This window comes from Jaculus jaculus, chromosome 10 (genome assembly GCF_020740685.1).
Source record: "Jaculus jaculus isolate mJacJac1 chromosome 10, mJacJac1.mat.Y.cur, whole genome shotgun sequence".
NCBI classification, from domain to species: domain Eukaryota; kingdom Metazoa; phylum Chordata; class Mammalia; order Rodentia; family Dipodidae; genus Jaculus; species Jaculus jaculus.
The window spans coordinates 41,705,186-41,849,364 of record NC_059111.1 but is presented as its reverse complement, the minus strand read 5'-3'; the positions used below and the strand labels follow the sequence as shown (position 1 = coordinate 41,849,364).

Genomic DNA, 144,179 nt, shown 5'->3' with positions numbered 1-144,179 from the left:
TCCCATTAAGATCAGGAACAAGACAGGGATGTCCTCTCTCACCTCTGCTTTTCAATATAGTTCTGGATGTCCTAGCCCAAGCAATAAGGCAGGAGAAGAAAATAAAAGGGATACAATTTGGAAAGGAAGAAGTTACGTTAGCTCTACTCGCTGATGACATGATTGTATATGTAAGAGACCCGAGAGACTCCATCCCAAGACTCCTGAAGGTGATTAACTCCTACAGCAAAGGAGCGGGATACAAAATCAATGCACAAAAATCAGTAGCATTTCTGTATGCAAATGACAAATATACAGAAAAAGAAATAAAGGACATAGTCCCATTTTCAATAGCAACAAAAAAAATAAAATACCTTGGAATAACATTAACCAAGGAAGTAAAAGATCTATACAACGAAAATATAAAAACTCTCAAAAAAGAAATTGAGGAGGACTTGAAAAGATGGAAAGACCTCCCATGCTCCTGGATAGGCAGAATTAAAATTGTGAAGATGACAATCCTACCAAAGGCAATATACAGATTTAACGCAATTCCAATTAAAATCCCTACAGTGTTCTTCACAGAGATAGAAAAAATGATCTCAAATTTCATATGGAAAGGCAGAAGGCCTCGCATATCCAAACATATCCGCAGCAAAAAAAAATACCTCTGGTGGCATCACCATACCTGATATAAAGCTATATTACAAAGCCATAGTAACAAAAACAGCATGGTACTGGCATAAAAACAGGAGTATAAACCAATGGAATAGACTTGAGGACCCGGATTTTGGGTCAAGCAACTATAGCTACTTGATATTTGACAAAGGCCCAAACAATATAGACTGGAAAAAAGATAGCATCTTCAACAAATGGTGCTGGACAAACTGGATAACCACATGCAGGAAACTACAACTTGATCGACACATTTCACCATGCACTACACTCAAATCCAAATGGATCAAAGACCTCAACATAAGACCAGAAACTAGAAAACTACTGGAAGAAAATTTAGGAAGTACTTTCCGTGATATAGGAATGGAAAAAGACTTCCTGAACAAAACCCCAGTGGCTCAAGTTCTTAAACAGTCACTCAACCATTGGGATCATATAAAGCTGAAGAGTTTCTTTACAGACAAGCATATAATAAGCAAAGCCAATAGAATACCCACAGAATGGGAGAAAATATTTGCAGGTTATCCAACTAATAGAGGCCTTATCTCTAGAATTTACAAAGAACTCAAAAGTCTAAACAATAAGAAGACAAATACCCCACTCACAAAATGGGGCACAGAGTTAAACAGGCAATTCACAGAGGAAGATATACACATGGCAAACACACACTTAAGAAAATGTTCATCATCCCTAATCATCAGAGAAATGCAAATTAAAACAACTATGAGATTCCACCTTACCCCAATAAGGATAGCCAACATCAAAAAGTCAAATGAAAATAAATGCTGGTGAGGATGTGGAGAAGCAGGGACACTCATTCACTGTTGGTGGGAATGTAGGATGGTACAACCACTTTGGAAAGCAATATGGAGACTCCTGAAAAAGCTGACTATAGAAATACCAACAGACCCAGTTATACCATTACTGGGCATCTACCCTAAAACCTTCAAACCAAAGGCCAGAGAGATTTGCTCAACCATGTTTGTAGCAGCTCAATTCGTAAGAGCTAAAAGCTGGAATCAACCCAGATGTCCATCATTAGTAGAATGGATAACAAAGATGTGGTATATCTACACAATGGAATTCTATACAGCAGTAAGAAAAAAATGACATAAAGAAATTTGAGGAAAAATGGTTGAACCTGGAACAGATCATTCTCAGTGCACTTACCCAATCACAGAAAAAAAATCGACACATATTCACTCATTTACAACACCTAACCTGAATCTACCCAAGATACCTTACATACCCAGCAAGCACCTCATGGACTAGACAATAGGATGGATGGGAAGGCGGGGAAGGCATCAAAGGGTAGAAAACAGTAATCCGGACCCAAACAGCAATGGTACCATAAAATTCTACTTCCTAAAAGACAGACCAAATGGCTGAACCTTCACTAGACCCTTACAGGAAACACCTGAACCACAAGACACTGGAGAGGGTAGGATCAAGACTAACCTAATCTCCCTACATCTTCCCTCCCTCCCTCTCCCCCTCTCCCCTCTATCTCTCTCCTCTCTAACTCTTGTATATTAGTTATGTTCTTCCTCAATTTCTTAGTGGACACTGACCTGTAACCCCCACTTCCAGCTTGGGCCTACCATCCACAATGAGCTTTTGATCAGAGAAACCTACAAGGTTTCCCAAAACAATGACAGACTTCTGTCAGAGTAATTGATGACCCACCAAAGGCCAGTGGTAAGACCCTATTGCTGAAGACTCCATACGCAGCTGACATGTAAAACGGAATGACATGGCTGGAAGCCAGGAGAGAGTCAGTCCCCAGACAGTCAGCGTGTCTAGTGCCAGAAGGTGCTACATAGGCAACTGTGGAAAAGGACCAAGATCTGTCCAAGCAACTCATTGTTTACCCTAATTAGCAACAAATAACCTGATGTGATTCCCACACAAGTGCAATAGTGGTACACAGCCATGGTAAGGAACCAATTGCTCTTGATTTGGCTAACTGATCCACTCAGTGGTACTTGACCCATAGCTGGAGCTGGGAAACAAGTCAGAACCATACCCAAACACAAGCCCACTCTACAATATCAAGCTACCATCAATCACGGGGTATAAGAGGGCCTACACCTATCAAACTGTCTATCAAAAAAGTAAGTGTTATCTCAATTTTCCAGGTGCTAACTTACTCTCCATTGGAGAATCTGCTTCTGTTTTCCAGATAGATGCAGATCCTAAGAAGAGAGCTGCCCCAACATACCTCAAAAGGGGCCCAACTGAAACTAAGGACAACTGGCGAAACAAGCAAGGGTGATGTTTTCCTGTGAACCGGATACCAGCACAAAAGGGAAGGAGACCAACGCAGAGAAAAATCAACTCCTACCAAATCAGAGAGCCAGAGCCTCAGAGGCCCCCAACACCTCAGCACTGAAGCAGACCAAAAATGAACCCAAAATGGCTCAGGGAAATTTTGCGGAAGAGGGGGTGGAAAGAATGTCAGAGTCACATGTTGGGTCATGAGTTGCAGAGACATTTATCATACCAATAACTGGGGGCTAACTCCACAATGCACGACCCATTTACATCAACAAGGAGGGTCCAATGGGAGGGGTAGATCACAGATGAGCCTAAACTATGGTACCAAACTACCTGTATTTACTGAAAGAAAACTAATAAATTAAATTTTTTAAAAAAGAGGGAATGGGACAAGAATACTATCAAAGTACAGCATATGCATGCATGAAGATTCTCAATAAAAAATGTTTAAGAGCTGAAGAAAAAAAAAAATCTCCCATGTAAAATAAGCCCAGACCCAGATGGATTCACTGGTGAATTTTACCAGTCCTTCAGGGAAGAACTAATACCATTGCTTCTTAAGCTTTTCCATAAATTAGAAAAGAAGGAATCCTACCAAACTCCTTCTACAAAGCCAGCTTCATCCTGATACCGAAACCAAGCAAAGATTGAAAGAAAAAAAAGAAAAGAAAATTACAGACCAATCTCCCTCATGAACATAGATGCAGAAATTTGCCACAAAATATTGGCAAACAGAATACAAGAATATATCAGAGAGATCATTCACCCTACCAAATAGACTTTATCCCAGTGATGCAGGGATGGCTCAACATATGCAAATCTATAAATGTAATACATTATATAAATGTACTGAAGGACAAAAATCACATGATCATCTCATTGGATACAGAAAATGTTATTGACAAAATCCACCATCTCTTCATGATAAAAGTCCTACAGAGACTGGGAATAGGAGGAACATATCTCAATATAATAAAGGCTATTTATGACAAGCCTACAACCCACATATTACTAAATGGGGAAAAACTGGAAGCTTTTCCACTAAAATCAGGAACAAGACAAGGATGTCCACTATTGCCACTTTTATTCAATATAGTACTGAAAGTCTTAACCATAGCAATAATGAAAATGACAAACATAAATGGAATACAAATTGGAAAGGAAGAGATCAAGTTTTCATTATTTGCAGATGACATGATTCTATACATAAAGGTCCCCAAAGACTCTACCAGCAAACTGTTAGAGCTGATAAACACCTATAGCCATGTAGCAGGATACCAAATAAATACACAGAAATCAGTAGCCTTCCTATATGCTAACAACAAGCACACAGAGAATGAAGTCAGAAAATCACTCGTATTCACAATTATATCAAAACAAAAGTAGAATACCTTGGAATATATACATACATACATATATATAAAGTCATACTAACAAAAACATAATAACAAAAATAGCATGGTACTGGAATAAAAACAGACATATTGACCAACTGAATATAATTGAAGACCCAGCCCTTAGTTCAAGTAACTACAGCTACTTGATCTTTGATAAAGATGCCTACAGAGTACCCTGGGAAAAGACTGTATCTTCAACAAATGGTGCTGGACAAACTAGATAACCACATGTAGAAAAAATGAAACTAAACCCCACACTGCACGATCCACATTCCCCAACAAGAAGGGTCTCTTCAGAGAAGGGAGGACAGGGAGGAGGCTAATGATGGTACCAACATGGCTGTATACACACTGTATACATAACTAATACGAAAAATAAAAAAAACAAGGAAATAAAATAATTTTTAAAGTTAAAAAAAAGAGGGCTGGATCTGGAAAGATGGCTTAGCACTTAAGGCGCTTGCCTGCAAAGCCAAAGGACTCCCCAGGTCCCATGTATGCCAGATGCACAAGGGGGCACATGCATCTGGAGTTTATTTGCAGTCATTAGAGGCCATGGTGCACCCATTCTCTCTCTCTCCCTTTTTCCCTATTTTTCTATCTCTCTCTCTCAAATAAATTTTAAAAAGAAAATAGTTTTTTTAAAAAGAGGGCTGGAAAGATGGCTTAGCAGTTAAGCACTTGCCTGTGAAGCCTAAGGACCCCAGTTCAAGGCTTGATTCCCCAGTCCCCACACAAGCCAGATGCACAAAGTGGTGCATGCATCAGAGTTCATTTGCAGGGGCTGGAGGCCCTAGCGTGCTCATTGTATCTCTGCCTCCTTCTCTCCCTGTCTGTCTGTTGCTCTCAAATTAAAAAAAAAAAATTAAAGAAAAATGAAACTATATACACTCCTCTCACCATGCACAAAAATCAACACCAAATGGATTAAAGACCTCAATATAAGACCTGAAAGTCTCAAACTACTGGATGAAAAAATAGGGGAGCTCTTCCATGATATAAAAGTGAGGCAAGACTTCCTAAAGAATTCCCCAGTAGCACAGGAAGTTAAACAATCATTCAACCAGTGGAATCTCATGAAGTTAAAAAGCGGTTGTACAGACAAACATACCATAAGTAGATCCAACAGACTACTGAAAGAATGGGAGAAAATCTTCAGTAGCTATGCCACTGACAGAGGCCTAATATCTAGAATCTACAAAGAACTCAAAAACTAAGCAATAAAAATATCAAACAATACACTCAAAAACTGGAGCAGACAAGGCTCTTGTTTTCCCACCAGAAATAGTTGGTAAGACCCTATTGCAGAAGACTCCACATGCCTGGGCTACAAGGTCACTGAGAAATGAAGCTAGAGTTAAGCTGAAAACCTCTTCCCTGTAGATCAGCTGGTAGAAAGCGGGAAAAAGTTATGCTGCATGCAACCCTATGGGAGACAGAAGTCATCAGTGGTGAAAACAGTAGACACTGCAAGCCTTAAGTTTGGCCAGCCAGGCAAAAATGATCAAATGGGTGCAACTGTGGCATGTCTGTTATGGGGAAACAAACTGCTCTCTAATTGGACTGGAGGCCCAGTCCATGGGAGGGGATACATGCCTGGTACTGAAACCTAATCAAATCATATGCAGAGAAGATCATGAGCCCTAGGGGTGTAACACCTCTTATATCTGGCTAAATGCATATATTATGTTCACCAAACTGCCCTATAAGCACTTCACTTAATGTTCATACCCATAAATTAATGTTACCCTCATTTTTGGTTAGAGAAGCTTCTCTTTTCAGATGGAGATGACCCAAAAGTGCTGAGAATTAGCAGAGTGCTCAGTACCTGAAACATCTGTACATATCATCCAAGGCTCAGGGTCCATAGCAGAAGAGGTGGCAAAAAAAAATGTAAGAGCCAAAGGAAAAGTAGGACTGCTTACAACGCAATTGTTTAGACAGAAATTGGCCTTGGTATCTGTGGTGGTTTGATTCAGGTGTCCCCCATAAACTTAGGTATTCTGAATGCTAGGTTCCCAGCTGATGGAGATTTGGGAACTAATGCCTTCTGAAGGCAGTGTATTGTTGAGGTCAGGCTTATGGATGTTATAGCCAGTTTCCCCAGGCCAGCATTTTGCACACTCCCCTGTTCCTATTGTCTACCTGATGTTGGCTAGGGGGTGATGTCCACCCTCTGCTCATGCCATTGTTTTCCCTGCCATCATGGAGCAAAATAAACCTCTTTTTTTCCACAAGCTGCTCTTGGTTTGGTGATTTCTACCAGCAATGTGAACCTGGCTACAACAGTAAAGTGGTACTGAGGAGTGGGATTGCTGCTAAATACCTGACTGTGTGGCTTTGGCCTTTTGGAGCTGATTTTCAAGAGGAATGTGAAAGGATTTGAAACCTTGGCCTAAGAGATGCCTTGCAGTGCTATAAATACAGCTTGATGGACTATTCTGGTCAAGTTGAAAAACCTGAATGCAGTAAGAACTATGGACTGTGAAGTTTGGCTTATGAGGGTGAGAAAGAGCTTTGCTTGGACTGGGCTAGCAGTGTTTTTGAGAAGCTTGCTCTTATGCCCATGTCCTGAGAAGTTGTGCAGTGTTTCTTTGCATAGAAATGAGCTGGTGTGAGCAGAGGGATATGACACAGAAAGAAAAATCTTTGGTGAACTGTTGCCTGTTCAGCTGCATTTTAAAGATTACAACCTTTGAGACTGGGCCAACTGACCTTCACTGAGGCAACAGGAAGAATGTAGACTCGTTTGGAGGGGCTTGAGTGCTCAAGAAGTGTCCTGTTCTTCAAAATCTGCTTTATTACCCCCTGGATTAACAAATTGGCACCATACCTGGTATTGTAGAATATAAGAAATGTAGGAAAGAGAGGGTCATTGAGTTTGCAACATGTTTTTTGTGTTGGAAATGGCCATGGGCAGTGTGAAGCTGGTTTGCTGGTTGCTTGTATGAAGACCCATGAGGCCATGAGGATGGACTGTGGACTGCAGTGGAGACCCGGTGGAGATGCCAGGACCATGAGATGGATGCTGCCAGCCCCAATGAAGTTTTCCAGGACTGTGAGTAGCCTAGCCAGAGAGGTGGAATTGGAATACCAGAGACTTGTTGCTGGTTAGAATTAATCAGACTTGGAGATTTGTCACTGGCTAGAGTTGTTGGACTTGAAGCTACAGAATTTGATGTTTGCCCTGGTTGTTTTAAATCTTGTATTGGCTGAATATTTCTTTGCTATGCCCAATGCCATCTTTTGTAGTGTTAATGTTTATTCTGTGCCATTATGGGTTTGGGGGGTATTATGGCTCAGTTAAAAGACCTTGGACTATGGGGATGTAGAAACATTGCTGGAATTGATAAACTATAGGGACTTTTAAAGTTGGACTGAATGCATTGTATTTTATATCATGAAAGGATGCAATCATTAAAACATTAAATGACAATAAATGTTGGTGACAATGCAGGGAAAGAGGAAATTCATTCACTGTTGGTAACTGCAAATGTGTACAAGCACTATTGAATGTGATGAAAATTGAGCTACCAACTGACCCAGTGATTTGTCTGCTGTGCATCTAAAGATTCCATTCTTCCCTGATGAGATATTTGCTCAGCCATGTTTATAGCTGCTCAATTCATAGTAGCTAAGAACTGGAATCAACCTAGATACCCATAATTTGAAAATTGGATAATGAGAATGTGGTATATATAACCAATGGAATTGTACTCAGCAGTAAGAAAACATGATACAATGAAATTTGTAGGTAAATGAATGGACTTGGAACAGATCATAACACAAGCAGAGAAAGACAAATGCCGCATGTTCTCCCTAGGGGTGTGTTTTGCTCCATACTCTTAATCCTGTCAACTTGGAGACTGAGATTTCTGGTCTAAAATGGGTTCCAGGTCAGCCTGGGGACATTCTACATGTAGTTCGATGGGAGAAAGAGATACCACCAGTGAAGATATTCAACAGTGGACACTGCAAGCCTTATAATTGGCCAGCCAGGCCAAATGAGCCAACAGGTGCAACAGTGGCACATCTGTCATCGTGGAAACCAACTGCCCTCCAATTGGACTGAAGGCATGCTCCTGGGGGGGAACACATCCCTGATACTGAAAACTTAAAACAGGGGTAGCCATGAGCCTTAGGGGTGTAACATCTGCTGATGTCTGGAAAAATGTATATACTATGCTTATCAAACTGTACTTCTCTTAATATTTATACCCTTATATTAACACTACTCTCACTTTGGGTAGAGAATCTTTTCTTTACAGATGGCAGTGACCTTGGGATGACTCAGAAGGATCATAGTGCTGGAAAGAAGTGACTGGAGTACCGAGTAACATCTCGATCACACCTTCCAAGGCTCTGAGTCTAATGCGGAAGAGGTGGCGGAAAGAATGCAAGAGCCGAAGGAAGGGTAGGACTCCTTACAATGTGCTCCCTTCAGACATAAAATGGCCTGAATATCCATGACCTCATAGTGCCTGACACTACCTACACAAGACCATCATAAGAGGATGAAAAGATCATGAAATCAAAATAAAATAGAGACTGATTGAGATGGGAAAGGGACAGGATGGAGAATAGAATTTCAAAAGGGAAAGTGGCAGGGGGAGGGAGGGTATTACCATGGGATATTTTTTATAATCATGGAAAATGTTAATAAAATTTGAGAGAAAAGGAAAAAAAAGTATGTTTTCTAGGAACAAACAATATCAGAAATTTTGCTTGTTAAGTAAAAAGAGATGTTAAAATTTTCAATCTACTCTCTTCTTACAGTCAAACATACTGCTATCATCAATGGAAAAACAAGTCTTTTTAAAGTAGCCAATAAAGCTTACACTTTTGTATGAGTACACTGAAGAACAAAATTATGGCCCCAGGCTTTAGTCCTGTAGAGAAGAGTTTGCAGGGAATTGGCATCTCCTTTGCACCTTTGCCTGTTACTGAGGGCTATACTTTCCCAGCATGGAGCATCTTGGAAGGACAGCCAGATACAGATAACTAAAAGATGCTGGAAGACTTGCTTGAGCCAAGTCCCTTCCTTTCAGTCCTTATAGACAGCTGACAGTGAGCATTCCACAACCACCTCAGTGTCAACCAAAAGTGATTTCATCTTTTCTCTTACAAATAATCTTTATTCTCTAACTCTATGATAGCAATTCTGTACCCATCATCTCGAAACCTGAAGGTTAGCCTCTCTCAAGTTGTACATCTGGTCAGTTGTCAGGTCCCATTTTTAAAATATTTTTTAAGTTTGTTTTTATTTATTTGAGAGAGTGAAAAAGAGCCAGATAGAGAGAGAATAGATATGCCAGGGCCTCCAGCCACTGAAAATGAACTCCAGATGCATGTGCCACCTTGTGTATCTGACATTATGTGGGTAATGGGGAATCAAACCTGGGTCCTTTGGCATTGAAGGCAAGCAGGTTAACTGCTAAGCCATCTCTCCAGTCCCTTATTCTGTATTTTTGAGGCAGGGTCTTATTATATAGTCCAGGCTGGCCTCAAGCTTTCCATCTTCTTATGTCTATCTCCCAAGTGCTAAGATTATGGGCATGCACTGCTATGAGCAGCCTGATGGCTTTGCCTATATATCCCCCAACTTCACGTTTATCATTACATTAACTCAGTTCCTTACTATAGGAGATATCTACATCAGTCCAGAATTCATAATATTATCAGACTCTATGTAATAACATACCTCCATGTTATTGAACATAATGGCTCTCATGCATGAAGTCATCAGTGAATTTCCTTCATTAAATCTATAAACTTCTTAATTATTAAAGGTCTTATATAATGGAGCCTTTGCCTACTTATAATCTCACCACCCCACCAGGAACTATGTAGGACCTCATGTACACCTTAGAATGAAATGTCATTTTTCTTTTTGTAAATTTCTTTTTTACATTTTTTTGGGGGGTGGGATTTTTGTATGATGATACTGAGAATTAGACTCAGGGCCTCACATGTGCTATGTATGATGGTTAAACTCCAGTTGTCAACTTGACAAGAGTTAGAATCACCATGAAAACAAATTTATTGACCTGACTTAGGGATTTTCTAGATGATATTAATTGAAGTAAAAAGACCCACCCTAACTGTGGATGGCACTATTCCATGGGCTGGGGTCTTGGGCTGTATAAAAAGGAGAGAGATGGCTGAGCACCAGCACTCATTGTTTTCTGTTTCCTCACTGTTGGGCTGAATGTGACCAGCTTCCCCCTCCATGACTTCTTGCCACAATTGACTATAACCTGGAGCTGCAAGCTAATATACACCCTTATTCCCTTTAAACTGATTTTTGGTCAGGTATTTTGTCTCAAAAAGATAATTGATTCACTAAGAAAGTGCTTCACTACTGAACTATATCCTCAGCTCTCCTCAGTATTTCTCCCTTCTTTCCTTCTCATTTTTCTTTTATTTTAATTTAAATTTTGTTTTTATTTGCAAGTATATTTTACAAGCAACCGACCAAACTCAAAAATAGTAAAGATTTGTAGCCCTAGTCATCATTTAAATACTCAGCACATGTAAGTTAAACCTAATATGTGATTATGTAAAAGCATTTCTCCTTTCTCTAATTCAAATCAGCATATTTCCTTCCAAAGTTACGTGGTGCATGCCTTTAATTCCAGCACTCGGGAGGCAGAGGTAGGGGGATCACTGTGAGTTTGAGGCCAGCCTGAAACTACATAGTTACTCCCAGGTCAGCCTGGGCTAGAGCAAGACCCTACCTTAAAAAAAATAAAATAAAAATGAGGTGGGGCTGGAGAGATGGCTTAGCGGTTAAGCACTTGCCTGTGAAGCCTAAGGACCCCGGCTCGAGGTTCGATTCCCCAGGACCCACGTTAGCCAGATGCACAAGGGGGCACACGCATCTGGAATTCATCTACAGTGGCTGGAAGCCCTGGCGCGCCCATTCTGTCTCTCTCTCTCTGCCTCGTTCTCTGTCTGTCGCTCTCAAATAAATAAATAAATAAATAAACCAAAAAAAATTTTTTTAAATGATGGGGGATGGAGAGATGGCTCGGGGGTTACAGACACTTGCTTTCAAAGCCTGAAGGCCTGGATTCAATTCCCTAGTACCCACATAAAGTCATATGCACAAATTGGTACATGTATCTGGATTTCATTTGTAGTGGTAGGGGCCCATGACACGCCCATATTCACTATGTCTCTTTCTGTTAACCTCATTGAGGACATTCAACACTTACCAAACCAGAGATCCAGTAGCTCCTAAGTGCCCATCACCGAAGTAGACTTAAAATGCTCCCAGCATGGCTCAGGGGATTTTGTGGAAGAGGGGGCGGAAAGATTGTTAGATTCTATTCCAAGTTGACCTAGAACTCATTTTGGCCTGCCTCAAATTCATAGAAACCATTTTACTTTTGTCTTTTAAATGTAGGGATTAAAGCTTCAACCATCAGACCCTGTAAGCCTGGATATTTTTTTAATTTTTATTTTTAAATCTATACCTTAAAAAATATGACTTTATGGAAACAAAAAAAGAAAATTTAGACCTTAACCAAAAGTATTTGGGAGGAGAGCACAGATAAACAAGCAATAATTTTTATATATTAATGCTATACTATAAGTTAAAGTTGATCTTTTAAAAATATATACTTTTTATTTTATTTCATTTTACTTTTAGAGAGAGAGAGAAAGAGCTGGTGAACCAGGACCTCAGCCAGTGAAATTGAACTCTAGGTGCTTGTGCATGTGTGACCCTGCATTTGCCTCATCTTTGTATGTTTGGCTTGTGAGGGATCTGGAAAGTCAAACATGGGTCCTTAGGCTTCACAGGCAAGCACCTTAACTGCTAAGCCATCTCTCCAGCCCTTAAAGGTGATCTCAGAAAAAAGACATCAGTTTAAGATTTAAAAACAAAGCCATCTCTTTTACATATCAATAGCTTTAACCAGATTCTTGAATGTCATTGTTTCATGGAATGGCATCTTTTGTAATCTCAAACCTGGGAAGGAAATTTAACATAAAAATCCCTAACAAGCACATAAAATAAAATTTTATATTTGGTACTTTTGTGTAATATCCTGAAAAATAAATCTATTGTGATCAATCTAGTTATTAAAGAACATTTAATATATATTTAGAGGTATTTCTATATTTTATTTTTGTTACCTATGTTCATAGAAAAGTGGAATAGGGCTGGAGAGATGGCTTAGCGGTTAAGCGCTTGCCTGAGAAGCCTAAGGACCCCAGTTCCAGGCCCGGTTCCCCAGGTCCCAAGTTAGCCAGATGCACAAGGGGGCGCACGCGTCTGGAGTTCGTTTGCAGAGGCTGGAGGCCCTGGCGCGCCCCTTCTCTCTCCCTCTATCTGTCTTTCTCTCTGTGTCTGTTGCTCTCAAATAAATAAATAAATAATGAACCAAAAAATTTTTTTTAAAAAAAAAGTGGTGGCAGGGGGCTCTGACCACAGTCCTGGCAGGGACAACACTGTGGCTGAGGGCAGTGAGACAAAGTCTGAGGAGAAGCCCATGGAGTTTCGCACCTCCAGGCTCATCAGTGACATCAGCCATATTGGGGACTCCAGTGAGGGCCATTACGTCAGTGACTTGTACAACTTCTAAAAGCAACCATGGTTCTTGTACAATGATATGTCTGTATCAGAAATTCCAGAGGCCATGGTACAGAAGCTGAGGCTTGGTGACAGCTACATTTTTTTTACATGCACAATGAGATTTCTGAGACACTGTTGGGAAAAGCAGCGCATTTCTAAGTAAATTCCCTCAGGGGAAGGAAAGGATTCTTTTGAGCTGCTCCCCTGGTGGAGAACATTTCTGAACTTGGCCCAGAATGAAGAAAATAAACAGCTCAAGGTGAAAGCTAAGCAACACAGAACCACAGAAAAACAACAACAACAAAATCCTGATTATTTGCAGGTTTTGAAGACATCAGTCTTTCTCAGCTCAAGTTAGGCTTAGCTTGGGGGTTAGAGTGCTGGACAATGATCACTAGAAATTCCCAAGCCAAAGGCTCTTGATCGTATTGTCTTAAAACTTGAAAAGGACTGACAAGTGCAGATGTGGCAGAAGTTCAGGTTAAATAAGATTTTTTTTTTTAGAAATGAAGCTTAAGCAGAGCGCTCTCCAGCTGGGAGGGGTCTTTTGAGTAGATAACCCACTCCATAACCCAGACTGGTATGCAAGTCTCCTACAAAATTACACAGTGCATTTCATGTTTTATGGGATGGTTTTTGTTTAGTGTGTGGGATATTTTAGTTATCTTAATTATATTTTAATTGTATTTAAATTTGTCTATTGTCTATAACATTTATTTGTAAATTTAATAAAACTCCAACTAATACATGGATCAAAAAAAAGTGGAATAGAATTGTTATAAAACATGTTTTGGAAATAAATCATTATCAAGATTTATATATCTAATGTTAACCACTATAGTCTAATGAAATTTTTGTCTTGTGTTTCCACTGACTATTATATCACCCAAACAAGAAGCATTAAAGATCTTATGAAACATTTAGCAAATCTAAAAGTAACATTTTTATGTTTTGAGAAGTTGATATTACTTAAGTTTAGGTTGGAGAGATGGCTTAGTGGTTAAACACTTGCCTGTGAAGCCTAAGGACCCCAGTTCAAGGCTTAATTCCCCAAGACCCATGTTAGCCAGATGCACAAGGGGGCGCACACATCTGGAGTTTGTTTGTGGTGGCTGGAGGCCCTGGCGTGCCCATTCTCTCCCCCTCTCTCCCTCTCCCTCTCCCTCTCCCTCTCTCTCTCTCTCTCTCTCTGTCCTCTTAAACAAATAAATAAAAGTAAAACAAAAAATTTTAAAAAATATTACTTAAGGTTATGAATATATAATTTCTTTTAATATATTACCAAAGCATTCATATTCACACACATCCACACTTTAAGTTGGTATACCAAAAGTATATTAAAAGCAAAATTAAGAATGAAAACTTGGGGCTGGAGAGACTGCTCAGTGGTTAAGGCACTTGCCTTGCAAAGCCTAATGACCCAAATTTGATTCCCCAGTACCCAAGTAAAGCCTGATGTACAAAGTGGCACACGCATTTGGAGTTCACTTGTGGCAGCTAGAAGCCCTGATGTGCCCATTCTCTCTGTGTGTCTGACTGTCTTCTCTGTGTCTCTGCTTGCAAATAAAGAAATAATGTTTTTAAAATATAATGAAAATTGAAGTGGCCACAAGTTTCATATATTTTGAATTTTTAAAAAGATATTTTATTTTTATTTTACTTATTTGAGGCACAGAAAACGAGAGAAAAAAATGAGTACACTGGGTCTTCAGCCACTGTAAACAAACTCCAGACGCATTCACCATCTTGTGCATCTGGCTTATATGGGTACTGGGGAATCAAACCTGGATCCTTTGGCTTCACAGGCAAATGCCTTAACCACTAAGCCATCTCTCCAGCCTTTCATTTTGAATTTTATGTTGTTATACTCTATTATTCTTTTTTTTCTCATAAGACATGCAAACACAAACATGAAAATATCATGAATACACATGACATAAATACATAAATCCTAGGAACACCTTAAGAAAATTGTTGTGACCAAGCATGGTGGTGCATGCCTTTAATTCCAGCACAGGGTGGGTGGTAGAGGTAGGAGGATCATTGTGAGTTCGAGGCTACTACATAGTGAATTCCAGTTCAGCCTGGACTAGAGTAAGACCATAACCCCCTGCACCCCCCCCAAAAAAAAAAACAGAAAGAAAGAAAGAAAATTAAGTTGTGGGCTGGAGACATGGCTTACCCATTAAGGCACTTGCCTTCAAAGCCTAAGGATCCAGGTTCAATTCCCTAGTACCCACACAAGCCAGAAGAACAAGGTGACACACGTATCTGGAGTTATTTGCAGTGGCTGGAGGCCCTGGCATGCCCATTCACACTCTCTCTCTTTTTCTTTCTCTCTCTCAAATAAATAAAGTATTTTTTGAAAGTTAAGTTGTAAGCCAGGCGTGGTGGCACACACCTTTAATCCCAGCACTTGGGAGGCAGAGGTAGGAGGATCACCGAGAGTTCAAGACTACCCTGAGACTACATAGTTAATTCCAGGTCAGCCTGAACCAGAGTAAGACCCTACCTTGGAAAAAAAAAAAAAAAAAAGTTGTAACATTCTATTTTTTGAGATGTAAGACTGAATAACATAAAAGATCACCAGCGAAGTTATTTATAGAGATCTACAACAGATCCATTAGTTCTTTGAGAGAAAACAGCAGAGATGGAGAAGTCCTTACAGATGGAAATATCTTTTTAAATATTTCAGGTCAAAACTTTATATTCATTTATTTAGTCTGTATACTCTGCTCTTGAAAGCTAGGGAAACTCTTTCAAGTACCTAGTGAAAATCCAGATTTAAAGACTTATCAGACTCATAAAAAGCAGAGAAATTTAGAAGAAAGCCAATTTCTAAAATATTTTGAAATCAAAATGTTCTGCTTTAAGAGTAGCTCTCCCACAATGTTTCCCGTTGCTCTCTTGAGGATAGGTGAGTGGTTAGAATATCTTGGGGATCAGCCTGTATATGAGATCCCACCAGAAAAGCTATGTGCTATAGAAAGAGGCAAACAAAATTATTCATTTCATGTTTGAAAGACAAAGAGAGAGATACTATTTTCTATGACACAGTGAAAGAGGGCTTGATCACCTCCTTGGGCCCAGGCAAATGGGTGGTCGTGGATAATAGTAACTGTTTAATGGGAAGAAAAGAAAGTTGTTCCCCTGGAGGAGAAAGAACCTGGGTCTGAGAAAAGAACGGACAGAGGAAGGATATTGGAGGTTTCCCTTTTCATGAGCCCATCTCATGCTCTCTCTGTACCTCAGCCCACAATGTGCCATTCTCAGGAAACCAAAAATTACTATCAACTTTTGGCTTTTTCCTCTGAGGTACTGCTTCTTCCCAATGACTGACTACTGCTCCCGCAACATATAACCCACAATCCCATGTGGAAATACCAACAACCCCGCTGAGGAGGGCTCCCAGTGGAATGGGGGCAGGGAGGAGAGAAAACATGGTATCAACACATGATGTATCTATATAAAGTATGTTATTTTTTAAATAAAATTTAAATTTTTATTTTTTTTATATAGTTGGCATAGAAAGAGGGAGCGAAAGAAAGAGAGGGGAGAGAGAGAGAGAATGGGCATGTCAGGACCTCCAACCACTGCAATGAACTCCAGATGCTTGTGCCCCCTTGTGCATCTGACTAACATGGGTTCTGGGAAATTGAACCTGGGTCCTTTGGCTCTGCAGGCAAACACCTTAACCACTAAGCCAACCCTCCAGCCCCAACATATGTTCTTAATAATAAAATAAGAAAAAAATAATAAAATAAGAAAAAAAATTTTAAAAAGAGTTGTTCTTCTGACACTTGAGTGCCTGAGGATTTTTTTTTTTTAATGTCAAAAATCCTTAGGCTAGAGAGATGGCTTAGCAGTTAAGATGGTTGCCTGTGAAGCCTAAGGACCCGGGTTTAATTCTTCAGGGCCACGTAAGCCAGATGCACATGGTGGTGCATGTGTCTGTAGTTCGTTTTCAGTGACTAAAATCCCTGGTGTGCCCATTCTCATTCTCTCTGCCTCTCCCTCCTCTCTCTTTCTGACTCTAATAAATAAATAATTTCTTTTTCTTAAAAAAAAAAAAACCTTAAATATATTCTTTCTGTTCTTTGGAAAATTATTCTTCTGTATTCCCCTGACCACATCACTCCCAAGAATGGGCAGAATTCTGGTTTCCTATGGTACCACTGTGGAGCTCTCATTTCCTCAAGTTTTCCCAGCTTTTCACACCTCCTGCAGTTATAATGTCCCTGTCCTGGATGCCATTTTTGTACTCCATCCAGTGGTGTTAGGATAAACATGAAATGATTTAATGAGGTTTCAGGGAGATATGTTTGAGTGCTTCCCCTACTAACTGTACTCACAGCTTATATTTAGATTCAGGTAGTCAAAGCTATGGGGAGTCAGAGCATAAGACAGACCATGATTTTGGAGAAGCTATGGGTTTCCTATTTGTAAGAAGCTCCTCCCAAGATGCATAGATTTCCATGTTCCCAGGCTTAGACTGTGCAAAGATTAGCCTTTTGTCAATTAGCTTGATCTTCACAGGCTTCCACTATGGGAGTGGGCATTGTTGGTGAGGAAATCTTGCCTTGGTTTCTTATGTTGTTTTGTGTGGGGTTTGCCCATCTGGAGATAAACCTTTTGTTTTACCAAGAATGCTGCTGCTGCAGCTCCAGTTTGGCCTGATCTGCCTTGCAGCAGGAGGGCACAGACCAGTGGGGTTCCAGCAGGTCTGAACAGGGCTTGTGGTTGAGCCTATGCATGCTGCTCACCAAGTACCTGAGGACTAGTCAGTTGTCCTCAGGCCTGGAATGGGCATGTGGTCCTGGGTACAGGAAGGTATGAGACTGGTTAAGTACAGAGAAAGGGCTTACTTAGGTCCTAGGTATCCTAGTTTAAAGTGCTCCAGACAGGTGTACTAGTCTTTCTTCTATTTTGATGTCTTCATTTTCCACCCACAGTGATACCTCCTCCACCCATGTGGCTGGAGATCCTACTGGGGAACATCCATTCTAACTACCTCATTCTGCTCCTGGTTCCCAATAGATTCATATTGTAAGTTGTGTTCAGTCCAACTTCAAAAGTCCCCATAGATTTTACCAAATTAAGATATTTCAAATGTCCAAGGTCTCATCTGAGATTTAAGATTGTCTCTTAGTTGTGAGTCCTGAAAAATAAAACACGTTATATACTTTCAGTACATAACGGTACAAAGAATATATTTCCAACTGTTATAAGGCAAAATAATGAGAGACCAGACCAATGCAAATGCAATAACCATCAAGCAAACCTCAAACATCCGTAGTCCACCTTAAAGCCTTAGAAAAAGAAGAACAAAGCAAACCAAAAATCAGTAGACAGGAAGAAATAATAAAGATTAGGGCAGAAATTAATGAAATAGAAACAAAAAAAACAATCCAAAGAATTAATGAAACAAAGAGTTGGTTCTTTGAAAGGATAAACAAGATTGATAAACCCTTAGCAAATCTGACCAAAAGAAAGAGAGAAGAGACACAAATTAATAAAATCAGAGATGAACAAGGTAACATCACAACAGATTCCAGAGAAATTCAAAAAATCATAGGGACATACAATAAAAGCATATACTCCACAAAGTATGAAAATCTGAAAGAAATGGATGATTTCCTTGATTTATATGACCTACCTAAATTAAATCAAAATGATATTAATCACTTAAATAGACCTATAACAAACATGGAGATCCAAACAGTTATCAATAATCTCCCAACTAAAAAAAGCCCAGGCCCGGATGGATTCACTGCTGAATTTTACCAGACCTTTAAGAAAGAGCTAACACCATTGTTTCTTAAGCTTTTCCAGGAAATAGAAAAAGAAGAAATTCTACCAAACTCCTTCTATGAGGCCAGCATCACCCTGATACCAAAACCAGGCAAAGATAGAACAAAAACAGAAAATTACAGACCAATCTCCCTCATGAACATAGATGCAAAAATTCTCAACAAAATTTGGCAAACAGAATACAAGAGTATATCAAAAAGATCATTCACCCTGACCAAGTAGGCTTTATCCCAGAGATGCAGGGATGGTTCAACATACGCAAATCTATAAATGTACTACATTACATAAATGGGTTGAAGGACAAAAATCACATGATCATATCATTAGACGCAGAGAAAGCATTTGACAAAAATCCAACATCCCTTCATGATAAAAGTCCTACAGAGACTGGGAATAGAAGGAACATATCTCAATATAATAAAGGCTATGTATGACAAGCCTACAGCCAACATATTACTAAATGGGGAAAAACTGGAAGCTTTTCCACTAAAATCAGGAACAAGACAAGGGTGTCCACTGTCCCCACTTTTATTTAATATAGTTTTGGAAGTCTTAGCCATAGCAATAAGGCAAGAGACACACATGAAAGGGATGCAAATTGGAAAGGAAGAGATCAAGTTATCATTATTTGCAGATGACATAAAGGACCCTAAAGACTCTACTAGCAAACTGTTAGAGCTGATCAAAACCTACAGCAATGTAGCAGGTTACAAAATAAACACACAAAAATCAGTAGCCTTCATATATGCTAACAACAAACACACAGAGGATGAAATCAGAGAATCACTCCCATTTACAATTGCATCAAAAAAAATAAAGTACCTTGGAATAAACCTAACGAAGAAAGTAAAGAATCTCTACAATGAGAACTTTAAAACACTCAAGCGAGAAATTGCAGAAGACACTAGAAAGTGGAGAAATATCCCTTGTTCCTGGATTGGAAGAATCAATATTGTGAAAATGGCAATCTTACCTAAAGCAATCTACACATTTAGTGCAATCCCTATCAAAATTCCAAAGGCTTTCTTCATGGAAATAGAAAAAACAATCCAAAAATTCATTTGGAATCACAAAAAACCTCGAATATCTCAAATAATACTGGGCAACAAAAATAAGGCTGGTGGTATCACCATACTGATTTTAACCTATACTACAGAGCGATAGTAACAAAAACAGCATGGTACTGGCACAAAAACAGACATGTAGATCAGTGGAACAGAATAGAGGACCTAGATGTAAGCCCAAGTAGCTATAGCCACCTGATATTCGATAAAAATGCCCAAAATACTCATTGGAGAAGAGACAGCCTCTTCAGCAAATGGTGTTTTGAAAACTGGATATATATCTGCAGAAGGATGAAAATAGATTCTTCTCTCTCGCCATGCACAAGAATTAAGTCCAAATGGATTAAAGACCTTAACATCAGACCTGAAACTCTGAAACTGCTAGAGGAAAAAGTAGGGGAAACCCTTCAACATATTGGTCTTGGCAAAGACTTTCTGAATACAGCCCCAATTGCTCAGGCAATAAAACCACAGATTAATCACTGGGACCTCATGAAATTACAAAGATTTTGCACTACAAAGGACACAGTGAAAAAAGCAAAGAGGCAACCTACAGAATGGGAAAAAATCTTCGCCAGCTATATATCTGATAGAGGATTAATATCTAGGATTTACAAAGAACTCAAAAAGTTAAATAATAAGGAATCAAACAAGCCAATCAAAAATGGGCTATAGAGCTAAATAGAGCATTCTCAAAGGAAGAAATACAATGGCATATAAGCATCTAAAAAAATGTTCTATGTCACTAGTCATCAGGGAAATGCAGATTAAAACTACATTGAGATTCTATCTCACTCCTGTCAGATTGGCCACCATCATGAAAACAAATGATCATAAATGTTGGTGGGGATGTGGAAGAAGGAACCCTTCTACACTGCTGGTGGGAATGCAATCTGGTCCAGTCATTGTGGAAAACAGTGTGGAAGTTCCTAAAACAGCTAAAGATTGATCTACCATATGACCCAGCTATAGCACTCCTAGGCATATATCCTAAGGACTCATCTCATTTCCTTAGAAGTACATGATCTACCATGTTTATTGCTGCTCAATTTATAATAGCTGGGAAATGGAACCAGCCTAGATGTCCCTCAACTGATGAGTGGATAACGAAGATGTGGCACATTTATACAATGGAGTTCTACTCAGCGGTAAAGAAAAATGAAGTTATGAAATTTGCAGAAAAATGGATGGACCTGGAAAGGATTATACCAAGTGAGGTAACCCAGGCCCAGAAAGCCAAGCGCTCTCATATGTGGATCCTAGCTACAGATGATTGGGCTTCTGCGTGAGAAGGAAAATACTTGATAGCAGAGGCCAGTAAGTTAAAAAGGAGACATAAAGGGAAGAGAAAGGAAGGGAGGAGGGTACTTAATAGGTTGATTTTGTATATATGTAAGTACAGTGATTGTAATGGTGAGGTAATATGATGGAGAATGGAATTTCAAAGGGGAAAGTGTGGGGGTGAGGAGGGAGGGAATTACCATGGGATATTTTGTGTAATCATGGAAAATGTTAATAAAAATTTAAAAAAAAAATCTGTAGTCCAAATCTGATATCCATAACCAGTGATTAGTCTCTGAATTTTCCAATTCCACTCCTCCAAGTGGGCTGAGGAGCCAGGGAAAACCATCTCAAGCCAACAAAATTCTATGGTAGCCTTTTTACAGATATGGTATATCCAAAACATCTTCAGGTCTCAATGCAAACCGCAGTCCATCTTCCAATGACTTTAATGGCCTTTTTTTTTTTTGTTATGAGGATCATCATACCCTGCTTCATGCCACATCTCAGTAGCAGCTCCTGGGACCATGTGTACTTCATGACCCTCTCCACACATTTTTCATTCTTCCAAAACAACACCAGGTGAGCAAGACACAGAGATATTCTTAATTCAGGGACTAAATAAACTGTGTCCTTAAAGATTAGGCTCCTTCCTGCCTTTAAAAAAGGTTTGAATTTCAACCACTGAGTCTTTCCTCCCAAGGTGCATAGATTTCCATGTTCCCAGGCTTAGACTGTGCAAAGATTAGCCTTTTTTCAATTAGCTTGATCTTCACAGGTTTCCACTATAGGAACCATTGTTTCAGTGTAAAGTAGTTGAGCCATCTTCCTTATGATTGCTAATGAATTTGACAATAGTAGCTTTAGTAACCTAAAACCAGTCTCTGTGCCTGTAAATTTTAACTTTCTTTGGATTTCTCCAAATTTAAACCTTATATCTCTCAGTTCCATATTTTTAGCCAAGCACATCAGTCCATTACAAATTTAACCTTGATCAAACTCTGGACATGGACAGCAGTACAGAGTGAGCCTTTATGCCAGTAGCCCAGCTCCAACAAAGTTCTCTGAAGTCTTTCCTTTCCTTTTGAAAGTTCCAAAGACAACACAATCTCCACTCAGTAGTTTCAAACCCTACTTAAAATAGTCCATAAAACTTGGCTTACCACTCTGAAAGGCATCTTCAGTTGCAAGTACCAAATCCATACCCATTCCTCCAAAACAAGAGTTCCAAAAGACCAAAATCCACATGGTCAGATTCATCACACAGCAACAACCCACTCTCTGGTACCAATTCACTATCGTAGTCAGCTCAGCTTGCTGGGAAGAACCTCCAAACAGATACAGTTTATAGGCAAAATAGAATTTATTTCAGGTTTACAGATCCAGGGGAAGGTCCATAATGGCAAAAAAAGAAAAAGCCCACCACCCAAAGCAATAGCAAAACTGGCATCCAAACACAGTAGGGAACACAGGTAAAACTCAGCACTCTGCATACCTTAGGCTGGAATTGATATCTTCCCCCAGTGATACCTTACGGCTGGACCACAGGACCCACTCACAGTGACAACTCCTGCAACCATGTGGCTGAAGATCCTATTAAGGAAACATCCATTGTAATCACACCAGCCCACCAAAGTAGTTCCCCCTACAGTTTATGACCTGCCTAGCCATAGGCTTTTGACTATGTTTTCTGTAGTCAGGCAGGAACTCTCTCCCATCAAGTGGGCCTCAAGTCCAATCAGAGAGCAATTGGTTTCCTCCCAACAGACATGCTACTATTGCATCATTTGGCCTGGTTGGCCATCCATAGAGCTTGCAAAGTCCACTGTTGGTTAACACTGTTGGTAACTTTTCTCCCCCAGCTGGCTGCATAGATCTTTCTAGCATCCTGACTGCTAATCAACTAGGAACAGGCTTCCAGCTCAGCTCCAGCTTGATTTCTCATGACTTGCAGCCTAAGCATAAAAAGTCGTCAGCAATAGGGTCTTACCATTTAGTTCTGGTGGGCAACTAAGAGCCTTGGAAATAGCCTATAATAATTTAGGAGCATTGGGGACCTCCCTGGCCAATAACTCACTGAAAGGTATCCCACTCTGGCACCAAAATTTTTCGATAAACAATCTATGGATTCTGGGCATAGCATTATCCATCTCCACTATTCTTTTGCCTAAACTCATGCCCTCTCTCCCTCTCTCTCCTTCCCTCCCCGCCCCCTTTCTCTCTCTCTTTAGGTTTTACCAGGTGGAGTCTTACTCTAGCCCAGGGTGACCTGAAATTCACTATGTAGTCTCAGGATGGCCTCAAGCTCATGGTGACCCTCCTACCTCTGCCTCCCAAGTGCTGGGATTAAAGGCATGTGCCACCACACCCAGACTCTCTCTTTTTTAACAAGTACATTATTAGCTAGTGAAAAATAGGTTTCCATGTGGCTTATGTATAAATTTTATTTATTTTTCCCAAGATATGGTCTTGCTCTATCCCAGGCTGACCTGGAATCCACTATGTAGTCTCAGACTGGCCTCAAATTCTTGGCAATCCTCCTACCTCTGACTCCCAAATACTGGGATTAAAGGCATGCACCACTCCTGCTACCTCCCGCTCTCCTCCATACCTTCTCCCTACACAATCTTCCTTCCAAGTATTTTAGCCTCTACTTAAATATCTACTATGTCCTCCCCTTAAGCCCTCCCTCTCTTCCCTTTGTCATAGCTCCTTACTAGCTTGTTGGTCTCTGGTACTGACATTTATTCCAACTTACATACAAATCTAAACATTTGAAACTAGGACTTACATAGGACAGAGAACATGTGGTGGTAGATTTTCTTAGCCTGACTTACCTCTTTAGCAACCTGTCTGGGGCAGGTGATAAGCTCTGGCTGAAAGATGCTGATCTATGTGTTTTGACTAATGGGTCCAACAATCCTTCTAGCTTTTAGCTAAAAGGGAGGCAAGTACAAAATGTTCTGATTTTGTGGTCAAATAACACTCAGAAAACAATGACTTAATGAATTGTCAGAAAGAACATGAGCTGAAATGACGCTTAACATTTAGACTGAAATACTTTCCTCTTTGAGGACTGACACTTTTAAGAAAACATTAAAAATCTACTGTGTTGGACTGAACCAGGCATAAACTCCAAAGATACTTTTGCATGTGAAAGAAGACAAACATTGACCAGCTTACAGTATATTCTGACCATCCCATATCACTTACTGGAAGAATTTACAATGGTTTGCAAGAAAATGCTCATATTTATCTTGCTTCATCTAGCTCTATCACTGTCATCAAAACCTTCCTAAGCACAAATAATTTACTTTGTAAAATTCTTTAAAACGTTAAAAGCACAATCAGTTACCTAAAACCCAAATGGCTTAACCCAGGGCCTCCACTCTGCACTGAAGCCAATTCTCCAAAACCATTTCAGCTGATAGCTCCACGTGCTTCATATTAGTCATGGTCATCTGCCAACTCTTGCCATTTTACACTTTCATGACTCTATGTTTTTGCTTAGGCAGTTCTCTACAGTTTCAAAAATACTATGTAAATCCCACATTTATGTAGAATCTACATGAACAGTAAAAGGAAAAGGGAGAGACCTGAAACTTCAGGTATTAGGATTAATACATCTTTCACAATAAATGTGCACAAGTATTAAAGTCAGGAGAGACATGCTTAATATTGCCGCTATGAAATATGTCATATAAGTATCAAACTACTGACAGGCTAGAGAAATGGCTTAGTGTTTAAGGTGTTTGCCTATGAAGCCTAAGGACACAGGTCCAACTCCCCAGGCCTCACGGAGGCCAGATGTACATGGTAGTACATGTGTCTGGAGTTTATTTGCAGTGGCTAGAGGCCCTAATGCATTCATCCTCTCTCTCTTTATATCTGCCTTTCTTTCTCAAATAAATAAGTAAAATATTTTTTTAATTACTGGACTTTTAAGGCCCTCTTTCTCTAGTGACACATCCTCTGCTAGGAAGCCAGTGCATTTGGCTGTCTTGTCACATTTGAATGCGGTGTGGACTAAAGCTGTGTCCCAGGCACCTACCAAAAAATGGTGACTTTTGGAGGCCATAGGTTCCTCCACTTCTGTCACTAATTCTCCATCAGTTTTGTCCAGGAAAGCTGAAAATAAGTATGCAGGAGGTAATCCAGTCTTTGTATATCCAACTCCTAAGTGACAAATGGGAATTGGAGAATTCTTCAAACTGTCCCCTAAAGATTTCAAAAAAGAGGGCTGGAGAGATGGCTTAGCGGTTAAGCGCTTGCCTGTGAAGCCTAAGGACCCCGGTTCGAGGCTCGGTTCCCCAGGTCCCACGTTAGCCAGATGCATAAGGGGGCGCACACGTCTGGAGTTCGTTTGCAGAGGCTGGAAGCCCTGGCACGCCCATTCTCTCTCTCCCTCTATCTTTCTTTCTCTCTGTGTCTGTCGCTCTCAAATAAATAAATTAAAAAAAAAAGAAAGAAAGAAAAGAAAACCAGATTCCTGAAGGAGGATGCAGCAGCTTAGGAAAAACAAAGAGAAAAGCATGTCCTTTTCAAACCGATCATACAGATTATGAAAAGGAATAGAACTTTCTTCTTCATCTTTTAAAATTTTTTTTGTTTTCATACTTTCATTGGTGCTGAGGAACAGTACACAAACATTTCAATTGTACACAAGTTTTAACACACGTACCAAAAATCTAAAGACCATGTATTGTTTCTTTAGAAGTTAATCCAGTGACACCCAGCTTCAATCTTAGAGGCATTTTTCCTTATTAGGCTCTCATGTACAAACACCTTCAAATGCTCACAATCTCTACTCAACTCCCACTGGTTCACAATTTAGTATCATATACACTGCAAATGCAAATTTTTCATCTTTCACAGTACGTTATAAAAATCATTAAGAACACTGGACTACCACGACTAGAGATGTCACAGAGGCACACAGTGCTGACAACAGGGCAGTGACCAAGGAGTGGTTTTTTGTTTTTTGCTTTTTTTTCCCCTTAGGAAACGGCTCTACTAAAAACACAGACTAGGAGTAATTGAAAATATTCAAGACATATTAAATGCACAAAGGTGACTCCAATTTGCCATTTAGTATGCTTTGTATTGTAGGATATAAAACTAACCCCCCACCTATGGAATGTTGAGCTGACACCCAAGACAGTCAAAGCTTCTCATAATTCAATATCCCACTATTTTCTGGTTGTACGAAAAAATAACAACCAGCAAATGATTCCACCTCTTAAAAAAATCATTTACACTTAAAAAATGGGATGAGGTGGGATTCCCTCCTTTTAAAAAATGTTTCTAGAGCTACTAAAAAAACTTGCATTTACAAAATAGTTGATAAAAAAAACATATTCCTCTGGATTGTACAAGAAGGAGACAGGGATGCTGATGGACACGGTGGATGACTACTCAGCCTTGGCGGCTTCCTCTCCCTCTTCCTCAGAGGCTGGCCTCTCCTCGCTCTTCGCCTCTCCCTTCTCCACGGGTAGGTCTCCTTTAGTCTCTGGCTTAGTCACTTCAGTCTGCTTGCCCTTTGCTACCCTCTTCCCTTTTGCTTGCACTTTTTTGTCTGAAGGTTTATCCATTCCCGCTGCTTTTTTTGGCTTTGCTTCCACTTTCGCAGGAGCCGGTTTTGCGGACAGCCTGGCCGACCTGCGCTTGGGCTCGTCCTTCCCCGCGGTAGGCCGAGCTCACCTTCCTCTTGGGCATCTTGGCAGCGCGTGGGGATGCTGCGGGCCGAGGCGCGGGGGAACCTTCCCGAAGCTACGCTGCCTGCCCGCCGCCGGAACTGCCCTTCATCTTTGAATAATGCTTCCAGTTTACTCTTGTATTCTAGGATGTAAATTTGAGTATGTCTTCAACTGGCTTGTTGGACAGCCTTTTTTAAAAAAAAAATGAGACTCAAATGTAGTTATTCAAGTGCAACTAGTGGAAATGGACAATGTTTCTTTTATTATTTTTTGGCTTTTGGAAGTAGGGTCTCGCTCTAGCCCAAGCTAACCTAGAATTCACTATGTAGTCTGAGGGTGGCCTCAAACTCACAGCAATCCTCCTACCTCGCCCTCTCAAGTGCTGGTGTTAAAGGTATATACCACCACACACATGTTGTCTTTGTGATGTACCTAGCTCTTTTTGTACTGATGCCATTTTTATAGGCATTTGATTATTGGATTGGTACCATATTGTTATTTGTTGCTTGCTTTAGAAAAGTTAGTCTTTTGCACATAAAAAAATTTAGTGTTAACTTAAAAAAATAAAAGATAAAAATACTACTGGAAAGCCAAACAGTGACTATAAATTTTGACTCAGTCAATAGTTTTATTCATTTCGTTCTCTGATCTCTTCAGGAGCTTCCTGGTCCTTCCAAGTTTTTACTTCCTGGGCCTTGTATGTTTCATTTACTTTCTAGTCTTATGAGGCCTCCTTCCTCTAGGAGGGAATGTTTCAATTCAGGGGAAATATTACATAATGCTCCACCCCTTCTTTTCTGTCTCTTATAGTCTTTCTGGGCCCTCTTCTGAGATATGTTCCCTAAGCTTTATTGCAGGGGTGATACAGATGTCTGATTATTTTCCTTTATTAAGGCTGAGAATTAGGCCACTGTGCCACAGCACTTGTTCTCAACAGCTTGATTGCTTATTAGTTTCTGCAGTACTCTTCTCATTACAAAAAGGAGTCTCCCTTCATGCTACAATGAGGCAGTAACAATCTATGGACATAGGTACAAATGTCTAGAAGACAAACTGACAGGCACATTACATTCATTTACAAAACAATATCAGTAGTTTTCTTACTAGGGTCTGTGATATTCTCAGCCATAGGGTTTTTCCCTGGCTTATAGTACCAGATGTAGGTTCTGTCCTGTGGAGTGGCCTTTAAATCCAACTAGAAAGTAATTGCTTGCATCCATAACAGTCATGCAACTTCTGCACCAGCAGGCACAACTGCCTGGCATGTTGGTAGTATATATTACACAGGATCCATAAATCAAGAAGAACTATTGGTAGACTACATACACCTTTTGGAACTACAAAAGCCAGACAGTAGGAAAGAAGCTTCCATTTCTGTTCCATTCTGATTTCTGAATTTTATCCAAGTCTTTCCTCCATCCCTCTTTTTAAAAAATATTTTTAGTACTTTGTTTATTTGAGGGAGGGAGTGAGAGAAAGAGAAAGAGTGCTCCAGGTACTCCAGCCACCCCAAACAGACACAGGCACCATCTTGTGCATCTGGCTTATGTGGGTACTGGAGATTTAAAGCTGGGTCCTTAGGCTTCACAAGCAAGTGCCTTAACCCATAAGCCATCTCTCCAGCCCCAGCCACCTTTTCCCTTCCTTCTTTGAGCTTTTTTGTTGTTGTTGTTACTAAGCATACTTCTTCTACCTTCAAAAATAATTTATTTCTGCTACTAAGATTTCAAAAATAGATCTCATTATAAATTTTAAAAAGATTTATACCAAGAGTAATGGTTTATTTTGATTGTCAACTTGATTACTCTAGATTAGGGTAAGCTCTGGCTATGTCTATTAGGGATTAGGTAGATTAGGTTATTTGAGGTGAGAAGACCCACTGTAACTGTGAGTGGCACCATTCCATATGGGGGAGGGGGGCTCTGGACAATATAAAAAGGAGAGAGCTGACTGAACAATAGCATTCATAGTTCTCTGCACTGTGCTAATTTTGATCAGCTGCCTCAAACTCCTGCTGCCATGCCTTCCCAGCCATGATGGATATAACCTGTAACTGTAAGCTGAAATAAACCCTTTCTTCCTTAAACTGATTTTTAAAAACTTTTTGTTTATTTTATTTATTTATTTGAGAGCTATAGACAGAGAAAGAAAGAGGCAGAGAGAGAGAGAGAGAGAGAGAGAGAGAGAGGGAGAGGGAGAGAATGGGTGCGCCAGAGCTTCCAGCCACTGCAAATGAACTCCAGACACGTGTGCCCCCTTGTGCATCTGGCTAACATGGGTCCTGGGGAATCAAACCTCGAACCTGGGTCTGTAGGTTTCACAGGCAAGCGCTTAACTGCTAAGCCATCTCTCCAGCCCTTAAACTAATTTTTGTCAGGTATTTTGTCTCAGCAATAAGATGCCAACTAAGACACCTTCTTCAAACAATTTTGCTAGTACACTGACATTAGTGAAGCCCTTTATTACAAGAATTTACTTATCTTCTCCTGCATTTCCAACTGTCTGACCTAAATGCCCAGTAGAAATACAATTAGTGAGCCACTGTTTTAGTTTACATTTTATTTTTGTGGGTTTATACTTTGACAATCAATGGTTAATTCTCATCCATATTGACAGCAGATATTTTTCAGTGGTAACACTTAGACAGTATAGAGTTTGAGAAGCCATTATGCTCATTAGTTTTTTCTTTTTGAACAACTGTGCAGATAGCTTTGTTAGCTGAGTTATTAGTGAACATCTCTGGAGTCCCATTACCTTCACAACAAATTTCCAGGTGTTTCAGGGTGACATAGGAGCAGGCTTCTTGAAGTCCACTCATGCATATACCTTGTTGAGAATGCTCTTGGGTCACTACCTCAATTAGGGCAATGGAATGGTTTTCTTGCTTCTTTCCCAGCAGGAGCTATACTGTCAGCCCAGGTAGAAAGCATATCTATAATTGAAATTTTTTTAACTACCTTACTTTTACTTATTTCTTGAGAGACAGAGAGAAATAAGAAAAAGAGAAGTGACAGAGAAAGAAAAAAATAATAGGTAAGCCAGGACCTCCAACCACTGCAAATGAACTTCAGATGCATGTGCCACCATGTACTTCCAGCTTACATGGGATCTGGGGAGTCAAACCTGGGTCCTTAAACTTTGCAGGCAAGCGCCTTAACTGCTAAGCCATCTCTCCAGCTCTAATTTAAATTTTTCTAGTAGCCATATATTAAAAAGTAAAAAGAAGGGCTGAAGAGATGGCTTAGCAGTTAAGGCAGTTCCCTGCAAAGCCAAAGGACCCCACGTAAGCTAGATGCACAAGGGGCGCATGTGTCTGGAGGCCGTTTGCAGTGGCTGGAGGCCATGTTGCACCCATTCTTTCTCTCTCTCTCTGCTTCTTTCCCTCTCACTCTTATAAATAAATAAATAAAATTTTTAAAAAGTAAAAAGAAGTAACATTAATTTTTATATTTCCTATTATGGTAAAATGTATATGTTTTCTATTTCTACCTTTTTTATTTTTTATTTTTTTATTTTATTTTTTTTTTGGTTTTTCGAGGTAGGGTTTCACTCTAGCCCAGGCTGACCTGGAATTCACTATGGAGTTTCAGGGTGGCCTCGAATTCACAGCGATCCTCCTACCTCTGCCTCCCAAGTGCTGGGATTAAAGGCATGCGCCACCACGCCCGGCTTTTATTTTTTAATTTTTGGAGACAGGTTCTTGCTATATAGCCCAGGCTGGCTTGAAGTCCTAACATTCTATGTGCTGAGGTTATAGGTGTGCCTATGTGTGATATCCAGCTATTTTAATCAGTTTTAAATGTATGGTTCAGTTGCACTATTTACAACATTATAATCATTTCCAGAAACACCATCGTTTAAAGTGAAAATTCTGTATTATTACAAAATGACCTCCCTTTGCCTCTTCCCCTAGGACCTGGTAGACAACGTTCTTTTTTCTTTTCCTATGAGTTTGTTAAGTCTAAGTACCATATATATGAAATTTTTTGTGCACAGAATTATTTAAAATATTGTGTACAGCTGGGATTGTAGCTCAGTGATACTCACCTAGTATATGCATGATCCTGGGTTCAACCCTCAGCACCCCTAAAATATTATATACAGTTACTTCTAGGCTATGCATATTGATCATGCTTGGACTCCAAAATTTTTCATGCGTATGTACAAATATTTCAAAAAGCTTCAGTATAAAACATTTCTGGTCCCAAGTATTTTGTATAAAAGATACTAAACGTGTAACAAAATATTGTTGTTTTTAATGTGAATAATATTCCATTGTAGGGCTGGAGAGATGGCTTAGTGGTTAAGTGCTTGCCTGTGAAGCCTAAGGACCCCGGTTCAAGGCTTGATTCCCTGGTACCCACGTTAGCCAGATGCACAAGGGGGCACATGCATCTGGAGTTCGTTTGCAGTGGCTAGAGGCCCTGGCATGCCCATTCTCTTCCTCTCTCTGTCACTTTCAAATAAATAAATAAACATAAAAAATATTCAATTATATATTTCCACATTTTGCTTATTCTTCTGTTGATGGACATTTGAATGTTACTTTCTATGCTACTGTAAAAAATGCTGCTAATTACCATAATTGCTTAAGAATCTGTGTTCTTGCTGGCAATTCTTTGGGATACATACTTAAACTAAGTGAAATTAATTCTAACAGTGTACTTGACCTAATCCAATATATCCAAATATTACTATTACAGTATGTAGTCAATAGAACAGTACATATTTTCTGGGTTTTTTTTTTGTATAAGGGCTTCTAATCCAGTCCATTTCCAGTGCTATTAATTTTTATGCTAACTTTCATTTTACATTTAATCTCATAAAAATTTATAGTTTGGAAAGTAGATTCACATACCCCAGTTGTTCCAAACATGCAAGTTACTTTAAATTCAATTTAAAATTCAGTTCCTTACTCATGCTAGACACACTTCAAGTTCTCATAGCTACATGGCTTCTGATTGTATAACCCCTCACAGTCTAGCTCCATTCTACTTTGCTCAGCCTATCCTGTACTACTTCCTAATACACATCCTCGACTGGCTGATCCTTAACATTAATTAGGTCAATGTTATTGAGCCTTTCACCATGGATAGGCACTGGGCATAATAGGACACAAAACCACACTTGAATGAAGTATAAAAATATGTGGAACCAGCAGATATGGACATTGAGAACTGCACATTGCACATATTAATATAGTATGTATTATAAATTGCTCTAAGCCTAAGGGGAGAGGGTCTGATATAGACATACAAAAGAGATAATCCTAACACAGATAGAAAATAGTATCTTCTAAATTTTGATATGTTGAAAAAAAGTGAAGGACCTAATGACAGGTATTTAGAAGGAAAGCTGTTCAGAGACACAAGTGGAAGGTATGATGGACAGATGAGCTATGAAAGGGGTGAAAAGAATGTTTGGTGTGGTGAAGTGACCAAACAGAGGAGAGCATGTGTAAACAGGCCTGAAGCAAGAAAGGCTAGCTAACACCTTTTAGAAACAAAGATTTTATGGAGTCTGGTGTCACACAAGTAAAACCATTGATTATGGAATGTGAGGCAAAGTTTTATTGCATAAAAAGAGAGAAAAAGAAGAAAACTGTACTTAATAGGTTGATATTGTATATATGTAAGTACAATGATTGTGATGGGGAGGTAATATGATGGAGAATGGAATTTCAAAGGAGAAAGTGTGGGGGGGAGGAGGGAATTAACATGGGATTTTTTTTATAATCATGGAAAATGCTAATAAAAATAAAAAAATAAAGAAGAAGAAGAAAACTGGTGCATCAGGTCTGCATCCCAGAGGTCAGGATCTCAAGATGCAACTCTGATCTGTTTGGACTCTAAGCTTTTACTGGAAATAACCACATGATGTTTATAGTAAAAACAGGATCCAGAGTTAAACCATTACATACTGTTAAACAAGGGAGGGGGTTACAAGAAATCACAAAGTTACATAGGTCACATAGGGGGAACTGAGGCAAGAAACATTCTATGGTATATAATCACAAAGATATTTTGAAACAAAGAGATACAGAGAGGTCTCAGTACATTGTACAGAGGGATCATCCCATTCCTTTCACATTCCATTCCCCCCTCTGATATGACACTAAGTCAAATCCTTGACACATGAAGAACAGTTTCTAGGGTATTTTAATCTAAAGGAGTGTATTATGTTCGTGATACCATGAGTTTAACAGAATTTATTCCATTGTTTATATATCTACTTAGAGCATTAATAATGCATGGTCCTATGGTAAGGCCTAAGAGCATTAGTATCAGGGGGCCAGCAATAGGAGAGACAAGGGAAGTTAGCTATGGAGACCAACTAAACATAGACTGAAACCAAGTTACTAGTGGCTTGTCTCTGAAGTTCTCTTTGAGATTCTAACTAAAGCAACAAGTTTTACCTAAAGGCCCCTTGTTTCATAAAAGGTAAGTCTAACCATTTTATATTTTGTCCCTTCCACCTTCATGGCTGTTGGAGTGGTTAGGATGACCTGGTGGAAACCCTTGTGTCTGAAAAGCAGCCTTGATTGCTAGAACAATGGACTCCTGGATTCTTTGGAAGACTTGCATAGAAAGAAGCCTTTTATTAGGAAACACAATTATCTGTTCAAGACCCATCCTGAGCAGGATGGGGGGAGAGGCTCCATGCATAATTTTAAATAGAGTAATTCCTTTTACATAAGGAGTACACCTGGCGCTTAACAGGGTAGAAAGAAGGAGTCCCACCCATCCTTCACCAGTCTCTAGGGTTAATTTAGTTAAAGTCTCCTTCAAGGTCTGATTCATTCTTTCTACCTGGACTGAACTTTGGGGATCTTTCAAGGTCAAATTTATCCTTTCTACCTGGACTGAACTTTGGGGATCTTGGGCACAATGTAATTTCCAGTTAATCCCCAATGTCTAGGTTAATTCCCTAGTGATGCGTGACACAAAGGTAGACCCATTATCTGATCTCATCCTGAGGCACAACCAGGGAATTACCTCCTCTAACAATTCCTTATTCACTATTTGGGCTGTCTCAGAAAGCTTCCACCCATCCTGTAAAGGTATCAACATAAACAAGTAAATATTTATATCCATACTGATTTAGCTTTCCCTCTGTGAAATCAACTTCCCAGTATCTACCTGACTCTGTTGCTCACTTTCTTGCCTCCATTAGTGGCACCTTACCAGAGGAGGCATTTGTCTTTTGGCAGGCCTGACAGTGGGTGGTGGAGTCCTTAATGATTGAGTCCATACCTGAGAAGAAAACTCTTTCCTTATTAGCTCGGCTAGCTTTTTTTTTTTTTTTTGAATTTTCAAGGTAGGGTCTCACTCTGGTCCAGGTTGACCTGGAATTAACTCTGTCATCTCAGGGTGGCCTTGAACTCATGGCAATCCTCCTACCTCTGCCTCCCAAGTGCTGGGATTAAAGGCGTGCGCCACCATGCCCGGCTCGGCTAGCTTTTTTATGTTTTACCCATGACTTAAATTTGATAAAGCTTAAGCACGCTGTCCCAACATATCCCAGGAAGATGAAGGTTATCATTACTGAAATTAAATCACTTAAACCTAAGTGATTAAACCTAGTTATGACCATTTAATAAAATCACAATGTCTTTTATTTATTTTTTTTTAAATCACAATGTCTTTAGGTATGAGTACTTCACCTTTGGAAATTAATCACTTCTATGTGAGCCTTTATCTTACGAATAGTTAAAACCTTGATGAAAAGAGGAACCTAATTTATTTTACTGAGAGAGTCTTAAAGCCAGTTTTATAACCCTTAAATCATAACAAATTAGCATCAGTGACCTGTTAATGAGTGAGACCTTATCATAAGACTCAGTTTCTCCACTGATTAAAACCTTGGCATCAGGTAAACATTAGATTTAATCCAATTAAATGTTTCAGTGAAGGGGCCCTTACCCTGATATACACATTAGATAAGCCTGATATTTGTCTTATGTAAGGAGTTTGTAAGCTGCTCAAATACCTTGACTCAGTTTACCTATTTAACATTTTGTCTAGTGAAAAACTTTATCTAACAGATGTGACTTTAGGTGTTCAAAAAAGAAGAACTAAAGAGAACCACAGTTATATGTTATACTCCTTTTTCTTTGTCAGAGACAATTGGCCATTTTGTCTCTAGTCAGAGTCCGGGGGACACATGGCTTAAACTTGCATGAGGTCTGAGATAAAAGGGGGTTCCATCTGTTTTTTTCAGGTCCAGTTTTCCATGAATTTAAGTAGCATATGTTGGAAAGCAAGATAAAATGAAGTTACAGAGATAAACATCCTGACATTCCTTATCCTATTCCGAAGTTGTTTTTACATAGCAAATTTACCCATTTGCAGAACACAAGGTGATAGACTCTTCTCTATGTTTAACCTGGTTAAACCTCCAATTACATCTGTACTTATAACTTTGTGCCCCACCTAGTATAGGCATCACCTGTGTCTAATATAAGATGAATTTAGATTAAGACTATGTCCCTATATAAAGCTTTTAGAGTACCCTTAAGAGTCTGTAAACAGTTGAAAAATCTTTAACTTTAGGCATGGTGTTTAGGTTTAGCCTGAAAATATTTTCCTATATACACACATCTTTATTTACCTACTTTAACATTTTTATCTAAGTACCAGTCAAAAGGCATTTTTAACGAGCATTCTATGTCCCAACATTGAAAAATTTTTTCCCAGTTCTTTCAATCAATTCATCTTATCCCATTATTAACCACCTTTCTTATAAGGCTATTGTGAAAAACTACACCAAATTAATTAATCTCATTACTCTCTAACAAGTGAGTAGTCTAAAGACAATTTTATGTCATTAATACCAATAAGACATTAAACTAAGGCAAATATTGTTGCTATCTTGAGGCAGGCTGGCCTAGAAGTCAGGTCTGTTGCCTCCTCCTTTTAAGTACATCACATTTTTTAAAAAAAAATACCTGTTAAATTACCACTTTAGAAAGAATTCTGTTGTTTTTAATATTCCTCTATGAAAGTTGAAGTTGACCTAGAATATAAATTCAGTAATTATATTCATGATATCATGTAACAAAGTTGACACATTTTTTTTTATGTAAAAGTTTAGTTCTTTATAGGCTGCAGTTAAATGTGACTTTTTTTTTTCTTGCCGCTTTTTGGTGCACTGTTGCGGCTGGGCGGGGCTTTATCACCTTAGATCAGCCCTGCCTTACTCCCGGCACTCCCCAGGGGTTCCGTCTAGTACACGTGGAGGTAATGGCCAAGACGACTGCTGGGGGGCCAAGGACTCTGACTACCTGAAGGGGAAAGGGGGGCCTCCAGGACTGCCAGGAGGCCTCTGAAGAAGGCGGCCCACTGGAAGGCTGCTGAAGGAGTGGGCCCACTGGAGGAGGAGGCAGAGACATGGCACCTGCATGAGCAGAGGGGCCATTGTCTGTCTGCCATCTGACTCTGACTCAAGCCACTTTGGAGCGTTTGCAAAGCTGGCTCGTAGTTTTGCTGCTTAAAGGGAGTGAGGGGAAATTTCCTTCCTGAACTTTTTATTTTCTAGCCAGAATAAGCAATGCGGATCCACATGGATGCCCAGAAATCCAGAAATGACCTGGACGACTTCTTCCCAAAAGGAGCCAGCCTCCCTCTGGCAGAGCTAATTCCTTTAACTTTCAGAAGAGCTCTTATTCCATGAATCTGATATTTATATTTATATTTTGATGGGAGGCAATGTTACCCATGACAGAGAAAGATTAGAAATGCCAAGACCAGAGGGCAACGTTCCCAAGGGCTGATCAGCACCCTGGGGATTCCCCAGAGCTCCGGGGGTGAGCCTGTCCACAAGTTTAAGAGGCCGGCGACCTGCCTACAGGCTTTTAGGAGGTCATTGTGTTACTGGGTTTTTTGTGTCAGAGAGAAATAGATAGAGGGTTTTTGCCAACACCCAACGGGCTGTCGGGGTCCAGGTAGAGGATGGCTGGCCTTCAGTCAATACCGCATTTGCCAGTTCATCATGTCTGGTCCCACGCAATAGCATGAGCTGAAAATAAAGGAGGAGAAAGAGAAACCTGCCAGCCCTCAAAAACATGGAGGTGAGGCCACATGGGCCGATGTCTCCCAGTCCCTCTGGGAGAGCACTCACCCACCCAGTCCATCTCATCAGTGCTCCCTGTAAGAATTGGGGCTGAGGCTTCAGCAGTGGGCTTGGTGTCTCTTCTGGGTGTAACTGCCAGCACCTGTAAAGGAAGGGGCAAGGAAGGGAGGAAAGACTTCACCCAAGGGAGAGGCTCTTCTATCATGTTCCTCCAGGTCACAATATAAGGGATTTGATCAGGGTGTTCTAAAGGGGAGGAAGGAATCTGTCCCATGTTATCGAGTCAGGGGAGGAACATCTGTAGGATTAGGGCAATGACAAGACACACAAGTATTACAGACACACAGGCCCCCCCCCACAAAAAACAAACAGATGCGCGCTATAGATTCAGATCCCTGGTGGCCAGAAGAGTCTAAGCCCTTAGGGGACAGTTCAATAATGCCAAACACGGTACAGATGGGAGCAGGTCTCCCTAGCAGGTTTGCTCTGTCAGGGACAGAGCCCCCACTCAGATTAGCAGGTTTGCTCTGTCCCAGAGGACAGAGCCCCTGAAAGGCTGGATAGAAAATTTTAAAGTAAACTTAGTGAAGAAACAGCTGGTTGCTACAGCTAGGGAACAGAATGAACTGTATATTCAGAAAGAAGTAAATCAAAAATAGGCTAAAAGATAGGCTGCGGGTGGCCCAAGATATGGGTTGGTCGGGTCAACCTAAACTTTATGTCCCGGGAAGAGGAAAAAAAAAATAGTTTCCCAAGACAGCCTGACCAAGGACTTAAACTCTGGTTATGCACAAATAAGATATGTAGACATACTGTACAAGCTTGGCAAATACCCTTGTGAAACCCCCTCCCCTTTCCCTTCCTTGCTAAAAACCCTATAAAAAGAAACACCCAATAGGGATCAGGGTCGACTCCTCTGTCTCCTGCATAAGATACGTGTCGACCCCAGAGCTCTGGTTTCCCGAATAAAGCCTCATGCTTTTGCAGCAAGTTTGGTCTCCCATCTGTCTTTGGGTGCGTGCTATCTCGAGACTTGAGTGAAGGTCTCCCTCTGGGGGTCTTTCACCCCCACTCAGATGAGGGGGCAGGACGTCTCCTGCCTCCTCCAGGTCTGTCCTTATGGCGCGTCCACCAGGATGAATGACCTGATCAGAAAACAGATGCGGCTAGCCTACAGAGTGAAAGGAAAAAGAGAGCGCTCAGGTGGAAAACGTACCGACCGGTAGGAGAAGAAACCTTCGGGGTCTCGGGTTTGTTGGAGTCTCTGGGGATCCAGGAAGAGCCCCCCAAGATGTTGTGCCAAGACCCCTGATCAGTAGCCAAGTCCCCCAGTCACCCAAGAGTCACCGAGAGAACCGCCACAGAAGCCAAGACACTCAAATACAAAAGCAACAGGTTTCTTTATTGCAAGCCTAGGCCTGGGCTCCATCCCCACAGCCCGGCACAGCGGTAGTGAGGGAGAGAGCCCCTTTCTTTTGGGGGAAGGGGTTCATATAGCAATTTGAACAAATAAGTAGGGGATAGATACATGATTGGTTGATTTAAAGACTTCTGATTGGCTTGGGGTTTCAGCAGACAAAGTTGGGGGCAGGAGCTAGGGGTACTCTAAGCAGATGAAGTCATCTCCATTGCCCTTGAAGTGGAGATTCCTCAAGTTTCTTATCTAAGCAGGTGGTCAGAGGGCCCCCTGCAATGGAGTGTTTCTGCAATATCCTTGAAGTGGAGATTCCTCAGAAACTTTAGGGGGAAAGGCAGCAATTAAGCAAGCAAAGTTTACAGAAGCAAAAGGTCAGCACATTGGCTGGCTAATTCTCTATCTAAGTCAGGCCTGGGCCTTTTTTTTAAAATGGTTATATTTGGTCTCACAATCACAACCACCCCTACATACCTGATTCTGTCCATGTTGTCATCTGCTGCCATCTGAATATATCACCAGATCAGGGTCCAACCAAGCCACATCTGTCAGGTCCAGGCAGAGTTAATGGAAGGCAGAGGTGATCTCTAGACAGTCATGCAGAAGGGTTTATGCCTCATCAGTTTCTGGCAGTAGGCGGGCTGGGTTCAAAGCCTTGGTTTGGCGAAACTGTATCCTTGGTTTATCTAAGAGGAACTCCTGATAGTGGGTTATGTGAGAATTGGACAGCCATCAGTCTGGGGGGTGTGATTTAAAAGTGTCTCTATCATATGTGGAGCCATAATTGATAAGGTCTGGCCCAAGGTTAATTTGTCATCATCCTCTGTCAGAATAGCAGCTACTGCAATAGCCTGGAGACAAGGGGCCAACTAGCAGCTACTGGGTCTAGCTTCTTAGACAAGCAGGCCACTGGGCAGTGCCATGGCCCCAGTCTTTGAGTCCCCTTTTTTTTCATCCATGTACAAGTGGAAGGGTTTGGTTAAGTCTGGAAGTGCCAGGGCAGGGGCTGATGTCAGAGCTGACATTAGTTCTTACAAAGATTGTTTCTCATTTTCAGTCCAATGCAAATCTTCCTCTCATGGCCTCATATAGAGGCTTGGCTAATTCAGCAAACCTTGGGATCCAAATTCTGCAATACCCTACCGCTCTCAGATCTCTCTTACTGGGGATTTGAGTGATGGCCTGAATCCTAGAGGCTGACAGCATACTCTTACCTCCTTGGAATTCATGTCCCAAGTAGGTTGCCTTATGCACACACAGTTGAGCCTTCCTGGCTGATACACCCACCATAGCACAGATGTTGTAATTTGTCCAGGTGATGCTCTGTGACAGAGAGGCATTCCTTCTCCATTTTTGCAGCTAGGAGGAAGCCATGCATGTATCATAGGACAGTTGCCTAAGTCATTTCTTTGTGAAAGGCCTGTGAGTCTCTATGAAGAGCCTCATCAAAGAGGGTGGGGGAATTTTTAAATCCCTGTGGAAGCCTAGTCTAGGTTAGTTACCCACTGAGGCCTTGCTCCAGGTCTGACCATTCAAAGGCAAAAAATGGGTTGACTTTCCTTGCCAATAGGATACCAAAGAAAGCATCTGGTACAGCACAGTATATTTGCCTTTGAGATGAAATCATACTAAGCAAAGTAAAAGGGCTATCTCATGGAACCTTGTGCCTTCTGGAAGGCAGCCACCATAACCTTAGCCTATCTTCTGAAGTATATCTATTATTATATGCCCTGGCAGCAATCTCTATCAACTCTGAAAGAAGTTTACCCTCAAACCTTCTAGTCTCTGAATCTCCTTTCTAATATCTGGTGTGGATTGAGTTACAAACACAATGTTAATAGCTCACCTATTCTCAGGGACCTCAGGATCTGTGTGGGTATGTCCTATATGCTTCCTTGCAGCCTTTCTATGAAAGCAGCAGGGAAGTCTGTGGGCCCTTGGGTCACTTCATTCTCCTTAGAAAAATTTGTAGGGTGCCAAGCCAGTAGCTGCCTGAAAACCTCCCATCAGCGTCTGATGAAAGAGGTTAAGGGACACCCTACCTTCAGTGGTGTCGAGATCCCAGTCCCATCACAGGGAAGGGAAGACCTCATCAATAACATTAGGGTTCTCTGTAAGGTGGCATCACCTCCCAACATTAGTTTCTTGGCTTCCAGTCAGATTTTCTCATGTTCCTCTGTGGTGAAGAGTTGCTGGCAGTCCTCCCATGTGGGCTCATGGGTATAGAAGACTGTCTCAAGATGGGATATCAGAGAACCTGCTTTAAATCAAATTCAAGATTAGCAATAAAAATGGAGGTGCTGGGGAATCGAACCTAGGTCTTTAGGCTTCCCAGATAAGCACCTTAACCATTAAGCCATCATTTACATGGTGCCTTTTTAAAAAATCATCCGTTTATATCCTGTTATACATTTTAGGCAAGTCTGATGTTTGCCTTATGTAAGGAGTTTGTAACTTGATCAAGTACCTTGACTCAGTTTACCTATTTAACTTTTTGTCTACTGAGAATTTTCATCTAACAGATGTGACTTTAGGTGTTCAAAAGAGAAAAAACTATAAAGAGAAACAAAGTTATATACCACTTATCATTCCCTTTTACTTGTCAGAGACAATTGCCCATTTTGTCTCTGGACAGGGTCAGGTGGACACATGGCTTAAAGTTGTATGAGGTCTGAGATAAAGGGGGTGTCATCCCTTTTTCCAGAGTCCAGCTTGCCATGACTTTAAACAGCATATAACAATAAGAAAGATTTAATCCCAGCACTCGGGAGGCAGAGATAGGAGGATCGCCGTGAGTTCGAGGCCACCCTGAGACTACATAGTGAATTCCAGGTCAGCCTGAGCCAGAGTGAGACCCTGCCTCGAAAAACCAAAAAAAAAAAAAAAAAAAAAACCAATAAGAAAGAGCAAAAGGAAATGACATAGCAGAGATATAAGCATCCTAATGTCCCTTGTCCTACTCTGAAGTTGTTTTTTTTTTTTTTAAATTTTTATTTATTTATTTATTTGAGAGAGACAGACACAGAGAGAAAGACAGATAGAGGGAGAGAGAGAATGGGCGCGCCAGGGCTTCCAGCCTCTGCAAACGAACTCCAGACTCGTGCGCCCCCTTGTGCATCTGGCTAACGTGGGACCTGGGGAACCAAGCCTCGAACCGGGGTTCTTAGGCTTCACAGGCAAGTGCTTAACCGCTAAGCCATCTCTCCAGCCCTGAAGTTGTTTGTTTTTACCTAGGAAATTTATTTTACCCATTTGCAATACATCAGGTGATAAGCTCTTGTCTATGTCTAAGAATATGAATTACATCTCTGCTTATGACTTTGTGACCCAGCTAGCATAGGACATCACCTGTGTCTAATGTAAGCTGAATTTACATTAAGTCTATGATCCTATATAAAAGTTTTAAAGCAGCCTTAAAAGTGTGCAAACAGTTGAAAAATCTTTAACTTTAGGCATGGTGTCTAGGTTTACCCTGAAAATTAGCTTTCTGTTCCTTATAAAAGGAAATTAATTTTAGGCAAAATTTGATCTTTCTAAATCTCTTACATCCTTTCTACATACACACATATTCATCCATATACTTTAACATTCTGATATAAGTTCCATTCCAAAATCATTTTTTTAAAATTTTTTTGTTCATTTTTATTTATTGAGAGTGACGGGGGGGGGGTAGATAGGTAGAGAGAGAGAGAATGGGCATGCCAGGGCTTCTAGCCACGGCAAACGAACTCCAGATGTGTGTGCCCCCTTGTGCATCTGGCTAACGTGGGTCCTGGGGAATCGAGCCTCGAACCGGGGTCCTTAGGCTTCACAGGCAAGCACTTAACCGCTAAGCCATCTCTCCAGCCCTCCAAAATCATTTTTAACAAGCATTCTATGTCCAAAATTGAAAAATAACTTCCCAGTTCCTTCAATCATCTCATTTCAACCCATAATTAACCATCTTTCTTATAAGACTATTAAGAAAAACTAAGAAAAAATTGATTAATCTTATTACCTACCGACAAAGAAGTGATCTGGTTTCAATGTGTTATCCATTTTACTATTAGGAATTTGTGCAGAAAAAGCCTTCCTTAGTATTTAGGTCACCAAAAACCTCTACCCAACAACCAGACTTGTTTTATAATACCAGTATATATACCTTCAGAGGAAATATCAGGCTTTATATAACCCATTGATTTGAGATAGCTCCTACTAATAAACTCCATGAAATATACTTTCTATGAATACAGGCAAAACATTACAACAAACATTTTGGGGATTATCTTTATCAATAACTCTAACACATTTGGAAATGCTTTTATTAGAAGTAACGAAGACAAATTTTGTTTCTATCTTGAGGCAGGCTGGCCTAGAACTCAGGCCAGTTGTCTCCTCCTTCTAAGTAACAGGACATTGCAATCTTTTAAATACCTGGCAAATAATGAGTCACCATCTCAGAGAGAATTTTGATGTTTTTAATAATCTTCTACTTAAGTTGAAGTTAACCTAGAACATAAACATAAACTCAGCAATTATATTTATGAGATCATGTAACAAAAATATGGCTTTGTTTACATAAATTTTAGCTCACCATAGACTTTAGTTAAGTCTGACTTTTAAATCCAAAACCCAAAACACCTTGAAATAAACCAAATACTAACAAAAGCTTTAGGAGAGACCTGTTGGACTATTTGGATTAATAAAGAAACCAAAAGGTGTTTGTAAACAATGTCTTATTTGTTTAAAGCCCAAACAAAAGAGGAACTATCAGGCACAGTTCAAATTTAAATTATTTACTTACTTTTATCAAGCAATTTAAAAGTCACATGGTTTAAAATGTGGAGTCAGGCTATCACATTGGAACCTGGAATTGGAGATCCTCCTGCCTCAGCTTCCCAAGTAGCTAGGATAAGCCTAGCTCACTTTAATGTTTATCTCTTTTTCTTTTTCTAAAAAAAAGATCTTCAAAGTGCTTTTTAACCAGTTTTAAAGGAGATTTTTCAACAGAAACAGATGCGCTATCAAACCAAAACTAAACCAGAAACAGACCTCCGTTTTAAATCTCTGAATGGAGCCAGAGAAGATCAAGGCAGCACCTCAATCCTTTGTCCAAGGGAATTAATGCTGCATCCAGCTTCCCTCTTGGACCCAGAAAAGTGCGCAAAACCAGGAAAAAAGAAAAGAGAGTGGAAAAAGCACCTTCGGAGGTTTCTTACCCAATAAAGGAGGGGGCTGGCAATCCTAGGCAAAAGTTCCCCATCAGTAGCTTGCTACCAACTCCCAAACCAGGAACATGCAGATGGATGGAGATACAATTCTCAGGCCAAGATTAGGGGTCCTTTCCAGGTTCAGTCATCACAGAGTTGAGGAGGAGACCTTGAAATGTGGATCCAGGGAAAGCCCCCAAGATGTTATGGAGTCAGGTGTCACAAAAGTAAGACCATTGACTCACGGAACGCGAGGCAAAGTTTTATTGTGTAAAATGGGGGGAATATTACAAGAAGTCACAAGGTTATTTAGGTCACATGGGGGTTCAAGGCAAGATATATTTTATGCTATGTAATCACAAAGATATTTAGAATTCTCAAGAAACTCCCTAAAAAGAAGGGCTTCCACTTGGCCAGATGCACCAAAAAGTATCTGACCTCTTCCCCATGCATAGAAAGTGCTCATGAGCTGCAGCATCAAGCATGGTAGGGTTCTGCACTTAAGTTTAAACTGTAGCCTGGGCCAAGTGAACTTCTGAGCATGTCTCAACATCTAAAGCTGCTGATGATGAAATGAGAAGTGAAAGTAGTACTTTATGATTAAATTGCTTTCTGTGCCTTTAAGGTTTCTTCCTGGAGGGGGAAAGAAAGGAATAACCTTTGGCAACAACATGAACTGACATTAAACTTCCTCTTCGTGTCTCCTCTGGTGAGAATCAATACAAAAATCTTCTCAGTCGCTGTTCACTCTTGAAATATAGCGAGAACACTTTGTGTACGTTTTAAGAGTTTACAAAAGGCAAATACAATTTCACTTTCAACAAGAGCCGCTGCTGATTGTTTTACCCTGACCTACAATCAACAGCCAGCGCCAGGCCGCCAGTGAGTGGAGCCTCCCTCCAGAGTCCTTTCAGAGCTGGTCTCCGGCTTCATCCCGCGGGTCTCCGGCTCGAGCACTGGCACCCGGGCCAGGCGGGCTCTCATCCGAGGGCCGTGGGGCCCCGGCAGCAGGTGTGACCCGGTCGCGCGACTTCCAGGCTCAGCGCCAGCGCGGGGGAGGGGAGGCTGCGGGTCCCGGCGGGTCAGCGCGGGCCGGACGTCGGGTCAACGGCCACGAGTAACCCCGCAGCGCTCGCACGCCCCGCCCCATCTCCGAGGACGCGCGCTCGGCGCGTGCGGGGATTGGCGGCCGCGGTCGCGGCAGGGGTGGCGTGACGGCGCGGGGGCGGGCGAGCCGCGGGGTAACGGTCCGCGCCTCGGGAGTGGAGGAGGGACCGGCCACGGAAGGGTCGGCTTGGGCGGGCTTCCCGGAAGCGATGGCGTCCCTCGGGGCGCCGCAGGCCGGGCTGGGCCGGGCGGGGGTTGCCCCAGGGACAAAAGGCAGCCCGCCCGCTCTCGTGGGTCCCTTCGGGTACTGCGGGTGCCTTGCGAAAGTGGCTAGTGGGAAGTAGGGCTCTGATTAAGTTCATGGCTGGACAGGCACCTTTTTTCCTCCTGGCCATAAACTAGTATCCTGCCCACCCCCACTTATTTTGAGACAGAGTATTGCTTTGTAGCCCTGTCTAACTAGGGGTTCTGTGTAGGCCAGGCTGGCTTTGAACTAGTACCGAGCTACATGCCTTTGCAATTTCAGTGTCAATTCAGTGTGCCCCTATGCCGCAGACCTCAAGAGGACCTATTTTGAGTCCATATTTTGAATTCAGTTATTTCAATCATTTCAACATGTAACTAGTGAATTGTTTATGCTCTGCAAGCCTCAGCGAAGGTCTCTGTTGTTCTGAAGCTTAATAGGGAAGGTAGAGGGTACAAATAACAATTAGGGTGACTAGTGCATGAAGGAGCTAAGCTAGAGGAAAGGAGATTGGCTTTAGGTAGGGTAATAGGTAGCACCTGTTTGAAAATGAAAAAGTGATTTGTGCCATGCCTGGAGCAAGAGTGGTTTTGTTTTCTTTTTTTTTATTTGTTTATTTGTGAGGAGAAAGAGGGCTGTAGAAGTCTTGATGTTTGCACCAATTTGTCTGTCCCACGTGGGTACGGGGGAATTGAACCCAAGCTGTCAGGATTTGCAAAGCAAGCACCTTTGACCACCTAGCCATCTCTGTAGCCCAAAGGAGAGGTTTTAAGAAGAGAATATATATGGCCTGTTCCTGCCAATGAACTTTCGTTAGCCTCTAAACATTTGAATTCCCATTGCTTTTTTTTTTTTTTTAATTTCCTAAAGGTGCAACACTTCTCATAGTTAGTAGTCTTGTCTCAACTCCTGGAACAGCTGTTTTCCCCAAAGAATAGTCAATAAATATGTACTTCATGACTTCTAGATTTCTGGCAAGGCACAAAGGATAATTTTTAAAATGAGCAGAGCACTTATGATTACTGAACATTAATCTTACTCTTATGCTTGTGCCATACATCCATGATGGGGGAATTTTTTTGGCTATTTAACCACAACACAGCTTCCAGGTCTGCCAGCTCCCAAAGTCTACTTAATGGGTGATCCATAAACCACTTGGGTCTACTCGTTAGTGAATTGGAAGTACAGTGCATTGTTTGTCCCATAAGATGTTCGTCTTTGTTTTTGTGTTACGCAATGGATTTATACAAAATAACCAATGAAGGTTTGAGGAACTTGAATGCTTCAATGTGGGAGAACATGGACTGGAATGAGCATCACTTCAAGTAAGTCTTAAATAGATAAAGATGCAGCTTAATTTGTTTAGTGTGGCCTTTTGTACTCAGCCATATAGAGAAAGACAATTTTTTTGCAGCTGGATTTAAAGTGAGTGATAAAAGATCTCTAGGGACTAGAAAGATGGCTCAGCCATTAAGGCACTACCCATGGAAAGCCAGACGCACAAAGTTTCTCATGCATCGGGAATTCATTTGCAGTGGTTAAAGGCCCTGGCATGCCCATTCTCTCTCTCTCTCTCATCATCCTTTTTCTTTATCTCTCTCATAAATAAATAAATACAATAAAATAAAGTTTAAAAAGCATAGTTATTAAGAATTAGGCATACCAAACTTGATCTGACAAAGTATGTAAAGTGTAAACATTGATGTTATCTATATAATGTCCCAAAATTTAATGGCCCGAAGCAACATTTTTAATCTCATATGTCGTACAGGTTGGGAATCAGGGCATTTTTTACATAGCTGGGATCCCTGTTTCAGTTTCTCTCAACTAGTGTCTGGACCAGGGAGCTGTAATGATCTCAAGACCTTACTGGGGGAAAGGTTCACTTAGCAATTCACACATATGGGCATTAGCAGAATTCAGTTCCTCACAAGCTGTTCCACTGGAGATTTTATTTTTGTCAGTGAAGACCTCCTGTGTTGGAAGAGCAATTTCAATTTCTTATATACAGACAGCTCTAGTATGGCAGCTTGTTTTATTAAAGTTTGTGAACTAAGAAGCAACAGGAAGAATGCCAATAAAATACATGGTACTTTCTTTTCTAACCTAACTAGGATGTGGCAGTCCATCTTCTACCATATTCTGAAAGAATATCAGGTGGCAAAAATTATTGAAAGCCAGGTTAGAAGCTGCCTCCATGTCATCAATGTACAAAACACTGTTAGAAGCCAACTATGGTGGTACATACTTATACCCCCGGTACTTGGGAGGATGAGGCCCACATGGACTACATAACAAGTTACAGATTAGCCTTGGGCTACAGGATGAGACTCTGTCTTGAAAAGAAAAGAAAAAAGAAAAGAAAAGAAAAGAAAAAGAAAAAGAGAAAGAAAAAGGAAAAGGAAAAGGAAAGGAAAGAAACCTTCCTACTATAAATTTGAGGCTCCAAAAATCCAGCCTATTCCTTAAGTAGCCTTGTTATATCTCATTTGCTATCATTATCATGGAGAAAATAGTCTTCTGATAGTTTCCTTTCAACATTTATCTAGTTATCTCCTGTGTACCTGGCACTGCATCAAACTAGAGGTGAAGGATTAATGACACATTTCCTACCCTTTACTTGAGGAAGAGAGATACTAGTTTTTCAAAAAAAAAAAATGTATTATTGTAGTGATTAACTTGTGCAGAGTGCTGTTATCACTGGGGAAGGAATAAAGAAGCATTTTGCTCTTGGCCACATTCTCTAAAGCAAACGGGGTGGAGAGAGGGGAAGAGAAAAATGAAAGATTATGTATACTTTGAAACTATGTAGAAGTCAATCTTATGGATCAAGATATGAAAGTAATAAAATTATATTCCATGTTTCCTAGGTTTTAAAGTCTAAAATCTATTTAACAACTTTCTGTTCATTTGTTTTGAGGCAGATCCTCACTCTGGCCTACACTGACATTAAATTCACAGTGATCTTCATACTTCAAGCCCCCAAGTGCTAAGATTATAGGCATGAGCCACTACACCTAGCTGTATTTAACAATTTTTGCATTTTGTAACTGAGTTCATTTGTTGAACTATACCATATAGAAAGGACCATTGTGAGCACTCTATGTCAGAAATATACACAAATACATATGTGTTTTCCCACAATGTCAGAACTTATTGAATAACAATAAATTCACAATGTATGGTGGCATCAATTTACTACTTTCCTTGATAGCCCTGGCTGAGGAAAACACAGGTTCTTTTATTCCAGACTTAATTACAAATGGTAACTCTCAAATCACACATACATCATACCTCACATAGTAAATCAGTCCCTGCCCCCCACTCTCGTTCTCTCTCTCTCTCTACATATATATAATATATAAATATACATACATATTCATATACATATACATATATGTAGGTTACAAAATGATTATAAAAGGGTTAAAAAGGCAGAGTTCCAAAAGCCCTGAAGAACCAGAGCTGGGACACTGATAGAAACACAAGAGTCTAAACTGAGAAGATGACCTGCTGCAGACAAAGCTGCTGGGTCAGGGCTGAGCTGCAGGACAGGGGTGAAATGAAAGACAGGACAGGACAGGACAGGATCCAGATGAAGGCAGATCCAGACAGGCAAATGGGCAGTTGGAGCTGAGCTGAAGCTCCTGGAACAGTTGGGATTGTCGTTTGACTTACACACTGGATGGTCAGATGACCAGGTCAGTGGGGGCTACTACTGTCACCATCTCAGTGCTAGGTACCTGCTTCTTTATGGGATCCAGGTGAGGAAGTTATACTTTTTCCTCAGTTTGGTGTATCTCATAAGTTTTTGAGCCTCGTTTTCTTTACATGATTTTAATATGTCCATGTGCCCTCTACCTCCTAGTGAAACAATTATTTCACTAAAAATTAGAATTATAGTGTAGTGAAATTAAATATATTTTTAAAATTTTGTTTATTTTTATTTATTTATTTGAGAGCGAGAGACAGAGGGAGAAAGAGGCAGAGAGAGAATGGGCATGCCAGGGCCTCCAGCCACTGCAAACGAACTCCAGATGCATACGCCACTTATGCTTCTGACTAACGTGGGTCCTGGGGAATAGAGCCTTGAACCAGGGTCTTTAGGCTTCACAAGCAAGCACTTAACCACTAAGCCATCTCTCCAGCCCTAACTTAACCATATATGTGTATATGTATGTGTGTATATATACATGTATATATATATATGTATATGTATGTATATGTATACACATATATATCTATATATGTATATGTATATGATATATCTATATGTGTGTGTGTATATATATATATATATATATATATATATATATATATATATAGTTTTGTTTTGTTTTTTGAGGTAGGGTCTCACTCTGGCCCAGGCTGACCTGGAATTCAGTATGTATGTCTCAGGCTGGCCTCGAACTCATGGCTATCCTCCTACTTCTTCCCAGTGCTGGGATTAAAGGCGTGCGCCACCCCGCCCAGCCAAATTAACCATATTTTTAATGCAACTAGCTACTGTTATAATAAAAATTGCCATTGCTTCTCAGCTTTTTGGCTAAAATCAAGTGTACTGAAACTCAGGGGGTCAGAGCTATAGCTATAGCTCTGGCCTCTTAATGACAGAAAAGCAAAGAATAAAGGAGATTCCTTGTCATAATCTTCTATGCCACCAAACTGTGTTTACCCATAGCTCTGGAAAGTTCTGTGTCTTAACGCTATGATAGCATTTATCTCTCTGTGTTGTAGTTGTTTTGTGACTTACTTTTCAGGGAAAAACAGTCTTTGAGCAATTTTTTTTAATCGTTCTATTACCTATCATGGTTATCTGGCAAAGTGGTCACATAGTATTTGTAGAAGTGAATGGCAGTTAACTGTTAACAATGTGAAGTATCTGTGTGTTTATAGTATATCTAGTTTTGTATATATGTAGTCTTATTGTGATGGCCTGCTGCCTAGAACATAGTCACATGACAGACCCTACAAAAAAATAATAAATGTGCCTCCATACAGTGGTTGATTGTATTGTCAAAGGACATACAACAGTAGAAATAATAATAATAGAAAGCACAGAAGAAAGGCTAACTTTCTAGGGCTTGAAATGGAAGAAACGTTAGGATCCTAGGATAAGGCCTGAAATCATACAAATACACACGAAAAGCAAAGCAAAGTTCTTCTGTTTCTGCAGCCCAAATTTGCCTAGGTGAAAAGGCATCACTTACTCTACCACCATTCCTCCTTTCACAAGACTTTACACTCATTTTGTAGAGTAAGAGGAATCAGAACCTTCAAGAATGTATGCTTAATATAGCCAAAGAATTAAGTTTATAACAAATTTTGAGTGATTTGTTGTTGTTGCTTCATCTTATTCAACTGTCCTACGTTCCGTTGATCTCCGAAGGGATTAACCTTTCCAGCTGAAACCAAGAGCTAGATCTCTTTCAGAATCGTGGGCAAGACATTAAGAGTGGGCATGAGCCACCAAATGCGGGCACAGGATCCTGCTACCGCGGGTATTAAAAAAAAAAAAATCAGAGTTCAGGGCATCAGGAACTTCACTGCGGCTATTGCGCAGACTCTGCGCTCCACGCAGGCTTATTAGGAAGAAAGAGGAGAAAACTGCCCTGAGACACGTGAACTATAGGGGACCAACCCTGGCCTCCGCTCTCCACTGCATCGGATTCTGGCATTTACAATCACGAAAGTTCTATTGGCTCCGGATTGGTTCCAAAGCCGCATGACATCATAGCGCTTGATCCATCCTTAGGGCGCGGATTGGCGGGCCGCGCCATTGTGACGTCACTGTCAGCCCACGCTCTGGTTGTAGATACCCGGTGCCTTCCTCTCGCCCCGCGCGGCTGCTCTCTTCCGTGCCTCCCTCCGCGTCCGCCGCCGCCGCCGCCGCCGCTGCCGCCGCCCGGGCCGAGAGGTAAGCGGTCAGCACCAAGGAACTTCGCCTACGCCGTCGCCCATGACGCCCGCGCGCCGCCAGGTCCCCTGCCTGGAGGAGGTCGCCGTCCAGGGGCCCGTGCCCAGCACCTCGGGAAGGAGCGCGCGGGAAGGCGCGGGGCTGAGGCCGCACTTCCGGGGCTGCTGCGTGATGCTGCCGCACCTGTTCGGTGGCTGGGAGCCACTTTGGCGCGCTGACAGGGGCCGCCGGGAACCCAGAGAAACGCGGGATGGGCTCCGCCCTGGAGGACCGCGTTCCGTAGGGGAGCCGCCGTGTGAATTTGGAGAGCCGCGGGGCGCGCAAGCTCTCGTGGCGCGGGGCTACTCGGCCTTTCCTCTCCCTTCTCTCCTCCGCCAGTCCCCGGGACCTTACCCCGCCGCCGCAAAGGAAGTCTGGGGCGGTGTAAGGCGGGTGGAGACCCGAACTCGACCTAGGTGGCCCCGTTAGGAGTCGGGGGTCGGGAGCGCAGCCTGCAGGGCAGTGACCAAGCGGCCTGGAGTCTGCGGAGTCTCCTGGCTCGGGTGCAGTTGTTAGGAAAGTGCTCCTTCATTGTTCCACGCCAGGAAGACGTCCCCTCACCGTCCTGGGCCCGAGGCAGTAATGCCTCGAGCAGGAATCGTTCTTCCGAATGTTCTTGCAGCCATTCTGTGCCGCTGAACGTGGTAGCTCCTGTCAGGGGTGTGAATTATGCTCATCTTCTATCATCTCGACTGAAAATGCATTTGGAGCTTTCAGAAGGGGAAGGGGAGTTTGAAAGAATCTAATACTGGACTCAGTAACTGGGCTGGATAACTGAGGGGTCTGGTAAGGAATTGTGGGGAACTAACAACCTTTCTCTGTTTAGTGGCAGGAAGTGTTTTGTAGGATTGTATGGAAGAGTTAACGTTGCATACGGGTTTTGTAATTCATTCTTCTAACCACTTGGCAGTTATAACATGTTGGTCTGCACGTGTTTTGCTTGCATGTTTCAGCCCACAGAATTTGGGGCAGAATCTGCACAGATAGACGGCCGGTTTTGCATCAGGTGGATATGTATAAAGACATCAGCTTTCTAACTGTGGATGGGGACAGATGAATCACTTTTCTAGTCACCTCAGACAGTGCCTGGTTTCTCTATGAACACTCTGCTCTTGAAAGAGAAATGTTGCTCATTTTCCCGTTAAATTCTTACCCTAGATTACACCATCATTGCCAAGAACTTTTTCTGTACTGTATGTATCTGGTTGTGCATGTTTTTCAGTTTTAGGTTTGAACTGAACATAAAGGGAAACATATTGATTTAGTTTTTGAGGAATATCTGATAACCTTTAAAAGTGAAAGTAGAAAGCAGATAAAACTTTGTTGTCAGGTATTTTTAGGAAAAGTATTTTTAATAGCCTCAGCGTGTGCTCATTGCATAACTAAGTTTCTTTGCTTATAATCCCTGGTTCCATGTTGTAGATTTATTTTAAAGGTTTCATGAGAATAGAAATGAAAGAGCCTAGCATGGGCCTGCCAAGTGGTGGCTTGATAAATGTTCCCTTTTCCTTTCTTGGAATCAGGACTTTTTTTTGGCTAGAGACCTTAATTTTTGTTTGCAAAAGTCTTTTGCCCCCACTACTTCCTCCTTTGTTTCACCCTAATTATTGCTTGTTCTTCTGCTTTAGAGGTAAGTATTTGTCCCTTGGATGCCTTATTTCCAGCTCATATATATATATATATATATGTATATATATATACAAATCGAAGTAAGATCGTTCATCTTTTCTTAAGGCAGATAGTAGAGCGTGTACTGGTGCCTTTCTTTTTGTATCACATACTACCCTTCTCCTAGTATGTTTTGTAATTTTTTTTTTTTTTTAATGAGAGAGAGTGGGGGGGAGAGATTTGGCTGGACCTCCAGTCATTGTTATTGAATTCCAGATGTGTGCCTGTGTCACCTTGTGTGTCTGGCTTATGTGGGATCTGGAGAGTCAAACATGGGTCCTTAGGCTTAACAGGCAAGCACCATAACCACTCAGCCATCTCTCTAGCCCAATTTTGTAATTTTTAAATTTGATTTCACCTTTGCCAAATGATTTTTATTACCAGTAGGATAACCCTTCCATTTGTTAACTATGTAAGTCTTTTTCCCTGCATGCAGTGTTTTAAGTACTATTCACTTGTTTTCCCCTCTTCTCTCTTCCTCCCCTCTTCATGACACTGGGACTTGAATCCAAGATTTTTACATATGCTAGGGGAACACTCTGTCTCCAAAGTACACTCTCAGCCTCTGTTTTGTGTATTATTGATGTAAAATCTATTTGTGATTTCTTTCCATACATCCATATAATGTTCCTGTGGGAAGTTTTGTCACTCACCATTTTCATTGTTTTTAAAGAATGTAGGACTAAGGCCTACAGACTGTAGGTGATTTTTTTCGAATTCATATTCTTCTGTCACTTTCACCTTATACTTATTTTTCCAGTCAGCTACCTGCCATTTATGTAATTATGTTACTTGGTAACTACCAAATCTAACCTTATGCTTAAAGCTCCAACTCAAGCCATCCAAGATAAGCAGTTTCTTATTTCCCAGTCTGCTTGAAACATTCTCTTTTATTTAGCTCATACTTGATTGTTTTCTTTTTAAAAAATATTTAGTTTATTTATGAGAGAAAGAGGGAGAGAGAGAGCGAGGCAGATAGAATCAGCACACCAAGGGACTTCCCTCTTCTCCCTTCCCCTCTATTCTCCCCTCCCCTCCCCTCCCCTCCCCTCCCCTCCCCTCCCCTCCCCTCCCCTCTTCTCTTCTCTTCTCTTCTTTTCTTTTCTTTCTGAGACAAGGTCTCAAGTCCAGACTGACATTAAGCTTCTGTATAGCCAAGGATAACCCTGAATTTATGATTCTCCTGCCTTCTGATTTGAGTGCTGGATTAACCAGGTGTGCGCCTCTGGTTTATGAGATTCTGGGGATTGAACCCATAACTTTGTGCATACTATGCAAACACTTTACCAACTGAGCTCTACCATCTCCAGCCCTGGATTCTTTTTTTTTTTTTAAATTAATTTGAGATAGAGAGGGAGCGCCTCCAGCCACTGCATATGAACTCCAGACGCATGTACCACTTTTGCATCTGGCTTATATGGATCCTAGGGAATTGAACTGAGGTCCTTTGATTTGTAGGCAAGCACCTTAACCACTAAATCATCTCTCTAGCCCCCTTGATTCATTTTTTATTAATTCATTAACTCATCAGCTATTGGTTGTGTATTTAATAATGTGCATAGATAAGGTGGTTGGATACAAAGAGTGAAACAGTTGCTGATTCCAATGGGCTTCCTGATTTAATTTATACTTAAAACCTTTTATATATACTCATTTCCTACTTTGCACTAAATGGGGGTCAGAAGTAGATTTCTGGATTGCTTGTCATACTTGTATTAGGAAAGCTTCCTGGCAGAGCTGTGGAGCTTTTAGATGTGTTATTGCCTAGCACTACTGAATTGGTCAGGATGCTTTTAGTGCAAGGAACAGAAAATGAGCTTAACCTTACACTTCCTACAAAAAGGTCTTAAAAGGAGGACATTTGCACCACATCTCTGGGTTCCTTTGTGTTTACAGCTTATGTCCTTAGGGCTGGTTTTGCAAGGTGACTGTCAGCAACTGCTAGACAATCTTGCATTTCAGTAACAAAAGATGACTTCTCTTTTTCTTCCTGACAAGAGTCCATGGCACTGAGGTGCCTGCCTTGGGCCTTGCTTACTTGAAGCAATAACTGAACAGTAGATATCTGGTAACCTTGTTACCTGAGGTAAATATTATCTAACTTAGCTGGCTGCTGTTCTTTTGAGAGGATCTGCACAAGTGCCAGAATCTGCTGCAATGTCTTCAGCTAGAACCTCTAAAGTATCAGTATTAAACAGATGATTGAATTTAAACCTAGTTGAATTGAATTGAAATTTGAATCTAGCCTTCCATTTAAAAAAATTATTTATTTGCACACAGGGAGAGAGAGAGACAGACAGACACACAGAATGAATGAATGAGTGTACTAGGGCCTCTAGCCATTGCAAACAAATTCTAGATGCATATACCACTTTGTGTATCTGGTTTTACCTGGGTACTGGGTAACCAAACCTGGGTTGTTAGGCTTTGTAGGCAAGTGCCTTAACAGCTGAGTAATCTCTCCAGCCCCTAGTCTTCCATTTTTATATAGAGGTTATTTGACAGGCAGTGATAGGAAGGAATGTTTAGTAGACAGCCTCAGGTTGCTGAGATGAACTGCCAAACTAGGTTCAGTTATGGAGGAAGGGATTTATTAAAGCTTACAGATCCAGGGAAGTTCCATAATGGCAGAAGAAGCTGGCCTGCTTTCACAGGCTCAAGCAGAGAGAGAAAAGCTGCAAGCCACAACCCCAAAAGACACTTCACACAGCACACTTAGGAATTCCAGGCAGAACACAGGTATTTTGCATACCTTTAGACTAGAATTCCAAATCCATCATCATACCTGAGGGCTGGACCCTAGGATATACCCAGTGACACCTCCAGCCAGGTAGCTGGAAATCTAAGAAGCTTTAATAAAACTCCTGAATCTATTGGGGAACATTAATTCAAACTACCACAGCATGCTTTCTTCAAGAGGAGAGAACAAGCATGGAATCACTAGGCAGGAAGCTAACAGTAGAGAGGACCATAGTAGAAGATGAGCATGTTATGATGTAATAATGGCTAGCTTTTACTGAGTTGTTCTTTGTCACTTCCCAAGAACTTACCTCAATTAATTTGTAACAGCATTTCCACATTATAGATGCAGAAGTGGATGCTCAAAAATTGAGATATTTGCCCAGTGTCACAGGAGCTGAGGTTTTCCTGACTCCTTGGTTTGTTTTGTCTCCTGAGTGTTTCCAGTATTTTTAGCTGGAAGGAGTGCTGAGCTGCAGACATAGGAATCATGTTAGAGTATGTAGGATGGCTAGGAATGTAGAGGGGCTGAAAGGCTGCTAGAGGTACTCGGGGCACTAAAAAGGACTGACCTGGAGCCATAACCATGAGCATAAATGGGAGAAGAGAAAATTGTAGAATGTGTTCCAAATAGTACCTGGAGACCAATGGAAAGGCACTGGGCAAGGGATGTAGCTCAGCTGGTAGAATACTTGTCTAGCAAGAGAGCCCTGGGATCAGTCCCCAGCACCATATAAAGCATGCAGAGTTTATGGTGCTCATAGTCCCAGCACTTGGCAGGGGCAGCTTGGGAGGGTACAGAGTTCAAGGCCATCTTTGGCTACATAGCACATTCAAGGCCAGCTGGGCTACCTGAGATCCTGTCTCAAAAAAAAAAAAAAAAAAGAAAAGAAAAAAGAAAAAGAAGAAGCTGCAGAAATGGCTTAGTGGTTAAGGTGGCTTAGTGGTTAAGGCACTTGCCTGCAAGGCCAAAGGACCCAGGTTCAATTCTTCAGGATCCACATAAGCTAGATGCAAAAGGTGGCGTATGTGTTTGGAGTTTGTTTGTAGTGCCTGAAGGTTCTGGCACACACACACACTCTCTGTGCCATCCTGCCTCTCTTAAATAAATATAATTTTAAAAAGAAAAAGAAAAATGTGAGGGAACACCACTCCAAGAGTGGTGTTAGAAGTAGTATTGCAAAGAAGGTCTGAGGAAGGAATGGGGGAGGGAGGGAGGAAGAGCTGGATTTGTAAGTAGATATAAATATTCTTAAAGGCCCAGATGAGTATCCAGAAAAGCCACTTCTTTTTTTTTTTTTTTTTTTCAGAGAAGCCACTTCTTCCTGGTAGAGACTCCTCCTCTTTGTGGCCAGCCTTTGTCTTGGCCACTTTTGTCTGGCTTTCTGCAAATGCATGAACCCTCATTTCATCCTTACAGTTTTTTGAAACAGGGTCTCATATATCCCAGGATGTAACTTACTGTGTACCTGAGGATGACCTTGAACTTCTGATCATCCTGTCTCCACGTTCTGAGTGCTGGGAATACAAGAGTGTGCCACCATGATGTGTACTAGAGATCTAACCCAGGACTTTGTATATGCTAGGCAAGTACTTTTCTGACTCAGCTACATCCCTAGCCCCAGTTTTTCACATTTTAACATCTAGGCAGAGATGCAGCTTGTAGTCAATGAATCTTGCAATCACTGAAGGCACTTTGCCACATTTTTTTTTCCTGAGGTAGAGTCTTACTCTAGCCCAGGCTGCCCTGAAATTCACTAAGTAGTCTTAGGCTAGCCTTGAACTCAGTAATCCTTCTGCCTCTGCCTCCCAAGTGCTGGGATTAAAGACATGTGCCACCATGCCCAGCCATTTTCCATATTTAAATATTAGTGAAATCAGGGTGCTTCTTGTACTTTTCAGGTGACAGCCAGGTGTGAGAACCAAAATTTCTTGGCTCTTCTTCTACAAGTGGGTTACATCACTTAGTATTTCATATGATGGATTTCAAAATACACATAGGCTCACAATAGAGTTTGAGTAAAGCACATGCATGCTAGTCTATTGATTTAGGCAAGCTGAAGTAGTTTGGAAAGACTGGAAAGCATGGATACTTAAGCAATGTGCCCTGTTCTGGCTATGGTTTTTCATCTTAAGTTGCCACCAACTGTGAGACAATCATCTCTGGGCATTAGCTTCTTTTTAAGAAAAAGTGAAAGTTTGAAGTTTCTTTTTTTTAAAAAAATTTTTATTTTCAGTACATTAAATTTACTCATAAAAACATTCTAAAAATGTATAATTATTTTCCTTTTTAAGTATAATAAAACATAAAACCCCCAAAAATAGAACTTGACATTTTTACAATTCAAAATCAAATTAGCAGAATACTAAATATTTACAAAACTATATCTTTTAAAAATATTTATAAAGTTACATGCAATTTTGTAGAATTGACAAAAGAATGGCTCAAAAATGGGAGAACTTCATTCATTCCTAAAAAGAAAATATGCCCAATAGAAGCTGTGAAGGTTTCAGTCTTGGTACCAACACCCCATCTTTGTGTGCGTGAGAACTGGCCTGTGCTGAGGGCTCACTTCAGCCCCTGCTGGGCTGCGGACCCTCCCCCATTGCAGGGCAGTGATCTGGACCTTTGGCCTCAGCCAGCACAGTATATGATTTACTAAAATATTGCCGAGTGTTCACTAAAGATGTCCACGTTCGTGCAGACCCTCAGGACTGGTCAGTGGTTCAGCCTCCAACCCTCATGGTTTCTCCTGTGCCTCCTGACTTGCTCTGTGGGTCCCCTGCACTTTGGAACCCTGCTTGGCCTCCCCAGTACCATCTTGGGGAATGAGGGTGAACAGGGAGCTGGATTCCCTCACAACCGTTATGACTCCAGTGGGTGATGCCAGCAGTCTCCAGGCTCTAAAAGGAGTATGGCATCAGACCAAACACCACAAAGCAGGAAGATAGACAAGGAAAGGACCCAGCAAGAAGGACGAGGCCCAGTTCCCATAGGCAAGGACCTACCTACATAGATGGTGAGTGGGGAGCAGAAGCCTAGGGAAGCCTGTGCTCACATCCAGTGTCACAGTGCACAACATACAAAGGAACTGCCCCTGCGACCTCAGCACACAACATGTGTATAAATCAGGCTGACTTGGAGTAAAGAACTAGAAGTCTTAACTGGAATAAAATACAGAACCTACTAACTACTCTATTAACAAGCCGACTCCTGCCATCTTTTGGAGATGATCAACAATGCTGGTTTTCTAACACCCAATCACATAGATATGTGTTCAAAAAATAGTGTCTATAGTTTTACAATAAGTGCTAGCTCCCAGAAGTTTCTTTTTTATAAAAATTATGTGTTTGTGAGGAAAGAGGTGGGAGAGGGAGAGTATGTCAGAGCCTCCTGACACTGCAAATGTGTGCACTACTTTGTGCACGTGTCTTTAACATGAGTGCTGGGGAATTGAACCCCAGGCCAGCAGGCTTTGCATGCACTCACCTTTGACTACTGAACCATCTCTTCAGCCCGAAGTTTCTATTTTCACTTTTTCCAAGATTAAACACTTTTTTCTAGTCTTCTGGGGATAAAGGATGAAAGTTGAGTGTTATGAGCATGTAAGGACCAGCATATGGTCCAGGGACAGTTTAGATAAATAAGTTTGTTTTTCTTTGTGTGTGAGAGTAAAATTGCAAAGTCAACCTTTGTAAGCAAAAATCTAAGAGTAAGCTGAATACAATGACATAGTAAGAAGGTGTGTGTGGAACCCTAGATAAGTAGTGGAAAAAACCCAGCTGCTCAGCAGCCGTTGTCCCAGTCCTCCCGACACTATGACTGACTGAACGGCTGCTCAGCAGTCCGGACTGAGACCTCCGCGAGACGCATCACCGATCCGAATTCATCTGCCCGACACGCTGTCCGAACGACCGAGACAACCGAGACTCACCTTGAAACACCGCGAACCGAGGAAAAAGTCGGAGCACGGACCTGCGCCACCAGGTTGTTAACGTCAGAAATCTCGCAGACCGAGTCTCGCGTTGAGACCGAGTCTCGTGATACTGCGTCCCAAGTCTCGCGATATCAGGTTGTATACATGTTAGACTTGTTAGAAATATTCTTGTGTTAGTAGTGATGAATATAATTTGGATATATATTATATTAGCTATAATATTGGTTGTGATAGTTTGGACTTGCTTGTGTGTGACTTTCATCCCAGTAAACTCCTTTACGAGTACACCAGCATCTGAGTATTATTGACCTTCGTGGGCGGAATCCTCTCAACCAATCATCTTTGAGAGTGCTCGCAACAGTTGAGAACATTTAGATCTCAGAAATATAGACATCAGAATTGGTGATGGAAATTGCAGTAGCAGAGCAAACTGCTGCTGCTGGTTTGGACTGTCAGGAGATCTGGGCTGTTAAGAAGTTTTGACCTAGTAAAGCAAATTATTAAAGTGACTAACCTGACCTAACTCTTGAGTTTCTATAGTAGGCCCCTCCTTCCCAAGCCCTGATTTCAACCCATAAATGTTACCATGACCAAACTTAACTTCCTTCTGTGCTTCCACTGCCATGTTTCTTCTGTAGGATGTGATTAGTTTAAAAATGTGTGGTCCCTGGATTTAAAGCATTCATACTTGGTGAGTTTTTAGCAATTCCTGCCCTTCTTCCCTCCCAGCTCTGTGTGAAATACAGTTGTGATTGCACTCAGGCAATACAGACAGTCCTAGTACTCCTTATTTGGTTAAGTTAAATTTTGATACTTTTTGTTTGATGCATTCTTACATTGTCTGGGATTTAGGAAAATATTTATTCCTTTCAGGATTATTTTGTTTGTTTGTTTTTTCAAAGTAGGGTCTCATTCTGGTCCAGGCTGACTTAGAATTAACTATGTAGTCTCAGAGTGGCCTCAAACTTAATGGCAATCCTCCTACCTCTGCCTCCTGAGTACTGGGATTAAAGGCATGTGCCACCACATCCTGCTCAAGATATTATTTTAATTTTTGTATATTTTTATTTATTGAGAGTGACAGACAGAGAGAGAGAGAGACAGAGAGAAAGAGGCAGAGAGAGAGAATAGGCACACCAGGGCCTCCAGCCACTGCAAATGAACTCCAGATGCATGTGCCACCTTGTACATCTGGCTTACATGGGCCCTGGGGAACTGAGCCTCAAACTGGGGTCTTTAGGCTTAATAGGCAAACACTTAACTGCTAAGCCATCTCTCCAGCCCTCTTTCAAGATTTTTAATGTTGATACTGTTATGCTTTTTCCAATTGTGAGAATAACTTTTCTTGAAACAATACTTGAAATTAATTTTCAACTATAATTCTTAGGGTTATACTAGGCCCACGCTTCCTGTAGTTTCTGTCTCTGCTCATTTTCACTTTTACCCTTTCTTTTCCCTGTCAACAGTTTCATCTTATGAGAAATGACTCCTCTAGCCCACCCTAAGCTTCATTAAAACCATGCTGGGGAATTGGCCTCTCAGGGATGTGTTTTATCTGAGTTTCTAAACCCTAGAGTACTGTTCCCCTTTTGTCTTGGCACAATGAATGCTCTGACAAAGTGATTGTTATGAATTCTCCTTCCCTAAAGAATAGTCTCAGGATACAGAATTCAGTAATTACTCATTTGTTTCTCTGGAGGTGTGGCAATGTGTTATATCCCCAGGGGTAATGTTCAGGGTACCTCTGCTTCTGTCTTTGGCCAGAAAAAAAAAAAATTAATATTTATAGAAACTTGCTTATACCTCAGTCCACTGTATTTTTAAGCTAATGTGCACCTTTGAAAATTTGAGTTTGCTTCTGATAGAACTTTTAAGTAAAAAAAAAAAAAAAAAAGAGCATTTGCTATGCTTCTTTTAAGTAAGAAAGACTGTGGATATGGACTGACTGGCAGTGCCTTTCAGGCAAGCCAGCACTCCATCTGCATTAGGTTCCACCTCTGTCACTCAGGACTGTGCTGGCTAGGGCAGGTAAGTCACTTTGCCTCCTAGCATTTGAGGATGGTGATAACTGTGCTACCTTTGGAGGCTGTTAGACCTGCCAGTATTATATACTTGCAAGTTAAGTAGAGCACTGACTTATTAGCATACCAAAGCCATCCCTCTGCATGTTAATTGAAGCATTGCTTATAATAGTAAAAGATAAGAGGACTTATTTGAACAGGTGTCCTGCAGAAGAATAAATTGTGTTACAGCTTGGCAGTGGGATACTCTACAAATTTTAGAAAGAATGAGCCTGTTCTGAAGTGTGCAAAATGAGTTCATTTTCAGTACACCAATCCTATGAAGTAAGAATTCAGATTAACAGATGAGAAACTGAAGTGCAGGAAGGTTATCTCATTTATCCAAAGCTACATAGCTTTTAAGTGGCAGAGCCAGGATTAAGATGCAAGCTGCTGTGGCAGTGTCTGCTTAAACATATTAAGTTAGAGCCATCTGCTATGCTGCAGCCTCTCAGACCCAAGTAGCCGTGGTCAGGGGCAGCTCCAGTTCCAAAGCCAGAGGAGGCACAGTTGAGTTTCATATGCATCTTGGAAGGTTGTGATAGGAACATGAGGCTTTTGTTGACAGTAACTAAGCACAGCTTTAGACAAATGATGGAATTATGAACAGTGGTTGAGAGGATGGCCTTTTGTTTCTTCTCTTATTCTTTTCGTTGTTCTGAACTTAAGCCTTGCCTATTTTGGGAATCAGAAGTACAGGGCTGGAGTTGTATGTAGCTCAGTGGTAGAGCATTTGCTTAGCATGTCCAAGGCTGTGGGTTCTATCCTCAGCACTTAGGGAGGAGGAAAAGAACAAAAGAGGCACAAACACAGGACTCTGCTAGTGTGGGAAATCAGTGTGCAGAAGACCAGTCTCTTATTGGCTTGGCGTAGGGACTTAGCATTGTTCTTAGGCCTCCCCAGCCATATCTGGGTTTGCTTTACAAAGTGTAGGATATAGAAAGTGTATAGAAAGAACAACAAAATCCCTTAGGGAGTTTCATCTCAATTTTCCTTGAGTGGACATGGAAGCCATGAGTGATGCAAGCCCCATTAGGGTAGCTGTGTGGGGTCAGTTTTTAGGCTGCACCCCCCCTTCGTCCCTCCCCAGTCAGTTCTCTTGGGAGTCTTTAATCCTTTCAGGGCTGAGTCATCTTTCTGGATGAGCATTGAATCACTAGGTCTCTGACAAGGTTGTGATGACTGAAAGTACCTAGTTCCTAAAATAAGAAAGTCACAGTTCATATAAAGGCTTAACAGAGAATCTGATAAGGTAATAAAACTGCTGTTAGCCTTATCTACCATCTGTAGAAGAGATGAATACATAACTACTGTTGTTTGCCTTTTACACAATGCCAAATAATAATAGGTTTTAAAAAAATGTATTGTCATATTGCATGCCTTATGTTACACAGGTTTTAATTAATCTTCTAAGGCATTTTCTGTTGGAGGTACATAACTATATTGGTTAGACTTCTCTACCCTCTTGATTTTAACTGAAACTTTGTACATTTTACATAAATTAGCATGGAAAGCATGCAAATTTATTTTGAATGTTCAAGCAATCACGTGAGTTATGAACTGCAATCAGATAGGAATCTTAAGTTGCTACTCATAGAAGAAGATGCTGTGTAAAAGGCTCCCTGATAGTTGTCTTCCAGACATTTCTAGTTGCAGTCTGTAGGTTTAGCTTTTTGGAATATCAGTGAAGTAGAGCCTAGCCTTTTTTTTCCTTTCAATTTTCCAATTTATTTTTCTACTTAAAGTGGGAGACAGTTGATTTAATTAATACAAAAATATACCTAAAATGGGGCCTTTTATAAACATTAAATATTTTGAACATTATTATTAAATTTTTCTGTTGTTAATTCCTCAATATCTCTAGAAATAGGGAATGCTTCAGAAATGCTACTGCAATGGCAACAGCAAAGAAGGTCTAGATGGTTTTTAAAAAATTAATGATGGCTACACTGAGGTGCCTGAGGTATAAGTTAAGACCCTTTTGCTGAAGACACAGCATCCTACCAATAAGCTTACCATAAGCTAAGGTATGTAATTCAATCTCTTAAACTAAGGATGCCTTTAGATTATCAAGGGCTTAACACTTAAGGTATTAATTTGTTCCTTTAAATTCTGACACACATCAAGAAACATCCTGCTGTATAGTCACTTAGGGATTAAGAGTTTTTTATTATTAAGTAGAAACTTTGTATAGGAACATTATATGTTGGTACCATCATTTTCCTCCTTCCTGTCCCAACTCCACTGAGGGCCATTCTTAGTGGGATTGGTGGTATTCACCATGGAGTTGTGGGTTATGAGTTGTGAGATCAGCAGTCAGACATTGTGGGAGGGCTGTGGCCCTGGATATTCCCTCCTACCCTGTGGCTCTTACATTCTTTTTGCCCCCTTTTCTGCAAACTTCCTTGAACCTTTGTGGTTGTGCTTTAGGTCTACTTTAGTGTTGAGTTTCAGTAGCTTGTGGATTTCTGCTTTGGTGCATTTTGAGTGTCCTCAGTATCTGTCTCCATCAGGCTCTCATGGAAGAAGCACACTTGCTCATCTCATCAGTTCCTCTGTGGTTTCACCTGGGCCCTGGCTGCTGTGTGAGGGTTGGTAAGCTATCTATTCTTGTCTTATTGGTAGATTTTGGTTGACCTCAGTTCTTGCTGCTTTCTAAAAAAGAAAAACAGATTCTCCAATGGTGAGTGAGATCAGGATAGGTTAAAGAGGATAAGTATTGTTAATTTAGAGAGATTTTGATGGGTGTAGTCTTCTAGATGATGAAGGCTAGTGGGAGCTTCTCATTGGAGTCCATAATATTGATCTCTAGGATTCTAACTTGGTTCTCAGTTCTGACTATGGTTTCCATTCTCCTAAGCAGATCTCTTAGGTGATCAGAGAGTGATTGGTTACCCACCTAGGCTTTGTGCCACTATTGCACAGGTGTGTACATCTTGTCAGGCTGGTTGTTTTCATACAGCAGTGTCCCCTGCTAGCTTACCACATTGTTGGCCATTTTCCCCCTGCAGCTCAGGTAGCACTTTTGAGCACTATATGGGCTATCCATCTGGGAACTAGCTTCCTTCCAGATTCAGCTGGAGCTCTTGATGATCTCTGCTGGTAGTATGCTGTGTCTTTAGCAAAGGGGTCTTACCTTTTTACCTCAGGCAGGTAATCAAGTGCTTTGACAGAAGCCTGTCTTGTTTTGGGGACCTCATAGGTCTCCAATTATCAGCTCAAAATGGTTTCTAACCAATTTCTGATACTAGGAGTTGCATGCCAGAGCCAAATGTTTTAGGGTTAGGCCTCATCCCACCCTCCCCAGGGCTCTTCTTACCAGATGATCCTTCCATGCTTCTGTTTAGGGTTATATCTTTTAGTCTTCTATCTAGGAAAAAGGTTTCTATGGTATAAATTCATTTTGGATTTTGTTTTGTGTATATCTCACCCCTCCCTCCTATTCTCCTCTACCAAACCCTTTCATCCCTTTTTTTTGTCCTTTGAGTTGTCTGTCAGTTTTGCCTGCAACTCTAGCTGTTCCAGTTTAGGAAGCACAGATGAGATGAACATGCATTTGTTTTTCTGGGCTTATGTGAGTTTGCTTAGTGTGATCTGTTCCAAGTCCATCCACTTTCCTATAAATTTCATTGTATCATTTTTTGTTAGTGCTGAGTACAATTTCATTGTGCCTATGTACCACATCATCATTATCCATTGGCCAACCTATGGCCATCTGGGTTGATTCCATTTCTTAGCTATTGCGAAGTGAGCAGCTATAAACACGGTTGAGCAAATATGTCTGCAATGAAGAGTGGAGCCTTTAGGGTAAGATGCCCAGTTGAGGAATTTTAGGTCAGCCTGGGCTCAAGTGAGACTCATGTTTTTTTTTTGTTTTTTTTTTTCAAGGAGGAAGCAAGAATTTGCCCTTGTAGGATAGTCAGTACGTGTACTATTTTGGATTTGAACTGGCTTGGAAAGGAATGGCATTTATCCACAGGTTGTGGAGGTAGCTCTGGCCTGGTGGCTGATACAAGAGCTGTGGTTGGAGGTACAGAAACCCTTCAGTTTACTATCCCAGCAGTGCCTTGCCTATGGGGCTCAAGAACAACAGTACTTGCCCCTGTTCCCCCACTGTGCTCCAGCTGAGCTGATTGTAGAGGATGCATGGATACCCCCTGGAGGGTAATTACCAGATATTTCTGTGCTCCCTGTCCTAGTAGGTGCTGGTGGGGTGGGTTGGGGATGTGGGTAGGCCTCAGGTTCCAAGAACCAGGCATGAAGGTAGTCTGAGGAAGTGGCTGGTGGTGGGTTAGGTATGTGGATGTGGTTAGTGGCATGGTTTAGGATGATCAGAAGAGGAGGCGGAGGCTGAAAGATCTGCTGAATCTGGCCTTGTGTGCTCTCTCAGGGGCCAGAAGTGCTGGGTGGGGACCTGTGATGACAGGTGAGGTGGCTTGATTCAGGTTCCCCCCCCCCCAATAAACTTAGGTGTTCTGAATCCTAGATTCCCAGCTGATGGAGATTTGGGAATTAACACCTCCAGGAGGCAGTGTATTGTTGGGGGTGGGCTAATGGGTATTAAAGCTAGTTTTCCCATGCCAGTGTTTGGCACACACTCCTGTTCCTGTTGTCTTTATGTGGGTCAGAAGGATGATGTCCATCCTCTGACCATGCCATCATTTTCCCTGCCATCATGGAGCTTCCCCTTGAACCTGTAAGCCAAAATAAACCTCTTTTTCCCACAATCTGCTCTTGGTTGGGTGATTTCTACCAGCAGTACGAACCTGACTGCACCACCAGGTGATATGAAGTAGGGCCGAAGTGTGGGCCTTAATCTGGCAGGGACATTGAGTGGGGTGAAAGCATGAGTCCTGGCCCTGGTACTATGGGGATGCACACAAGGGCTAGTGGCACAGATGAGGGGTGGAAGCAGAGTTAGGTGAAGTAGAGGTGTGGGCCCTAGCTCTGGCACCATGGGGACTCCAGGGACCAGCAGCAGCAGAGTAGGGCAGAAATGTAGGCTCTGGCTCTGGCACTGTGGGGCCTGGTAGGGGTAGAGCAGAAATGGTGTGGGGTAAGGTATGTTGGGAGCTGGGAGGGGTAGAGCAGAAGCTCAGGCTATAGCTCTAGCACTTAGGACCCCATGGCATAGAGTGGGTCAGAAGTGTGGACCCTGGCTCTGGCACAGTGAGGACCTGAGGTATGGGGATCTGGTAACTGGCAGATGGGAGCAGGCAGTGTGGGGAGACCGGTAGGGAGCTTTGAGAGGAAGATGGATGGAGACAGAGGTGCTGGCGTGGACGTGTGGACCTTGCCTCCTGTACTGTGTTTCCTTGATCAGTGGGTTTATGTTACAGTCAGGTTTGCAATGCTGGCAGAAATGACCTGACCAAGAGCAGCTTTGGGGAAAAAAGGGTTTACTATGGCTTATAGACTCCAGGGGAAGCTCCATCATGGCAGGGGAAACTGATGGCATGAGCAGAGGGTGGACATCACTCCCTGGCCAACATAAGGTGTACAATAGCAACTCTCTTCCTCCTGCCTGTGTGCCACCATGTCCCTGCCCAGGTAGTTGCTTTTCATTGGGTCTTGGAACAGAGTTCAGGATTAAGTTTTTCATCTTTTTGAGAATTACACTAGCATATTTTAAAGGGCCTCCAGAACTAAGGTAAACAGTTTAGAGACTATTGAGAGACAGAAGTCTCTTAGGTTGACCTGCTTTCCATGCTTTACAGGTTCTACTCAGTGAGTAGAACTTAGATATTTATTTCTGACCTACCGCTTCTGACCTTCACACTCGGAACTTTTCCTTGCCTAGGTTTCCATGGATGTTTCCCAAACCTCTGTTGTCCAGCGTTGTGGGATGCATCGTTGACTACCCAAGCCATCAAGCTGGAAGCAATGCTTTGGTCCTTTCTCTTATCCTTTACCCTCATTCCACTTCCTTCCAATTATCAATGGTCTGTTCAGACCATTTTCTCCGTGCCTCTCCACTGCCCCAGCCTTAGCACATCAGCTCTTTTTCGGTGACTACAGTATCTCCCTAGTTCCTTTCTGCCTCGCCTGTTTATCGACCTTGTTCTGTTATTAAGGTGGCTTTGTGACATAAGGATCATTCTGTCCACCCTAAAAGCTTCACCTGCTCTTTCTTCAGGTCCATCCTTGACCCTATATTATGTCTTGCTCTTGGCCTACCTGTATCTTTCACCCTGAACACACAGGACTTACACTTCTCTAGTGTGTTTGCCTTGTGCTATATTTGCTTCATACAGTTTGCATTTGGTGGCTTCTTCATCAGTTCCCTCTACTGAAAACAACAATTCAAAGTAATAATAATAGTAAATAATAATAACAACAACAGAAAAGCTTTTTTTAATGGTTCAAACTCTCACACCTTATCTTTGATTTTTCTGGGTGAATTAGGTGTGCTGACCTTCCTGGTTATATGGTTCAACACTTAACCTCTGTGTGCCCCAGTTTCTTCATTCTTTTTTTTTAAAGCTTTATTTATTAATTTGAGAGAGAGAGAGAGAAAGGGGGGGGCAGAGAGAGGAGAGAGAGAATGGACGCACCAGGGCCTCCAGCCACTGCAAACGAACTCCAGATGCATGCACCCCCTTGTACATCTGGCTTACGTGGGTACTGGGGAATCAAACCGAGGTTCATTGGCTTTGCAGGCCAACGCCTTAACTGCTAAGCCATCTCTCCAGCCCCAGTTTCTTCATTCTTAACATGAGAGTGGCCAGTACTTTAATTTTCATGATTCCTAGGAATCTGTCATATTTATTCTATATTTATTACCTAGATACTTTCTAGATGCTAGTGTAAGTATCTAGAAGTAAAAGTACTTTGGTCAGAGAAGGATTATAAGGGGTAGGTGTCTAAGCCTCTGAGATATTCCGTTATTATAATAATAGTAGGAGTTGACACTTTTAAACCTTATTGTTTATTGTTTTGATTTTTTGAGGTAGGGTCTCACTCAAGTCCTGGCTGACCTGGAATTCACTGTGTAGTCTCAGGGTGGCCTTGACCTCACAGCAATCCTCTGCTTCCCGAGTGCTGGGATTAAAGGTGTGCACCATCAAGCCCTCTTGTTTTATTGGAGTCTGGGTCAAAATGCTGCTTGGGCTTTGATTTTAATCAGGAATCAATAAAACATTGGTTTAAAAGATGCAGAAGAAATTTAAGCTTGAAACTAGTCTCCACCCCCTTAAAATCCAAGCAAACAAACAAAAAACACAAGAGAGAAGAGTATCAAGTCCAAAAAGCATAAATCTAAAATCTTAGAGAATTATCATGATGTTTGTTTTTTGATATATTTGAGCACTTCCTATCCAGCTTTGTCACAGGATTGCACAGTGCCCTCAACTCAGATAGCAGTGTTTACCTGTCTTATCATATAGCAGCTTGTGCTGTGGTCTCACTGCCCTGTTCACATCAGTGAGTAGAAGCAATTGTCACTGGCTTGGGTTTTCCAGAGTGCTTCCTCTTCCTAGTTTGGCACCTTTTTTATTGCCCATGCAACCAAAAGACCAGGAACATGTATCCACCAAGCCAGCCTGAGGATGAGCCTCAGCTCCATAAAGTCCTGTTCATCTCTTCCCCCATACTACTTTCTTACGTGTTCTTTGGGCCTTGAACTCAGTTATCCTGAGGAGAATGCAAGCTCACAGACTTATCCATTTGAAGGGTTTCCTGCCTCCCAATTTTCCTTACAGTTGCTCCTCTTGTGTTCTGAGTCATCAGCTTGGATGCATCTCTTCCTTAGCTGGTCTGTTTTTTAGACCTTTAGCACATGCTTTGTATATCTTTGTATCTCACCTTTGTGCTCATTGTATCTAATTTAGGATCAACTTAGGATATCACTTTTTCTAGGAAATTTCCCCTAGTTTCTCTTTTAAAAAAATATTTATTCACAAGAAAGAGAGAGAGAGAAAAAAAAAAGAGAGAGAAAGAGAAGAGGGGTGAGAGGAGAATAGGAGAATGAAAGAGCACTCTAGGGCCTCTTGCCACTGCAGATGAACTCCAGACACATGCACGACATTGTATATCTGGTTTTATCATCTCATGAGTGCTGGGGAATTAAACTGTGGTCATCAGGCTTTGCAAACAAGCACTTTTAACCCTGGAGACACCTCTTTAGCCACCCCCCCTCCCCTCAAGTCTCTTAAGTGTTTCTGACATGTTATCACCACCCCTAAAAACCAATACATTGCAATCCTGAATTACTTACAAATATGTAGCCCCTAGGTATGCCACCAGACCTGGAACTTCAGAGTCTTTCCTCTTTGTTCTACCTCACAAACTGAATGTTGTGCCCACTATAAGGGTTAGTAAGTCTGGGGTCCCAGCAATCAGAGTCACAGAAGTTACTGGGACATGCTGGCCCTGGAGTAGGCTTTAGCAAGAGAAAATTCTTTGGGGATGTCACTAACTTCCCAAACCAAACCTAATAAGGTCACCTGCAGCATGTAGGAACCATGCAAACCAGAACTAGTCAAAACTAAGAGCTTGACTACCTGGGAAAACAAGTCAACAAAGGAAATCGCCTTGTTACATTCAGTTTCCCTGTCCCTTCCCCCATTCTTTGTCATGCTTGTTCCTTTCCTTTAAATATCTAGCTCAGCTATGTCTGTGGTTAGGGCTAGGTGCTGTCCCAGGAAGAGGCAAGCCAAGTTCTAGGGGCTGAACTTGACCAACCACAATGTTTAAATCAAAGACTTCCCTCCCAGGAGGTGCCCAGGTTGCTTGTGGAAAAACAGGTCTAGTTAAGAGATAAGAAGTCTAGCAAGTGCAGACCATCCTGCCTGTTTTACTTTTAGGGGCTCAGTCACTATGTCTACTTCCTCCCAGAATGTGCAGAAGCCAGAAAACATTGGGTGTCCTCCTGTATTGCGCTTATAAGTGTTTCTTTGAGACAAAATCTCTCACTGAACTTGGAGTGCTATTTGTTTTTCCTTAGACTGGTTGACCAGCAAGCCCCAGGGATTCTCTTTTCTTTGTTTCACAGGGATTTGAGGTTTCAGGCATGTATAGCTATGCCCAGCTATTTATGTGGGTGTTGGGGAATTGAATTCTGGGTAGATCAGGCCTCTTGGGTCCTCATGCATATACAGCCAGTGTTCTTACTTGCTGAGCCATCTCCCCAGCCCCTGAGCTTTTTTTTCTTTTTTTTTAAATGATTTTGCAGGGTGTATGGATTAGTGCCCTTGTTCTAACCTGGGAGATCTCTAATATCTTCATTTAAAAGCTGGCCTCTCCCTCAATGTTCTTACTCATGATCTCTTCTGCCTGTAACTGGAGCAATAGCCGTCAGTGTAGATGATGAGGGATTCTTGCATATAAGAAAATGTGTCCTTGCTCATGGAAGGGGCTCACTCTGTTCTTTTCATATGCTTTCCATGTGGCTCTGCACCTCCACCATCCTCTCTCATGCAGAGGCCTCCTGCATTGCTTGCTGTGACTCATGTGCTTGTACACTTCTCTGCCCTTCTGAGTCATGGATGACCAGATGGTTCCCCACAAAAGCCTAGACCTCATCTTCTGTGGTATATTTCTTAATCTGGCAGCAGGCAACTGGTCCACCTTTGTATACTCATTGCAGGTCAGGAAGATACTGTTCCAGCAGTCCTTCCAACACAGAATACCAAATGCCATGGCTGTAGCACCAGCAGCCAAGCAACTTCTGCCAGGTAGACATAGGAGGTTGCCCACTCCTGGGCCCCAGATCACATCTCCATTCCTGCTCCCACCTGCTGCTGCTTCTTTTTTTTGAGGTAGGATCTTGCTCTTGCTCATGCTGATCTGGAATTTACTTTGTAGTCTCAGGATGGCCTTGACCTCACAGGGATCTTCCTTTGTCAGCCCCCCTAGTACTGGGATTAAAAATGAATTAACTAATCACTTTTTAAAAAAAGTTATTTATTTATTTATTTGAGAGCGACAGACACAGAGAGAAAGATAGAGGGAGAGAGAGAGAATGGGCACGCCAGGGCTTCCAGCCTCTGCAAACGAACGCCAGACGCGTGCGCCCCCTTGTGTATCTGGCTAACGTGGGACCTGGGGAACCGAGCCTCGAACCAGAGTCCTTAGGCTTCACAGGCAAGCGCTTAACCGCTAAGCCATCTCTCCAGCCCTAATCACTTTTTTTTACATAGTTTATACAGTCTTATATTTTCTCTTTCCTGGTCCCCATTTCCCTGAGGGCTCTTTTTAGTAGGGTTATTGGTATTCACTGTGGGGTAATCAGGGCTTTATTCAGTCTGGACAGGTGGCATGGAGGGGTTACCTCTTGTTATTTCTACCCACTCTGTAGCTCTTATAACCCCCTCCCCCCCCCCCACACACAATAATCCCTGAACCTTGGTGGGTATGTTAGCAGTTTGTTTTAGAATTGTGTTCTCTGTAGCCTTTGTATTTTTTTTTTTTTTTTTTTTTTTTTTTTTTTTTTGGTTTTTCGAGGTAGGGTCTCACTCTGGTCCAGGCTGACCTGGAATTAACTCTGTCATCTCAGGGTGGCCTTGAACTCATGGCAATCCTCCTACCTCTGCCTCCCAAGTGCTGGGATTAAAGGCGTGCGCCACCACACCCGGCTAGCCTTTGTATTTTTGTTATGATGTGTTTGATTGACCACAGTGTTCATTGCCATTTCCCTGGAGTAGGTTGTCAAGTGAGTATTAGGAGCAATACTTGTGTTGTTTCCTCCTCTGCAGTTTTTCCTGGAGGTAGCTCATCTCATGGTGAGCAGTATGGCTATCCTTTTTTTTTTTTTCCTTCTTTTTTTTTTTAATTTTTTTAATTAATTTATTTATTTGAGAGCAACAGACACAGAGAGAAAGACAGATAGAGGGAGAGAGAGAGAATGGGCGCGCCAGGGCTTCCAGCCTCTGCAAACGAACTCCAGATGCGTGCGCCCCCTTATGCATCTGGCTAACGTGGGACCTGGGGAACCGAGCCTCGAACCGGGGTCCTTAGGCTTCACAGGCAAGCGCTTAACTGCTAAGCCATCTCTCCAGCTCCCCCCCCCCTTTTTTTTTAAGGCAGGGTTTCACTGTAGCTCAGACTAACCTGGAATTCACTAGGTAGTCTCAGGCTAGTCTCATACTCAGAGCAGTCCTACTACTTCTGTCTCCCAAGTGCTGAGATTAAAGGTGTGCAGCCATCACATCTAGCCTGGCTATCTTTCCTGGTATTGATGGAACTTGGATCTCCCCAGTATTCACTGTTGTTTGTAAAATAAAACAGATTGTCCAATGAAGAGTGAGAGCAGCTTTGGTTAAGGGGGATACGCATAGAACCTTGAGAGACGTTTTGATGAGGACACCGCCTCTACTTGTCCAGAAAACAGTGGGGCTTCTTTCTGGAGTTTGTTAGTTTACTGGCCATGGGGTTCTTATGCATTTCCCAGTACCCCTTATATGTGGCTCCTAAACTGGACCGGCTGAAGAGAAATGTAAAAGGAAGTGAGTATTAGGATTATGGGCATAAAACTAGAATGAGACTAGGAAAAGGGAAGGGAGAAGAGAAGAGTACATCTGATAAACTAGTAGTGAGAAAGAATATATGGTGAGCAGGCCTCATGTTGGTTACCCACAAAGGCTATGTGCCACTATTGCACATGTGTACTTCTTATCTAGCTTGCAGGGTCTCCTGCTTATTCCTGCTGTGGATGACCATTACCACCCAGTATCTCCCATAGCATTCTCCAGTGTCATGAGGGTTTACCAGGAAAGAGCTGTCTTTCTTCTACATTCCCACAGGTCTCTTGGTGTTCTGAGACAGCAGCCTGTGGTATCTTCAGCAGTAGGGACCTTTTAGCTCTGTTGGATAACCAAGTGCTTGGCAATGGTCTGCATTGTTGTGGGGACCTCATGGATCTCCCTGATCAACTGCTCACTGTGGGGAGTAACCAAGTTCCGACCCTGGTATTCACAAACCAGAGCCAATGGTTTTAGGATTAAACTTTCTCCCCCTTTTACTAGGCACTGGGGTTTGGACTGTCCATGTCTCTTAACTGAGGATTATATCTTGTGTACTGGCATATAGGAGGAAGGTTTCTATTGTACTGATTCCTTTAGTCTTTAATTTTAGTTACCCTCCCTTCCCCTGCTCCCCCTCCATTGCCCTCCCACCATATATTCTTTGATTTGATTAAAATAAGATTTATGTGTGCTAATTGTAGGATGCCGTTTATGTTAGTTGGTATCCTCTAAGACGAAAACCTGAACAAGTTGACAGCACAGGCTGAGTGCCCCACAGCTAATGTTTTTTTCCCTTAATATGATAGTGTAACTGACTTACAGACATTTCTTGCAATTTTTTCCAAGCTAAGAAAGAAAATAGAGTATCTTGTGGAGAGAAAGCTGCAGATGTGTGTTCTATGGCTGTGACAGATGACGAATGCTCAGTGCTCTTGTTCAGAGGATTGAGTTTGCTCCTCAAACAGGTTGCTCTGTAGGAATGTGTGCGACTTCACACAGGATCCCTTGTCATTGATATTCCTGGCTTGCAAAGGACTTCCCCTCAAACTGTGAAAACCATGCTCGGAAACGTGAAATAAATGTCACTTTCAGATTTTCATTTTGTAAAAGAGAGGGTTGTATTTTTCCCTTTACTCATTTATTCCCTCCCCTATGTTTTCCTTCTCTCTCCCCTGCCTTTCCCTACTCTCTCCATATATTTGAATACAGACACTACATATTTGCAGTGGTTGATAATTGGATATATTTTTAAAATTTATGTATTTATGTATTTATTCATTATGACAGAGAGAGGGAGGAAGAGAGAGAGAATGGACACGCCAGGGCCTCCAGCTACTGCAAATGAACCCCAGATACCACATGCATCACCATGTGCATCTGGCTAATGTGGAGCCTGAAGAATCGAACCTGGGTCCCCAGGCTTCACAGGCAAGCACCTTAACTGCCAAGCAATCTCTTCATCCCAAATTGATGTATTTTTAAATTAGCATACAAAGAAATGGGTTTTCTTGAGGCATTTTCATAGCATGTGTCCTCTTTATTCATCTCACTGTGAGTGTGTCTGTAGTACTAGCTAATGTGTTCTAGCCACAGGACATGTGCCCAGAGGAGTGCACCTACTCCTTCAAGACTGGAGTGAGCCCTGTGCTTTGACTAAAAAGGTATTCACATTTTATGCACATACAGGAATGTGAATGAAAGTCTGCTCATGTTGAAAATCTTTTAAAACCAGACTATATAATTCAACTTAGTAGGGAACTAGTTTTAAAACAGTTATTCTTTTACAATACTTTGAATTATAACATAAAATTTTTATTATTGCTAGCTTGCTTTTAAAATGACTACTTTGGCAAACTTTGAGTGTTTGGTTTTTAAACTCTGTGTACTTCCAAGTTTAATTCCTGACATTCTTTTTGAGGGGTGTGTATGTGTGTGGTGTGTGTGTGTGTAGAGGGCTATTTAGCTTTAAGTTTGAAAGCAAAATTTACAGTGTTTGTAAGAAATAAAACCTTACAGAAGGGAGGAAATTCTCTACACGGTTTTTAATACAAAACTCAAAGATTTTAGTCTAATTAAATCTGCATACCTCAAAGGGCTTCTGTTTCTGTGGACTAGACCTACTGGTGTTTATTTTAAATAATTTTGAAATTAAAATTTCAGATAATTTCCTATTACATGAAAATATAAGCAAACTCTTTGTTATATACTTAGTAAAACAAAAAATTGAATGAAAATCAACAATGTTTTATATTAGCCCTCAAGTATCTGGCTTAATTTATGCCATCTGGATCCTCTTACTTGCTTCTCCATTCAGTCTGTTGGAATACCACACATGTCTTTTTTGAAAAACTACAGTGGTAAGAGAGATGAGATGCAAAATCAATCTCTTGGGGATGGAGAGATGGCTTAGCGGTTAAGCTCTTGCCTGTGAAGCCTAAGGACCCTGGTTCGAGGCTCGATTCCCCAGGACCCATGTTAGCCAGATGCACAAGGGGGCACACGCATCTGGAGTTCGTTTGTAGTGGCTGGAGGCCCTGGCACACCCATTCTCTCTCTCTCTGTCTCTCTGCCTCTTTCTCTGTTGCTCTCAAATAAATAAAAATTTAAAACAATCAATCTCTTAAAAATCCTTACTTTTTTTTTTTTTTTTTTTTTTGAGGCAGGATCTCAGTATAGCCCTAGCTTGACCTAGAACTCACTCTAACTGAGCCTGGCCTAGAACTCACCATGATCCTCTTACCTAAACTTCTTGAGGACTAGGGTTAAAGCTGTGAGCTACTATGCTAGGCTCTATTTAACTATACTTAACTATTAAAAAATAATTTTCAGAAGGAAAATACTTAGTAGCAGAGGCCAGTAAGTTAAAATGGAGATATAAAGGGAAGAGAAAGGAAGGGAGGAGCATATTTAATAGGTTGGTATTGTATATATGTAAGTACAGTGATTGAGATGGGGAGGTAAAATGATAGAGGATGGAATTTCAAAGGGGAAAGTGCAGGGGGGGGGAGGGAGGGTATTACCATGGGATATTTTTTATAATCATGGAAAATGTTAATAAATAAATAAATAAAAATTTAAAAAATAATTTTCCTGGGGCTGGAGAGATGGTGGTTAAGGCACTTGCCTGAAGCCTAAGGAACCAGGTTTGATTCCCCAGTACCCACATAAGCCAGATGTACAAGGTGGTACATGTGTCTGGAATTTGCAGTGGCTAGAGGCCCTGGTGTGCCTATTCTCCTTTTCTCTATGCCTCTTCTTCTCTCTCAAAATAAAATTAATAAATAAATAAAAATAAAAAAAAAAACTTTCCCTTCTTTTTAGCAACCATTGCCACCTGTTTTTTTTCTGCCTGAACAAGTTTCTTGACATGCCTCAGAGATGTATATTCTTCCTTCACATTTGAACTTCATCAGGTAGACTGCCTTTTTGGACTTTCATCAAATGAGTATGTCTATAGAGTACTCTAACTTAGGTAAGATAAGATTTACAAGTAAATTTGTGCCTTTTAACAACACTGGTTGTTTGGGTAGGTGCTGTATTCGAGAACTATAGTGAATGATTTTTAAAAATAAAAATCTAAAGGAGAAAGGAACAAACTTGTAGCAGCAAAAGCCTTTTAATGCTCATTTAATTTTTTTATTTTTAAAAATATTTATTTATTGTAATTACAGAAAGACAAGAGAGGGAGAAAGGTGGGGGAAGAGTGGCTAGAAAATGGCTATGCCAGTGCTTCTTGCTGCTACCAACAAACAGATGGATGTACCATCTGGTGCATCTGGCATGTGAGTACTGGGGAATCAAACCTGGGCCATCAGGCATTGCAGGCAAGCACTTTACCACTGAACCATCTCTGCAGTCCCTCATTTTTTTTTTGAATTTATTACTTTTCTTTAATATCATTGCTTTATAATGTTTGAGCCGGCAGATTTAAAAGCATTTTAAACATAGTTTCTTTTTTTGTCTTTACCCTTGACGTTCTGCTGTTGCTGCTGACAGTGCCTTTGCTTTACTGTGCTGCATCTTGTTTCCATCTTGTTTCATGAATCGGACCCTTAAATTGATATGTTAAAGAAAGGTTCCTCTTTTTTTTTTTCTTATGTCTAATTGTGGTGAGTTTTGGATAGTAGTAAATGTAGTACTAGTCTCCTTTTAATATAATTTTAGAAGATTCTGTCAAGATGTTTCTACCCCTTAGTTCTTTGCCAAGGGGGTACTAATGCAGTGAGTTTCTGTGTTTCTAGATATTGGAATTTTTCTGTTGGTTATATTTTTGGACTGTTAAGTATAGTAGTCACTAGCCACATGTAGTTACTGAGACTCAAAAAAGAGAAACTGAAGAACTGCATTTTCACTTTATTTATTTTTAAAGAATTTCAGTAACCACACATGGCCCTTATCTGTCTTATTGGACAGTGAAACCCAAAGGATATCTGATTATTTCTTTTATGAGTCTTAATTGTCACACAGTGATCTTACATATTCAAGGAGCATACAATATGCTATGATCAAATCATTTTTGGGGAACCTTCAAACTGTCTTATAGGTATTTTGGAATATATAATAAGTTGTTATAAACTATAACAACAAACTATAGTTTACAGCTCTATTACACAACACCAGAAGCTATGTGTTCTGTCTTACTGTACTTTGATATTTATTTTCCAACCTGTTTTTATCCACCTTGCCCCCTACCTGTCAAAGTTCTCTACTTTTATGGGATCAACTTTTTTTTTTTAAGCTCCAATTCCAGGGAGAATATGGGTATTTGTCTTTCTGTTCCTGACAAGTTTCATTTAGTATGTTCCACTTTCAGCCATGTTGCCACAAAGGACTGGATTTCATTCCTTGTTTGTGACTGAATAAGCCATATATATGTATGTATATATATATATATATTTTTTTTTTTTCTCATCTATCAATAGGCACATCAGTTGACCATCTTAGTTGTTGTGAACAGTGCTGCAATAAGCATGTAGGTATCTCTTAGTCATACAATTTCTTAAACTTTTTTGTGCATGTGTAGTGGTGCCTGGGGATAGAGCCTATCTAGCTCATCCTGCATGCTAATGTAGGTACTTTGACTAGCTAAGTTCTCAGACTCTTGACAGTTGACATTGTTTTTGGAGATTTACCCAGTAATTGAGTTGCTGGCTTATGGTAGTTTTGTCTTTAGCTTTACATTACTATGTTCCTACAAAATGCATTAGTTTTGCTGTCTTCCCATCCTCACCAGTACTCATGTTTTGTCTTATTAGTAATAGCCATTCCAATTGGGATGAGATGATTTCTCATGATTTCCCTGATGTACATTACTTTTTGGTATACTTTGTAGCCATTTTCTTTTGAGAAGGACTTGTCTGATGGTCCAAATTTTAAAAATATTGTTTATTTTTATTTCATTATTATTTTATTAATAAATTTTATTACTTTTTATAATTTATTTGCAAGCAGAGAGAGAAGAAAGAGAAAACGGGTGTCCCAGGGTCTCCAGCCACTGCAAAAGGATTCCAGATGCCTGCATCACTTTGCCTCTGGCTTTATGTGGGTACTGGGGAATCAAACCATTAGACTTTGCAGGCCCAATATTTTTCAGTAATTAATAAAACTAAAGAATACTTCATGGGCTGGAGAGATGGTTTAGCAGTTAAGACACTTGCCTGCGAAGCCTAAGGACCCAAGTTTAATTCCCTGATACCCATGTAAACCAGATACACAAGGTGGTACATGCATTTGGAGTTCATTTGCAGTGGCTGGTGTCCATGGTGTGCCCATTCTCTCTCTATATGCCTTTCTTTCTCTCTCAAATAAATTAATTAATAAAATATTAAAAAAGAATGCTTCCCAAATTTATTTTTCAGGCCATAGATATTGTTCTAACCAACTGTATGTATGTGGTGCTAAAGCAAGCACTGCCCACTTTCTTTTTTCAATTGAGTTATTTGGTTTTGTTGTTTGAGTTACTTGTGCTCTGGATATTACCTTGTCAAGTATTTTCTCCCATTTGGCTGGTTGTCCATGGCAGCTTTGTGTTGATAATGGGACTAGAGAGCAATAGAAAGTGAAATAGTAGTCTATTCATATTGGTTGCTTTTGATGCACTTTCAAGATGAGCCTTGGTAGGAAACAGTTCAAGGAACAGTGTTTAGCTTGAGTAAAGACAACCTATGGAACGAGGCAGTTGAAGGTAAAAATGTAAAATGGGAGATTAATAAATTCTTGAAGAATATGAAAAAATCCAGGAAAGGAAGTAAAGGGATGAAAACATACTGTGAAGTAATTACCCTATGATCAGTAATCATAGGGCATTCAAAGAAAGGAAATCAGTATATTGAAGAGACATCTGTACTTGGAGTTTATTTGCAGTAAAATTCATATAGCCAAAAAATGGGAAATCCTCCAACTGAATAATCAAGAATATATGACATTTATGCATGAAAATAGGAAGTCCTGTTGTTTGCAGCAACATGGATGGAACTGGAGGACATTATGTAAAGAGAAATAAGTCAAGCATAGCAGGACCAATTCTACATGCTCTCATAGTAATAGAATACAATAGTTATTAAGCAGGGGCTAGGAAGTGATGTGGAGAGAATGGTTGGCTGGTATTAACTGGGACAGGGTTGCTGTTGAATAGGAAGAATAGCTTCTGATCTACAGAACCATTGGATACCTGTATGTGGTTGAAATGAAGGTAACATAATACAGATTTAGCCATTTTAAAGATTCAGTTCAGAGGGCTGGAGAGATGGCTTAGCGGTTAAGCACTTGCCTGTGAAGCCTAAGGACTCTGGTTCGAGGCTCGGTTCCCCAGGTCCCACGTTAGCCAGATGCACAAGGGGGCGCATGCGTCTGGAGTTCGTTTGCAGAGGCTGGAAGCCCTGGCGCGCCCATTCTCTCTCTCTCCCTCTATCTGTCTTTCTCTCTGTTACTCTCAAATAAATAAATAATAATAAAAAAAAATTAAAAAAAAAAAGATTCAGTTCAGGGCTGGAGAGATGGCTTAGTAGTTAAGCGCTTGCCTGCGAAGCCTAAGGACCCCGGTTCAAGGCTCAATTCCCCAGAACCCACGTTAGCCAGATGTACAAGGGGCCGCATGTATCTACAGTTCGTTTGCAGTGGCTGGAAGCCCTGGCGTGCCCATTCTCTCTCCCTCTCTCTCTCTCCCTCCCTCCCTCCCTCTTTCTCTGGCTGCCACTCTCAAATAAATAAATAATAAACAAAAGATTCAGTTCAGTGGTATTTGGTATATCTCATTGTTAATCCACAACCACCACTGTCTCATTTCAACATTTTCCTGGGCCTGTTAGTAGCCAAAGGAGACTCTGGGCTCATTAATAGCCACCTCCCCTTCTTGTCTTTCCCCAGCCCCTGACTGCCATTCATCTGCCTTCTGTCTCTGCAGATTTCTCTGTGGTGGCTAAGTAGTCATGGTTCATATACCCTGTTGTATGTAGTACTCAGTATGCAAAAAACTGGTGCTGAAGAAGGAATTTTATTCATATGGCATTTGCGTCCTGGCTGAACTATGATTCAGCTTGTTGAATTTACTTGGGATTAAGGCTCTGTTGCAGTCAGTTTTGCATTTCTGGCAGAAATCACCTGACCAAGAGCAGCTTGTGTGTGTGTGGGGGGGGGGGCTTATTTTGGCTTACAGACTTGAGGAGAAGCTCCATGATGGCAGGGAAACGAGGGCATGAGTAGAAGGTGGACATCAGTCCCCAGCCAACATCAGGTGGACAACCGGAACAGGAGAGTGTGTCAAATACTAGCAAGGGGAAACTGGCTGTAACACCCATAAGCTGGCCCTCAACAATACACTGCCTTCAAGAGATGTTAATTCCCAAATCTCCATCAGCTGGGAACCTAGCACTCAGAATGCCTAAATTTATGGGGGACACCTGACTCAAACCACCACAGGCTCCCATGGATGGGTGTGGCATCAAGAATATTCATGGATTCTGGGCATGGTGATACATGACTTTAATCCCAGCACTTGGAAGGCTAAGGTAGGAGGACTGCTGTGAATTGAAGGCCAGCCTGAGACTACATAGTGAATTCCAGGTCAGCCTGCATTAGAGTAAGACCTGACCTCAAAAAAAAAAAAAAAAGAAAAGATGATGATTCGTGGAATGGCTGATTTGGGCCAAACCTGAATAGAGAAGCATCCAGTGATCCAACACTGGGTAGGTTCAGGCCAGACAAAGGTATGGATTGGTGAATGCATTCTTCGAGAGCTAGCTGAGTATTTGTGTGAGAGCCCTGGAGGAGGAGGGGCTGGATAAGAATATGCATTTTAAACTAGTGGATTAGAGCCCCATGTTAGAATGAAAGTGAAACCTTGAGATCACTTAAAGTGTGGCCATCTCTTCCATTGTACATCAGAGCAGTTACCACTAACTGCCCCGTTGCAGTAAGCAGGTGGGCGCTCCGGAGTTTTGAAGGCAGCAAGCCATGTGGGAAGCTCCGTACCCTGCTTGCCCTGCTGGGTGAGAAGTTCTCAGAGGACTTCCCATTCATTCAGTTGGAAGCAGGATGAAGAATAGCAGACAGCAGTCAGTTTTCTGCCTCCTCTGCTGAAGGGAAGGAAAGCTGAATCAGCCATCATTCCTGCTAGTGTTGAGGACCAGACTGAAGCAGGGTCATCTGGCCTATCAAGGTCTTTGCTGTGTCCCTGTTTTCCACTGTTAGCACCCCTACCTGTAACTGGCATCCTCTTTGTATACATAGTACATCAGACAGGCACAGTCTTCATTATTTCCTTAGTTTGTGTTTGAGGTGTGACTAGAATACCTAATCTAACCTGGGGCTTTGGAGAGGAGTCACAGAGTAAGCACCTTCTGAGGTTCACACACACACTGTCCTCAGAGTCTAAGTGGGAGGGAATCAGGGAGTCTAAAAGGCTTGTGTAAGGTCTTGAGGATCTGCTGAAGGAGAAAGGAAAAGGCTCTGGGGGACAGGGGAAGTTAATGGACTGAGTAGTGGTGGGGACAGAAAAGAGGAAGCCCATGTCGGCCAGGGCATGAAAGAACCTCCAAGCCAATGGAAGATTGTAGACTGTCTTCACTGTCCAAAGAGCAGGACACAAAAGACTTCAGGCAGAACTGGTGATGTGGGGGATGGATAAGAAGGATAAGGAGCACATGCCAGGGCCATGTGTGGTGACACGTGCATATAATCCCAGCATACAGTATGAGGCAGGAAGGTTGTGAGGGCCTGTCAGGGCTGGAACAATAAGAAGGGTTTCACCAAATCTGTTGAGTCTGAGTCTGGTAGTTCAAAATGGGGACAGAAATTGTTACAGACTGCAGGTGGGAGCAGGGTACCGTATTCTAGGAGGAAGATTGTGAGTTTAAGGCCAGTCTGGGATACATGGCTTGACTTATCTGCACCCTCCCCATACTCCCCCCACCAAGAATGGATGCCTGAAATCTTGGTTGGAATTCTTGCAAAAGAAAGTGACCTTATCTGGGATGGTGTGGTGCAAGGGGGAAGACTTATATTTTATAATATGGTTCTTGAGAAATGGTATCACCAGGCCTACATGTGGTTGAATTATCCTATCCCAGTCTCCCACCTTTGGATCTACTGTCCCCTTTCTTGCCTCTGCAACTCTTTTCATGCTGTGCTCTCGGCTTTAGCCTTTCAAGCCCTTTGTTTTGTAAAATCCTTAAAGTCTAGCCACATGTCACTTTTCTCTGCTTGGAATTAATTCATTGAACAAATATTGTTTGGTACCCACTTGTCTTAATGTACTTTAAATCACTGCTCACTTAGTTTTCTGGTGAAGTGCAGTAAATTACCTGGCTGCTTGATGATGTTGAAGCAGATTTTGAAACATTCGTCAGGTCCACCAATACCATATTCTTCCTGTCCAATCTGTGGGTAACAATTTCTGCCTCCCATTTTTGAACCTACCAGATTCTTCAACAACAGGGGACGATTTGGTGAAACCCCTCTTATTGCCCCAGCCCCGTCTGAACTTCCTCAGAGCAGCCCTTCCTTCTCCCTTGTGGTGGTTTTTCTCTTGCTGGGTATTCATGTGGTATTTTTTAACCTCTCTGGGCATGTTTTCAGTTGTGTTGGACAGTCATCAGCTCTTTGAGGTGCACTCTATCCAGAAGAGCACTAGTAAATAGTTGACATTCACAAATATTTACAGATGCATACCAGCTTCATAATTTCCTGTGGCTGGTAAGATAAACTTTTAAAAAAATTATTTGAGAGAGAAGAAGAGAAGAGGAAGAGAGAAAGAGAGAGAATGGGTGCACCAAGGCATCCAGCTACTGCAAACAGACTCCAGATGCATGTGTCACCTTGTGCATCTGGCTTACATGGGTCGTGGGGAATTGGACCTGGGTCTGATTTGGCTTTGCAGGTCCTTTGGCTTTGCAGGCAACTGCTTTAACTGCTAAGCCATCTTTCCAGCCCAGATATAGACAGTTTTTTAAAAAATATGTTATTAACAACTTCCATACATATAATGACACTATATAATGATCGCAGCCCCTTTTCACTATCCTTCCTTTTTCCCTTACTAAATCCCCACACACACTAAATTCCTTTCCACTAGTCTTTTCTATTTTGATGTCATCATCTTTCTCTCTCTTTTTATGCAGGTCTTATATAGGTAGCTATCGGGCACTGTGAGGTCATGAGTTCCATGGCCATTTTGTATCTGGAAAAAAGTACTTCAAAGCAGTCCTCCCCATCTTTTGGCTCTTAAATTCTTTCCTCCATCTCTTCTGCAATGGATCCTGAGCCTTGGAGGATAAAATAGAAATGCCTCATTAGTGAACAACCCACTGTCACTTCTTAGCACTTTGGTGAGTTTTGAGTCACTCCAGTGGTTACTGCCATCTGAAAAGAGAAGCTTCTCTAACCAGAAGTTAGACCAGCATTAATATGTGGGCAGAAATAGAAGTATTTAGAGAGCAGTTTGGTAGGCATATGTCCATTTAGCCAGAGAACAGTAGTTGTTTCCCCAGTCATGTGCTTTTGATTAGGTTTTCAGTTTGAGACATAGAATGGTCCTCAATCAGAAAGCATTTGGTTTCATCTAGGATGAAAAACCATTAACTTGGACTTTTCTCCCTCACTGTGGGGCTACTTCCCGGTCAGGTAGGTAGTGCTGAGGGAAGAACCAGGCCTGCTGGTTCCTCCCTCGGGGTTGAGGAGGATGATGAGCATCAGACGACTCTCTTGGCCACCGGAGAAAAACCACACTGAGTGGGGAGTCTTTTCGATGCAGGAACTCACAGAAAAATACTCCCTTTATTACTCTGAGCAGTTGCCTATATCATGCTGGGGACTAAGGCGGGAATTTTAGAATGGGGGGTGGGGGACGGATGAAGGGGGGGGTAGAGGTAAGGGCCAATAGTAAACTTTAACTATTGAAATGGTAATTACAATTGCCGGCATGGAGGTGGCAGGCCAGAAGCCATTAGGTGTCTTGCTGAGTCCTAGCTGGCCAGAGACAGGTCACCAAACTTTAGCTAGGCTCAGGAAGTTCCACCAGGCCTCATGCCTGGGCCTTTCAGAGCCCAACACCTCACCTTATCTATCTTTGGTCATCTCTTCTGTTTCCCCTTCTTTTTTTGCCCTAAGATGACCTCCATCTCTTGTGGTAACTATGTAGTAAGTTCTCTGAGGATGCTGATTTCAGCTCCTTTCAGTTTCCTGCCCATCCCTATGCTAAACTCCCAGGTTGTAACCAACACTGGAACTCTTACTTGCTTAACTCCTTCTGCTTTTCAGTTTTCTTTTCCACCTCCAGCCTATCACATTCTCCTCTAGCTATCCTTGAACATGATTCATGGTCCTTGTGTAGAGTGAGTAGCTTCTATTATCCTCTCTCCCTCTTTCCTTTAGACATATTTAGTCTCAGTACACCAATTACTCTATTACAGTGACCTCCCTTCTTCCCTCCCTGGAAAGCAAACTCAGTTTCTTTCTTTCTTTTTTTTAAATTTTATTTATTTATTTGCAAGCAGAGAGAGAAGAGACTAGAGAATGGGCATGTCAGGGACTCCAGTCACTGCAAATGAACTTCAGACACATGTGTTACTTTGTGCATCTGGCTTACATGGGTCCTGGGGAATTGAACCTGGGTCCTTTGGCTTCACAGGCAAATACCTTAATCGCTAAGCCATCTCTCCAACCCTCCACTTCTTATCGTATGTTCACAGCAAAGATCATGTAGCAGACAGCTTCAGGTTCACTGAGATAAACTTTCAGACCAGGCACAGTTTTGGAGGAAGGGATATTTATTGAAACTTACAGACCCAGGGGAAGTTCCATAATGGCAGAAGAAGCTGGCCTCCCTTCACAAGACCAAGCAGAAAGAGAGATAAGCACAAGCCAAAAGTCAAAAGCCACATAGCATAGCACAGCACAGCACAGCACACTTCAAGAACTCCAGCTAGGCATACTTTGCATATCTTTAGATTGAAATCTGAAACCCACCACCACACCTTAAGATCCACCCAGTGACACTGCCTCCATCCAGATGGCTGCACATGCAAACCACAAACAATAAAAAACTGAATATATTGGGGGCCCATCTATTCAAACCACCACAGATCATTTCTGTGATCCTCAAATATTTAAATATATACATGATACTTCTTAGCAGCAATTAGTTCTATAGTAGATACCAGCTGGGTGCCCTCTAATTAAGTTGAAACAGCTTAAGAGTAGGGACAGATCTCACTTCTCTAGAATTTAGTCATTGCCCATCATCTCCCCACCTCCCCCCACCCCCCTGCCACCGCTGCGCACGCACACATGTACACGTTTTAGGTACCAGAGCAAGTCTAGGCTTATGGAACTTTTGATGAACAGACAAAAAATTGGGATTCCATTAATTGGCTAGAGATGCTCACAGAACTCAGGGGATAAAGGGCATTTAAAAGAATACAAATGGACAAATGAAGAGAGATATATAGGCCAAGGTTTGCAAGGGTCCTCAGCACAGGAGCTCCTGTACCCTGGAATGGGGTGCACTATTCTTCCCAGCACATGGGTGAGTTCTTATTCACTTTCCTATGAGCCTTTCTTGTCCTGCTGTCAGAAGCTCTTGCGGCCCTGAGCTTTTTGGGTTTGCATGGAGGCCTCATTGCACAGGCAGAATGAAAAATGGGCAGTTACTCATACAAATGTGGTTGAACAGAAGAGTGGTATCTGTGTGAAGAGACTGAGTGTGGAAAGCCAGGAAACCCATTCACTCAAATTTTATTGGCCTCTCTAGCAGTCCTTGCTGGTGTGGGACAGGGCCCTTTCTGAAATAAGGGTCTTAGGGCTTACTATCAGACAAGGTAGATGATTTTGGTATGGTTAGCTCCAAGACAGAAAGATTAGGGAGGATGAATGTGTTTTTAATTTTTATGACCCTTTTCAAGGAAGAAGAATTCTAGTTTCTTCGCCCTATCTTGGGCAGAAAAAGAAGTGGTGCAAAGGGGTCAGGAGGTTGGTCAGAGTGAATTTTTTTTTCTGGGGCACCCCAGCATGACAGCAAACTGTCTTTCACTTCTAAAGTTTGATGCTCCTCCAGGAACTCAAGCTGCAAAGGACAGAACATACCGTACCTAGCCAAAGATAATATGTATTGTTGTGATCTCTTGTGATCATAAAGAAGATTATGAGAGTTAAGAACTAGGAACTATGAACCAAAGTATGTTGTAACTGTTATATCTATAACTATACTCTCACCTCTTTGAAAGTAGTTTCATTTTCTTGTGCATTAATTTTCTCCCATATCTACAAACAGTGCATTAAGTGTGTTGGGTTGATGTTTACTAAAAATGATGAAAATAACCATCATGAGTTTAGATGCTTATATATTGTGCCAGTGCTTCCTGTGATATCATTAAAACCCCACAGCAGTCTCGGGAGTTTTAGTATTCTCCTCATGTATCAGGAAGCAAGCTTTGTTTAGACTTAGGACAGTTTTCCCAGACCCTGTTCTGTTGTATACTGTTTCAGATTAGTGTTTAAATCCAGCAATACTAGCACACTTTGCATTCTGTAAATGACATTTTTCCTTAGAGTGGTGACATCTGCCATCCGCCAGTATCAGGTTGTTTTTCTCATTTCTATAATTAAGTAAACAACCTAAAGGAGGAAGAGTATTTTGGCTTACAGTTCAATGAGATACATAAAGCCTATTATGGTAAAGAGGGTGTGGTAATTGGAACATGAGACTCCTGGTCATATTGCCTCTATAGACAGGAAGTAGGGTGGACAGAATATAAGGCCACACTAGGGAAATCATAAGGCCTGTCCTTTGTATCCCACTCCTACAGCAAGCTTCCACCTCCTAAAGGTTCCACTGCTTTCTAAAACAGTGCTTTACATTCAAACCACAGTTCTAGTTAAGCAGTTCAGGGTTAGGGTTAACCTGGAGATCTATCATCCACCGATGGCTAGAGCTCTTCACTTGGGCATGGAAGACTCCTAGGATTAAAAATCTTAGTTTTAGCCGGGCGTGGTGGCGCACGCCTTTAATCCCAGCACTCGGGAGGCAGAGGTAGGAGGATCGCCGTGAGTTCAAGGCCACCCTGAGACTCTAGTGAATTCCAGGTCAGCCTGGGCTAGAGTGAGACCCTACCTCGAAAAACTAAAAAAAAAAAAAATCTTAGTTTTGCCTAAACTTTGTCATGAGGGAATAGGGAGCAGGTCTCTTGCTGAATTTTGCAGCTGGTGTTGGAACTACAAAAGGTTAAGAACTACTTTTTAAAAATAGTTTATATTTGTTCATTATTTGCTTATTATTTATTTATTTAGGGAGAGAGAGAATGGGCATACCAGATCCTCTTGCCACTGTAAATGAACTTCAGAAGCATATGCCAATTTGTGGTCTGACTCTTCATGGGTATTGGGGAATCAAACCCAGGCTGGCAGGCTTTGCAGAGAAGCACCCTTAACCACTGAGCAATCTCCCCAGTTCAAGAACTATTAATTTAACATTATTTTAATAGAAAAATCAGTTTCTGAAGGCCAGATGACAGGTGAACATCAGAAACACGCTTTTTCATAAAGGAGAAATAATGTGGCTTAAAATAATTTATTATAGAAAAAGAAAATTTTCTCTTTCAAAATATAGGTATCTGTATACATAGACTGTACAAATTCATATCCAGTTCATAATCTACTCAATAAAAGTTTACTAACAAAATTCACAAACACCTCATGAAGTACAAGGAAAGTTGTACACCAGACCTCTGCTTTCTAAAACTAAGTTTACTCTGTCTTAGAAAACCATAAATTAGCAAATATACAGAGAGCTGGCAAGTTGTTTGGTTTTTAATAGCTTCATTGGACAAATTAAAGTAATTCACTTTAGAAACTAGGTTTTTAAAAAGTGATGATTTTCTTTAGACACTGTAAATAGTCATCCCTTTCACCTCTTATTTGGAAAACTACCTCTGTGTTACGTCTCCCTCCCTATTTATATGCTGAAGCCTCAAATCCCAATTAGATACATGAGGAGGTGAGTTCTTGGGAGGTAACTATGGTTAGATGAGGTCATAAGGCTAGAGCCTGTAAGGTGGGGTTAGTGTTTTTATAAGAGACCAATGATTCTTTAGGCCCCAAGTGAGAATATAGACATCTCCAAGCCAGCAAGTGGGCTAGTACCAGAATTTGCTGTTACCTAGTACTGAGCTTCTTATCCTCCAGATCTACAAGCAATGTCTGTTTTATAAGCTCACTAGTCTTTGGTATTGTGTACAGCAGTTCAAACTAGCTATGCCACTTCCTTTTCCAATCTCATAGAATATGCATTAAATTGCTCCTATGTCTCATAGATCTTTGGAGAAAACATTTTGGTCATGCCTCTGCTTACAAGATCACTTCCACTTTCATTTTTTTAAACTATGTTATTTATTTATTTGCAAACAGAGACAGACAGAGGATTGGGCACACCAGAACCTCTAGCCACTCGAACGACTCCAGATTCATGCAGCACTTTGTGCATATGGCTTTACATGGGTACTGAGGAATCCAACTCTGGTCATTAGGCTTTGTAAGCAAGCATCTTAACTGCTAAGCTACCTCTCCAGTCCCCACATTCATTTTCTTTAAATAATTATTTTTCAGTTGATTTTACCTAGGAAGATAGTAGGACATTCTGCACCATTTTATTTTATGTATTTATTTTTTGTTTTTAAAAAATATTTTTTATTTATGTATGAGAAGGAAGAGTATGAATGCTCACCAGGACCTCTTGCCAATGCACATTAATTCCATATACATGCACTGTTTTGTGTATTGACCCTATGTGGGCAATTGAATCCCAACCAGCAGGCTTTGCAAGCAAGTGCCTTTAACCACTGAGCAGTCTTCCTAGCTCGAGTAGGAACAGTTTAACAAATACAGCAGTGCCTTTGATTTAGCATCTTATAGTTAGCTAACACATATTTACTGTTTTTGATCTATGCCAGGTACTGATAATTTCTACTATGTAGTATCATGAATGGAGATATTTTAAAAAACCAAAATAGGGTTTAAGCAATGCTCAGCAATTAAAGATGCTTGCAAAGCCCAATGGTTGGGGTTCAGTTCCCCAATACATACATAAAGCCAAATGCACAAAGTGGTACATTTGTCTGGAAGTTGTTTGCAGTGGCAAGAGCCCCTAGCATGCCAATACTCTGTCTCCTTCTCCTCTCAAATAAGTAAAATTAAAAAAATCAAGGGCTGGAGAGTTGATTTAGCAGATGAGGCACTTGCCTGTAAAGCCAAAGAACCCAGGTTCAATTCCCTATGACACCACGTAAGCCACATGCACAAGGTGGCACATGCATCTGGAGTTCATTGGAGGCACTGACATGCCTATTCTCTCTCTATCTGCCTTTTTTTCTCTTTCAAAATTAAATAAAAATAATTTTTTTTTCTTTTCTAAAGTCTATTTTATTTGTAAGTAGAGAGTATGAGCACACCAGGGCCTCTTGCCACTGTAAATGAACTCCAGATGCATGTACCACTTTGTATCTTGCTTTATGTAGGCACTGGAAAATTGAAACTGTTGTCAGGCTTTGCAAGCAAGTGCCTTTACTGAGCCATCTCTCCAGCCCCCAATTTTTCTTCTTATTGTATTTTAGTTTATAATGTTACCCATATTTGCAGTTAATTTTAAAATGTGCATGTTTCCACACTCCTTAGTACTACACTCTGCTTTGAGCAGCAGGAATTTTAGCCAAATCATTTTCTGTGACTTAAAGGCACTATCCATAAATGTTGTAAACTAATGTGGACTAGTTTAGGAAACTGATGGCTTTTTTTCCTTCCTATTGATTGATTTCTTCAATATTTTATTATTCAGGTACACAGAGAAATTCAAAAAGCTATAAGTAAACACCCATACATTTAGCACCCAGACAATAATTGCCGGCATCATCTATATTCTTCTTTCTGTCTTTTAAAAAGTTTTATTATTATTACTTTTTTTGTTTGTTTTTTCAAGGTCTGGTTTCACTCTAGCCCAGGCTGGCCTAGAATTCACTACGGAGTCTCAGGGTGGCCTCGAATTCATGGTGATCCTCCTACCTCTACCTCCCAAGTGCTGGGATTAAAGGCATGCACCACCACGCCTGGCTTATATTATTTTTTTTAAAGAGGCATACCAGGGCCTCTAGTGACTGCAAACATGCTCCTGATTGATGCACCACCTTGAGCATTTGGCTTATGTGGGTACTGGGGAATTGAACCTAGGTCTTGGCTTTGCAGGCAGGTGCCTTAACTGCAGCTATTTTTGCAGCCCCCAAATCTTTATTACTTTTATTTAATGTTTATTTGAAAGAGAGAGAAAAAGCAAACATGGGTGCACCAGGGCTTCCTACTGCTGTAGATAAACTCCAGACACATGTACCACTTTGTGGGTCTGGCTTTTTGTGGGTACTAGGGAACTGAACCTGGGTAGCCAGGCTTTGCCAACAAGTACCTTTAACAACCAAACCATTTCTCCAGCTCTTTAGGCATATGTTTTAAGCCTTTAAAAAAAAAAAATTTATTAACATTTTCCATGATTATAAAAAAAATCCCATGGTAATACTCCCCCCCCCCCCCACTTTCCCCTTTTTTTAAAAAATCAAGATATTAGATAGTACCCATAATTTTTCTTTTCAATATGCTTATTGTATAGGCCTTTTTTTTTTTTTTTTAACCTTTTTCCCCAAGGAGGGTCTCACTTTAACCCAGGGTGACCTGGCACTCACTCTTTAGTCCCTGGCTGGCCTTGAATTCATAGTGATTCTTCTGCCTTCCAAGTGTTAGAATTAAAGGCATGTGCCATCATTCCTGGTTGCTTATCTTTTTATATAAGGGGAAAAAAGAAAGGAAGAAAATTATATGAAGATCTAAATTATATTAAAATCTAGGGTGTGTGTGCTTGTTGTGTGTGTCCATGCTCCATAGGCACATGTATGTCTGCACCATTTTATATCTGTTAACACCAGCTAAATATTGTTGCTCTGGGTTAGAGGTGTTGTGTATATTTGTTGGGCTCTGTTAATTTGTGCTTAGTATCTGTGTTTTTTCGGTATTTATGTTTTTACTTTATTCTTTCAAATTTTTTATTAACAATTTCCATGATTATAAAAAATATCCAATGGTAATCTCCATCTGCCCACTTTCCCCTTTGAAACTCCATTCTCCATCATATCCCCTCCCCATCTCAATCAGTCTTTTTCTTGATGTCATGATCTTTTCCTCCTCTTATGATGGCCTTGTGTAGGTAGTGTCAGGCACTGTGAGGTCATGGATATCCAGGCCATTTTGTGTCTGGGGGGCACGTTGTAAGGAGTCCTACCCTTCCTTTGGCTCTTACATTCTTTCTGCCACCTCTTCTGCATTAGACCCTGAGCATTAGAAGGTGTGATAGAGGTATTACAGTACTGAGCACTCTGGTCACTTCTTTCCAGCACCATGATGCCTTCTGAGTCATCCCATTGTCACTGCCATCTGAAAAGAAATGATTCTCTACCAAAAGTGAGAGTAGCATTAGTTTAAGGGTATGAACATTAAGAGAAGTGCTTATTGGGCACTTTGATAAGCATAATATGTATGTATGTATGTATGTATATGTATGTATGTATGTGTATATGTGTGTGTGTGTGTATATATATATATATATATATATATGAATGTATGTATATATTGCCAGACAGCAACACCCCTAGGGCTCATGACTACTCCTGTTTTTTTTTCTTTTTACACATTTATTTATGAAATCACCTGAAATTGCCTTACATAATTGCAACAAATGAAGTGTTCACTGCAAAAAAATACTTTGCACTGTATTTGTCTTTAGAAAAACATCTTATTTACACTTGAGAAACAAAGGTGATTTTAATTAAATGTAGATTTTACAAAAAAATTATTCAGTAGATCAAGCAGCACTAAAACAATAAAATTGGACTTCCTAATAATTGTTAAAGTATCCAGTGAAACATGAAGGGAAAGTATAATTTTTTAATCATATTCAGAGAATCTAATGTGTTGACTTGCTTGTTGAGTCTTTGCCAGTCTTATCTTTTCAGCTTTGGTGATTAACTTCTCTGTTCCTCTTTTCTTTTCTCGAGGTTGATTAAGCTTGGCCTGCCTGTCTACCAGAATCTTCTGCCAATACCTCTGTTCATGATCACCAGAAAGGATCTCGAGTTTCCAGCAGTGCTTCCTTTTAATTTCAGTTTGTGCACTGATTACTGCTTGAGCATCCTCAGGAGTTTTAAATCTGACATGACATTCTGTATCTCCTTCAAGCAAATCAACATAAACAACTTCTGAGATTGTGGCCAAAGTATCCCGCACTTGTTTCCTGCCAGGTTGAAGCTCTGCACTAATGATCTTCACAATCACTCCATTCATAAACTGTGGGCCTGATACATTAACTTTATCCTGAGGGCTACACTCTTGATTGTGGGCTGCCTTTTCTGTTATGATTCCAGGTTTATCACTGTCAGTTTCCATTTCTGACTCCAGTTTTATTTGAGATATTGTTTTCTTTAATGATGCCATACTGGCTTTTTGCAGTGCCAAATACTCTTTTTTTAAATCCATCCATTCACTCTTGGACAGTACTCGCAATGGTATAACCTCTTCTCCCATTTTATGTCTCTCCTTGTGTTTTTTCTTATGCTTTCTTTTAGCTTTTAGGAGGGAACCATCTTTTAGATCTCCAGCATCTTTTTCCTCTTCTGTAGAGCAGAATTCCAAGTCTCTGCTTTCTTTGGAGACCTCAGAAGCTGCTTCTTCATTGCCTTCCCTGTGATCTCTCTTCTTGGCTTTTCGACTACTCCTGTTTTAAGTTTTCAGTATCAGGGATGTATTCCCTCCCATGGAATGAGCCTCCAGTCCAATTAGAGGACAGTTGGTTTCACCCTGAAAGACGTGCCACTATTGTACCTGTTGACTCATTTGGTCTGGCTGGCCAAATCTAAGGCTTGCAGTGCAGTGTCCATTGTTGAGAATCCTCACTGGTAATTTCTCTTTCTCCCATTGAACTGCATGCAGAATGGCTTCTACCAGCTTTCTGTCAGCTGGTCTACGTAGAGGAGGTTATCAGCTCAGTTCCAGCAGGATTTCTCAGTGGCCTTGCAGCCCAAACATATGGAGTCTTCAGCAATAGGGTCTTACCATCTATTCCTGGTGGGAAACTAAGGGCCTCGGCAATGGCCAATGTTTTGAGGGCACCAGGGACCTCCCTGGCCAACAACTCACTGGAAGGTATTCCATCTCTGGCACTGAAAATTTTCTAGCAACAATCTATGGCTCCTGAGTGTTCTATTGTCCAGAAAAGTAGATTTTCATATGATTTATTTATATCCTTTTAGATTTTGATTAGCCCTTTCTCCACCCTTCCTTTACTCAGTCTCTTCCCCTGACCTCACTTTGGGCCTTTTCACCCCCATTAATCTATTCTTCTACTTACATATATACAATACCATCCTATTAAGTACCCTTCTCCCTTCCTTTCTCTCCCTTCCTTTCTTTTCTAGTTTACTGGCCCTTGCTACTTAGTTTCCTTCCTACTCACATGGACAGAAGTCCGATCATATGTAGCTAGGATCCACATATGAGAGAGAACATGCAATGCTTGGCTTTCTGGGTCTGGGTTACATCAATTAGTATAATATTTTCCAGATCTATCCATTTTCCTGCAAATTTCATAACTTCATTTTGTTTTACTGCTGAGTAGGACTCCATTGTATAAATGTGCCATATCTTCATTATCCACTCACCAGTTGAGGAACATCTAGGTTGGTTCCATTTCCCACCTATTGTGAATTGAGCAGCAATAAACATGGTTGAGAAAGTATTTATGAGGAAATGAGATGAGTCCTTAGGATATATGCCTAGGAGTGCTATAGCTGGGCCATATGGTAGATCAACTTTTAGCTGTCTTAGGAACCTGTACACTGATTTCTGCAATAGCTGGACCAGATTGCATTCAAACTAACAGTGTAGAAGGGTTCCTCTTTTTCCACATCCTCACCAGCATTTATAGTCATTTTTTTTCATAATGGTCTAACAGGAGTGAGATGGAATCTCACTGTAGTTTTAATCTGCATTTCCCTGATGACTAAGGATATAGAACATTTTCTTACATGCTTATACACCATCCATATTTCTTCTTTTGAAAACTAGTTTGGTTCTATAGCCCATTTTTTAATTGGCTTGTTTGATTTCTTATTATTTAATTTTTTGAGTTCTTTGTATATCCTAGGTATTAATCCTCTATCAGATATATAGCTGGCAAAGGTTTTTTCCCATTCTGTAGGTTGCCTCTTTGTTTTATTCAAAGTGTCCTTTGCAGTACAAAATCTTTGTAATTTCATGAGGTCCCAGCAGTTAATCTGTGGTTTTATTGCCTGAGTAATTGGGGTTGTATTCAGAAAGTCTTTGCCCAGACCAATATGTTGAAGGGTTTCCTCTACATTTTCCTCTAGCAGTTTCAGAGGTTTAGGTATAAGTTAAGGTCTTTAATCCATTTGCACTTAATTCTTGTGCATGGAGAGAGAGAAGAATCTATTTTCATCTTTCTACAGATACATATCTAGTTTTCCCAGCACCATTTGTTGAAGAGGCTGTCTTTTCTCCAATGAGTATTTTTGCCATTTTTATGGAATATTAGGTGGCTATAGCTACCTGGACTTACATCTGGGTCCTCTATTCTATTCCATTGATCTTCATGTCTACTTTTGTGCCAGTAGCATGCTGTTTTTGTTACTGTGGCTCTATAGTATAGGTTAAAATCGGGCATTGTGATACCACCAGCCTTATTTTTGTTGTTCAGTATTATTTTAGATATTCAAGGTTTTTTTGTGATTCCAAATGAATTTTTAGATTTTTTTTTTTCTGTTTCCATGAAGAAAGCCATTGGAATTTTGATGAGGATTGCACTAAATGTATAGATTGTTTTTGGTAAGATTGCCATTTTGACAATATTGATTCTTCTGATCCAGGAACAAGGAATGTTTTTCTATTTCCTAGTGTCTTCTGCAATTTTTCACTTGAATTTTTTAAAGTTTTCATTGTAGGGCTGGAGAGATGGCTTAGTGGTTAAGTGCCTGCCTGTGAAGCCTAAGGACCCCGGTTCGAGGCTCGGTTCCCCAGGTCCCACGTTAGTTAGATGCACAAGGGGGCGCAGGAGTTCGTTTGCAGAGGCTGGAAGCCCTGGCGCGCCTATTCTCTCTCTCTCCCTCTGTCTTTCTTTCTGTGTCTGTCGCTCATAAATAAAAAATGACCAGAAAAAAATTAAAAAAAAAAAAAGTTTTCATTGTAGAGATCCTTTACTTCCTTGGTTAGGTTTATTCCAACGTACTTTATTTTCTTTGATGCAATTGTGAATGCGTGTGATTCTTTGATTTCATCCTCTGTGTGTTTGTTGTTAGCATATAGGAAGACTACTGATTTCTGTGTATTTATTTTGTATCCTGCTACATGGCTATAGGTGTTTTTATTAGCTCTAACAGTTTGCTGATAGTCTTTAGGGTCCATTATATATAGAAGCATGTTATCTGCAAATAATGATAACTTGATCTCTTCCTTTCCAATTTGTATCCCTTTTATGTGCGTTTCTTGCCTTATTGCTCTGGCTAAGACTTCCAGTACTATATTAAATAAAAGTGGGGATAGTGAACATCCTTGTCTTGTTCCTGATTTTAGTGGACAGTTCTTCCCCATTTAGTAATATGTTGGTTGTAGGCTTATCATAGAGATATGTTCCTTCTATTTCTAGTCTCTGTAGGACTTTTATCATGAAGGGATATTGGATTTTGTCAAATGCCTTTTCTGCGTCTAATGAGATGATCATGTGATTTTTGTCCTTCAATGCATTTATATAATGTATTTCATTTATATATTTGCATATGTCAAACCATCCCTGCATCTCTGGGATACAGCCTACTTGGTCAGGGTGAATGATCTTTCTGATATATTCTTTTATTCGGTTTGCCAATATTTTGTTGAGAATATCTGCATCTATGTTCATGAGTGAGATTGCTCTGTAATTTTCTTTTTTTTTTTTTTTGTAATTTTCTTTTTTTTGTTCTATCATCGCCTTGATATCAGGGTGATGCTGACTTCATAGAAGGGGTTTGGTAGGATTCCTTCTTTTTCTATTTTATTGAAAAACTTAAGAAACAATGGTGTTAGTTCTTCCCTGAAGGTTTGGTAAAATTCAGTAGTGAATCCATCTGGGCCTGGGATTTTTTTAGTTGGGAGATTTTTGATAACTGCTGGGATCTCCATGCTTGTTATAGGTCCATTTAAGTGACTTATCTCATCTTGATTTAATGTATGTAGGTCATATAAATCAAGAAAATCATCCATTTCTTTCAGATTTTCATACTTAGTGGTGTATATGCTTTTATAGTATATCCCTATGATTTTTTGAATTTCTCTGGTATCTGTTGTGACGTTACCTGTTTCATCTCTAATTTTATTAATTTGTGTCTCTTCGCTCTTTCTTTTAGTTAGATTTGCTAAGGGCTTATCAATGTTGTTTATCTTTCCAAAGAACCAACTCTTTGTTTCATTGATTCTTTGGATTTTTGTTGTTGTTGTTGTTTCTATTTCATTAATTTCTGCCCTAATCTTCATTATTTCTTCCTGTCTACTGATTTTTGGCTTGCCTTGTTCTTCTTTTTCCAAGGCTTTAAGGTGAAGCATTAGGTCGTTTACTTGCGACCTTTCTAATTTCTTAATATAGGCAATTAAAGCTATAAATTTCCCTCCTAGGACTGCCTTCATTGTGTCCCAGAGGTTTTGGTATGTTGTGTTCTCATTATCGTATGACTATAAAGTTTTTGATTTCCTTCTTGATTTTTTTCATTGACCCATTCATCATTCAGTAGTGTGTTGTTTAGTTTCCATGATTTTGTGTATGCTCTATAGCTTTTCTTTCTCTTGTTTCCATTCCATTGTGGTCAGATGGAATGCAAGGAATTATTTCAATTTCCCTATATTTGTTAAGATTTGCTTTGTGTCTATTTTTGTGAATGTTCCATGTGGTGCTGAAAAGAATGTATATTCTGCAGCATTTGGATGAAATGTCCTGTATATATCTGTTAGGTCCATTTCTTTTATGACCTCATTTAATCCAGATGCATCTTTGTTTATTTTACCCAGGATGACCTGTCAGTTAATGAGAGTGGGGTATTGAAGTCACCCACTACCACTGTGTTTGGTGTTATCTGTGAGTTAGTTCTAGTAGTGTTTGTCTGATGAAGTTGGAAGCCCCCATGTTAGGTAGATATATGTTTAGGATTGTAATGTCCTCCTGTTGGAGTGTGCCTTTAATCAATATAAGGTAACTTTCCTTATCTTTCTTAACTAATGTTGGACTGAAGTCTACCTTGTCAGATATTAAGATGGCAACCCCTGCTTGTTTTCTAGGCCCATTTGCTTGATTCACCATTTTCCAACCTTTCACCCTAAGATAGTGTCCATCCTTTGTGGAAAGGTGGGTTTCTTGGAGGCAACAAATTGAAGGATCCTCCTTTTTTTCAATCCCGCTTTTTAACCCAGTATGCAAACCTATGTCTTTTGGTTGGGGAATTGAGGCCATTGATATTAAGAGATATTATTGAAAGGTGTGTATTTATTTTTGCCTTTTTTTTGTGGTTATTCTGGTTTTACCTTTGCTCTCTTGTGTTAACTAGTATTTGAGTATTGTTTGTTCTTTCCAGGTTCCTTATATGTATGCTTTTCTTTTTCTTCAGCATGGAGCATTCTTTCAGGTATTTTCTGTAGAGTTGGTTTTGTCTTCAAATATTCGTTTAGCCTGCTTTTGTTGTGGAATGTCCTTATTTCTCCATCTATTTGAATGGATAGCTTTGCAGGATAAAGTAACCTTGGTTGACAGTTGTTATCCTTCAGAACTTGGAGTGTATCACTCTAAGCCTTTCTAGCTTTTAACATTTGTGTTGAGCAATCTGCTGTGATCCTGATGGGCTTGCCTTTGTAGGTAACTTGATTTTTCTCTCTGACTGCTTTCAATATTTTTTCTTTGGTTTGTGTGTTTGGGAGTTTGATTATAATATGGCGAGGAGAGATTCTTTCTAAATTTTGTCTGGCTGGTGTTTTAAAGGATTCCTATATCTGCATTGGCACCTCTTTCCCAATTTGAGGGAAGTTTTCTTCTATGATTTTGTTGAAGATGCCTACTATGCCTTTGGAGTGGAATTCTTCCCCTTCTACTATACCCTGAATTCTTATGTTTAATCTTTTCATAGTGTCCCAAGTATCTTGAAATTCCCATTCATACTTTCTTATTGGTTTGTTTTTCTCTTTGTTGGACTGTATTAGATCTGCCACCTGGTCTTCTAACTTAGATGTTCTGTCCTTTCCTTCATCCATTCTACTGGTGAGATTTTCTACAGAGTTTTTTATTTCGTTAACTGTGTTCTTCATTGCTAGTAATTCCGACTGGTTTTTCTTTACTATTTGTATTTCCCTATTTATGTGTAGTATTGACCTCTTTATTTCATTTAATTGGTGTTCTGTATCTTCTGTGATTCCTTTGATTTCCTCTTCCATGCCTTTGATTTCTTCTTTGACTTCTTTGAACATATTTATAATCATTCTTTTCAAATCTCTCTCAGCCATTTCCTCTTCTCTCTGGATGTCATTTCTGATGCATTAATGCTTTTTGGTGGATTTATATTGTCTTGATTTTTTTTCGAGGTAGGGTCTCACTCTGGTCCATGCTGACCTGGAATTAACTCTGTAGTCTCAGGGTGGCTTTGAACTCATGGCGATCCTCCTACCTCTGCCTCCCGAGAGCTGGGATTAAAGGCGTGCGCCACCAGCCCGGCATTTGTCTTGATTTTTTGTTGTTTCTTATGTTATAATGTATATATTTTTCCATCATTGATTAATTTAATGCTTTGATTTTTCTAGTTAGCTGCATATTATTAGATGGATCAATCAATCTGATGTTATATATCTTCAGGGTAGGAGCTTAAGGTGCTAGGTGTGGTTCTGAAGACTCTCAGCTTATCTACAAAGTAATTCCGGAAGTGGCTTATATTCCTTTACTGTGTTCTATGGCTTTCTTCAATTCTTCCCTACTTCCTAGTAGTCCCTTCAGCTGTGAGCTCTTCAATGGGCTAATTCATTGATGAGGTTAACATTTTCATGATCCAGTCACCTCTCAATAGCAGTAAAAGTTAGGGGCTTAGTTTTCAACATTTGAAACTTTAGGTTTGTATAAGTCTTTGTATACTTTTGTAGGTAGCATTCATTATCATGGATTTCATTTTGATATTTTCACACACATATATCATTGTACTTTGCTCATGTTCACCCTTTTCTCTCTTCCTCCGTGTTTTGGGGCCATTCTACATTCACACTGTAGCAAATAGAAAGTGGTTCCACCTAGGACTGGTGTTAACAGAATGATAGCCACATCTTTCAGATGGTGTCCTGATTATTCCCCTTATCCTCCTTGTTTCCTTCCAAGGTGCCCACAGTTGACCAAGGCTAAGTATGTGCCAAGCATGATTTAGCAGTGATAGCCGAGTAGCATGCCATCTTGTTGCAGATTAGTATATGATGAAAGAAGTAGTTACTAAGTTCCTTTGGTGTATGTACTATGAATAGCTGCTGGGATTACAGGAAGTGAGATAGTTCATTTCTCTGTCCATATTGACTTAGCAGCACTGGTTTCTGATTCGGGACCTGGTAACAGGAACTAGGGGTCTCTTTTCCTGAAAACAATATTTTCACAGCATGCCAGAATGAAGGAGGATCTTGTACTACATCATATGATGTGTACAATGTGCAGCATTAACAAATATGAGAACTGATAGGGTTTGCTTTCATCTTGAAAAGAAGTGAGATGTGATTTTCCTTCCCCTTAGCTGATTTACAGCAAACATGTAATTATACAATAATTTGGTGGAATCAAATTAACTTGTCCTTGAGACCACTGTCCTAGTGTAGGTTTTATCAGTATAATATAATACATGGGTACATTGTGGGTGGTGATATTTAAATAGCTGTAACTGTAGGGGATTTTGTTAAGAGTCCAAAAGCCATGCACACATGTGTGTGAATGTGTGAGTGTTTCCAAAATAGACTGCTCCTCGGAATTACTTTTCAGAAAAACTTGCCAGAAAGATTTCTGAGCCTCGGGAGGAAGGAGTCTAAACTTCTTGAGGTATATCCAGAGATCTGTGTTTATAAAACTTTGGCGTGATGCTAAGAAGCAGCCAGATTTGAGAAGCCATTGTTAAGAAACTGTGGAGGGGGAAAAAAAAAAAAAAACCTTCATCTCTGATTTCATCCACCAGTCTGTCATACAGAGTTCCACAAGTTCTGAAGATACAAATGAGAATATAAGCAGTTCCATTTTTTAAGAGTTTAGAGCCTAAAGTGATTATGGACATTGAGCCAGGTACATTATAGTTGATAATCACAACATTTTAAAAATAAGCCTATAGTTTCATTAGTGATGATGGGAGTATGAAAATGAGACCAAGGAGGATTATTGCCTCTTTTACCTCCTAAGTCTTAGTTACCAAGGTTCCTAAGACCTCTATTAACAAGCATTTTACTGAACATAGCTGTTTCTTGTGTTTTAATTTGAGAATGCTATTTAAAATTATGTGCATTCTCATAAAGCTATGTCAAATAACACTAATACATAGTATCATCATCATCTTAGTAAACTTGTGAATGTGCCCTCTGAAAAGGCTGCATGAGGTTTTTGAAGAACAGTGGGTTTTAGAGTAGGAGAACTAGGTTCAGTTTGTGAATCCATCCAAGTTACATGACCTTTGTACCTCTCAGGTTAAAATGCTTCTTGAACTGGGAGATGGCTCAGCAGGTAAGCATGATTGAAGGCTTGCCTCAATCATGAGGCAGTCTGAGTTTAGTTCTCTAAGACCCATGTGAACAGCTGAATAGGACATATCCACATTCTGAGTAGATACTGCTGTGTGCTAATTGAGTGGGTCCAGATAGCACAGCTACAAGAGACTCTGGGGAGGCTGCTTGTGGAACATAATGTTGACTTGGAGGAAAGAGGAGGGGTTGGAAGTGAAGAGAAGGCAGAAAAAGATCACAAATGATCATGTAGAACAAAGACAGCTGGGCAGGGTGGAGCATAGCTGTAATCCCAACACTATGAATACAGGAGGATTGTAGATTTGAAGCCAGCATGGGACTAGATAGTGAATTTGAAGCCAGGTTGGGCCTCTTAGTAAGACCTTGTTTCAAAAAAGCAGAACCACCAAAACAAAGCCAATAAAGGGACCCTACTGGTTTAGAAGTATGTCCTTCTTCAACAGTGTTTAAATAGTACTCTTTTTTCTCTCTTCACCTTCTGTCGCCCATCTTTCTTTCCCATGTGTGCTCAGCGCACTTTTATACAAGCACATGCACAGTGCTGGGGTCAAGAACAGCATACACACTAACATGCTAGGCAAGTGCTCTACCAGTGATAGAAGCCATCAAGCTCCTAAAACGCTACTGTTTAAATTAATTGGCAGCAACCAAGGACTTGAACACTTCTCTCTTTAAAAATACTAATATTTTTTTATTTAAGAGAGAAGGGGGCGGGGAGAGACACTCCAGGGCTTCCAGCTGCTGCAAATGAAATCCGGATGCATGTGCCACCTTGTACATCTTGCTTACATGGGTCCTGGGGAATCAAACCTGGGTCCTTTGGCTTTACAGGCAAACGCCTTAACTGCTAAGCCATCTCTCCAGCCCCTGGAAGGTTCTCTTTTGATCTGTCTTTTATTTTTGTACTAAGGAATATTGATTTAGCCATATTTAAAACTTGGTCCCTCAAAAGTTGCGACACTAGGTGATTTTGTCCTTTTTTACTCATGAGTCTAGCCTAAGACCTTACCTTGAAGAAAGTACTAGTACTCTACTTCTGTAGTTACTTATTTATGACCCTGAATGGGACTATTGTTCTTTCTTCTCCATGTATGTGGGACAGAAATAAATAAAGAAAAAAAAACATGACTTCATCAGAATATCAACAAGAGTTGTTATATTCTTTGAGTAGAAGTTAGGATATGTGAGAAATCTACTGTAGGAAAAGAACCAGCATGGATTCCTAGATTGTGAGAATGATGGTACATGCTGGGTGGTGCTATGGTGATGTGGGTATTTTTCTGTAGATAAGATTTAATTCAGCATTATCATCTGTTTAAATGACAGAATTTTAGACGTATTTTGTTGTTAGATTAATTTCATATTAGAAAGCATGTTAGTATGTGTTTTTTCCCTTACAGACTTTTGTATTTTAACATTTTTTAAAAATTTTTTTTATTTTTCAAGCTAGGGTCTCACTCTAGCTCAGGCTGACCTGGAATTCACTGTGTAGTCTCAGGGTAGCCTTGAACTCATGGCGATCCTTCTATCTCCGCCTTCCGAGTGCTGGGATTAAAGGCATGTGCCACTATGCCTGGCTTGTATTTTAACATTTCTGAAGAAGATACAGCAATTTTGTTTTCTTTGGGAGCTCATGTTTCCAACCTAGAAAATTTTAAATTCAAGAAACAGTGTTGTGACTGTGAAATTAAAAACATCATTTAATCTTTTTTTGTCCTTTTGTATAATTGGCAGCCAACTCAAAGATTGTCCCCAGGTCTGCTTATCACTAGTTGGGTATGGATAGGGATGAGAACAAGCAGAGAAGTGTCAGTCTGACCCGTTAAAGTTCCTAGGTTTGTTAGTTCAGCTCAGTAGGTTCATTTTAAGGTGACCTTTGGCAACTAAAAAAACAAAAACAGGACTGCAAAGGTGGCTCGGCACTTAAGACGCTCACTTGCAAAGCCTAAGGATCCAGGTTCAATTCCCCAGTATTTACATAAGCCAGATGCATAAGGTGGTGTAATGACTGGAGACTCTGGTGCATCCATTCTCTCTCTTTCTGACCCCCCCCTCAAATAAATAAATAAATAGCAGGATGATGTGATAAGGCCATGCTAAGCAGTTAAACTTCTACAAAAAATTTTAGGAAGCTAGGGAGGCAGCTCAGTAGTTAAAGGTACTTACATGCAGAGCCCACCAGCCAAGGTTAATTTCCCCAACACTCATATAAAATTGGGAGCAAAAAGGGGCAGAAGCATCTGGTGTTCAGTTGCAGCAGCATGAGACCCTGACGTATGCCCATACACACACGTCAAATAAATATTTTAAAAAATTAAATTTATTAAACCAAAAGGGATTTGCTTTGACTGATTTCACAGTACCATGATGCTTTCCAAACAAGCTACTACCATCTGCCAGTATCTCCTTTGCAGTCAGAAACCTGAGGCTTGACCCTAATATCTTCACTGGCTTAGGGTCAGCAAATGGCCTGGTTGTAGGTTTTGTGAATTAATACTTATATGTAAGTATTACATAAGTATGCATATATACATATGTACATATCCTGTTCAAACAGATTGCCTTAAGATATTTTCATATAGACTCCACTAAGCAGAAGAAGGTAAGGTCTTAGGCTAGCATTTGTGTTGTCACATAACCTCAATTCAGTCAACTGGTTCTCTCATTCCCCTCAATAATACCCTCCCATTTCCTAGCCACCCTACTCCCATCTTGACACTTCTGTTGCCTTTCTTGGAGCCCAGTGGAAAGATGTTGAAGGAACCACAGCCCAATGCAGAATTATAAACTTCCATAGAACATGAGATTTCTTTTTGTAACCCTATATCACACATATTTCAAGGATGAACTTTATAGATGGCAAATGCCATGTCTCATCAAAAGGTGGGGCATCTTGAATGTAAAGGATAGTATAGTGTTGTTGCTATATGCTTCCAGCAACTCTGATAGAAGCTCAAGGAGAATATCACTGTTTTACTCCCCACACAACTCACCTGTGCTTATACTATGCTCAGAGAGGATTAATGAGTCAGCCAGGCTTTTCCACATAGGTGCAGCTAGGTTTTGCTTTGGGGATTTGTCTTTTGTCCTTTGGGTTTAGAATTTGCAGTTCCAGGCTATGGTAGTTCTGATCTTTCTCTTGAATTCAGACCTAAAGATTCCAGAATCCTAAAGCATTTAGTGTTTGTGATAAGGAGTGATGATTCAGTAATGTTTCAGGTAAGAGTATACTTGCCTCTTGAACCCCCTCATGCTTCTTTTTGTCCCTTGAAATACAGAGTCATTTATAAAGGGAATGCCTAGCCTCAGTCAGTTTCCATAGTGAGATATTTAAATGCAACACTATTCATAACATGATTACCCAGAACATTCTAGAATTTTATAGTGGGGAGTAGTTTTCAACTGAGAGTGTCTACTAGGAAATGCGCACATTAAAAGGAAATTTGCTAGATATGGTGGTATACGCCTGTAATTCCAGCACTTGAGATTTGGAAACTAAGGCCGGAGGATTATCAGATCAAAGACCAACACAGACTATATAAGGAGAACCCATTTCAAACAAAAAAGGAATTCTTTGAAATCTATTCTAACTCATCCCTTCTTCTGTTTTCCTTCTCATTGTATTATGTGGCTCTTGAAGTGCTAAATCATTATCATATGCTTGGAATTTTAAAATGTGCATCCTGGTACTCCAAGTAGTAACCTATTAATTGAGTAGAGGATAGAACTCTTGGGTTGTAGACGTATACTGTCACCAGGGTCTAGTTTCTGGGGATGCTCGTCCATATTAGCCATGTCCCTCTTCTGTCAGTTTGTGGGTAGCCAGGCAGAACAGAGAAAGGCCCTTTGTTTTGCTACATACAGGATCAAAGTTCCCTTTCCAGAAGGTCCCAGAGCTGGGGCTTGGTCTCTTAATAGTACAGTGGTACTGAGTAGCTGTGTTCCCACTTGGCCCAGCTTCACCATGACTGATGTGCCAATAGGATGACAGATTATTGAGAAGGGATATCACTGGGCCCCACAGCTTAGAGGCTGGGAAACTGCAGCAGGCAGGCAGTCTCTAGACTTGAGGGCAATGGGGCATCTTGTGCAAAGTGGGTCAAGTCAGTCCCATAATTGCAGATCATTAGAAGTGTCAAAGGTTCTACAAGGCCACAGCTTCCCATTCCTTTTAAAAGAAAAAGAAAATGTGTAGCTTGGCCTACAAGTATCCATTTTACCCAGCAGAGAGGGCCAGGTCCTAGCTTGGCAGTGAAGAATTCATTTGTAAAGACTTTTAGTGCTATTCATGTGACACAGCAGATGAGGCTGGGTAAGAGAGATAAGAACAACAACAAAAAAGTCATGTATCTGGAGGTGGGCTGCAACTGGGAGTATGAGGAAACAGAGGCAATGTGATCAGTTAAGGAGTGGCACCCCTCTTCTCTGTTCCCAGCCACTGACCTTATGCTCTTTGCAAGGTATGCCATGGCACCATTCACTGGTGAGCAAGGCCCTTTGGCACTGTTCTGGGAGTGGACAACAAGTCCCCCACCCCTGTCCTGGCCATTATGCTCATCTCTTCCTATGAGTGGACACATGGTTTGTTCTTGTTGTTCAGGCATCTGCTGTGCTGTTACCTTCTCAGGGCAACCCTTCTGTAACTCCATGTTCTAAAATCCCACTCTATGACTCATTCCAGCTGCTTTTCCCTGCTTCATCACAATTATTTGCTGAGGAATGTCACATTTCATGTATGTGTCTCATTAATACAGTAAGTTCCCTCTTATTTTTAAGAATACATTCCCAGAACCCCAAAGTAGACCTGAAGCCAGAGCTAGTATAAAGACTTCTTTTGGCATTTCTAAATTACAAGCATCAGTATTCTTTTTTTTTTTTTGGTTTTTCGAGGTCGGGTCTGACTGACCTGGAATTCACTATGGAGTCTCAGGGTAGCCTTGAACTCATGGCGATCCTCCTACCTCTGCCTCCCGAGTGCTGGGATTAAAGGCGTGTACCACCATGCCCAGCTGCATCAGTATTCTTTAGGGTTGTCATTAAATAAAACAAGGGCTTATATGATCTAGGTATTCCATATAATAACAGATGTTACTGAGTGTCATGTGAGTAGTGTGTACAGTGTGGATACACTGGCTAGAGAACTGTTCTTGTCCAAAGCAGGGTAGTGTGTAATTGCATCACATTTCTCATAATTGCATGCAGTCTAGAACTTATGAAATGTAAGTTTCAGCTTAGTGTTTTTAGATTGCACTTGACCTAGGTAATTGAAACTGTAGACTACTAAATGTATTCATAGTATTCCTTTCTCTTGAATTTTGACACATGTCTGCAGGGTTTCTTAGGACTTTAAGGCTTCAGTGCCTGGCACATGGCATAGGCACTTAGTGTGCGTATAAATTGAAAAGTCAAAACATAGTATGGAGATATTGAGACTGGAAGACAAGAAGGATTACATTGTGCTAAGCAGATGATACAAGGAAACCTTTGGTGAAGATATTTCATGATAACGTGTGTAAAAACAAACAACCTTGACTGAGAAGAGCAATAGAACATGCCCATTTGTAGGCATGGCATGGGGAGAGTTAGGGAAAATATTTATTGTATCAGTATTAAGCTCAGATTGTGCCCTATGAGTCATGGGTCAGGTTCCTCCAATTTGGAGACTGTTTCAGAGCCATTCTTACCCCTGTTACTTTCTCTCTTTTTCACCACAGACATCTCAGAACCATCAGGCAACTCTTTGAGATTTATTGTCCTTGTTATTTGCCATAGCCCATTCTTTTTTAAAGTGTTTCAGTGCTTTTACAGTATGTTCCTAAGTGTAACTGAAAAGCTCTGCAGACCTGATAACAAAATTCCCACATTGAGAAGAAATGCAGTCTAAGACACATAACATTTCTGGCAAAATCATCTTTTTGTAGTAAAGATACTCCATTTTATAAAAACCAGAGAGTGCTCCAATGCCTGCCAGTTCCCATGGGGCCTCTGCTGAAGAGCAATTTAGACAAATATGCAGGAGCTCCAGATACTAAATTTCAGTCTTTTCTGGAAGCCCACTGCTGGGTTCAGTACTTCTGGACTGAAATTTTACCTTACATTGGTAAAGCTGCTTCCTTGTCCCTTGCCATGTTAGCCTAGATTCTCAAATTGGACTCTGTCCTAGACTCTTGTCCTTGAATAATGGGTTATTTATAGCAGTTTCTGGAACTTTATTTCCCCTAATCTACTAATGCTGTACTGTTCAATCTGTTCTCCCTCCTGTCTCCCACCAGTCTATACTACATTATTTTAAAGCCTTTCTTCAGTCTTGCTTCCTTCCAGCTTTTTTGTGTCCTCTACTTAGAAAACTGAAACTGGTCACAACCTTCTGAGAAGCCTTAGTTAAAAAGTAGAAAGAGCTGGGTGTGGTGGCACATGCCTTTAATCCCAGAACTTGGAAGGCAGAGTTAAGAGGAATGCTGTGAGTTTGAGGCCACCCTGAGACTACACAGGGAATTCCAGGTCAGCCTGGGCTAGAGTGAAACCATACCTCAAAAAACAAACAAAAAGAAAAAGAAAAAAGTAGAATGAGTGATTTCCATATTGTTTCTATTTGAAAAGTTCCTAATGTTAGATCTCAAAATAACATTATTTAGATTTTATTCTCATGGCTTAGTGCCAGGTGTGTATGTGCAGATACAGATGCTGATGTGTCCTCACTGCTGCTCAGTCACTGGTTGCATCTTGTTCTTGGTTCCTAGCATCTAGCTTCAGTACTGAGTCATCATTTGTTGTAGGTGGCCAAGTGTTCCTTTATGTTTATACCCATTTGGTGATCTTTTGAGCACAGTAGATAATGGATACTTGCATATTTAGCACTTTCATTTGAGCCTGACTTTCTTACTCACATAATCTCTCAAAACAAGTTTTTCTCCTGAGACTTTATATTGTTTCCCTAGGCATATACTAAGATTTAGAAATGGATGCCCTGGGGTGTTACCAGAACTGGGGCTTGGTGGTGTTTAGTGGATAGGGATAAGGAAGTTCAATGGTGCACAGGACAAAGATGGCTTTAGCTTGCAATGCCAGCAGAGCCCTAACTAGCTAACAGTAGTCACCATGGACTGGTAGCAGCTATATGGTAGGAAAGGGCCTTATGTAGAACAAATCATTTGAGCTTCTTAATCTTAGAGGCAAATACTTCACTACTACTCCCATGTTACAGGTAGAAAATTAAATAACCGGTCAGCCACATCACTAGTAAGAAGGAAAAATGGTTATCAAAGACCTAGTTATCTTATAGAGTCGCCAGCATTAAAGTAGTTGTTAGCCAGTTTAAATTATTCCTTTATACCTGTGTGAAGCCCCTTCAAGTTTAATACCTGATTGCTATACCTTGAATGTGACTCATTATTTAATTACTAAGAATGATCCATGTCCCTTGTGTCATTTGGCATTCTATTCCCTGACAGGTTTCTCCTGTCTTTATTGTTTGGAGTGAGTGCCATCTGTGTCTGAAAGCATGTCTCTGACTTTGACTTTCAGTCCAGCTCACTTTTCTCCATTTGAGGTTCAGGTTCTCAGGGAGAGTTTGTATGAAACTAAGAAAGGGAATTCTGAAAACTTGAATTCACAGAGCTTTTTTTTTTCCTTTTGATTCTCAAATTAGAACTAACCCATATGTTACTTTGGGTAGATAAGGTTTTGACATGAGGAATTTAACCTTGTCCACCGATATTGGAAAAGAGCATGTTCTCTTATGAAATAGTGGCACATAAGTATTTTGAGAAAAGACTAATCAATGTCTTTTTTTTTCTTAATAGGTTTTAAAATGGAAAATTTTGATGCATCACTCAGTACCTATTTCAAGGCATTGTTGGGCCCCCGAGGTAAGATGGCTTTGGTTTTACTCAACTTCTGTGGTCCCCCTTCCCATCCTCTTTGTAGCCACTTGTGAATATTGTATGAGGAGAATTTAAAAAATATTAGCCTTTTTTTGTGATGAGACCAGAACTTTTTGTCACAAGGGACTTGGTAAAGTGTCCTCTGTCCCTTGAGGCTGAAACACAGCTGCTGCAGGCATCACTTGGTTATCTCCGCTGGAGCTTAAACCAGGCCTCAGTGCCCATAGCTTATGAGTATCATATTTATTTCACCATGGTTGTGGTGGTATGCTTTTCTCTATCCTGAGTATCTAAAATAAACTAACTTCCAAAATGCACTGCTGCTAGAGGGATTGAAAACACTCCTCCTTGTTCATAGCTTTGCGTGCTTTGTTTACTCTCAAAAAATTAATTTTTAAAGATTATCATATATATATATTAATTATACAAAGTCATAGGCTTCATTTTGACACTTTCATGTAACTATAAAACATACTTTGGTCATATTCATTCCCACTGTTTTCCTTTCTTTTGCCCCTTCTGTTCTCCCTTACCCTGTTCCACCACTTATCTCATGTCATGGATTCAGTACATATATGCACCTGAACTCATTTGTTATGCTTCACTTGGTCTTTATTATATTTTGGGAAGCAAATAAGCTACATATTGCCTTTAAGGATTATTTAATTGAATGTGTCTATGCGTGCATGCACACATAAGCGCATGCCAGGGTCTCTAGACACTGCAAATGAACACCCTTCTAGCTTTACATGGGTAGGTGGGGATTGATCCCTGGCTGGAAGACTTTGAAAATAAGTGCCTTTAACCCCTGAGCCATCTCCTATGCCTTCTTTTAACATTATCTATAATGTCTTATCTAGAAAGAAGAAGCTTTTTATTCCATAGACAAAATTCAATCACCTCAGAGGAGGAATGATTCTTTTGGCTCATGATTTCCAAGGTCTTGTGCCATGGAGTCTTGACCCTGTTACTTTGGGCCTGAGGCAGGGTAGAACATCATTGTCAGAAGGGTACATCAGAGCAAAGCTGCTCAGATAGTAGTCAGGAGGCAGGGGATAAGAGGAAAGGGCCCAAGGCAAAATAACAGCCTGGATGGACATGCCCCCAGTGACCTGTTTTCTGACTAGGACTCTCCTTTCATAGTTCTCATCACCTCTCAATAGTCTATTCAGCAATGAATCTATCACTTTGTTAATCCATTGGTGAGATCAGAGACCTCATGATCTAACCACTTCCCAAAAGCCTTACCTTTAAGTATTGTTAGATTGGGGAATGCAACATATGAGTCTTTAGGGGCACATTCCAGATACAAACTATAACAGAGTCACAGAAAAAACACAAATAGTTTTTTGGCAAATAAAAGGATTCTCAGTTTCACTTATGATTGTTACAACACAGAAGAAAACGGCAAAAGAACTGCATCTGTCAGAATGCCACAGACAGAATGATGTTTGATAACACCTGTCGTAAGAGTGTGGAGAATCTGTACTGGAACAACCTGGAAAGCTGCTGCAGCTTCTCCTGAACTGAAGATGGATATGCCTAACTGTAGTCGTGATCCCATACACTTATCTTACTGTTAGTTATTCAGAGATGGGCCATTGTATAGAGCATTGAGTTAAAGTGGAAGCGTTGTGCATATATATATTTACTGTGTTTATAATATGTTTGTATATACAGAAGATTTAACAGTCAAATGGTAGCTTAGCTAGTTAAGTGCAAAACATTTAACAGTCAAATGCTAGTGAGTAGTAACAACTTTTTTTTTTTCTTTTTTATTATAAGCCACTAAGGCCCAGAGCTGAGAACAGAAGGTGTTAAGAATCCTGTTATTGAGGTTTCTAGGGTCAGCTCTTCCTCCCTTAACAACTTCTGAGTCAACATACTGGTTCATAGAACTAACAGTCCTAACCCTCACCACTCTTAGCATAACTGGTGGGACAATGTGGGAAGACAACATCTTTTTAGAGCCAAAGAAAGTAAGCCATGAGAGAGAGGAGACACTGGGAAAGTTTGGAGTATTTGCACAAAAGGAGTATTGACTGTTAGCTCTCCCCACCTGAACCTGTTCTTGTCCTGTGACTTCAAAGTGGGAGGAAAAGGGAAGGAGCAGGCTCCTGACAGAGGACAGAGCTGTCAGTTGTTACTGGCAGCTACTCCAGTCTATTTCTCTTTTCTTATCCCTTCCTTTGGAAAGAGGAAAGGGTGCAGTGTCCTCTTCTACTATTGTGGTGGCTCCTTGGAATCAATGTGGGTCTTCCAAGCTCCTCTTCTTATGGTGCTTTAAGTAGTTCCTATATGGTTTTGTGTGCATCATGGTGAACATTGTTAGTCATTGTGCCTTCTGCTGCTGGCCTCTATTCTCATGTCATGTGCTTGTTAGTCCAGCATGGTGTCCCTAACCTAGCTAAATGGCACATTTTCCAAGTCTGCACTTGCTGGCATTCTGCTGTGATGAAGGCCCCTGCAGTGGGTTTATAACTGCATCTATAATTCAGTTTAAATTTAACTTTTTCCTTATTTTCTTTCAGACTTTTTGAAAAACTACTTTTTGTTATTTTATAAAAAATGTGAATACTAAATTATTCTGAACAAGTAGCTTCACTTTGCTTTATATGTATTGTAAGTCATGATGCCTTATCTGCTTTGTGAAGATTAGAGCCATTAATATCAAGTGATTTTGGCTGGGATGTAAGTGGATAGAGTACTGCCAGCATACACCAGGCCTTGGCTTTAGTCCCTAGTACCACACAGTTTTATTAGACTCTGGCTGGAGAAATATTTTGAATGTCACAGAAGTTGTGGTTATTTTTCTATCTACCTTATTATTACTAAGTATTCATCTTATGATGTTTTTCAGATTCCAGGGTAAAAGGATGGTTTCTTCTGGATAATTACATACCTACATTTGTTTGCTCTGTCATTTATTTACTAATCGTATGGCTGGGACCAAAATACATGAAGAATAAACAGCCATTCTCTTGCCGGGGAATTTTGGTAGTGTACAACCTTGGACTCACATTGCTGTCTCTCTACATGTTCTGTGAGGTAGGCCATTTGTTAACGTGGGTATCTTCTCACTTTGGCATATTCATGCTAATGTTTTGAATGGGGTCCCTAAGTGAGAAAGGGGAAAGAGCTATGCAGCAAGTCTATTAATGCATCTGAAATATGTTTTAAAAATTATTTTTAAACAAGAAAAAAAAATACTTAAGCTAGGCATGGTGGCATATGCCTTTAATCCTAGCACTTGGGAGGCTGAGGTAGGATCGCTATGAGTTCGAGGCCAGCCTGAGACTACAGAGTGAATTCTTGGTCAGCCTGGGCTGGAGTGAAACCCTACTTTAAAAAAACCAAGATGTGGGGAATGAATTTTAAAAACCAGAGCTTGTGCAGATGTCTTCCAGGATAAATAAAGTGGATGCCTATGCTATTGAGTCTTTTGTTACATTTCAAATGATACTCAGAATTAAACTAAATATCTTCAAAAATGCTTTTATGTTAAGAATACAGGATGGAACATGAACAAAATGTGAAAAAGATCTGCACATTTCATTACTAAGTGCTTAATGGTTGTTTCTTATTTGGAGGAGAAGGAAATAGGTATATTGTTAACCTTTAGTGGCAACTCAGCCTCTAGCCTGATCAAAAACTTGTCAGATTTCACAAGTTGGGTCATTCTTTTTTTTTTTAATTTTATTTATTTTTATTTATTTATTTGAGAGTGACAGACAGAGGGAGAGAGAGAGAGAGAGACAGACAGACAGTGAGAGAATGAGTGCACCAGGCCTCCAGCCCCTGCAAACGAACTCCAGACGCGTGCACCCCCTTGTGCATCTGGCTAACATGGGTCCTGGGGAATCGAGCCTCAAACCAGGATCCTTAGGCTTCACGGGAAAGCGCTTAACCACTAAGCCATCCCTCCAGCCCCATGGGTCAGTCTTTGTGTACATTCATTGAATTATGTACTATGTTATATAAGGAGATTTTATATAGTATACATAGTAGGCACAAGTTGTGTTTTGAATGTGTTTTGTATCAGCAGGCATATCAGTCATTAGATTTCCTTATACTGTTTTCAGGTCTGTATTTTTTTGTTTGTTTTTCTTACCCTCTTCCCGGTTCCCCCATCCCCAACTTAGCCTCCTTTCTGCTTTCATACTACGTATTTCTTTTTGTCCTTTTTTGCTTCTCATGACTTCTTCCTTTCTTGTGTCCCCTATCTTAAATCATAGCCCATATCCAGTCTCAACATCTCCTTATTTACATACATATGAACATTAAAAGCCAGGATCCACATATGAGAGAAAACATAAGATTTTTGTGTTTCTGGGCTTGGCTACCCAAATTGTTTTTAAAAGCTAAGAAGAATGGATGATAAGATCCTCATTTTGGGTTGTGAATATCTGTGAGCTACGACCCAATTATTTTACATGGTTAGAATGTTGAAACTCAGCTTTGATGGTCTTTTCAAAGGCAAATACTATAGCTTTATGTAAAAATGAAAAAAAAAAAAACAATCAAAATCAACATTTCAGCTCTCCTTATTTCACAGAGGATGATAATAAAGCCTTTGAAGCTAATATGAGAAGAAAAGTTACCCTGTAATGGTAATGAAAATTTGCCTACATTTTGTAGAGAAGGACTAAGTACTTTTTAGGCTCACAGCACTAACCAGTGTTAATAAGTGAGAAATAAGCACTACGTAAAACACACTTAAACTTCCTTACTTAGTGATTTTTTAAAATTTTTAAATTATTTTTTATATTTTTATACATGGATGTTGATCATTTTCTCCCCAATTACCCTCTTACCCTGCTTTCCTCTCCCTTCTCCTTTAATTCGCATTTCACAAACTAGGGTTGCTTGAATGATCATGGGTGCTAATTCTCCAAGGAGGATTTGGGAGGGGAAAAATTAACATGAATCTTAAAGTTAGTGTGTAGAATTGAAACTGAAGTCTCTCTCAGCCTCAGGCTGCAGCAGTGACTCCCTGGTTGTATGTGGCAGTGTGTAAGACGTGCACAGCTGTGGAAGCTAGTAGAAATCACTGCCTTTTATCTTTGAGATGTCATAGCTAAGGGATCTGTCTCTATCTTTTTCTCCCATGTGTTTACCATAAGTCAAGGTATAGATTTTATGACTGGAATGATAATTAGTACTGCTGTTACTTTTATCCTAACATTCCAAGAAATGCTTACAACTGCTTTTTTGCTTTTTTCTGTCCTGTTCTAGAATGAAGGCAGTTTAATTAGCCTCCAGGATGGAGATTGCAGGACTGCAGGCAGGGCCAGCGCCCTCAGTACTCAAGAGACAAAACTGCAGCAGCTGTCAGGTTCTTCAGAGTACACCACTTATTCTCCCATAATTGATAGATGATAGAGCTAATTCTTTAGAAAGCTTTATTTTTTATTATTGTATATAGTACATCTGGAGAGAAATATTTAATATATTCTTAGAGAACTTAAATGTTTGCCTTAGATGTATTCAGCCCTAGAGATATAGCTATAATGCGATCATTTAGCCTCTTAAACAGTTGTGTCCTTGGTCAAGAAGAGACGGTGATGGTCTAAGTGAGGGTTCTGAACCCTTCTAGTAAAGAACACAGATATTTCTCCAGCAAATTGGTGAGAATGATGGAAAGCTTCAAGCACTGTCTAAGCAGCTGAATGTAGAGATTTAAATCACACTTTTAGCTCATAATTTAGAGGATATAAAGGGACAATATACAAGCAGGCAACCTTTCTTTATATTAAATCAAGTCTATAAGAATGCATTAAGATCACCTCTTCCTGAGTTGAGGGAAAACCCCTACTGCTGCACATTGATGATAATTATCTTTGATTTATTCTTTCATAAACCCCATCAGTAACATCATTGCAAGGTACTTTTTACATGTTTTAGATTGTATTTTAGCTCCTGGTTTGTCTTTTTTTTTTTTTCTTTTTCATTTGGCATTTGTACTCTATTGACTGTCAAGACACAGAGGGGCAGTCATGGAGTCTTAAAGCAGAGTAGACTGAAGAGATCATGAGACCTATGAGGTAGAGTCACCTGTGATCATACACCTGTGTGGGTCCATGAATCTTTGTCATTACCTTCTTACTTATCTACATAATTGAACTTTTAAAGAATTCTTTAAGAAATAAGTAGTTAATGGTATTTTTAAAAGTTGATTCTGTGGCATAAATTATACAGCTATCTTGATAAGTTCTGGGGTGATGCAAAGAAAAAGTCACTTAAAGGAGACAAAACAGCCTTGAAGGACTAGAAAATGAGAAAGGAATCACTGAAACCAAAATTAATGGAATGATAGTAGCATAATCCAAATTTTGAAACTAATTTAAAATATATAAAGAATGTAGACTTGTTCATAATTTATGCATTTGGTAGAGAATACCTCTAATATCTTATTAACTTGGTGTTTATTTCCAAGAAAAAGTCATCTCTGTTAATTTTTAAATATCTTCAAAGATATTTAAAAATTTAAAAATAGTAACATATATTAGTTTGAAGGTATTAGGTCTTTCAACTTTTACTTTTCTTTTTCTTTCTTTTTTTTTTTTTTTTTTTTTTTGGTTTTTTGAGGTAGGGTCTCACTGTAGCCCAGGCTGACCTGGAATTCACTAAGTAGTCTCAGGGTGGCCTCAAACTCTCAGTGATCCTCCTACCTCTGCCTCCCAAGTGCTGGGATTAAAGTGTGCACCACCATGCCCAGCTCACTTTTTAACTTTATTATACAACATCATGTGAAGACTCAAATATAAAGTTCCAAATTATAGAAGAGAAACTGTTTTCATTAATTATTCAGCCTTATAAAACAGTGCTCTTAAAACAATTATAAAGTTTTCATGTATCTTCTTTTCATGTACCTTCTACCCCCTGAGAGTCAAAATGTAGTTCTCTTGCATAGAAGTTCAGCTATTTTTTAAACTACCCATGTCTTTCAGTTTATCCTGAAAGCCCCAAAGTGGGAACTCTGGTGGCTAATTTCCATTGTCACCTTGATTGGATTAAGAAACATCTGGGGCATTATTGAGACATACCTTTGGGTGTATATGTGTTTCCTAAGAGGTTAACTGAGGAGGGAGGACTATCCCACAGACCGAATAAAAAGGGAAAAAGAAGGCCAGGAGGGCGTTGGCATTCCGCTTTTTCTATCTCCTAATAGATCAAACATGCTCTAGCCACCATGCCTTTGCCTCTGTGATGGACTGGATTCCTCTGAACTGTGAGCTCGAATAAATCCTTTTGTTAGGCATTTGTTTATTGTGATAAGAAATGTAATGAATACAAAACCATACTTCCTTGATAACCAGATTGGCTTTCCCTTATTCTACACATCTACAGGACACATCTATAGGGGTTTGACCTGCATTTTCCCTTGTCCATCTCTCAAGCTTTGTAAGAGTATTAGGCAGGGTAGTCCTTCTTTTTTTTTTTTTTTTTTCTCTCAAGGTAGAGTCTCACTCTAGCCCAGGCTGACCTGGAATTCACTATGGAGTCTCAGGGTGGCCTCAAACTCATGGCGATCCTCCTACCTCTGCCTCCCAAGTGCTGGGATTAAAGGCGTGCACCACCACGCCCGGCTTGGGTATTCCTTCTTATGCAGCTGTTCTGTCCTGATGTGAAACATTTTGATGTGTCTGATCGCCCTCTGACATTTTAGACTCTGCACAGAGAAGATCATTAGATGTGATTTGTTATACTCCAAAAGCCTCATACACTGATCCTTGGCCTCTGTGGGCAGCTGCCAGGGAGACAGGGTCAGTGTTGTGCACTGCCTGTGGCTTTGGTCACTTCAGGGGTGCTGCATTGATAGGCTTCTCTCTTCAGCAGACTTAATGTGGGGCATTCCTAGCCTGCTGTTGTGCCCAGCTCTACCCCAACTCCACCCACACCAGGCTCTTTAATTCTCTCAGACCTTTACTCCAGAGAAATGCCGTTTTAGACTTCCTCTGTCTGAAGTCATGTGAGTACTGAGGAACTCAGTACTGAAAGTACTGAGGGAGAGGACTCAGTTCTAGAGCCATGATTTTTTTTCAGTCTCTTTAGCCACTCTGTTTCCAATGTTCCTTTCAATTGAAGTGCTCCTATGATGTGCTTAACACCCCATGCCGCCTTTAATCCAACTCATTGACTTATGAGACATTCACACTTTTCTTATCCATTGTTGTTGTGGCTCATCACTCTACCACATCTATCCTGTGTCTTAGAATACAAATGCTGGAACATTGTGTTATTTAACAATCAAACTTAAATCCTAAGTTTCAAACAGGATTTTTTAGTTTTGTTTTGTTTTTCAAGATAGGGTCTCACACTAGCCCAGGCTGACCTGGAATTCACCATGGAGTCTCAGGGTGGCCTCGAACTCACAGCAGTCTTACCTCTGACTCCCAAGTGCTAGGATTAAAGGTGTGCACCACCACACCCAGCTTTGTGTGTATTTCTTTGCAGTAGGAACTGTATTTGTGAGTTATTAAAGAATTAAGAACATTTAAAATGAACTTTTGAAAAAAAACTGAATTATGGCTGGGTAGCTATATCAGGCTTGGCATAAGGCCAAACTTACTGTTTCTTCTCCTTTGAAATTTTTATTTAATATTTTATTTATGAGAGAGAGGGAGATAGAAGGAGGGAGAAGAAGATAGAATAAGCATACCAGGACCTCTAGCTACTGCAAACAAACTCCAGACACATAAGCCATATCTGGCTTTATGTGGGTACTGGAGGATCAAATGCAGGTCCTTAGGCTTTGTAGGCAAGCATCTTAACTGCTGAGCCATCTCTCCAGCCTGAAAGTTTTATTTTTTAATTTAAATATTTTTATTTATTTGTGGAGGCTAGGGCCTCCTGCCATTGCAAACAAACTCCAGACGCTTGTGCCACTTTGTACATCTGGCTTTATATGGGTACTAAGGAATCAAATTCAGGTCACTAGACTTTGCAAGCATCTATATAACCACTGAGCAATCTCTTCAGACTTCTTTATGTTAAATGTAATTTTAGATTGTCCTACAATCTTTAAAGTCACAAACATAAATGACATGTGCCTAACATTGATATTTTCTTGGTTTGATTTGTTGTTGTTTAAATAAGAAAACATGGAGCTGGGGTAAAGGGTGGGTTGCTCATGTGTAAGCCCCTAGGTTCAATCTCCAACACTAACATAAATATAAAACATTAGGAACTACATCTAAAGTACAGGCACTTTGTAGCTTTCTTCTAAAGTTCCCATTTTTTCCTGAGTATTTTTATTTTAGAATTTTGCTTCAGTTACACATGACAATATGTAGCATATTGTGAATTATTTTTATAGAAGCAGAATTCTTTTTTAAAATATTTTGCTTATTTATTTGAGAGAGAGAGAAAAACAGATAAAGAGGCAGCTAGAACAAGAGAGAATTGAGTGCACAAAGGCCTGTAGCCACTGAAAATGAACTCCAGATGCATGCACCACCTTGTCTATCTGGTGTTATGTGGATACTAGAGAATCAAACTCCAGTTCTTAGGCTTTGCAGGCAAGCACCTTCAATGCTTGCTGAGCCATCTCTTCAACCCCCTGAGATCTTTTTTCAAAAAAAGAAAAATCTGGCTGGAGAGATGTCTTAGCTGTTACAGCACTTGCACAAAGCCTAAGGACCCAGGTTCAATTTCGCAGTACCCACCTAAGCCACATGCACATGGTGGTGCATGTGTCTGGAGTTTTCAGTGACTAGAGGTCCTGGTGTACCCTTTCTCTCTCTGTTTATCTGCTGCTTTCTCCCTGTCTTTCAAACTAATACATTAAAAAACAAAAAAAAAAAACAAAAAAAAAAAAACCTACATCAGGCTGAGGAAATAGCTCAGTCAGTAAAGTGCTTACCTTGCAAGTGTGAGGGCCTAAGTCCAACAACATAACATACATAGAAATGCCAGGCAGGCTGGAGAGATGGCTTAGTGGTTAAGGTACTTGTCTGCAAAGCCAAAGGACCCAGGTTCAATTCCCCAGGACCTACGTAAACCAGATGTACAAGGTGGCACATGTATGTGTCTGTAGTTTGCTTGCCGTGGCTGGATGCCTTGGCCTCCCATTCTCTCCCCCCCCCCCCAAATAAATAAATAAAACAAAATGCCAGGCATAGTGGCCCATGCCCATAATCACATTGCAGGGGAGGCAGAGACAAGTGGATCCCTGGGGCACTCTAGCTAGCTAATGGAGCTTACTTGGTAGGCCCAGCTAATCAGAAATCCTGTCTCAAAAAAGTTATTTAGTATTCCTGAAGACGACACTCAGAATTGTTCTCTGGCCTCCATATGCCCCACACACTGATGTACACACACAAAAATAAATAAAAAATGAAAAATATTTCTGTATTTAAACTCTTACATCAATAGTGTAGTCTTTCAATCAGCTTTTTTGTCAACATTACATTTTGAGATGAATTCATATAATATTGTCTTATAGGTCCAACTCATAGTGTTAGGATTCATTATACCATTTTCCCATGTTTCTTTTTTTTTTTAAACTTGTTTTTGTTATTGTATTTTTTAATTTTTATTTATTTATTTATTTGAGAGTGACAGACACAGAGAGAAAGACAGATAGAGGGAGAGAGAGAGAATGGGCGCGCCAGGGCTTCCAGCCTCTGCAAACGAACTCCAGATGCATGCGCCCCCTTGTGCATCTGGCTAACGTGGGACCTGGGGAACCGAGCCTCGAACCGGGGTCCTTAGGCTTCACAGGCAAGCGCTTAACTGCTAAGCCATCTCTCCAGCCCCCATGTTTCTTTATATAGGTATGTAGAGTCAGCCACCATGAGGTCATGAATATTGAGGCCACTTTATGTCTGGAAGGCAGTATTGTAATCATTCCTACTGGTGTTTTCTGAGGAGTAGTGTCTGCTTTTGTTCAGTTTGTCACCTGGTCAGACCAGAAGCTAGTTTGGTTGTTTTACTCTGAATCATCCTTTGAAGAGATTCCTGGTACTTCTTTTTTGGAAAGATGAAAGAAGTTGCTTGTCTGATGGACTAGATGTTTTCCTGTTGCTTTCTAACCTCTGTAATTGACAGTGTTAAAGCATTTCCTCAGGCATCTGGCAAGCACCTCCCAGGGCTCTGGCTTTCATGACCCTGTGATGCAGGCCCATAACAGTTGATTTAGAAACACTACATCTGAAGCTTGTTTTTTCTTTTCTCTTTTTTTTTTTAATTATTTTATTTATTTATTTGAGAGTGACAGACAGAAAGAGGCAGAGAAAGAGAGAGAGAGAGAGAGAGAGAATGGGCGTGCCAGGGCTTCCAGCCACTGCAAACAAGTTCCAGATGCGTACAACCCCTTGTGCATCTGGCTAACATGGGTCCTGGGGAACTGAGCCGCGAACTGGGGTCCTTAGGCCTCACAGGCAAGCGCTTAACCGCTAAGCCATCTCTCCAGCCATTCTCTCTCTTTTTTTTTTTTTTAATAAATAATTTTATCTGAGAGAGAAGGAATGCTCATGAGTGTACCAGATCCTCTTGCTGTTGAAAAAACTGCAAAAGTATGCTCTTACCACTGTGCAGGCCAACAGGCTTTGCAAGCAAGCCCCTTTAACTGCTTAGCCCCTGAACTTATTTTTCTTTTGCTTCAGGCTTTTCTAAACTATATACATTATTGTAGGAAAATAAGATTTGGGAAAACAATCAAAATGACTTATTAGTTGATGACTAGTTTTATAAAATAAGTATTTTGGAAACAAATATTTGTTCTTCCTATTTAAGTGAAGTATAAAGAAGTTAAAAACAACTGAGAGAACAGTACCAGTACTTACACTTGTCACTTTGCTCCCTTGTAGCTGAAACTCCTGGCCCAGAAAGAAACTCCTTAGGACTTGAAAGGAAACAGTACTTGCCGATTTGTACTGACGCTGCCCTGAGAGGATTCCACACCATGGGGAGAGAGAAAGGCATTGCCCCCACACACTTTCTCCATTCCTCACCCACTCCTAAGATGAGGGAAGGAAGTGCCTTTGCTAGAGAGAAAGCTTTGAGGTTGGTCCAGAGCATTGTCCCAAACTGACTCTTCAAATTTTTGGACTTGACTTTGCAGCTGGTGTAGTAAGTTCAGGAATGCTGTTCCTGATTAAACTGGACTTAACTTTGCAAAGCAAGTGGCTCAAATTGATGGGCTGTAGACCATTCTTTCTTTCTTTTCTTTTTTTTTTTTTAACTTAACCCCACTCTTTTTTTTAATATATTTCCCTCCCTCCCTTCCTTCCTTCCTTCCTTCCTTCCTTCCAGAGAGTGAAAGAGGCAGAGAGAGAGAGAGAGAGATTGGGCACACCAGGGCCTCCAGCCACTGCAAACAAATTCCAGATGCATGTGTCCACTTGAGCATCTAGCTTACATGGGTCCTGGGGAATCAAACAGGGATTCTTTGGCTGCAGGCAAACGCCTTAACTACTAAGCCATCTCTCTAGTCCAAATTTTCTTAAGTTATGGAAAGGATAGTTTGTCAGGAGCTTCCCTTTTGTTGGAGTGCCCCCATTGACACCCTAGTTATTGGACCTTCAAGTGCTTGAAGTAGAAACATCAAGCATTTGGCTAGAATCATCAGGCATTATATGGTCCTTACCTATGCTAGGTACTGGGTTTACCCATCACAGAGGGAAAGCTGTAGGAGTGTGAAAAGTAAGAAAGGGACCTCCAGCACAGGAGGCCAGAGTATGGGACTCAGATACCAGGCATACCTCTTTTAGGTTGGCCTGTGTGCTCTGTTCTTAAGTGTGCATGACCTGTCCTGATGACCCAGCTAAGGTGGTTCCATACAGCTGTAACCCAGAGTTGTGCCTGGTCTTCAGGAGGAGGAAAACAAACAAACACTTCTGAAGGTCTGAAATTATCTTCATAGCCTTCATTAAATGCTATGTATATATATAGAGAGAGATTTGAAATTCAAAACCACATACTTTGATTTGCCTCTGCTCCTTGATGGTATTGCCAAAATTGGCCTGCTCAACCCTAAAGAGAAAAGGTGCTTTTAACTTTGAGTGGCTGATCATTAATTTTAAGTGACATGTCTGCTAATAGTAAAAATACAGCTCTGATTAGGGCCTGCACTTTGAAAATAGCAGCATTAGATTCTCAAGAGTCTGTTGATTGAGGACTCTTAAGGCACAGCTTTGGGGGCCCACCAGAGTTTTAAGTTTTGAAGGTGTGGAGATGGTTCAAGAATGCTCTCTTAGGGGATAGAGAGATGGCTTAGTGGTTAAGGCACTTGCATGCAAAGCCTAAGGACCCAGATTCAATTTCCCAAGATGCACAAGGTGACACATGTGCATCTGGAGTTGGTTTGCAGAGGCTAGAGGCTCTGGTGCACCCTTTTGCTCTGCCTCTGTCTGCCTCTTTGTCTCTCACTCTCAAATAAATAAATTGAACAACAACAACACAAAAAAATTTACAAAAAAGAGAGCTGGGCATGGTGGCACACGCCTTTAATCCCAGCACTTGGGAGGCAGAAAACTTTCTTAGAAGTTCTGTGTGATGCTGGTGGTGCTGGACAGGTGAACACAGTGAGAATCCATGACTGGTCCCTGTGTTTTGTGCTTGGATTAGATCAGGCTCAAGCATGCCATCTCAGGTTCCTCCTGGTCACCAGGAACACTCAGGATTGTCTAGACTTTGGGAGAAAGCTAGAGAGCAATGGATTGCAGTTTTCAGAGACAAAGAATCATCTCATTAGGTGTGGATCTGGAACCTAGTAAATGCACTGTGGAAATATAGAATAGCCAAAATAAACTTTCCATCCTGACCTCTAGAGTGAGTTCTGAGGTTTTCTCTGGGGCCATTCATTCTTTTGGTGTGCTGGGAAGAAAACAGGTTACTTTTATGCAGTAGAGAAAACCATGGAGCTGTAATAAGAGCTTCCACTCTAGCTCTGAGGTCCTCTCCGGTGTTGCAGTGCTTCTTCTGGTACCAGTGAATTCTGAAGCACAGGCACAGTCTCCCCAGTCTGCAGAGGATTAATTCATTGACCCAGCAATAGAAAGTGATGAGGAAGATGATTTTGGACTTAATTATTTCTGGACCTGCAGCAGTAGTTCTCAAAGTATAGCCTACAAACCAGCAGCCTTGGTACTGTGTTAACCTAGGAACTTGTTAGAAATACAGATTTTTGGCCCTCTGTCAGGATAATATGTCTGGCTTGTTCAAAAGACTCTAGGGCAAAATCATCAAGTTTAAGGAGCTCTGGCTTAGGGAAAGTGGCTTGAAGCTATTGGGAAGCAGAGTGATGACCTGGAGTTGGATTCATCTGGACACTTTGAGATTCATCTGTACAGATGATGAACTGAGGATTGTGCTAAGAGGCAGCAGGTTGAGAAGGATCTCTGAAGGCCGCAGCCTGGGGGTGACTCCAAGCTCCATGTAATCTGCCACTGTGTTCACCCTTTATGAAAGGTCCAAAAGCTTTAGACTCTGTCTTTATGTTTCCCCATGATGTTCTTTTCTTATAGCAAACTTGCCTCAGCATAGCCCAAAGTAAATTTCCACAGACTCTAAAAAACTAGTAGGGCTTGTAGCAGACAGCTTTGGATTAGCTGAGATGAACTTCCAGACCAGGCACAGTTATGGAGGAAGGGATATTTATTGAAGCTTACAGATCCAGGGGAAGTTCCATAATGGCAGAAGAAGCTGGCCTGCCTTCATAGGCCCAAGCAGAGAGAAAGAGAGCACAAGCCTAAAGCCACACAGCACTGCACACTTCAGGAACTCCTGCTAGGCACACTTTGCATATCTTTAGACTGAAATCTGAAACCCACCACCACACCTTAAGTTCACCCAGTGACACTGCCTCCAGCCAGGTGGCTGCAGATGCAAACTATAAAGAAATAAAAAACTGAATATATTGGGGGCCATCTATTCAAACCACCACAGGGCTCATTTCCCCAGTACGCATGTAAAGTCAGATACACAAAGTGGCACATGAATCTGGAGTTTGTTTGGCCCTGGTGTGCCCATTTATTCTCCTTCTCTCTCTCTCTCTCTCTCTCTCTCTCTCTCTCTCTCTCTCTCTCTCTCTCTCTCTCTCTCTCTCTTCTCTTTCTGTGTGTGCATGGGAGGGGTGTCTTTCTCTTTCTCCATCTCTGCTTAGAAATAAATAATATGAAAAAATAAAACTAGTACTTCAGTTGAACAGGGTTCTGATGCTATGGATGACTGGTTTATTTCTTTTTTAGTTGGTGACAGGTGTGTGGGAAGGCAGATACAATTTCTTCTGTCAGGGCACACGCAGTGCAGGAGAATCGGACATGAAGGTACTGTTTCTTTTTCAAGTAATCTTATTAGATAGGTGTGTATGTGTGTGCATAACTGTGTTTTGTTATTTGATAAATAAGTGATTCAAAAGACAAAGACTACAGCCTCTCCTCCCAGCTAATTCCTCTTGACATTTTGAAAAGAATAAGAAAAACAGTATGCACATACTGTGAAAATTTGAACATGAGAGCTGTAAAATGGAAACCTCCCTCTCTATAAAATCACTCCTTTGAATAATTGACAGGGGACAAGTTGTATGTGTTTATAAGGTTTTATATTTCACAAGTGAGATCATAATAATGCCTTAAAAATTTTAAATCATTCTTAAAAGTACCCTCTGAGTAGTGGCAGTAAACAAAATCCAGCTTCCACTCTGAGATTCTTATTGTAAATGAAAGTACTCAGTCAGAGTTCAGCATGGGTAGGCATTTCCTTTGAATACTTGTTGTGCATGGTAATGGGCCAACAACAGATGCTGCATGTTCTGGTTCCATGTCTTAATGCTGCCTACTTCACACCAAGCCTTGAAACCAGAAGCATCCTTTCTTTTTTGGCAGCTCTGCAGACTGTTTCCAAGAAAGCAGTTGTCTTTTTGAGGCATTGAGTCTTGTGCTTCCTGTTGTTTTTCTTTAGAGACATTGTCTCCCTTAGCTCTGGTTGACTTCAAAGTCATACATTCATGCTTATACCTCCGAAGTGCTGGGATTATACTTCTTGTTCTTTTGAGAGGGTCAGGAAGCCTTTGAAGACTTCCCTTGTAGTCATTTTACCCCACCCGACTCCCACCCAGCATGTTCATTAACTAAACATACTCACAGAGTGGCTAAAGATGACAACACCAGAAGAGTGTTAGGACTTGGAAGGAAGCTGGGGCTTTTCCAGGTTGGTTCTAAAGTCTGGAATGTCAGTGAAACATGCCACAGGTGCAGTTTCAGAGAAGCGTTAGGCAAAACCATAAAGCCTTTGATCCTTTGCTCTTAGATTATCCGTGTTCTCTGGTGGTACTACTTCTCCAAACTCATAGAATTCATGGACACCTTCTTCTTCATCCTGCGCAAGAACAACCACCAGATCACAGTCCTGCACGTCTACCACCATGCTACCATGTTCAATATCTGGTGGTTTGTGATGAATTGGGTCCCCTGCGGCCATTGTAAGTAATAAGAGGTTGTTTGGGAATATACATGAGCACAGGGGCTAACTAAGCTTTCAGGAAAGGTGCTGTTTCTGTAGATGCCTAAGTTAAGCCATTTTGAACTTTGGCAATTTTGTGGGGTGTTTTTTTTTCCCCTTTTTGGTTTTTTGGTTTTCAAGGTAGGGTTTCCCTCTAGCACATCAGGAAAATGTAAATTAAAACTACTTTGAGATTCCATTTCACCCCAGTCAGAATTAGCTGATGTCTGTCATCAAGAAAACAGGTGACCACTAATGCTGGTGAGGAAAGAGAAATCTTTATTCATTCCTGGTGGGCATGTATACTTGTGCAGCCACTATAGAGACCACTATGGAAGATCCTCAAACACTGAAACTAGGACTTCATATCACAATGATACACAACTCCTGGGTATATCTTTAAAGGACTGTAAGTCAGCATACCATAGAGATACCTGAACATCAGTATTTATAGTGGCACTCTTCACAAGTGAAGCATCCATTTTCCAACAGATGGAGGAAAAAAATGTGGTACATTCATGTAATGGAATTCTATGTATCTGTAAAGAAAATGAAATTGTTATATTTGCAGGAAAATGGATGCAACTGGAAATCATCTTAATTTGAAATAAGCCAGCTTCAAATAAATACTGCATGTTTTCTCTGAACTATATAATTTAAAATTATACAGTTATGTATTTGCATATGCATTTTTAGGTCATAAAACTGGAAAGAATCATGAAGAAGGAGAAAAATTTTAAGGGAGGTGTAAAGTAGGCTAATGAAATATGTGCAATAAGAAAATAGAAGGGAAGGCTCTGGGCAGGGGGGGGGGGAGGAAAACAGCTGGAATGGGGGAGTGTGCATGGGTAAGTGCAGTAGGGGAGGGAACAAATGAGAGCAAGATATAATGCACATATGTATGAAAGTTACCACAGGGGTGGTGAGATGGCACAAGACATAAAGTGTTTGCCATGCAAGAGTTGAGTGCCTAAGTTCAGATCCCTTGACCCCATTAAAAGCTAGAAGCTGTGACAGTTGTCTCTAATCTCAGCATGTAGGCCACAAGATAGGAGGCAGAGACAGGAGAATTTCCCAGAATTTTGGGAACCAGCTAGCCATGCTAATGGAGTACTGAACAAGAGACCCTACCTCAAATGATGTGGAAGGTGAGGGGCTGATGTACAAACTTATCTTCTGACCTCCACATGGATTCTATGGCATTTACATGCCTACACACACACACACACACACACATTATATGCAAGCACCAAAAAAGAAAAAAAAAAAAACTAGTATGCTATGATAAAACCTATTACTATGTATGTTAATCTAAAAAGATTATAAAAGTAAAAATTGGGGCTAGAGAGATGGCTCAGCAGTTAAAAGCACTTGCATGCCAAGCCTGATGGCCTGGGTTTGATTCCCTAGTACCCACATAATCCAGATGCACATAGTAGCACATGTGTCTAGGGTTTGTTTGCAGTGGCAGGGGTTCCTATTGCACCCATATTTACTCTTTTACTATCTGCCTCTTTCTCTCAGTCTCTCTAGCAAATAAATAAGTAATTTTTAAGTAAAAAATGAGCTGGGAATGATGGTGCACACCTTTAATCCCAGAACTCAGGAGGCAGAGGTAGGAGGATCACTGAGTTCAAGGCCAGCCTGGAACTACAGAGTGAATTCCAGGTCAACCTGGGCTACAGTAAGACCCTACCTAGAAAAACCAGAAAGAAAAGAAAAAAAAAAGGGGGAACAGCGGCTCCGGGGCGGCTGGGCTACCCGCCGCAACCGCGGAGCGGCAGAAAACCGCCGGACTCTCGGCTCGAGCCGCAGGACAAGCCAGGTGCGGGATTTTCCCCTCACACCGCGCTCTCCGCAACTCGGGAAACGTGAGGGGAGAGCGGCAGCGAGCAACGGAGGGAGGAGCAGACCGCGAGGTAAAAGCACACGTGGAACAGTGATACAACCAGAGCAGCCGCGGCTCCCTCCCCTCCCCCGCCGCCTGAACCCAGCTCCAGCGAACACAGCAGCGGCCCGGGACCCGGCCACGCCAACTTGGGCTGACGGCGGGACCCAAGCAGGAGCAGAATTCGGCAGCAACTTCAGCGGCTCCAGTACCGGTACCAGTGGCCCCAGCAGCAGCGGACCCAGGAGCGGCAGCGGTGGCAGATCCCGCAGCAGCGGCTTCGGGGTGAGCAGCAGCGGTGGACACGGCAACGGCAGCTTCAGCAGCGGTGGTGGCTCCGGGGGTGGCAGCTACAACAGCTGCAGAGGCGGCAGCAGCGGCTCAGTTTGCCCCGTGGGAAAAGCAAGTGCCCAGCTCCAGAAATCAGAACAGCAGCCCGACGACCCAGGCAGCAACTTGACTGAGACCACAATCACCCAAGGTAACTGGGATTGCACCAGGGAAGGGTCTCACTTGGTCACAAGCTGACTTGGATCCCTCAACAGACCAGAAATCTAAACCTCTTTGTTGATAGAGGATCTGGTCATTATAATAACTACTCTTGCATACATACTCGGGGCTGTTTTTGATGGAATGGGTATAGTGTTTAGTTAAATTTTAGAATCTACCAGTATATTATTCCACTCAGCCTGCTTGAATACTCCTATAGCAGGGAAACTCAACCCCTAAGAACATCTTTGTAGATACTCTGAGAGTCTTAAGAGCCACACCTAATACCTTAAGGTCCTACCCTGAAAATATATTACATCAAATCAATTGATACAGCTAAGAATACACAGCTAGCTAGAAAATCCAAGCATTAACTTAATCCAAGATGCAAAAATATATACATTATAACACAAGAAACACTAAAAAGCAAGACGATATAAATCCACCTAAAAGTATTAATGCATCAGAAATGTCCTCCAGTGAGAAAGAGTTAGAGGAAATGCCTGAGAAAGAGTTCAAAAGAATAATTATAAATGTGTTCAAAGAGGTCAAAGAACACATGAAAACAATCAAAGAAGAAATCAAAGAGGAAATCAAAGGAATCAAAGAAGAGGCAGGACACCAATTTAATGAAATAAAGAAGGCAATACAAGACATAAATAGAGAAATAGAAATAATAAAGAAAAACCAGTCAGAATTACTAGCAATGAAGAACACAGTTAATGAAATAAAAAACTCTGTAGAAAATCTCACCAGTAGGATGGATGAGGGAGAGGACAGAATATCTAAGCTAGAAGACCAGGTGGCAGACCTAATGCAGTCCAACAAAGAGAAAGACAAACTTATAGAAAAGTATGAGTGGGAATTTCAAGATATTCGGGACACTATGAAAAGATCCAATATAAGAATTCAGGGCATAGTAGAAGGAGAAGAACTCCACTCCAGAGGCATAGTAGGCATCTTCAACAAAATCACAGAGGAAAATTTTCCCCAAATTGGGAAAGAGGTGCCAATACAGATACAGGAAGCCTGTAGAACCCCAGCCAGACAAAACCCAGAAAGAAACTCTCCTCGCCACATTATACTCAAACTTCCAAACACACAAACCAAAGAAAAAATATTGAAAGCAGTTAGAGAGAAAAATCAAGTTACCTACAAAAGCAAGCCCATCAGGATTACAGCAGATTATTCAACACAAACTTTTAAAGCCAGAAGGGCCTGGAGTGATATATTCCAAGTTCTGAAAGATAACAACTGTCAACCAAGGTTACTTTATCCTGCAAAGTTATCCATCCAAATAGATGGAGAAATAAAGACATTCCATGACAAAAGTAGGTTAAAGGAATATCTGAAGACAAAACCAGCTCTACAGAAAATACTTGATAGAATCCTCCATGCTGAACAAAAGGAAAAGCACACATATAAGGAACCTAGAAAAAACCAGCCATACTCAAATACCAGTTAACAGAAGAGAGCACAGGTAGAACAAGTAACACACACACACACACACACAAATGGCAAACATAAATACACACCTTTCAATAATATCTCTTAATATCAACGGTCTCAATGCCCCAACGAAAAGACATAGATTTGCAGACTGGGTTAAAAAGCAGGATCCTACAATTTGTTGTCTTCAAGAAACTCACCTTTCTACAAAGGATAGACATTATCTTAGGGTGAAAGGTTGGAAGACGGTGTTTCAAGCAAATGGGCCTAGAAAACAAGCAGGGGTTGCTATCCTAATATCAGACAGGGTGGACTTTAGTCCGAAGTTAGTCAAAAAAGATAAGGAAGGTCACTTTATATTGATTAAGGGCACACTCCAACAGGAGGACATTACAATCCTAAACATATATGCACCTAACATGGGGGCTCCCAAATTCGTCAAACAAACACTATTAGAACTAAGGTCACAGATAACACCAAACACGGTGGTGGTGGGTGACTTTAACACCCCACTCTCATCAATTGACAGGTCATCCAGGGAAAGAATAAACAGAGAGGCATCTGGACTAAATGAGGTCATAGAAGGAATGGACCTAACAGATATATACAGGACATTTCATCCAAAGGCTGCAGAATATACATTCTTTTCAGCAGCACATGGAACATTCTCTAAAATAGACCATATATTAGGACACAAAGCAAATCTTAACAAATTCAGGAAAATTGAAATAATTCCTTGCATTCTATCTGACCACAATGGAATTAAACTACAAATCAGTAGCAAGAAAGGCTATAGAGCATACACAAAATCATGGAAACTAAACAATACACTACTAAATGATGAGTGGGCTCAATGAAGAAATCAAAAAGGAAATCAAAAAATTTATAGAGTCAAATGATAATGAGAACACAACATACCAAAATCTCTGGGACACAATGAAGGCAGTTCTAAGAGGTAAATTTATAGCCTTAAGTGCCTATATTAACAAATTAGAAAGGTCGCAAGTAAACGACCTAATGCTTCGCCTTAAAGCCTTGGAAAAAGAAGAACAAGGCAAACCAAAAAGTAGTAGACGGGAAGAAATAATAAAGATTAGGGCAGAAATTAATGAAATAGAAACAAAAAGAACAATCCAAAGAATTAATGAAACAAAGAGTTGGTTCTTTGAAAGGATAAACAAGATTGATAAACCCTTAGCAAATCTGACCAAAAGAAAGAGAGAAGAGACACAAATTAATAAAATCAGAGATGAACAAGGTAACATCACAACAGATTCCAGACAAATTCAAAAAATTATAGGGAGATACTATAAAAGCATATACTCCACAAAGTATGAAAATCTGAAAGAAATGGATGATTTCCTTGATCTATATGACCTACCTAAATTAAATCAAAATGAGATTAATCACTTAAATAGACCTATAACAAACATGGAGATCCGAGCAGTTATCAATAATCTCCCAACTAAAAAAAGCCCAGGCCCGGATGGATTCACTGCTGAATTTTACCAGACTTTTAAGGAAGAGCTAACACCATTGCTTCTTAAGCTTTTCCAGGAAATAGAAAAAGAAGGTATCCTACCAAACTCCTTCTATGAGGCCAGCATCACCCTGATACCAAAACCAGGCAAAGATAGAACAAAAAAAGAAAATTACAGACCAATCTCCCTCATGAACATAGATGTAAAAATTCTCAACAAAATATTGGCAAACAGAATACAAGAGTATATCAAAAAGATCATTCACCCTGACCACGTAGGCTTTATCCCAGAGATGCAGGGATGGTTCAACATACGCAAATCTATAAATGTAATACATTACATAAATGGGTTGAAGGACAAAAATCACATGATCATCTCATTAGATGCAGAGAAAACATTTGACAAAATCCAACATCCCTTCATGATAAAAGTCCTACAGAGACTGGGAATAGAAGGAACATATCTCAATATAATAAAGGCTATTTATGACAAGCCTACAGCCAACATATTACTAAATGGGGAAAAACTGGAAGCTTTCCCACTAAAATCAGGAACAAGACAAGGGTGTCCACTGTCTCCACTTCTATTTAATATAGTTTTGGAAGTCTTAGCCATAGCAATAAGGCAAGGGACACACATAAAAGGGATATAAATTGGAAAGGAAGAAATCAAGTTATCATTATTTGCAGATGACATGATTCTATACATAAAGGACCCTAAAGACTCTACTAGCAAGCTGTTAGAGCTGATCAAAACCTACAGCAATGTAGCAGGATACAAAATAAATACACAGAAATCAGTAGCCTTCGTATACGCTAACAACAAACACACAGAGGATGAAATCAGAGAATCACTCCCATTCACAATTGCATCAAAAAAAATAAAATACCTTCGAATAAACCTAACTAAGGAAGTAAAGAATCTATACAATGAGAACTTTAAGACACTCAAGCGAGAAATTATAGAAGACACTAGAAAGTGGAGAAACATCCCTTGTTCCTGGATTGGAAGAATCAATATCGTGAAAATGGCAATCTTACCTAAAGCAATCTACACGTTTAATGCAATCCCTATCAAAATTCCAAAGGCTTTCTTCATGGAAATAGAAAAAACAATCCAAAAATTCATTTGGAATCATAAAAAACCTCGAATATCTAAAATAATACTGAGCAACAAAAAAGAGGCTGGTGGTATCACCATACCTGATTTTAACCTATACTACAGAGCCATAGTAACAAAAACAGCATGGTACTGGCACAAAAACAGACATGTAGATCAGTGGAACAGAATAGAGGACCCAGATGTAAGCCCAAGTAGCTATAGCCACCTGATATTCGATAAAAATGCCAAAAATACTCATTGGAGAAGAGACAGCCTCTTCAGCAAATGGTGTTTTGAAAACTGGATAAATATCTGCAGAAGAATGAAAATAGATTCTTCTCTCTCGCCATGCACAAGAATTAAGTCCAAATGGATTAAAGACCTTAACATCAGACCGGAAACTTTGAAACTGCTAGAGGAAAAAGTAGGGGAAACCCTTCAACATATTGGTCTTGGCAAAGACTTTCTGAATACAACCCCAATTGCTCAGGCAATAAAACCACAGATTAACCACTGGGACCTAATAAAATTACAAAGATTTTGCACCGCAAAGGACACAGTGAAAAAAGCAAAGAGGCAACCTACAGAATGGGAAAAAATCTTCGCCAGCTATATATCTGATAGAGGATTAATATCTAGGATATACAAAGAACTCAAAAAGTTAACTAATAAGGAATCAAACAAGCCAATCAAAAAATGGGCTATGGAGCTAAATAGAGAGTTCTCAAAGGAAGAAATACGAATGGCATATAAGCACCTAAAAAAATGTTCTACGTCACTAGTCATCAGGGAAATGCAGATTAAAACTACATTGAGATTCCATCTCACTCCTGTCAGATTGGCCACCATCATGAAAACAAATGATCATAAATGTTGGCGGGGATGTGGAAAAAAAGGAACCCTTCTGCACTGCTGGTGGGAATGCAATCTGGTCCAGCCATTGTGGAAAACAGTGTGGAGGTTCCTAAAGCAGCTAGAGATTGATCTACCATATGACCCAGCTATAGCACTCCTAGGCATATATCCAAAGGACTCATCTCATTTCCTTAGAAGTACATGCTCAACCATGTTTATTGCTGCTCAATTTATAATAGCTGGGAAATGGAACCAGCCTAGATGTCCCTCAACAGATGAGTGGATAATGAAGATGTGGTACATTTATACAATGGAGTTCTACTCAGCGGTAAAGAAAAATGAAGTTATGAAATTTGCAGAAAAATGGATGGACCTGGAAAGCATTATACTAAGTCAGGTAACCCAGGCCCAGAAAGCCAAGCGCCACATGTTCTCCCTCATATGGGGATCCTAGCTACAGATGACTGGGCTTCTGTGTGAGAATGAAAATACTTAGTAGCAGAGGCCAGTACGTTGAAAAGGAGACATAAAGAGTGGAGAAAGGAAGGGAGGAGGATACTTAATAGGTTGATATTGTATATATGTAATTACAATGATTGTAATGGGGAGGTAATATGATTGAGAATGGAATTTCAAACGGGAAAGTGTGGGGGTGGGGAGGGAGGGAATTACCATGGGATATATTTTATAATCATGGAAAATGTTAATAAAAATTTAAAAAATAAAAAAAAAAGGTGTTCTGTGTATTGAAGACAGCTGTGCTTTATTCTTTCCAAATCTTTTCTTTTGTCCAGTGGGAAAGGTGTCTGCCTACCAAGCACAACAGGAGGATAGAATCACATCATGAAGCAAGTGTCATGGAACCATGAATATTGTGAAAAAATATTTTTTTAAAGCTACAGAGTGAGTTAGGAAGTCTCTACATACTCTGATAAAGTAAGATTATCAGGATGACATCTGTAACATGCACAAAAATTGGATATGAACTCCCTAAGTTTGGGTCTGGGTTTTCAGAATATTATGACACAAAGTCTTAGAGCTTTCGGACATCATTACCTTTAAGTTCAACCTGGGAGATTTAACATGTCTTAGTCATAAATTTTGTAATCCCAACATCAAAGAATTTGACAGAAAATCTTTGAATCTACTCATAGATTTTATTTTTCCCTTCAAATTGAATTGCCATTGGTTAACTTAGTCTACCAACACTCACAGGCCCATCAAGTTTATAACTAGAAAAGACTTTCCCAATACAGCTTTTTTGGGCTTGGAAGGAAACAGACCTTAGAGGACTTGGTTGAGTTCCTCAGTATTATTTTTACCCTTCCCTGCAAGGCTAAATTGGTTAGTTCTAATAGGGGCAGCTCCTCATTAAATTTCATTACATTTGAAGAGTACTTTGAAATTTCAAAGATTTTGTAAGACAACTATCTCCACTTGGCCCATGAAAAACTAGAGAATGGACATGACTTGTCCAAGACCATAGGACCAGTTTTTGTTAGAGCCAGCAGTGGAAATTCCTTCTGTAACAGCTGTTTGTATAAAAAGCCAGTAGCCTTGTTTCCTTGTTCACTATCAAGGAGAATGAAAAGTCCGCAATCCTCATAGTCTTACTGGATGGAAATTGAATGAAGTGTGGTAAAGTGGATCTTTCCTCCCTCAGAAACTGACTTGGGACTCTGTTATTAATAAAACCTTCAACATGCCACACCAGGGAGTATGTAACTTCATAGACTTCTATTAAAGTTACCTTCATAGAAGGTAACTTTAAAGACTTCTCCACATGTTAGCAAAGGAGTGCTAACAGCCTTCCTTGAGCATGCTGCTCATCAGCTTTCTCCTCTCAGCCTTCACAGGAGGCAACTGGGCTTGGCAAGAAAAGCAATCCTTACTGAGGAGGAGGAGGAGGATGATCTGGGCCAGGGGAAATCACAGAAGCTCCAGCTGACCTCTGGGCTTAGGCATTGTGGTGATGGTCCCCTGCCCAAGTGGACATTGAACTCATCCATGTGGTGCTTGCAGCTGCTGTGTTTGCTCTCTGTTCAAAAGCATTCTCTGGTTCAAAGAGTATCTTGGATTTTTTTTTTTTTTTTTAGCCTGTCATGTATAAAATGCTAATATATCCTCCTACCATATGCTGTTTGTTCCCACAGCTTATTTTGGTGCCACGCTTAACAGCTTCATCCATGTCCTCATGTACTCGTACTATGGTCTGTCATCTGTCCCTTCCATGCGTCCTTACCTCTGGTGGAAGAAGTATATCACTCAGGGGCAGCTGGTGAGTGACTCGGCCCCTCCCCCCAAGACTTACTCCTCACCACACACACCAGTTCTGCCTTCATTGTTTAATTGGTGGCCCTTCCTCACCCTCATGATCCACTTAAGCTCTTTGTCATGTGCAGATCAGTGAAGGAACTGCTGTGATCTAGTGAGGAGTTAAATTCAAATTCCTAAATCAAGCCTTTTTTCTTTGTGTACATAAGCACGTATGTGTTTTGTAATTTCCAAAATAAAACTGAAACCTGTTTATCTGTGCTCCCAGGAGTTTTAAGTGGAACTGTCAGGGTACTTAGAGTCTATGGCTCTTATAGGTGACTGAAGAATATTGACAGTGATAAGGTGACCCCTCTGCCACAATGTAATAGCACCTGTTGACTTCCACTCCTTCAGCCCCTTTTCAAGACTCACCCTGCTATAGACTCATAATATTTTCCCTATGAATTCTTCATTAGCTATTTAGTAATACTAATTACTGTTGATCAACCATAGCATCATTATATGTCCAACACATGTCAAGTGATTTTTGCACAGCTTATTCCCATAGCCTGATTTCACATTATTGTCTACATTTTATAGATGAGGACACTGAAGCAGTGGGCCAGGTCTGGCTGACTGAGGAGCATAGACATTAAATCCTCAGCCCTAGCCTTGCCAGATAAACACAATTTTCCAAACCAAGCTAATTCAGATCTCCCTGAATCAATCCTTAGTTTTCAAAAGGTAGAGAAGACATTTTGATAAAGTTTTTACCTACTTATGTGTTTATTTCATTATCACCTTTGCCAGCTGCTCTGCAGTTCTTGTTAATTTTTTTCTCACCCTCTGTGAGGAAGGTTATTTGTTCTTTAACCTCCTGCTGTACCTAAGGAGAATACAGTACAGAGATGGATTTCTGCTACAGCTGTGGCTTTGGCAAAAGGAGAGTGAATGACTGGGGCAGTTGGCCTCCCATTAGGCTTTGTACTTTGAGGTAGAAGATTATACTATTTGCCTAGTTACTCTTCAACCTAGAAAATTGGCCTTACGAAAGAGGGGAGGGGGGAAACTATATAGGCAAGTTGGAAGCTCCCTAAAATCCAGTGAATAGACCTCTTCCTCTTTGGTTATTCATGAATGTACATCTTCCAGTAGTCATGTGCCTTTGGACACCTTTGCACTGTGGGTCCACAAACTTTCTCCCACCCTTCAGGGTTGACTTATCAGAAATCACCTGTGGACATAGCACTTTTTGACAAGAAGAGTTTAAATGGTCTCATTAGCTTTCGCAACTCCAAAGTGTACATGGATAGGCAGATGTCCAGTTGGATCATACCTCCTGAATGACGTCAGTAATCTTTTTTTTTTCTTCCCATTTCTTGAGGCAAGGTCTTGCTGTAGCCCAGGCTGAACTGGAATTCACTATGTAGTCTCAGAGTGGCCTCAAACTTACCACCTTATCCACCTACCTCTGCGTCCTGAGTGCTGGGGTTAAAGGCGTGCACCCCCACACCCAGCTCTGACATCAGTAATCTTTAAGCATATACATTTCACACTTTTTTCCTTTAAAATTGGTTTTGAAAAGAACCCTTAGCTGTGGGTGGTTTCATACACCTTTAACCCCAGCACTTGGGAGGTAGAGATAGGATTCTAGGTCAGCCTGGACTACAGTGAGACCCTACCTTGAAAACAAAACAAAACAAAAAAAGAGTCCTTGTATCTCTTTATGTATCTATGTCTTTGAATCTTGAAGAACATGGTTTAGGAAGCTTGAAGGAGAGAGGAAGGAATATAGAAGATGCATACATATGCACTTTAGTATAAATGTAATATGTGTTGTTTATGAAATAACAGCTGTACTTACAGAAGGTCAGCAAACACTGGTTCAGGTGTGTGGGATGCTAGATGCCCCTTCACCTGATATAGAACCTGTCTGTAGCATCACTGCTTAGCTGTGTCCCTTCTCTTCCCCCAGGTTCAGTTTGTGCTGACGATCATCCAAACCAGCTGTGGAGTCATCTGGCCATGTACTTTCCCTCTTGGTTGGTTATACTTCCAGATCGGATACATGATTTCCCTGATTGCTCTCTTCACAAACTTCTATATTCAGGTAAGTCTTACTGGCACATGGCTTATTTTTTCACTTAGCAGGGCTTTGTGGAGCCACTGCTGGATTCCAGCACTATACTCTAATGGAGCCTCTGTGGAGATGGAAGGCTAGCTCACCTTTGCTCTAGATCCTGGGCAGTGAGACTTGGGACTGACATGAGAAATGCAAAAGTATTCAGTAGGCTGCTCTCACTCCCCTCAGATCAGTTGTAGAGACATAAAGAGTTTGTTTTCAGTATGAAATCTCACTTAGCCCAGCTAGCCTGAATGCCATGGCTATGTGAAATTTCTGCCAGAGTTCTCAGATATAGTGGAAACCTACTGTTTTGTCCCAGTTTTCTTACATATGCATTGCTCGAGTTTGGGGGTTAAGTTCCTTCAGTCATAAGGATATATCAGTGCAGTTGTTTGCTCACATATTATCTCTGGTATGTGATCATTTGGCAGACACTTGATTTTCCTGCTACCTCTGAACCCCAGAATGACATGTGCTTCTGCTTTTGTAGCCAGTGTCAAGTAGCTGCAGAGCTCACTGGTCTAGGGAAGATGCAGGAGGTCAGGAGCAAGGACAAAGGTTCTGGGTCCTGGGGGGGAAAGGCCAGTAGCATAAAATGGCCACGTGGAGTCTCAGCCCCTTTTTCTCTTCTCTGTGCATGGTTTGGTAGCTTCGTGTGCTACTGAGCTTGTTGGTTTGTGGCTACACTATGGAACATAATCCAGGTAGAAGGGAGCTTAAAAATAGGACCTTTTTATAATTGCTTATAGCAATATAGTGGTTTGTGCATGAAGACTGAGGTAATTGCTTAGGCAATAACAAAACGTTGAAGGTAAGCAAGGGCCTTGTGTCAGAAGAGCTACTAGCAGAAGGAGGGGTAGGGGGAACAAAACCAATTTGACTATGTCCTCTGCTATCCAGATACTGAAAAGGCAAAGTAGAATGAATAATCAATTCTCTGTGTGTTGTGGCCTATGAGCCAGAGAACTTACAGACTAATCCTCCAACAAAAGAATGATTGAAACAGGTGGCGGAAAAGTAAAATTACTTGTCCATAGGAATCACTTCTTGGTAAGATTTTGTGATAAAAAGGAAAATAGGCATAATTAGAAATGCAATTCCTAATATAGTTTCCCATAGTCATGAGGCTCTCATCTGCCTTTATACATTTCAGACTTACAACAAGAAGGGGTCCTCCCGGAGGAAAGAACACCTGAAGGACCACCAGAACGGATCTGTGACTGCTGTCAATGGACACACCAACAGCTTATCTTCGCTGGAAACCAGTGTAAAGCCAAGAAAGCAGCGGAAGGATTGAAGGGGCTGAGCTGAAAACTCGAGGCCACATTGTGTGATTAAGCACAGTTTGAATTGTGCCCTGATGCTCGTTAACAGCTGCTGTAACTAGTCTGGCATATGATAGTTTGATTCATGTAGGACCTTTATCATCAATTCAAAACCCCTAGAATATGTGTACAGATTATACAGGTAGGCATAAGCTTCCTCACATTTCTGGGCTCTCATCGATCCCTGCGCTAGACTGTGGAAAGGGAGTGTTATTGTAGTATATGACACTGCTGTTGCCTTATTAGTTATAACATGATAGGTGCTGAATTGTGGTTCACAATTTAAAAACACTGTAATCCAAACTTTTTTTTAACTGTAGATCATGCATGTGATTGTAATTACAAATTTGTACAATGTTGTTAAAGTAGGAAAACACACATGCCTTAAAACTTAAAAAGCAGGGCCCAAAGCTTATTAGTTTAAATTATAGTATGTTTCAAGTTTGTATTCATTTGTAATAGCTCTATTTAGAAAAATCAAAGGTCGTGATTTATAAAAGTAGTGTATTGACATATAAGTTCAAGTGGCTTGTAGCTGTGAAAACAAATGGAACCTTCATTTTGTAATACTGGATCCTAGCAAGAGGCTCCAGTCCAAGTGGAACAGTCAGTTTTAACTTTTTAACAGATCTTATTTTTTTATTTTGAGTCCCACTATTAATGTGTGTTTTAAAAAAAAAGGATGGGTTGGTGTGTGCAAAGCAGTCTTGATTAAACTTAAGTATACATTCTTTGTCCTCCCAGTTCTAGGAAGAGTCTAGGGTGAGTAGGCCAGTTTTAATTTCCGAAGTGCTAAGTGTTTTTTACAAGGAAAAAAAAGTCCATTTTGCTTTTATACAGGAGACTAAAAGTCCATTTTGCTTTTATACAGGCGACAAAAGGTGCACTTTGAGAGAGGATCAATCCTATTCAGGGAAAATGATTGAAAATTTACCATTTGACAGTCCCTTAGATGAGCAGTGGGGAACTGCTTGCCAGGAACCAAACTTAGATATTGTTTTATGTAGTGCTATGTGTTTCAACACAAACTTCCTTTTTAAATGTGCCTACTTTACCAAAATTAACGAAGAAGGAAAAAAAAACTTTAAAAATTGAGTTAAAATTCAAGAGGTAATGACATCCTAAGAGAAAAGTAGGTGTCTGGGTAGTGATGACTTGTTTAATGTAAATCTTACAGCATCTGGCATTCTTTTCTGCTTAGAATCTGAAGATTTCTTTAGAATCACTTTAAGAGGATAGATTGCTATCATAAAATTACTTTTTCACTTGAGGCAGTGATCATACAGATAAGGATTATTATATGTATCATTTTAAAGTGTTGAAGTTTAGCCTCTATTAAATACCTTCTCCATTGAGGAAAAAAAGTTGACGTACCCACCACATACCTTAGAAGATCATTGACAATGTATAAACTGATTGATATTTATGTAAATATCAGTTTACCGTGCTTTAATTTTGCACATTCCTGTTACAGGGAACCAGTTGGTTCTCTTACTAAAGTCTTGTGAGTTTTCTGTTTGGAAGGAGTCACAGCATCTGTTTACATTTACCTTATCAAATCTAGAACATGTATATTTGTAATTGTATGTCCTCATTCCTAGGAACTAATTTGCAGATGTCTACATATCTGAATACAGAAACTATAACATTTGGTAGTGTGCTACAAAGTATGTGCTTAGCTCATCTGGATATACCCACACTGTTATATGATACCTGAACATTAATCATTAAACCATTTTTGATTATTAGTGCTTGTGTTTGGTATTGCTGCCAGTAGACAGGAGTCAGTGTAGAAGGTTCACTTCTGTGGAGATGGACCCCATGTGATAAATCAACTGTAGTTCTTGCCTCTCCTAGACCCTACTAAGAGGTCCCACTTCAAGCTCTTTGATCCTTCCTTCCTGGGATCCCACCCTTTCCCCTCACCTGTGAGCTGTTAGAGTTACCTTCATAGTTCTAAACTACAGGTCTGCAAATATATTCGGTAAAAACAAGATAGAAACATTTCAGGCTGCACGAGCTCTGTGGAAGCTAGTAACTATGCTATTGTAGAATGCAAAACAGCTTATAACAGTCCATTTGTCTTTGTAGTCTACTGATGTCCGCAATTAGAGGGATGGCCTGAATGCCACATCTTCCATCCATTCTCTCCACACAGTCCCCAGCAGGTTTCCATGAAGAAACTACATTTAGTATGTAGGATATTAAAAGGTATGGAAGAAATGTTGGGTTTGGATCATGGTAATAATGAAACATCATTGTCACAGAAACCAGAGCAAGAACTCAAAACACTGAGCCAGATATGGTGGTTATATCTATAATTAATCCCAGCACGTAGGAGACAGAGACAAGAAGATTGAGGCAAGTCTGTACTACACAGTTCCAGGCCAGCCAGGGCTATCACATCCCATGCTGAAAATGAAACATATATATCCCCTTGCTAAAACTCACTCGGACACACAGGGCTGATACCAGCATGCCAGTGGTGGTTCTGATTGTGGGCCCAGTGAAGAACTTACTACTAAAATATTTGTTCCTAAGCATGTTATAATATTTAAGCATTTCATATTAAAATCAGTTATGGAACTTTCACGTGCTCCCCTTGTGACTGCAGTTTATCTCCTGCTGACTTTATGACACCAGATGGCGGCTGCACTTCACCTCCATCTCCTCCCTTGGGAGAAATGTAGGGCTAAGAGGACAGTGAGGACAAGAATGTTTTTGCAATTTTTGTATGGAAACATGAGGTTGCATTTACTCACCTGTTAAAAAAGGAGCATCCTCTCTGTTCTTTCTGACATCCTTACTTTTTATATGCGAATGTGGTATAGAGTATGACGCTACAGTATTTAAGCAGTAAACTATTGCCTTACTATTATTTTCTTGGTTTGCTGCTGTAGTACTCCTATCAAAAAAATGTGGCAGCCGGGCGTGGTGGCGCACGCCTTTAATCCCAGCACTCGGGAGGTAGAGGTAGGAGGATCGCTGTGAGTTCGAGGCCACCCTGAGACTACATAGTGAATTCCAGGTCAGCCTGAGCCAGAATGAGATCCTGCCTCGAAAAACCAAAAAAAAAAAAAAAGTGTGGCATTGCCAGGCATGCTAGTGCATGCCTTTGATCCCAGCACTCAGGAGGCAGAGATAGGAGGATCACTGTGAGTTCGAGGCCACCCTGAGACTACATAGTGAATTCCAGGTCAACCTGAGCTAAGAGTGAGACCCTACCTCGGGAAAAAAAAAAGTGTGGCATGTTCTTTGTTGACTGAAGAGGTGAAACCAAGCCGAGCATGGTCCTGCATGCCTTTAGATTCTTGGGAGGCTGAGGTACATTGGATTGCAGTGAGTTGAAGGCTGGCCTGGGGCTGCAGAGTGAGTTCCAGGTCAGCCTGGACTAGAGTGAGACCCTACCTCAAAAAAAAGTTGAAACAATCCTGAGTCAGATGTTCATCATCCACATTTCCGATTTTGTCAGTTTTATATTCAGCATTTCTTTTAAAATTTTCATGCAAGTGTATATCATGCAAATAAGTATATGTATGTGTGTGTGTACGTGTATATTCCTCTTACTATAACTTCTTAATGTGACTTCTGACCCTCTCCTCTTGTATTAATTCACTTTGTTCCTCTAGGCAGTCTCACTTATATTTTCACATCATACATGCATACAATGATTTTATGTATATATGAAATCTAGGGATCACAATTGAAAGAAAACATGAATGTCTGGGACTTGTATAATTCATTTGATCTAGATGTATACATTTTCCTATATTGTATCCATTTTTCTACAAACAATTTATTTTGGGTTTTTTTGCATATGTTTGGTATATTTTTGCACGGGTGGAAAATGTGTACTTAATGCACATGTGTGCAGATGTGTGTATCCTGTATGTGCACATGCAGAGGCCAGAAGAGAACATTTGGTACCCTCTTCTATTTATCGTGGTTTGTTTGCTTAAAGAAAAGTCTCTCACTGAAGTGGGAACTACCCCACTAATTCTCCTCTCTCTGCTCCTCACAGTACTGGGGCCGTATCAGGCTGTTTACATGTGTGCTAGGGAACCAAATTCAGGGTAAAAAGGCTCTGTTGGGTCCTCATGCTACACAGCAAGTGTTTGCTTGATTCTTATTTCCAATGGCATGGAATACTTGCTACCATTTTACCCTGAGGAGGTGCCTGTCTTTAGTGGTCAGGTGAGTTTGGTAAAGATTGAGGGGTCTGTCTAATCTACCCTGCTAGCTTATGTCTCTTGATGGATAAATTAAGGCATTAATGTTTGGAGTAATAACTGAGGTTTGATTTAATCCTCATTGTGATGGTTTGGTGTTTTCTTGGACATTGAAGTTTTTTGTGCATTCTCTGAGTTTGCTTACTGTGATCTATTTCTTGTAGGCACATAAAATTGGTTATTTGATTCTTCTTGTGTGGAGAATTCCCTGAAGTACTCTGCAGATTTGGCTTTGTATTCATATAATCGTAAAGCTGAGTTTTATCTTGGAAAGTTGTTTGTTCACCATCTATTATGAGGGATACTTTTGCCCAGTAGAATAGCTTGGGTTGGAAGCCATAAGTTCTTAGACTTTGCAGTGTTCCATTTTAGGCCCTTCTGGCTTTCAGGGTTTCCATTGAGAAGTCTGAAGTAATTCTGATGGTGTTACCTTTATATGTAATGTGTAGTTTCTCCCTAGCTGCTTTTAGGACTTTCTCTTTGTTATCAATGTTTAGAGTTTTGTTTTTTTTTTTTCAAGGTAGGGTCTCATGCTGGTCCAGGCTGACCTGGAATTAACTATGTAGTCTCAGGGTGGCCTGAAACTCTCAGCGATCCTCCTACCTCTGCCTCCCGAGCGCTAGGATTAAAGGCGTGTGCCACCACGCCCAGTTAGAGTCTTAATGACAATGTGTGTTAGACAATTTCTCCTTTGGTCCAGTCTGTTTGGAGTTCTGTTAGCTTCTTGTAACTTGATGGGACTTTCTTTTGAGAGAGTGGGAAAGTTTTCTTTCAATATTTTTTGAATAAGTTCTCCATGCCTTTGGTCTGAATTTATTTCCCTTCTGGTATTCCCATGATCTGAATGCTAGGACATTTAAGGGTATCCCATATTTCCCTCATGTTCTGTTCACAAAAATTTTCAAACTTACTGAAACTTTTGGACTCACGAACTATTTCTTCTGTTTTGGCTTCCAGTTCTGAGTTTCTTTCTTCCACATGGCTGACTCTATTCTTGAGAGCTTCCATAGAGTTTTTAGCTTGTTCAATTTACTTGTATTTTCTACTGCTTTTTTTGTATATAGTTTCCATCCCTCTGGTGAGTTCCCTTTCTTAATGTTTCTTGGAATTCATCCTTGCATTTATGTCTTCATTGAGTTTAGCCAGCTGGTTATTGAGGTCTTTTTTTTTTTTTTTTTTTTGCTTGCCTTTAACTGTCTTTGGAACCCTTCTTGGTTCTTATCTATTAGGTCTAATCTGGCAAGGACAGCCTTCATATAATTATTGACCCTTTGTTGATATTCTGCAAGGTCTGCTATTTGTCAAGGTTGCAGAGGTTGTATCTTCATTTTGGGGTGCTGATTCTATTGTCTCTTCTGTGGTTTGATTAGACATCCATTGTGGGACTGGGCAATCTTGTTGGATTTACTTGCATTTGATTTTTCATGTTCTTCCTTTTGAGCTGTGGCCTGACCATCACGGTGTAGGAATCTTACTCAATTTAGGCAGGAGATGTAGTTTACCCTTGAAGTATCTTCAGTGATTATTCCCTTTTATGTTTGCTTTGACTAGGTTTCTGATGGCAAGGGGGCCTGCCTGCTAGAAGGAAGAAGCCCATAAGGCTCTGGTGGGGGCCTGAGGACCTGATGAAGGAACTTATTGTTCGGTGGTTTGGGGTATGGAACTGTGTGGTTAGATGGCTTGAGGGGACAGG

General features: G+C 40.7%; 2 protein-coding genes and 2 pseudogenes across 2 annotated transcripts; 2 read left to right on the top strand and 2 right to left on the bottom strand.

Moving 5' to 3' along the window:
- Positions 1 to 12,826: 12,826 nt before the first annotated feature.
- On the top strand, positions 12,827 to 25,640 carry LOC123463955 (annotated as a pseudogene).
- A 785-nt stretch (positions 25,641 to 26,425) lies between these two features.
- LOC101609668 lies at positions 26,426 to 26,780 on the bottom strand (annotated as a pseudogene).
- Positions 26,781 to 45,951: 19,171 nt separating this feature from the next.
- Elovl5 (ELOVL fatty acid elongase 5) lies at positions 45,952 to 140,005 on the top strand. The gene is made up of 8 exons (XM_004660499.3): positions 45,952 to 46,111; positions 108,762 to 108,827; positions 111,703 to 111,890; positions 124,037 to 124,114; positions 125,097 to 125,268; positions 134,705 to 134,829; positions 136,783 to 136,917; positions 138,086 to 140,005. The coding sequence occupies exons 1-8, from the start codon at positions 46,066 to 46,068 to the stop codon at positions 138,227 to 138,229; spliced, it is 954 nt and encodes a 317-aa protein (XP_004660556.2). The 5' UTR covers positions 45,952 to 46,065; the 3' UTR covers positions 138,230 to 140,005.
- Positions 91,906 to 105,608, bottom strand: LOC101603506 (la-related protein 7-like). The gene is made up of 2 exons (XM_045160559.1): positions 105,403 to 105,608; positions 91,906 to 92,902 (listed from the first exon to the last, which is right to left on the bottom strand). The coding sequence occupies exons 1-2, from the start codon at positions 105,606 to 105,608 to the stop codon at positions 92,077 to 92,079; spliced, it is 1,032 nt and encodes a 343-aa protein (XP_045016494.1). The 3' UTR covers positions 91,906 to 92,076.
- Positions 140,006 to 144,179: the final 4,174 nt, after the last annotated feature.

What these genes read in the sequence shown, in the direction of transcription:
- Elovl5 (XM_004660499.3), top strand. Translation starts at nt 46,066, where the DNA reads ATGCTTCAATGTGGGAGAACATGGACTGGAATGAGCATCACTTCAA. An exon ending in TGGAATGAGCATCACTTCAA is followed by an intron (nt 46,112 to 108,761) that starts GTAAGTCTTAAA and finishes TTTTCTTAATAG; the next exon opens with GTTTTAAAATGGAAAATTTT. An exon ending in CTCTCTACATGTTCTGTGAG is followed by an intron (nt 111,891 to 124,036) that starts GTAGGCCATTTG and finishes TTTCTTTTTTAG; the next exon opens with TTGGTGACAGGTGTGTGGGA.
- LOC101603506 (XM_045160559.1), bottom strand. Translation starts at nt 105,608, where the DNA reads ATGGAGTTACAGAAGGGTTGCCCTGAGAAGGTAACAGCACAGCAGATG. An exon ending in TACCTTGCAAAGAGCATAAG is followed by an intron (nt 92,903 to 105,402) that starts GTCAGTGGCTGG and finishes AACTTAAAACAG; the next exon opens with GAGTAGTCGAAAAGCCAAGA.